This window comes from Pseudophryne corroboree, chromosome 1 (genome assembly GCF_028390025.1).
Source record: "Pseudophryne corroboree isolate aPseCor3 chromosome 1, aPseCor3.hap2, whole genome shotgun sequence".
Lineage (NCBI taxonomy): Eukaryota > Metazoa > Chordata > Amphibia > Anura > Myobatrachidae > Pseudophryne > Pseudophryne corroboree.
In genome coordinates, this window is record NC_086444.1 from 1158997662 (window position 1) to 1159141840 (window position 144179).

The window sequence follows — 144179 nt, forward strand, 5'->3', positions numbered from 1 at the left end:
GCAAAGTTCCCACCATTGGCTACAATGGAGCTCATAGGCGCTACATTGTATCTGTGCCGTGTGCTACCTCACAGACACTACAGGAGCACACAGCCAATCAGGAGAGTGCCACGACGTGGCGCTCCCTGATTGGCTGAAGGGACCCTCTTTGACAGGAGTCAGGGGGGGTCCTGGCAGTCGGGGAAAGGGGTCCCATGTGTAAACATGGGACCCCTTTCAGTGCGTGGTCGGGTTTCCGTTTTATTATTTTGCCAAGTACGTGGATTATACAAAGGTCTGATTCTACACTGGATTATGTGAGTATAATTTTTTTCACAGGTACCCCGAGGATTCTACATGGAGAAGAGGACCGAGCCTCGTGGGAACATAGGTAAGTATGTATGTATGGAGGTGTGCATGTATGTAATAAACTTATACTTTCACGGTGTGTGTGTCCTGTTTTTTGGGGGGTATTTTTTTAGTAGTAGTACTACAGGTACCAGCGGGCCCGGTTTTCCACAGCATGCTGGTACTTGTGGTTCTCCAAGTACCAGCTTGCGGGGGAGGCTTGCTGGGACTTGTAGTACTGCTACTAAAAACAAATTTCACATTTTTAAAAAAGGCTATCAGCCCCCCATCCGCCGCCCTTGGATGGACAGCCTCGGGCTTCACCCCTGGCCCTTGGGTGGCTGGAGGGGGGGGGGGCCTTGATTTAAGGGGTTCCCACTCCTCCAGGGTACCCCGTCTAGGGGTGACTAGTTGGGTATGTAATGCCAGGGCCGCAGGGACCAGTATAAAAGTGTCCCCCGGCTGTGGCATTATGTACCTGGCTAGTGGAGCCCGGTGCTGGTTTCAAAAATACGGGGGACCCCTACGCTTTTTGTCCCCCGTATTTTTGGAACCAGGACTAGGCGCAGAGCCCGGTGCTGGTTGAAGAAATATGGGGGAACCCCTGTCATTTCCCCCCCCATATTTTTTCAACCAGGACCGGCTCAAAGAGCCCGAGGCTGGTTATGCTTAGGAGGGGGGACCCCACGCAATTTTTTTCTTCAGTTTTTACACTAAACAGACCCTTTCCCATAGATAACCATGCACAGATCTCACTGATCCGTGCATGGTTATCCAAACTCGACTGGAAAAAGCAGGTCTATTTTTTTGCTGCTTTTTTTAACGATTCGGAAAAAAATAGACCCGCACTTGAGCACTCAGAAACTAACACCCAAATATGAATGAATAGTGAATGCCCATATTGTATGAAATAACAGCCGTGTTTGCATAGGCGTGCGCAGGGGGGGTGCCTGGTGCGCACAGGCACCCCCTAATGTGCGGCACCCCCACACGCCACGCCAGCTGCAGCACAGTGGAGTGGCTGTGTGACTTTCCCCCCCTGCTGCGGCGGCAGCAGGCAGGGCAAGAGGATATACAGCATGCTGAGCCATTGCCCAGCATAGGGCCGGCTCAGCTTAACTCGGGCAGCTGTGAGTTTCTGCGCTGAGGTCCCGTGCTCCTCCTCTCCCGGCCGGGCAGTTCCTGCTGATTCGGATGGAGTTTTCTAAAAGTGGGCGTGGCTACGGGGATCCGCGATTAGGCCACACCCCCAACTTTCCCTGGGCCTAGCGATCTACAGTATGTGCACTTGCAGCCCTGCCTTCTCTTGCTGGTGCAGGTGGATCTCTGTCAGCAGCCATCCCATGGAGCCCGGCCAGGAAGGAGAAGGTAAGAGGTGTGTGTGTAGGTGTGTGTGTTAGCAGACTCGGCAACATGGGGCAAAGAGTACACCCGTGCCGGTCCCCAAGGTTCTGAGGGGCCCCGAGGTTCTGACCCCACCCCCTGTTTTATAGCATACATGGGGGGTCATTCCAACCTGAATGCTAGCAGGCTACTTTTTGCACTGCTGCGATCAGGTAGTCGCTGCCTACAGGGGAGGGTGGAATCGCTGTGCAGGGCTGCAAACAGAGAGGTCACCCGCTGCGATCATCCAGGATGGAGCTGACATCAGGATCCCTCCCTGGAAAGAGCTGGGCACGCCTGCGTTTGGACGGACACTCCCTGAAAACGGTCAGTGGACGCCTCCAGACGGCCTCTTCCTGTCAATTATCTTTCGTTCGCCGCTGTGAACGCTTTCTTTGTTATTCTCGTCGCTGCCCGGCGACGGCCGTCGCCAGTCAGCGACGCGCCTGCGCTTTGCCGCCCACGCGCATGTGCAGTTCTGACCCGTTCGCACGGCTGTGAAAAAGTGCAGCGTGCGAACGGGTCGGAATGACCCCCATGATCCATGAGGAGTAGTAGGAACACTATTCCTGGCTGGAACAGGTGTGACTAGAACCGCAGCATGACAGAAGAAGCACAAAGCAGCCGCAGGCACCCTCCCTACCCATGCGGAAACTGACACAGCGTGGTAAGTATCAGTGTATTTTTACTATATTTCCATTCTTATGAAACCTCTCTCTCTCCCTATATTTCCCTCCCCCTCTCTCGTCACCCTCTCGCCCTATCTTTTCCTCCTTTCCCTCTCTCTCCCTCCACCCCCCCCCCCTCTATATGTCTTTCTCCTCTCTCTCTCCCTCTTTCCCCCTTACTCTCTCTCTATGGGGCCCATTTGTCATGGACTACATATTGAATGTGATCTGGGCGGGATCTTACCACCCAGGATCCTATTGCAATATGCGATGCACTGAGGCATTTCTGGCGGGAGGTTCTCGGGGAACCCAGCCGGATCTACTTTCCCCTGATCTGTAGCCCATAGGATACAATAGGCTATTGCAGTCAAATATTGTAGTAGCTGCGGGGAACAATATCGGGATACATTGTGCAGCATTGCATCCCCCATAGAAACCTATTGTTGATGCGGCTGCGGGTGGAAATGGAGGGATCGCAGCAGGTATCTCCGATACCTGCTGCAATCCCTTCTTTATACATACCAGGGAAACCTCATATTTGCGGCTAATTTCTGAAAGCGCGTGTTTTTCTGGGACATAGCCACAAATATTTTTTGATAAATGGGCCCCTCTGTCTCTCTCCTTCTCCGCATCTTACCCCCTCTCTTTCTCCCTCCTTTTCTCTGCCTATCTCCCCCCCCCCCATCTCCCCCTTTCTCTCTCAGTGGTCGAGGTGCCACCTGACCTGCAGTCATTTACTTCTACCACTATCTACTCCAGCGGGGTAAGGCTTCATGGTCGTGCTGGATGATGGGTGCTATGCTGGGTCAGAGGCGGAACTACAGATGTTGCCATGCTCATTTATCATTGCAGCATGGATGGCGTGACTAGTGTGCCTTAGTCTATGATGCACACGTGTATATTCAATTATTCATGCACATGCCATAGACTTCTATGGAGCAAATGCTGGCTGCAACTATTCGCAACACAGCGTTCAGTGCAGCTTGCCGCGATGCGTATGCCCGTGGTTATGCACTGCGGCAAAGATGAGGCTGGCTACATCTGTAGTGGCGGTGCTAGGGGCACCAGCCAAAATCTGCCTAGGGCATCAAATTGATTAGGGCTGGCTCTGGGCATAATGTGAATTTGGCTTATACCGTGTGGCATAATATGAATTTCGACTCATATCGTGTGGCATAATGTGAATTTTGGCTCATACCATGTGTCATAATATTAATTTTGTCTCATACTCTGTGGCATAATGTGAATTTGGATCATACTCTATGGCATAATGTGAATTTGGATCATACTCTGTGGCACAATGTGTATTTGGATCATACTCTGTGGCATAATGTGAATTTGGATCATACTCTGTGGCATAATATGAATTCCGTCTCATACTATGTGGCATAATGTGAATTTGGATCATACTCTGTGGCGTAATGTGAATTTGGATCATACTGTGTGGTATAATGTGAATTTGGATCATACTGTGTGGTATAATGTGTATTTGGATCGTACTGTGTGGCGTAATGGGAGTAAGGGTCACTACTGTCAGTAGCTTGTGAGCATGGGGACACGTATGACAAATGCTGGTGTACTGCGGAGGAAGAGTGTGATGGCATAGAAAGAGGCAGATGTGACTGTGATGGCACGTGTATATTTTAAACTGTCCTTGTGTTCTATTAAAACTCAAATGTTCAGCTCCCTACATCTCCCATACTTTTCAGAATGTCCCACTCAAAATTAGGGTGTAAGTGCTTGGGGGTGCAAGGTGTGGGGAGGGAATGCATATGCACCTAGGTCCACCACTCTCTAGTTCCGTCACTGGATCTGGGATAGGTTGGGGAAGTGTAAGCAGCGATAGGGTGCAGCTAGGACTCAGGGTTATGCCGTAGCAGACAGTCAGTACCGGCCGCTGTATTATATCTACGTTATTATTAGAACTAACTAGGGAAAAATTAGATTAAGCCATGTGATTTTACTGAGAGAATGTAAAATAGTGCTAAACATGTCTCTGGGCAGCGATAGACATGCACATAAGGCGGTGTTAGACACACCCCTCCTGCGGTGCACCCCCTTATAAAATAAGCTGCGCACGCCTATGCGTGTTTGACCGATGGTCTATTCATTCGTATTTCGGAACTTTGCAAATCAAACCATTACGAATAGTCCAAACACTGCCGAGATTGGTGCTTAGTGAATTCCCGGATTGGGACTTAGAAAAAAAAACACAAAACGGACAAATTCGAATTCTTAGTAAATATTGGCCCTGGTGTCTATGAAATGTCTACCATACTGTCTACAGGTGAAACTCAGAAGATTAGAATATCGTGCAAAAGTTTATTTATTTCAGTAATTCAACGTAAAAAGTGAAACTAATATATTATATAGACTCATTACATGCAAAGTGAGATATTTCAAGCCTTTATTTGTTATAATTTTGATGATTGTGGCCAGGGGCGGATTGGGAACAAAAAGCGGCCCTGGAAAAATTTGTACTAGTGGCCCCACATGGGCAGCACCAGAGGTGTAACGTCTAGCCATGGGCCATGGCAGCAGCACCCTCCCCCCAAGACTTTCCAGATAGTGGGCATGTCCAGTATCAAGGGGGGAGTTAAAAAGAAATAAAATTAAATATTATGAGCACATAAGATGATACACCTTCAGAATTTAGGAAACTATATAATTCTTTAGAAAGATATATTTTCTTGCTTATTACACCAACCGTATCCCAATCACTATTCACTCAATCTTATATGTCAGCCAAGCAGGCAGACAGAGCATACACTAGATCATCTGCAATCACAGGCTAAGTGGCAAAGTCATTTTCATATATGCAAATTATTTTGCATCTTATTCATTATGTCTATAAAAAGGACCACGTCCTCAAACAAAACAGGCCCCACGGGTGCGTCGGCCCGCCGGGAATCTTCTCTGTAAACCCTATGGCCAATCCGCCTCTGATTGTGGCTTACAGTTTAAGAGAACCCCAAATCCAAAATCCCAGAAAATTAGAATATCAATGACCGTGGGATTACTGTGCTGGATTGGCCAGCAAACTCACCTGACCTGAACCCCAAAGAGAATCTATGGGGCATTGCCAAGAGAAAGATGAGAGACCTGACACCGTACAATGCAGAAGAGCTGAAGGCCGCTATTGAAGCATCCTGGTTTTCCATAACACCTCAGCAGTGCCACAGGCTGATAGAATCCATGCCACGCCGCATTGAGGCAGTAATTCATGCAAAAGGGCCCAAACCAAGTACTGAGCACATATGCATGATTATACTTTTCAGAGGGCCGACATTTCTGTATTTAAAATGCTTTTTTATTGACTTTGGATTTGGGTTTTTCTTAAGCTGTAAGCCACAATCATCAAAATGATAACAAATAAAGGCTCGAAATATCCCACTTTGCATGTAATGAGTCTATATAATATATTAGTTTCACCTTTTAAGTTGAATTACTGAAATAAATGAATTTGGATATATACATATTTTGTGCAGGAAGGAATTATTTATCTTATATGTATATATATGTGCGTGTGTGTGTGTGTGTGTGTGTGGGGGGGGGGGGGGTATAACTGCTTACCATTTGCCTTTTAAAACCACTGATCTTTTCCTTTGGACAGCTTGTTCTTTCGGTCTTCAGAATATAGAACCACAGTATATCACTATACCCCAACACACAAAATATTACTACACAACGCCCCAGATACAATGCTACAGTTCATACCTCAACTCACCTCACCCCCCAAAAAATATATTAGTATACAACCCTCTATGGTACATTTCTACACCTCCAACCTACCTCCCCTCACAGATAATATAAGTATACACCCCATTATATATATTGCACCTCTCAACCCATCTCATACCCCAGATAATATTGGTATACACCACAGGTACTGTAAATTGCTATACCTCCCAACCCACCTCCTCCCCAGATAATATAAGAATGCACCCCCAGATAAATTGCTATACCGACCTACCCATATCACGCCCTAAATAATATAAATATACACCCCCAGATAAATTGCTATATCCCCAACCCCCCCCCCCCCCCCACTGACTATATAAGTTTACCCTCCCCCAATAACTTAACACCCCTCAACCCAACTCATCCCTTAGGTAATATAAGAACGTACAGTGGCCCTCATTCCGAGTTGTTCGCTCGCTAGCTGCTTTTAGCAGCATTGCACACGCCATGCCGTCGCCCTCTGGGAGTGTATCTTAGCTTAGCAGAATTGCGAACGAAAGATTAGCAGAATTGCTACTAAAAAATTCTTTGCAGTTTCTGAGTAGCTCCGGACCTACTCACGAATTGCAATCAGCTCAGTCAGTTTAGTTCCTTGTTTGACGTCACAAACACGCCCTGCGTTCGGCCAGCCACTCCCCCGTTTCTCCAGACACTCCCGTGTTTTTCCCTGACACGCCTGCGTTTTTTTGCAAATGCCGGGAAAACGCTGAGTTGCCGCCCAGAAACGACCCTTTCCTGTCAATCATTTACCGAACAGCAGTGCGACTGAAAAGCGCCGCAGAAGCCACAGCACAACAGCTAAGTTTTTAGTAAAATAACTAAGTGCATGCGCTCTGCGTACCATGCGCATGCGCAGTTTGCAACTAATCGCAGCATAGCGAAAATCGGCAATGAGCGAACAGCTCGGAATGACCCACAGTATACTGTTCTCCCTCAACCTCAGCCACATAACATGAATAAATACACAGGTAGGTACTGTACTTAAACCTGTTTCCAGCGTTGCAGGAGACTGTGTTCCCTCACACACTGACTGCAGCATGCAGGGAAGAAGAGCAGTCCAGGCAGAGCAGGATGGTGCAGGGTCTCAGAAGAGTATGGGGTCTCTGTAAAGGGGCAGGGAGACACAGTCTACCTGTATGTGACAAGGATAGGCTGTGCAGAGGTAGAGACTGTAAGTGGGGCAGTGTGGCACCTGACCATTGGAAGCAGGGGGGAGAAAAAGATATGAGGAGATCTGGAGGGCAGATCACATCCACCTGCTACTGAGCCTCTGTTTTGGCTTTTGTTTTTTTGCACTGGGGAATGACAAGATCCAGTGTTAGAGAAGACCATAAGAGGTGAGAGGAGGGGAGGGAAGAGGAGTTGTAGCCTCTGTTCCAGATGCATCATCGCTTGGAAAGTGATAAAATGGAGAGTGAAAAAGTACCAGCCAATCAGCTCCTGTCATTTTTCAAACACAACCTGTGACATAGCAATTAGGACCTGATTGGCTGGCACTTTTCCACTCTATGTTTTACCATTTTCAAAGCAATGATGTATCTGGCCCTATCAGATCTGGTATAGTTTGTGCTCCCGAAGTCTAGAGTTGGAGCCATGGCATGATCTTGCTTCTGGGATGGGGGGTGTATAGCTTGAAAACTTGGTGGTGAGTGTGAGAGAAAACAAACAGGGTGAAGGGGAGGAGGACTGGAGAGGGCAGGAGTGAGTATGGACAGAGATGAGGATGCGGATGGAAGGGGGAGTTGTGATTTAGGGGTTTATATGGAGGATTAAGCCACTGAAGTAGATTTCAAAGGGGAAAAGGCAGAAGCCATATGTTCGGAGAAGAAAATGTTGCTCGGCCCAGCATTGAGACTGAGAGTAGACGGAAATGTAAGAGGGAGGCCAGAGAGGAGGAGGTTAGAGTATCCTAGGTGGGAGATGTTGAATACGTGGATGAGGGTTTTGGTGGAAGGAGTGAAGAAGGGTTAGATTTTGGAGATATTCCGGAAGCTATAAATGCAAAAATGAAAGCTGGCCTAAATGTGGGGTGTGAAGGTAAAAGCAGAGACGAGGATGATCTTATAATGCAACCAAATTATGCCATGTACACTGTACAAGAAAAAAAGAATGGTTGACAATTAATTGTTACTTGACGCTTGATGCCAGTGGTCCATGACAAATTTGCACCTCAAAAAGCCCAACCATTCCTGAGGTTTTGGAGCTATGTTGCTTTAATTTGCCCTTAAGTCTTGTGATAACAGGGCTCCGGTTTAGCAGATCAAGCTCTATAGAAAAAGGTCTGATGGAGGTAAACATCACGGTATCTGGTTCTAGCAATTTCGTCCTAGTTCTGATCCATGGCATCACACATATATGCTAATACAACATAGCATCTGTGAAATTTTGTTCAGTAGAACCAGTGGAGTAATATTATTTAGTTTAATGCTATGGGTCAAAGACAATATTCTGTAGCCTTCTGGTCAGGCCGATCCACTTCTAATTCAAACTTTATTTTGAGTTAACTTCTCTGCAGGAGTTAGTTTTTAGGAATCAAAAGTTAGATGATACATCCATGATACAGGCTTCGTGGAGGGACAGATTTTGTTTAGTGTTGCTATAATGCTTACAACTTTGCAGTAGGTACAGGACGCTGCAGTTTACTGCCAAAACCTTTTCACTTGGAACAGTGCGTAGCAAACTGGGAGAGGTTGCATGACAAGTACATGAAGGGTCGTGACCACATTATGCTGGGAGTGTACACACCTGCCTAACACTTTTGAAGCATTAGGCTGTCCCTTAGCACCCTACCCTACCATCCCTATTAACAATCACTTACTGCCAACTGCACAAGAAACAGGTGGGTATTGCACCCGTTCATGGTTGCTCTGCAATGGACTCCTCCCAATTTCTTGACCATGAAAAGAAACGAACAGTCCTCAAATCAGGATTGTCTAGTATATATTTATTTATTTTATTTATTTCCAGTTATTTATATAGCGCACACATATTCCGCAGCGCTTTACAGAGAATATTTGGCCATTCACATCAGTCCCTGCCCCAGTGAAGCTTACAATCTATATTCCCTACCACATGTACACACAGAAACATTCACGCTAGGGTTAATTTTGTTGGGAGCCAATTAACCTACCAGTATATTTTTGGATTGTGGGAGAAAACCAGAGTACCCGGCGGAAAACCCACACAAGTACGGGGAGAATATACAAACTCCACACAGTTAGGGCCATGGTGGGAATCAAAGCCATGACCTCAGTTCTGTGAGGCTGTAATGCTAATCATTACACCATCCGTACTGCCCATCCGTATCGGGACAGTTTGTAGGTACACCATTAAGGGCTGCAGTTTGGGCTCTAAGGCCCCCATTTATCAAGCCTTGGAGAGTGATAAATAGCAAGGTGATAAGGTACCAGCCAATCAGCTCCTAACTGTCATCTTTCAAACACAGCCTGGAACATGACAGTTAGGAGCTGGTTGGTTGGTCCTTTATCACCGTTCTGTTTATCACTCTCCAAGGCTTGATAAATCTGGGCCTAAGGTACGAAAAAAACTGCTACTGGGGTTCACAGAAGCTTAAATATTTTTTATTTTTTGGGGATGAAGATAAATATGAATTATCTCATAGAATGTTTTATAAGCCAGTGTTTAATTGATAGGCCGCTGTTAGCCACAAAACTTATTAGCTTTATTGAAATTTTAGGGTCGTCTAAATCCACAGAGATCATTATGGAAGAGTCAATCAAATTTACTAATCCCCTTTTAAATAATGGGCAGTGGGGGTCACAGATAAAAAAATTCTATCCAAAATCCACACCTAATAAAAATATCTAACTGCATTCCTTGCTAGTCAGTAGTGCTACACAAAATAAGGGAATGTTTACTTTTCACTGCTTGTAATGCATTAAGTTGGCGGAATGCCTCATTTATATTTAATACACTCCACATCTTCATTGATGATATAACTGGAAGGTAAGCAATTCAATTTCGTAGCAACGCAAATCATTACCGTGTTTTTTCCTCTTCTTTTTTTTTTTTTAGATTTGCATTCACATCTGTGACTTAAATGATTTAAACAAGATATTGTTCTTTTTATTGTTTTTTTTTTTTTTTTTATCCTGACGTTGAACAGCGCGTCTGGATACACATTCTGCAAAGGGAGAAAAACATTAAGCTTGGTGTCACAGGACGGTGATAGAGAAGTGTTTCTAATAATACTCTAAGTCAACCCGATACCAGTTCTTTGATTTCTGTGTGAGGTTTGTATGCAACTAATATAATGCTGCAATGCTAAAACACTATTCAATGAAACCCACAGCGGTTACCATTTACAGTATATCATAGAAGGATGACAGCTGGAATAGTGGGAGTTCATTATAGGGACCATGAATTGTTGGAGGTAATTTAGATTACAATTCAAAGTTTAATTTAAAAATCTATCAACAAATGTGAAAGTGCTCGGGGAACATTTTAAAATGCACTTTAATCTCGCCAGCGCAAATAGCTTTTCAGAGCCCTAAACATCATCACCTGGCAAAAAAAAAACCCAGTAAAACTTTACAGCATCTTTAATTAAATTACAAACACAAACGATAATTAACTTTTTTATTTTTATTTTATTCATGTCATTGTTTCCTCCTGAAGTCAATATCTCCTGCCTGCAGGAACAGGGTGTTTATGGTTTTACAGCCATAGCGGAGTAATTTCTGAGGAAGAGGACATTTGCCATATAAAATGTATTTTATATAGGTACATTTTACCCTCAAAAAAAAGAAAAGAGAAGGGGGTAAATATGCGAGTGCCCCATCCATTTCCTTCCAAATAATTGAAACATTGATTTTAAGGCAGGCAAAGCAATAAATTCAAAGAGCTGTAAATGTGTTTCAGACAATATGTGAAAGCCATATTTCTGTTTTGTAGAATGTGACCTGTCATAGCGCAGTCCATCTTTACCGGGACATAAATAAGAGACAATGTCAATGCTAGCCGGCTGGAGAGAGGTATCCCACTTACAATAACTAGCAGGGCATTATGCGTGTGTGGAAGGACACAATGCTTATTGCAGGAGAGCTGAAATGTTAATTGACTTCTGTCGAACAGTGGAATGTCCGAGCAATGGGAAGCTCAAGTGATTGGGTGTCATTGAGTTTGAATATTTTGATCCATCAGGTGCTATAGAGTCTATGTACTAAGACTTAGCGAGAGATAAAGTGGACGGAGATAAAGTACCATCCAATCAGCTCTTGTCATTCTTTAAACACAGCCTGTAACATGGCAGCTAAAAGTTGATTGGCTGGTACTTTATCAGGTTTAGTATGAAATACCTACAATCAAAATCCCGACAACAATTGACCTACAGTCAAAATCCCGACAAGGTCAAAATACCGACATGTAAAATACAGACGAGGTCAAAATACGACATTTAAAATGTCGACGGGTCAAAAAGTCAACACACGGTTACCATTGGGTTTTGGGGGTGTATGTCGACATAGGTCGACATGGACACTGTATAAGTGTCGCATTCAGGCACGGTGCCTCGCTGCGCTTGACACACTATTATATTTTTTTCTCCCCCCAGGTCCACTGGGACGGTAAAGTATGAACAAGTCGGTTTCTATGAAAAAAATCATGAAAAACGCATGTCGACTTTTTGACCTGTCGACATTTCAAATGTTGGTATTTTGAGCTTGTCTGTATTTTAAATGTCGGGATTTTGACCTTGTCTGGATTTTGACCGTCGGTCAATGGTTGTCGGTATTTTGACCATCGGGATTTTGATTGTAGGTAAATTGACTGCATCCCAATTTATCTCTGTCCACTTTATCTCTCTCCAAGGCTTAGTACATAGACCCCATAGGCACTTAAAGTGTACCCAACACCTTCTTACAGTTTAGGCAGTCGCGTTGTGGATGAACCAAAAATTAGCTTTAACCATTCACCAGTAACTAGTGACATCACTGAGCCACTTTGTGATATCAATGATATGAAGTGAATTTATAGTGAATTTATAGGATGAATATTGGTTCAGCCTGTAGGTAAAGGGTATACATAACTTTAAAAGTAGAAGTTCTTGGCATGAAATCACCAGTGAGAACTATACTGTATGCATATGCATTTAATTCTTCCGGTATTTTATGGGATCCAGACTATAGGTCGACATACATTAGGTCAGCCCCATCTGGTCGACAGACAAACGGTCGATATGGACAAAATGTTGACATATGAAAGGTCGACACTGAAAAGGTCAACAGGTTCAAAATGTCGGCAAGTTCATATGGTTGACATGACAATGGTCTACATCAGTGGTTCCTAAACTGTGTGCCGTGGCACCCTGGGGTGCCTCGGGACAATTGCAGGGGTGCCTTGGATTGGTGGTTCGGAACCAATTCAGATTATTTATGGTCAATGTAATAGGCTAAACCAGTGCTGATGGCTGCCAATCATAATATATTTGGACAAACAGGAGCAAATATTGTCCCTCACCACATAACTGAACCTAAGGATAACATATAAACACAATTTACTTAATTTCATATTTTATTTCTGAATTTCTCGATAAGAAATTTTTGGCCTAGGGGTGCCGTGAATTTTTTTGGGATACTCTTGGTCGCCGTAACTCAAACAAGTTTGAGAACCACTGCAGAGGCGTCACTAGGGTTGGTGTCACCCGGTGTGGTAACTCATGGTGTCACCCCCCATGGACCTCCGCGTGCGTGCGTGTGTGTGTGTGTGTATGTATATATATATATATATATATATGTGTAAACACACACACATACGGTGATCGAAGAAGGAAGTGGGGATATGGAAAATTGAAAGGGGTAGTGTCCAATCAGAAGGGGGGTATCCTTAAGAGGCACTGGGTGAGAGGGAGGACACATGGTGGAGGAAGGGACTGAGGAGGACGGGGGCATTGGGTGAGAGGGGGATGCAGGGTGGGAGCAGGACATAATGGATAGAGGGACAGAGGAAGGGGGAGATGCTGGGTGGGAGAGGACGCAGAGTGGGAGAGGGACATACTGGGGACTGGGACGCTGGGTGGCAGAGGACGCAGAGTGGGAGGGGGACATGCTGGGTGGGAGAGGACGCAGAGTGGGAGGGAGACATGCTGGGGACTGGGAGGCTGGGTGGGAGAGGACGCAGAGTGGGAGGGGGACATGCTGGGGACTGAGACGCTGGGTGGGAGAGGACGCAGAGTGGGAGGGGGACATGCTGGGGATTGGGACGCTGGGTGGGAGAGGACGCAGAGTGGGAGGGGGACATGCTGGGGACTGGGACGCTGGGTGGGAGAGGACGCAGAGTGGGAGGGGGACATGCTGGGGACTGGGACACTGGGTGGAAGAGGACGCAGAGTGGGAGGGGGACATGCTGGGGACTGGGACGCTGGGTGGGAGAGGACGCAGAGTGGGAGGGGGACATGCTGGGGACTGGGACGCTGGGTGGGAAAGGACGCAGAGTGGGAGGGGGACATGCTGGGGACTGGGACGCTGGGTGGGAGAGGACGCAGAGTGGGAGGGGACATGCTGGGGACTGGGACACTGGGTGGGAGAGGACGCAGAGTGGGAGGGGGACATGCTGGGGACTGGGACGCTGGGTGGGAGAGGACGCAGAGTGGGAGGGGGACATGCTGGGGACTGGGACGCTGGGTGGGAAAGGACGCAGAGTGGGAGGGGGACATGCTGGGGACTGGGACGCTGGGTGGGAGAGGACGCAGAGTGGGAGGGGACATGCTGGGGACTGGGATCTGGGTGGGAGAGGACGTAGAGTGGGAGGGGGACATGCTGGGGGACTGGGACGCTGGGTGGGAGAGGATGCAGAGTGGGAGAGGTTTGGACGCTGGGTGGGAGAGGATGCAGAGTGGGAGAGATTGGGACGCCGGGTGGGAGAGGATGCAGAGTGGGATGGGGACAGACTGGGGACACAGGGTTGGAGAGAAACATACTGGACAGACTGTCATTTCATTTTAAAGCCTACCAGCTCCAGCGGCGGCAGGTACAGGAACCAAGCGCCCGGCGGTGCTCCTTCACCGGCAGTGACGAGATCCAGGCGCATCTCCCGTGCGCGCCCGGCGGTGCTCCAGCGGTGGCAGGCAGGGATGAGAGCCGGCCCGGGTACCCGCTAGCTGCAAAGACAGGAGCCGGGCGCACCCCACGTGGGCACCATACACTGGACTCCCATTCTTCCTCCCAGAATAATACATCTACGGTCTACCCCCCCGAATGGCCTGCCCTGCGGTGCCGGCGTGATGACATATATATATATATATATATATATATATATATATATATATAATATATATATATATATATATATATATATATACAGTCACTGGAAAGGGCACTCTGGGATATCCATTGTAATAGCCGGGGTGCCTTCCCAAATGAATAATAGACAAATGCAGGTGTGTCCCCTTAGAGAAAGGAACAGGCGGCACTCCTCCGGACTTTTTCAAATAAGCTGTTGCTTTTAATAGAACAACGTTTAAGGCCCAATGGCCTTTTCATCAGGTGCAATAAAAGCGATAAAAGATGAACATACCTTATATATAAGAGGACTGTGAGTCCAACAGTGTCTCTCCCGCCTCTCCGCGGGTGGCGCCGGTACTGTGACGTAACCGGCGCACTGAACGTGACTCTGGGCAGCTGGACGAGATGCATGCTGGGACCGTAACTAAGGACACCAGCGGGCGGTTGCTGGGAAAGGCGTGTCGCTGCCGGGAGCATGCCGGGTGGGTAGTTAAGGAAGCCAGCGGCTGGTTGCTAAGAGCGGCATGACGTCACGGTGAGTGACATACTGCACCCGGCATCTATTGATTGCGGCAGTACAGACCCGGCGACGCCGCGGCGGTAAAAGTAGTCAGGCCAGGCGGGTGTACAGCTCTTTTTGGTGTCACCCTATTGAAGGGTGACACCTGGGTGCGGGCCGCACCCCCCGCACCCCCCTCATGACGCCACTGAACCACTGGTCTACACACATGTTTTTCTGAGTGTTTTCATGTTTTTGGACTTGTTCCTTCCTTGACTATTCATGTCACAATTCATAACCTTTAGTAACTTTGGTGGTCCCAGATGACAAAACTATCCACACTAACCCCAAAAATGCAGAAAGTGTCGACCATTTTTGTGTCGACCATTGTCATGTCGACCTTTTAACCCTGTTGAACTTTTGTACCTGTCAACGTTTTGACCCTATGGACCTTTTGTGCCTGTCAACCTTTTCCGTTGTCAACCTTTCACATTGACCTTTTGTTCATGTCGACCTAATGTATGTACATCTTCTATACCACTCCTGCATTGTATCTAAGGGGCCAAGCATTTCTTTTTTTAGATTATGTGATATACTTTATGTTATGTGAGTGTCATTTATTAAATATAGTGTAATATATTTTTATTACAGTGTTGCACTATGGTATGTGTTTTATTCATTAAGTATGAGTATATTACCTAATCATCCATTTTGAAGCTTTAATCTTCTGGGAAAAGGAGGTGTTCTGTCCAGGGTGGTATCAGTCACGGGTCAAAGTGGGGGGGAACGAGGTGGAACTGAGTTCCACCACCTGTAATGGTAGGGGGAACTAGTTCCACCACCTCCATTGCCCTGCACAGTAATTCCAACAGAAAAACCTGCCCCATCACCTACATCAACAGAAGATTCAGGCGGTGCTAGTGTTGCTGATGAGATGCAGCCACCTCCCCCTTCCTCAGGTCCTGGTGGCTCCACCGTCCTCCTCCATTTATAGCCCATCCCTCCTGGTACTCACACACACTGTGTCTGTTGGACAGCATTCATTCCCTCCTCTGGTCCCAGTGGCTTTCTTTTCCGACACGGTGTATGTGATGTCATGCTGTCACCGCTACTGAAGTGAAGATGAGCCATGAAGAGGAGCAGGCTCTGTGCATCCTGAAGACAAGATGAGAGGGAGCTGGAGGGATAAGAGAGGTGGGGAAGCTGCTGAAGGGATACAGGGCATGGAGATACTGAAGGGACACAGACAGTGAGCTACTTGATTGACAGAAGCAGAGAGGTGTATAAGCAGCAATACTGTGGCACTACTATTGAGGGCATTATGTGTAAGGGGCACTACTACTGTTGGAATTGAGTATAAGGGGCACTACTGTGGGCATTATATATAACGGGCACTACTGTGTGGCATAACGTGCATATAGGGTACCATTGTGCAGTGCAATGTGCATAAAGGGCACTACTGAGTGACGTAACCTGAGTAAGGGGCATTACTACTGTATGTGGTGTAATATAATCAGAGGCACTACTTGTGGTGTAATGGGAATCAGATTGAGCTACTGTGTGGTGTAATTTGAGCTGGGGGTACTTTCATGTGATCAGGCTGCTTCTTTGCGAGATCAATGTCCCTTTTTAAAGTATGGGAAGTAGGGCACGAATTTATAGTTTGCAGGGAGGTGCCAAAAACACTAGCACTAGCCCTGGCTCCACTTAATGTGAGGAGGGGGGGAGGTAGGTGGCGAGGATAATGAGTTCCACCACCTCTCCAGGACCACTTTAAGCCCTGCTATCAGTATATTGGGGGTCATTCCGAGTTGTTCGCTCGCAAGCGGATTTTAGCAGATTTAATCATGCTAAGCCGCCGCCTACTGGGAGTGAATCTTAGCATCTTAAAATTGCGAACGATGTATTCGCAATATTGCGATTACACACCTCGTAGCAGTTTCTGAGTAGCTCCAGACTTACTCGGCATCTGCGATCATTTCAGTGCTTGTCGTTCCTGGTTTGACGTCACAAACACACCCAGCGTTCGCCCAGACACTCCCCCGTTTCTCCGGCCACTCCTGCGTTTTTTCCGGAAACAGTAGCGTTTTTCCCCACACGCCCATAAAACGGCCTGTTTCCGCCCAGTAACACCCATTTCCTGTCAATCACATTACGATCGCCAGAACGAAGAAAAAGCCGTGAGTAAAAATCGTAACTGCATAGCAAATTTACTTGGCGCAGTCGCAGTGCGGACATTGCGCATGCGCATTAAGCGGAAAATCGCTGCGATGCGAAGATTTTTACTGAGCGAACAACTCGGAATGACCCCCATTGTTTAGATATACTAAATGATTGCTTTTTCTTGTTTTATTATTTACTTTAGATGCATAGTCATCTTGTACAAAAGATATTACCGAAGCAGAAATACAGCACTAAGAATCACCTATTATTTTAACTTCTCTTAGGGGTCTATTTATTAAGCTGGGAAAAGCCTTTTCTCATTTTTTATCACCGGAGAATAGAGTTTACTCAACTTTTCTCAGCATTTTCTCCGGTGTTCTGCTACTTGCCTCCCTCGCCATAGGACATTTTGCTTTTCATCGCTGGGTAACACACTTTAAAAAGAATCAAATTACAAATTGAAAGCAAAACTCATTCCTCTGAAAATTTCTCCGATAATGTTCTCCACAAAGTAAATACTGCAGTCATCTTAGTGTTTACGCACTGCTTTCTGCTAACGCCATTTGCATGATTTTATTGCAGTCTGGTTTTTGCTTATGGTTCTTTACTACAGTCACAAAAATATTGCTGCAATGTAAACAGTCAATGCAAAAAAATGTCATCCATGACATCATCATGTGTAGCGTTGTTTAGTAATATCATGCAATCAACATAAGTCCATGGGGGAGGTGTATAAAACCCCGGAGAGAGATAAAGTAGGGGACGCGGTGCACTAATTGGGGTTCCCGGTCACTCTATGAAGAAAACGACACCAAAATAACATTAAAAACTCATGTCGACCTTTTGACCTGTCCACCTAGAACATGTCGACCTAAAGACCCTGTCGACCTAGACACCCTGTTGACCTAGTTACTGTCGACCAATAGTGGTCGACCTAGACATTGTCGGCCTAGTTACTGTCGACTTTCAATACCACACCCAGTGGGAATAGTCCTTCTGGGTTGGCATGCCGACTGTCGGAATTTAGAGGGGCCAGGATATATAGTAGCCGTCGGCATTGTTATTCACATAACTACATCCCCCGTGAACATCACTTTGAAGTTCATCCAACATGTATTATCACTTCTGGAAAACCCTTGTTCATTATTATATGATTTGATGATTTCTTTCTCCAAAATAAAGCCTTAATTGTGTCTCATTTATATCTTAAATCAGTTACCTGATTATTAAGGGAACATCAGGACAGTGTTTATTATGTGTTTCCATGTATGTTCTGGTGGAGATCTACCTACTGTAGTTAATGTATTTACTCAAGCATAACTGGAGTTTGCCAAAGGCATCTAAATGAGTATCAGAAGACTCCAAATGATTAACTACTGCTAAGTATGCCAAAAATGTATTTGTGAGGGGAGGACTTGAGAGTGCGGCTGCCCACAAGTCAGGATGTAACGTCTCAATCACCGGCTCTACCATTTCGATCTTATTGAAATACTTTCTCCTTCAAAAACAAATATTATTTTTGCATGTGAGTGAATTTGCATTAGAAGTTTGCTCACCTGCAACAAATCCATGTGTTTTGGCATAGAACTGGCTACATTTGTTCAAAAATCTTTTGTGCGGTCACTGCGTAAGGAACGCGCTATTTCAACCTGTGCTGTCATGCTACAGTATACCAACTGAGGGGCCCTTTCAGAGTTACACGCAAGTCGGATACAATTATTTTGGCACTACGTGCTTGGAACTAAGGTGCATATGTATTAAGCCTTGGAGACTGATAAAGTGGACAGACATAGAGCACTAACCAATCAGCTCCTGTCATTTTTCAACACAGCCTGTAACATGGCAGTAAAGAGCTGATTGGCTGGTACTTTATTTTTTTCCAAGGCTTAGTACATATGCCCCTAAGTTCTTAGTTAATATGATTCCTCAAATTGCTGTCTGAGCAATCTGAGGAGATTCCTACCAGCCCTAAACTCAGAGAGGAAGTGTCTGTCTTCACTTCCTGTCTCAACAGCATAGGGGCGCACATTGGAGCACCATCAGAAGCCTAACAAGAAAATAAAGTTTTTAGGAGGACATTTTGTGGCACCGCAAGATATATTAAGGAGAAAATAGAGATAGGAAGGGTGCAATGAAAGAGCTATGAGTGAACAATGAGAGATATGAAGGATAAATTAGACAGTTATGAAAGTGGCATTAAGAGCGTTATGAGAGGTCAATTAGGGAGCTGTCGTGGGGGCAATAAAAGATATAAAAGAAAAGCACAATGGTAGGGATATGGAAATACAGTGAAAGAGTTATGAGTGGAATGCAGTGAGAGAGCTTGTATGGGGAAATGAGAGATGGAGTGGCAATAGGGAGGCCAATCCTGGGATTGGGATCGGTGGGATCCGGGATTTTGGCCTAAAATTGTCCGGGATTTTGGGATTACTCTGCGCATGTGCCGTTTTTATGCCAGGCAGCACTAAGCATCTGTTGTAGATGGCTCAGACGCTGCCCGGCTTCCCCTGCCCCCTGGCTGTGCGCAGGGTGACATGATGTTAGAGGTCACACTGCGCAACTCAATGCCAGCTGCACCACCCGCCCATGCTTCACAGAAGAAGATCTAGTCTCAAACGCCTGCCCACCAACCGGCAGCCTGCCACCACCAGATGCAGAGCCCGCATACACATCCACCCGCAGCCCAGAACAAGCCCGTCCTCACCATGAGGAAGGTGAGACACTGTGAGGGAGGACATTTTTTTTTTCCAATCCAGGGTATCCCAGGTTTGAGCGTTTTTCAATCCCAAATCCCGAGATTAAAATTGAGGCCCAGGATTGGCCTCCCTAAGTGGCAATGAGAGAGCTATGATGGGGAAATGAAATGAAATGAAAGATATGGCGGGGCAATGAGATGGATATGGTGAGAGCATTTTATGGGGAGGGGCAATGAGAGAGATGTGATGGGGCAATGAAAGAGATTTTATGGGAAGGGGCAATATAGTAGGGGCTATTAAAGAGATTTGGAAGAAGGGGGCAATGAGAAAGATGTGTGAGTACACTACTGCGGCACACAGAGGGTGAGGGGTAAGTGTCAGTCCCTCTCCACATTTACTTTCTCACCTGAATTGTGCCAAGAGGTACTGTATGTGACCTGGCAGACGGTGTTGGAGAAGCAAGGATTCTGTCACAGCCAAGGTAGCTCTACATAAGTAAATTTGGTTGATCTTTATATTGAGGGGTGGTTTGGATTGTATTTTGACCATTAGGGACAGGAGGGTAGAACTAGGACTACTCAGTCCATTTTGCAACCCACAGTACACATCCATTTAGGACTGAATTCTGCATTACCCATGGTATTTTCATGAAATTCAACATTTGAACACAGCGAACTTCACTCCGATCCAGCCAAATCCTGCACTATACAACTAGTAATACCTACTTTCAGTCAAAACTCTGGCTCTTTTGTGAACAAATGGCAATGACAAGAGGCAAACCATTATGTTACCTAGAGCCCCATGTGGTCTTAATCCAGTTCCAATGAATGCTGTTGGTATTCCAAAAAATCTTATGCCCTTATTTATCAATGAGTGATAAATTTCACTGTGAGTGATAAATTGCACCAGCCAATCAGCTCCGAACTGTCATTTTTTAAAGCCAGCCTGTGACATGGAAGTTAGGAGCTGATTGACTGGTGCAATTTATCACTCACAGTGAAATTTATCACTCATTGACAAACAAGGGCATTAGCGTCACAGACCTAATTCTAAGAGATTCCGGCCCAAATGTATTCAACTTTAACAAGAGATAAGGGGGGTCATTCAGACCTGATCATACGCTTAAATTTTTCGCTGCGCTGCGATCAGGTCAGAACTACGCATGCATATGCACCGCAATGCGCAGGCGCGTCGTACGGCTACGAAGCGGATCGTTGCTGGGTGACGGATTGTACGAAGAATCCATTCGTAAATCCGATCGCAAGGAGATTGACAGGAAGAGGACGTTTCTGGGTGTCAACTGACCGTTTTCTGGGAGTGGTAGGAAAAATGCAGGTGTGTCCAAGCGTTTACAGGGCAGGTGTCTGACGTCAATTCCGGCCCCGGACAGGCTGAAGTGATGGCAGCGGCTCAGTAAGGTCAGAGCTACTCAGAAACTGCACAAAACTTTTTTATACTGGTCGGCTACACATGCGTTCGTACACTTGCAAAGCGAAAATACACTCCCCTATGGGCGGCGACTATCTGCTCGCAGCAGTGCAAAAAAAAACCTAGCGAGTGATCAGGTTTGAATGACCCCCAAAGTGTAGACGGATAAAGAGTGATAAATGACCAGCCAATCAGCTCCTAAATGTCATTTTTCAAACACAGCCTGTGACATAGCAATTAGGAAGCTGATTGGCTGGTCATTTATCACTCCTTATCCGTCTCCACTTTATCTCTTGTTAAAACTTGATACATTTGGACCTAAATTCTCTAACCGCTTGTCACATCAGCACTCACTTGAGTCTCTGTGATGTGGGTGTGACACAGGGTTAATAAAACAAACTTAAAGTATATACAAACATTGGGGGTCATTCCGAGTTGTTCGCTCGGTAAATTTCTTCGCATCGCAGCGATTTTCCGCTTAGTGCGCATGCGCAATGTTCGCACTGCGACTGCGCCAAGTAAATTTGCTATGAAGTTAGGAATTTTACTCACGGCTTTTTCATCGTTCAGGCGATCGTAATGTGATTGACAGGAAGTGGGTGTTTCTGGGCGGAAACTGGCCGTTTTATGGGTGTGTGTGAAAAAACGCTACCGTTTCTGGGAAAAACGCGGGAGTGGCTGGAGAAACGGAGGAGTGTCTGGGCGAACGCTGGGTGTGTTTGTGACGTCAAACCAGGAACGACAAGCACTGAACTGATCGCAGATGCCGAGTAAGTCTGGAGCTACTCAGAAACTGCTAAGAGAGGTGTAATCGCAATATTGCGAATACGTCGTTCGCAATTTTAAGATGCTAAGATTCACTCCCAGTAGGCGGCGGCTTAGCGTGAGTAAATCTGCTAAAAACAGCTTGCGAGCGAACAACTCGGAATGAGGGCCATAATTAATAAAATGACACACAAAGATATTCTCATGCAAATAATTCCATTTAGGAATCTAAGGAAGAATTAACAGAAATGTTTCTGGTACATAATCATATCAGTTTGGAACATAGAATTTTCTTCCTATGTTGGGCTGTAGTCAATGGCCAGGTTCTGTGTAGGATCAAAATTTGGTTCAAATAATAGAGTATATCATCATGAACAAATATATAGGAGACTTGTATACATTATAATGGTTTACAAATGTTATATTACCCTATTTAATTCCTCTATTGTAAAGGGATTATGGGGATCCGGTCTGAAGATCGACAGTGTCTAGGTCGACAATGTTTAGGTCGACCACTATAGGCCGACAGTCACTAGGTCGACATGGATGGAAGATCGACAGGGTTTCTAGGTCGACATGTGCTAGGTCGATAGGTCTAAAGGTCGACATGAGTTTTTCACATTTTTTTTCTTTTTTCATACTTAACGATCCACGTGGACTACGATTGGAACGGTAAAGTGTGCCGAGCGAAGTGGTAGCGGAGCGAAGGCACCATGCCCGAAGCATGGCGAGCGAAGCGAGCCATGCGAGGGGACGCGGTGCACTAATTTGGGATCCCGGTCACTCTACGAAGAAAACGACACCAAAAAAAAAAAAAAAACCTCATGTCGACCTTTATACCTGTCGACCTAGCACATGTCGACCTAGAAACCCTGTCGACCTTCCATCCATGTCGACCTAGTGACTGTCGTCCTATAGTGGTCGACCTAAACATTGTCGACCTAGACACTGTCGATTTGATGAACCACACCCGATTCATGACCTGGCTTGAGGGGGCTGTGACTTTCAAAGATCTTTAAGGAATTTGGGGAGTAGATCACTTGAAAATTGAAGATTGACACATTAGTAAGAAGAGTTAGTGCGTGAGGGGGACATGTACTAAGCAGTGATAAAAGTGAGCCAGTGGAGAAATTTCCCATGGCAACCAGAAATGTTACGTCAATGCTGATTGGTTGCCATGGGCAACTTCTCCACTGGTTCACTTCTCCACTTTTATCACTGCTTAGTACATGCTCCCCTTAGTGTGCTTATGACCCTAATTATAAACTTGTTTCCTGATCTAACATACATCTGGCTGGGGATGTGGTTAAGATGGCGGGTGTTGGAATCCCGACTGCTGTCAAAATGCCGACGCCAGAATTCCGACAGGGTCAGGAGATTGATGCCAGAAACCCAACAGACAGCATCCAGACCGTAAGTATAGCTGGCAGGTTAGGATTGGGGAGGAGGGGTTAGGTTTACACACCACCTGGGGCTGTTAGGGTTAGGCTGCGGGGCAGGGGGAGGTTAGACACCACAGGGGGGAGGTTAGGTTTAGGCACTAAGGGAGAGGGTTAGGGTAAGTGGGGCATGAAGGGCCCACCAGGGGAATGCTGTGATAGGGGCCCATACTTAGGGGTGTGGCCAGCCTCCAGAGGGGGTGTGGCCAGCCTCAACAGAGGCTTGAAATATACCATAGTTTTTTGCAGTATAATGAAACATATCTTTCATATATAATACAAGTGCACAGTCTGGAACCTGATCCCTAGAGGAGGAAGTGGGCCCTGAGGCAGTGGGACCCACCGGGGGTTTCCCCTGTGGGACAGTCCGGCCCTGGTTAGGGTTAGGCTGTGGGAAGGGAGGGTTAGGGGAGAGGTGGGAACATACTTATCTTGCACCTGTAAGGATTTCAAACATCGGGATGATGGCATCGGTACTGTGACCGCAAGCATCCCGTCCACCAGTCAATCATACTGAACCTTCTGGCTGCCGCTTTGTCTCTAAACAGTTCATGGGAGAAAAACAGCAACTAAGTTATCAAATAAATGCACATACTTACTTGTGTCATTCCCACGTAATATTGATATGATATACTGTATATCCTTGACATATAGTTTGCCTTTTTGTATAATAAAATTAATAATTCACAAGATCTACGTCTCTCATCCACACTCATTACTTGCTCTCATGCACGATTACAGGACTTTATTTGGGCTGCACCCACTCTGTGGAATGCCCTACCACGTACAATAAGACTCTCCTCTAGTGTCCAAACCTTCAAGCGTTCCCTGAAAACTCACCTCTTCAGGCTAGCTTATCACATTCAAGAACCGCTCACTCAACCTTCATAAGCGTTCCTGTCCAATTATATCCACACTGTACAGTCCGCACATATCAGCCACATATTTTCTTTCTTCACTTTCCCTTTCTCCTGACCCTTGTTAATCAATGCTGTGATGTGATATCATGCAGCCCACCAAGAATCTTTGGAATCTGGTGGAAAACTATGCAATAGGTAGCGTCTATCCTTGTGTATCAATGCCTATTTCCCCATAGACTGTAAGCTTGCGAGCAGGGCCCTCAAACCTCCTACCTATGGCTGTTTGTTATCAGAGCCGGCCTTAGGCATAGGCAAACTAGGCAAATGCCTAGGGCATTTGGTATGCTTAGGGGCACCAGCAGCTTCTGCTGATTAAAATGATATGCGGCATGCCTATATTCTGTGTGTGACTGCGGCTGTATCTGCATACGAATTGCTACGTTGCAGTGTATTCCTGGAAATCACTGTAATGTAGCATTTCGTATGCAGATACAGCCGCAGTCGCATACAGAATATAGGCACGCTGCATATCATTTTAATCAACAGAAGCTGCTTGTGCATCCTAGCCACATAGTAATGCAAATAAGATGCATTTTCATAAACAAAAGGCGCCCTACGTTAGCAGAGCTGCCAGCTGACTCATGCCAGGCATCTCCTGCAGAACTAGTGGTGGTGCTAGGTGGGCACCAGCCAAAATCTTGCCTAGGGCATCATATTGGTTAAGGCCGGCTCTGTTTGTTATTACCCAGTTTTGTCTTATCATTGTGTCCAGTTGTACAGTGCAACGGAATTTGCTGCGCTATATAAGAAACTGTTAATAAATAAATAAATACATAAATAATGATAATGGTAACATAACAAGGTAGCATTACTCTTGACACATCAACTGTATATACAGTACAAGCACACCCAGCTGGAGTCTGCTATCTTCAAGCTGAAAAGGGAATACGGATGTGTCCTCACCCCAAACAGCCCTCTTGACATAAATAAAACAACTGGGGGATAAAAAAACCTAATTGCTTGCTTACACTGATCAGTTTGTTGTACGACATTTGTACATCTATGTGCAACTGAGTCTAAATCTGTATAAAAACTGCTCCGGTGCGAGGGGTCAAGTTCCTTTGTGCTTCCACTTTGTATGTGTGTAAAACCAATTCCTCTGCAGTTAAAGTCACAGCCCAAAGCCTCTAGTATACTGTGAGCTGCTTGTTTTGTCTCATACTACACATGTTTTGCATGTGGATGGATTACACCTACCCCATGCAGCTAGCATGGGGTAGGTGTAAGAGCCAATGATAATGATGTTGGCCGCTCATGGAGGAGTGGTGCAATGACTCGGAATGTGTGTCAGGGCTGCTGAGAGCAAAATTGGGCCAGGGTATTGGGGTGTGGTGCCATATCCGGGAGGTGTGGCCATGACCCCTTTGAAGAAGAAAAAATTAAGAAATTCTATGTCCTGATCAGCAGCTGACCTGGGTCCTGGTGATCATTACCCCCACACCCCATGGTCAGATTATGGGCCACATGGACCTGAGGCTGAAAATGATGAAGGGCCTATACTGAGAAGGGGAGAAGATGTGAGCAGTGCTGTGTGGGTGTGGCCAGAGTAATGTGGGTGTGGTCAGAGTCATGTGGTTGTATACACCCCTACACTATCAGCCCTGAATAGGGAAAAATAGAATTGCCGAATTTTGTGAAAAACTTGAAATACTGTTTTAATACTTATGATTTACAGCAGTGGTTCTCAAACTCGGTCCTCAGGACTTCACACGGTTCACGTTTTCCATGTCTCCCAGCAGCTGCACTGTGTATCACCAACTGTCACATTTCAAAAATCTACAGGTGACCTGCAAAACATGAACCGGGTGGGGTCCTGAGGACCGAGTTTGAGAACCTGTGATTTACAGTATAGCTGACTGTGTGGCCAGCAGCTCATCACCTGTTTTTACGTGGATGCCGGGAGCTGTCTGTCCACACCATTGTTAATCTGGCAGCCAGCCAGGATGCAAGGCCACAGGCACTACTCTGATGGTACTCTTTGGAGAATGCATTATGTCTGGACTTCTCTTCCATAGGATGCACCCAGCACCTGCTCCTGAGTCACCGGAGATGTTCTGTGACATCACGTATGGCGGAATCCCGTCAGACAGTAAAATGAAGACGGTCGGAATACCGACCACCCCCAGTTATTCCCACTCGTGTGGTGGGTCCATGCCACCACCCATGGGAGAATAGAACCCGTGGCGAGCAAAGTTCACCACCATGCCCGAAGTGTGGCGAGTGCAGCGTCTGTATTACGGCTGGTGGGATGTCGCTGTCGGGATCCTGACAGTCGGCATCCCGTCAGCCAGGATATCATACTGAACCTGTATAAGTTAAAAGGATTCTCATTTAGCCAATCAGAATCAGCTGCCATTCCATCGTTACAAATCGGAACATGTTGCAGAGTCTGAGTGCCTCTGTAGCTGTGCAGGCTTAGCTGCGCTCCCAGGACGCAGAGGACTCTCCAGTAGCAAGTAAGATCGCAACTGCTAATTTATGCATGCCCAGAAAACGCCATATGAACGGCCATGACACACCTGCGTTTGGCCGACCACTCCCCATTCTCACCCCCAAACACTGACTTCCTGTTACTCACTCTACGCCTAATTTACTTTTTTTTTTTTTTATTGAGACATCATGAAAATCACAACACAAGGTGAGATGTACATAGATCAGTAAGTAATGATACACAGATATTAAAGTCAAAAGGTGTACATCAATTTTTTCTACTTTTTCTAATAATAAAGATATTGGTTTTCCAAAAATTCAACAGTTATTATGCTGATGTTATTGTACACAGTATAGGCAACCAAGATGGAGACCGCCACTGCCACCCGCACCTAGGCCAAGGATATTGGTTGTTCCTGTGCAGCCAATCTAGTCAGGTACCATGTGGTGTTCTTAAGGCTGTTGTGAATGTGTAGACGTGTAGTAAGGGGCAAAGTGGAGATATAGGATTCCCAAAGGGTAAAGAATAGTTCCACTTGTTTACCTTTATCTACAATGGCCTCCACCCAGTCCATCCTAAATATATGATGTAGCTTATTTAAAAATAGTGGTATCTGTGGTGGTGTACTATTCATCCATCCCTGTAATATTGTCTTTTTCCCCGCCGCACTTAAGGCTATCAGTAGTTTTTTACATTCCGATGGCATGTGGAGGGCAGGGTCAATGATACCCAGAACTGCCCATTCGGGGGTAAAGGGCACATAGGTTATTAGGTTTGCCTCCGCATATCTCCTAACTAGATGCCAAAAATATTACGACTAATTTACTTGTTGCGACCGTTTAAGCAATTCAATAACTGCTCGTGAGCACTGTGACTCAGATGCATGCGCAGTAAGAAAACATCAACCTTTTGGCGTACAATAGCCGTTTTGCATTAAGGCTCATTATTCCACAGCGTTGTCTTGCATTCTCCGTGTTGCCCATTGGCAGAGAGGATGCATACAGTTTGTACATGTTTTAGGATTCATTAGTATAAGATTTATTGTTTCCTGTTATTTTTCCTTTTTATGGTAAATTCAGGCAACAATCAACATTTTCACCATCTGTTCCAAGATTAACATTGGATATCATTGAAGGACTTTGTTGATGCACCTACTGTATATAGAACTAGTGACTTGATTATTTTATTTTTATTTTTTTTATGTGCATTATGAGTATTACAGCATGTATTGGTGATACTGGCCCTCATTCCGAGTTGTTCGCTCGCAAGGCGAATGTAGCAGAGTTACACACGCTAAGCCGCCGCCTACTGGGAGTGAATCTTAGCTTCTTAAAATTGCGACCGACGTACGCGCAATATTGCGATTACAAACGAGTTAGCAGTTTCAGAGTAGCTCCAGACTTACTCTGCCTGTGCGATCATTTCAGTGCTTGTCGTTCCTGGTTGACGTCACAAACACACCCAGCGTTCGCCCAGGCACTCCCACCGTTTCTCCGGCCACTCCTGCGTTTTTTCCGGAAACGGTAGCGTTTTCAGCCACACGCCCCTGAAACGCCGTGTTTCCGCCCAGTAACACCCATTTCCTGTCAATCACATTACGATCGCCGGAGCGAAGAAAAAGCCGTGAGTAAAAATACTTTCTTCATAGTAAAGTTACTTGGCGCAGTCGCAGTGCGAACATTGCGCATGCGTACTAAGCGGATTTTCACTGCGATGCGATGAAAAATACCGAGCGAACAACTCGGAATGAGGGCCACTGGCTGCAACCACTTCTGGCTGCAACCACTTGGGGGCGCAAGTTTCCATCATACTATATTTCTTGTCTACCTGTCATCATTCCTTTCTATATATATATTTTTTTTTTGCAATTAATTGTTGGGAGAATGAAGGGACGATAGCTAATTTGCCTACAAAAAAAAGAAGGAATTTTTACTTTTAAAGGAGAAAAAAAAACACATTTCCATAAATATTACCATAAATATGGGGGCATATGTATTAAGGTCCGAGTTCATCAGAAGTGCAGGATGCCGACCGAACTCTGATTTATTTTTAAAGGTGCAATCATTTACAACTGAAGACAATGCATTGTAAGTGATTGCCCCTTTAAAAAATAAAAAATGTCAGAGTTCGTCTGTCATCCCACCCATCTGGCAAACATATGCCCCATGGGTGTGGACAGTGGTCAAGTCGTGGGTTCAGGGTGCCCCCATGATAGACACACCAATGGTTGTAGTAGTGCCTGGGACCGGATAACACATTTACAAAAAAAAATGCAAAAATATATATTTTTTTAATAAAACTTTTACTGCAAATCAAGTAAGACAACACTTTATTAATGTACCTTCATTTGTTTACGTTTTTTATGTTACTTTAAATGTTACTCTAATTAAGTTCTATATAACAGCCATATAGATAACGAGTATATTTTGCCTAGAACTTCTGAAAATGATTAATGTGGGTGCTCTTCCTCAGGACATCTGTAATTTGATAGCCCTTCCTAACACCCAAAGTCCAGCAAAATTTTTCTTTTGAACATGACATAAATAGAATTTTCAGTAAATGTATTAATGTACCGGCTAACAGGTCTTTATATTACTTAACGAGTTTTAATTATTTCAGTTGTTCTCCATAACAATCCATATTTAATTGCTGCAAATGCGTCTTATATTGTCAGCAGATCCTGCCACAAATGAGTTGCACAAAAGGTATAGAAAGCGGGGTGAGAAAAAAAAGGAACCTTTTCCGATGATCATTATTTAAGACGTTTCCTGAATCACACGGCGTGAGGGAAATGTGGGTCTGAGAAGACAAGCCAAGTCATTTCTTTGATAATAAAAAAAATGAGCAGGCACGACGTATTGCCATCACAGGAGAAAAAGATCTGCCCATGTATATTAAACATGAGGGCTCTGGCTGCTTAATTATTGGTTAATCTACCAATTTAGCATGCTTCATTTAATTCTAATTAGGTGAATTAATAGGCAGAGAATAAAGATTTAAATAGACTGGCACAAAACAAAATGAGTGTTAACTTCATTTATCCTCTATAAGTCTGCTGCCTGGTGGATACAGTAACTGCCGTGTATTTATTACGTTTTACTTTTTCTATGCATCGTCAACGAAGTCACCATATAGGTGGCAGCTATTTATAACGAGCTTTATCTACTACGAGCTTTTTTTATTTATTTATTTGTTTTTTTAAAATATATATTGTTAAGACGTAGGAAAAAGAACAGCTATAAGAAAATCTAGTTACATCATCAGAATGTATTTAGTTGTGTAAGTCGACTTTGTGTCAGTTACTGTAGGTCACATTTTTAATCATCTTTAAACTAAAGGTGTCATTTTGAATCCAACCCGAGGGGGGAGCTATTTCAGGGAGAGTTGTGATCTGAATTCACCACACAAGAGCATGCAGTCAAAATCCTGTTACTGGTTTAGCTGGCCTTTGTCGGAGAAATAACACCTTATTGTTTTAATTTATGTTACATGTGTCTGGTGGTGTGCTACATGCTTGCCAAGGCTATTGTGTAGAATAAGAGTACAGTATGTGGGCAAGATAGTAGCTGGAGTACCATCACTAAGGCCCCCCTATCACTACTAATCACGGTGGCACAGACCTAGTGCCTCACCTGTCATGTGGGGGACAGGCAGGGGCGGATTGGCCGTAGGGTTCACCAGGAAGACTCCTGGTAGGCTGACATGGCTACCTCTTGTACTGCCTGTGTCAGGCCACTTATATAAAATTTTACAGGGCCATTTCTAGTTCCCAATCTACCCCTGGTCTCAGACACAACTGCAAAAAAAGATACAAGGAGGGCCGCAACTATGTACAATCAGGCCCTATGAGAAGCAATCCTACCCTCTCAACAGACCCCACCTCCTAATCAGACCGCATCCCCATTAGGGCTGCTTCCATAAATTTCCCAGGCTGGTTTTCCATCCCAATCCGCCACCGGGCAAAGGTGTAGTGCCTGATAATGTGTCCCTGTTCCTAGCACCTGCACTATATGTGCCCCTGACTTTGGCAGCCACAGAGGAGTACCCTCTGCACTGGCCCATCCTCGCAGGTCTTAGTGTCGCTCCTCAGCCTGTCAAGCTCCTGATATTCTCTTGAATCTTGGTAAAGGCTTCACTACATGGGTACTTGACTCTCGCTTGACTTCACCTGAACAGCAAGAGGGCCAGTATAAGTTCTTTTACAAGAGCCCCCTTTCAATCAGATCTTGAAGTCATCTGGTTTGACCCAGCATCTTCTATCTTCCAACAGGTGCTCTTCTATGCTCTATTAATCTAGCCACTCACATTAGCTAATGAAAGCCAGAGTGAGTGGGTGGATAGATGACTCACCACGTTTGGCTTGCTGCTTCTGCTCCTGATTGGCTTCCGGTCCACAAACCAAGTCCGGTGGCAAATTTGAAAACTCACAGCGGCTCTTCTGCTGTTTGCTTGGTGCCTGTGTACCCAGCAGTGATGCTCCAGTATTGGTCTCTATCTAGCTCAATCATGGGCACCCACTCAGAAGCTAGGTTGCCTTGGCAAGTGCCCAGGTCGCATATACCTAGGGGCCAGCCCTGTTTAACATATCTGCCCTAGTATTCAGTGAGGGCTGGTAGAGCAGAGGGAAACATTTCCATCTTGCATCACACCAGAAATAGGAAAGTTAAAGAGCTTATTAGAGGATTGAGCAATCTGCCCGATTTTAGATAGATCTGTTACACCAGGTATAGGGCTGGTGCAAATGGGCGCCGATAGGTATGACAGCTTTTTTCACAAGTGGATGAATCGATGTGGTCAGATGGTGGACAACTCTGAATGCAGACGAAGTTCCGCATTATTCAGAAACAAGAAAAGCGCTCACACCTACGTGCAACTCTGGATAGAGTCCCTTACCTCTAGCCATTATATGTTCCCCATACAGTCACGGCTACCTATCCAAAATGTTCATCATATAATTCACTGCTGCTCATTTTCTTTATTACTATTTTAAACAGATTTGGTTTGTACTAGTCACAGTTTAGTTACTGCCCGAGAGCTGTGGGATTGTTTTTTATATATTAACAGAGGCGCAAATGAAAGTCAGGTTAGGATTAGAGGTCACTTGGAAACTTGGAGCCTGGTGGTTTAGTTACTGATGAGTTTGTGGCACAGTGATGGTCAACGTGTCTGAATTACCCATAGTGCTTAGGGTATGTTTCCTGCCTATCTTCTGACATTGTCACTTTTCCACTTCACCGGCCCACTTGTCTTCAGCCTCACCGCCCAACTGCTTCATCCTGATTTGCATGGTGTGTGTGTCCTTGTTAATCATGCCTCACACTGCAACAAGGCCTACTACATTGGACATGGCTGTTCCTCTAATTAAGGTGCTAATTGAATTAAATGGCTGCTGTAATGAGCAGACGAGCAGCATAAAAATAAAGAGTCAGATAGACCAATTAACAAAAGAGCCGGGCATAATTATAACATTTAAATACATGCAACTCAGCACCAATATTGTTAATTGTTACGGGGCAATTTATGATAATTAGTTTCACAACACGCACGCAGGTTCAGCCACAGCCTCTAATTAAAAAAATGATATTCTACATAAATGCAGCTCTCGGATATTAACACTTCATTTACATAAACAATATTTATAGTGTATCCTCGGCCAGGACTTTACGGATACAATTAGAGAGCGATCCAGAATTCTTCATACATAATAGAATCTTTTCAGTAATTGGCGGAATGATTAGGTTCTGAGCTTGTTAATTATGTATTCAATAACCCATGAAAAGTCTTCTGCTGGAATAAGGGCAGAGCAGTAGCCATATGGCAGAATGTGCTACTTTATAATGTATTTTAAAGGTAAAATATGAACTTTAAAAATAATCATTATTTTAAAGTACTGTACAACATCTAAATTCAGAGTTGTAATTGTATATATGTACATAGGGGATGGTATCGGCATCTCGGCTCTTGGGATGCCGGCGGTCAGAAAGCCGATAGCGGCATCCCGACGCGCAGAATCCCAACATCTGCTAGGTTTGTTTTCTAACCCTCTTCTCCTAACCCCTAACCCCAGTGTCGGGTTTGGGGCATGAAGGGCCCACCGGGGGAATGCAGTGATAGGGGCCCATACTTACGGGTGTGGCCAGCCTACAAAGGGGGTGTGGCTAGCCTCCACAGAGGCTTGAAATACACAATTGTCTTCTGCAGTGTAATGCAACATATCTACCATGTATAATACAAGTGCACAGTTTGGAACCTGATCCCTAGAGGAAGGAGTGGGGCCTCAGACAGTGGGGCCCACCAGTGGTTTCGTTGGAACCCCTGTGGGCCAGTCCGACCCTGCCTAACCCTAACCCACCCACCCCCTCAGCGTAACCCTAACCCTCCCCGCTTAGTGCCTATCCCTAACCCTCCTCCCACAGCCTATCCCTAACCATACCCCCTTAGTGCCTAACTCTAACTTCTACCCCTTTTCCCGCGGTATACGGTCATTAGGTTGACCACACTTAGGCCGACAGTCATTAAGTCGAACACTATTGGTCAACATGCATTAGGGCGACAGAGTTTCTAGGTCGACATGGTCACTAGGTCGACGTGTACTAGGTCAACATGACAAAATGTCGACATTTTCACAATTGTTTTAATTTTTGGAACTTTTGCATACTTTACGATCCATGTGGACTACGATTGGAAACGGTAACCTGTGCCGGACACGGTGAACTAATTGGGGTTTCCCGTCACTCTACGAACAAAACGACACCAAATTTTTTTTTCAATCTCATGTTGACCTTTTGTCATGTTGACCTTGCTCATGTCGACCTAATGATTGTGTTGACCTATGTTGGGTGTCGACTTACTGTCACCCAATAGTGGTCGACCTAGACACTGTCGCCCTAAGTGTGGTTGACCCTATGACCCATACCCTTCACACAGCCTAACTCTAATACTCCCTGGCATACTTATGATTGGATGCCAACTGTCAGAATACCGGTGCAAGCATTGTGATTGATGTCAGGATCCCGGTGTCAGTCTTCTGACCAGTGTCAGTATTCCGGTGTCGGTATTCCGATTGCCAGTATCCGAATTCTGGTTTGCTAACGTGATCCCATACACAGTGATGTATCCAGGGGCGGGACACCGGAGGGGTATGTATAATATATGGGTGCGGGGCATGCGGTGTGGGCCCCCTCGGAGGCTGCACACAGGCCCCCTCATGTCCTGACTCTTCCCTGTATGTACATCGGTTGCAAAGATTTTGGAATTTTTCACGCGTAGTACGTCCCACAGATTGAGAGATATTTAAAGTATAATTGGAAACATATTGAATATACTGTGTATCCTGTGCTACATATCTTATTGTGCAGTGTGATATATGTCACCTGTTTGAGCCACTATTGAATTAGTGTGTACCAGTGTGTACCTACCTTTATTCATCTCCACTTTATCTCTTGTTAAGACTTAATACATTGGGGCCATAATGTCTACCGATGAAGAGTACTGATCACCCACAGTATACATTAAACCCACTATATGAACCCACAATACACATCTGCATGAAATTAGGCATAGCCTGAGTACATATAAACTTTAGTGAGGGTGACTATGCAGTGCCTGTTGTGTGCGCTCCTGGACAACTTTATGACATCATCAAACGACGGAAAGTCTAGTAAAAATCTTTCTCCCGATTGGCTATAAATGATTATGAGACTTCACTGAACAGCTAATTGCAACTAAGCTATAACATTCAAAGTTGGAAAACTAGGACAAAATAGGCTTCATCTGTCCAAACCACGCCTAAACCACACCCTAATCGTACAACACGGGCAAACCATTCCTTGATCAGACAAATCACACCCTGATCATACAAATCACGCCCTGATAAGACAATCCACACCCTGATCACACAAACCCCCACCCTGAGAAGACAAACCACACAATTCATCAGGAAAACCAAGCTCTTACAACCTTAATGGTTCTTCAGCCAACAGTGAATTAGCATTTTGCTAAATATACTGAAACGGGAGGGAGGACCCGTATCCGGACTATAGAGCTACACTAAAAAGGTCTACAGTCAATAGGTTTACCACTAATGGTAGACTTGCATTAGGTCGACAGGGTCAAAAGGTCAACATAACAATGGTCGACACGCATATGGTAGACACAAGTTTTTTTCTTTATTTTTCAAATTTTTCATACTTTACCATCCACATGGACTACGACTGGGAATAGTAACCTGAAGTTGCCTGAAGCATGGTGAGCGAAGCAAGCCACGTGAAGGGACGCAGTACACTAATGGAACTTGTTTTTGACAGAAATGTGACAATACACCCCCCCCCCCCAAAAAAAAAAGTGAATCTACCTTTATTGTGTCGACCATTTCCATGTTGACCTTTTGACCATGTTGAACTTTCGACCATGTCGACCTTTACTACCGTCTAACTATTCTATGTCACCCTTTTGACCCTTTCACCCTAATGCTTGTCTACCATTAGTGGTAGACCTATTGACTGTAGACCTTTTTAATGTAGATCTAATAATTCACACCCGGGAGGGGGAACAGTTTTTGCAGCTGATTTTAATTAGAATATGTGTTAATGACTGCACATTGCAGTTACATTTTACGTAGACTAAGACTACACATTTTTTCTGCAGATGTCTTTGCTGAACATTTCCATTAAAAAACATCAGTTATAGGCCATTTTATTGGTTGGTACCTCATTGCAGAAAAAAAAATCTAGGCCATTCGTTTCATCCAGGCTGTGAATCGCTAATGCCTGGTAGGAAGACCAGTGGACACTGTACATCTACTTTCAGCGCGGCTGAATGATAATTAAGCCTACGGTGCCAAGTAACATTAACAGGGTTTCACAATAGTCTGCACATTTTTAGATCATTGTTATCCCTGATCGTTTAACATTGCACATTGCATGAAGTAAAGTGATTATGAAGAATGGACTTAATCATAGACTTTTGATACATTATACCAGTGATAGGAAACCTGATAGGCTTCAGGGGCATCAGGTGTGGCCTGCTATCATTCAAAATTTTAGCCTTAATCTTAGCAAAAAATAAAACAATACATTTAATCAAATGTACCACTATATAATAACATAACAGCAGGCATTGTAGTGTTACATATACCAGTTTTGATGGTTATAGCAAGCAAAGGGGACATTTCTATATGATGCAATGTAAATCTGAAGAAAGACCTACACCCCTAGGGCCAACCTGGTGCCCATGAGTGCACTATACTATACAAGTAATACATTGAATTCAAACATTTTGAAACTATTTCTGGACCAATAAATAATCTTTAAATGCAAAGAATTTAATTAACATTAATACTGCATACTTAATATAACAATGGTCAGGGCTGCCATTGTAAAGGTCGGGCCCTGATACAATTGACCATGTGTGTTGGTGTGGCCATGCTACACTGGGAAGTTCTGGCTACATCTGTTCAGGCTACTGCTTAAGGAGCCATGGTCACACCATGTTGGGGGCCTGTCTGCACCTCTATGGCAGTCTCAGGCCCTACGTACCTTCCCACTAAGCTCTGGATTACACCTATCAACCTAGTGGGGAACCCTGCCACATGTAAAAGGCATACCTGCAGGGCTCCATACCGACTCCATGAGAGTCTTTCTATAGACCCTTGTGGTCACATTTTCCCTCCAAAAATTGCCCAGGTGAGTTATGTCACTAACAAGTAGGGTCATCAAGTCCACCATAAGGGTGGAGTGACCATGCATGGGGACATGGCCATGCTCAGTTGTGTACACTGGACCCCTCTGTACATGCTACACTGTGGGGGCCATCTTGGTGACATGGCTGCGCCTCCCCTTCTTGACACCCCTGAAGGCCATTGGGCCCCTGTTTCACTATTATATCATATATCTTCAACATATAAAGGAACCAGTTGCAATGCACCAGTTGGTTTCCCTCGTCTATGAAACCAATGTGAATGTACGCTCTAATAGTCATAAAGACAAAATAGAAGCCCACGTTTTAGCCCTGATTTGCTATATTTATACAACAAGCAGATAGAAAACCCCAGCCTAAAACCTCACAATGAATATTTCTCATTATAATACATCTGTAGCCGAGAAGCCTTCCAGCCACAATCATTTGAGAGTGACAGCCCTGAAACACAGGCAGCCTACATACATACGTCATTCTCCGGCTCAGCCGATTCCCTGGGCAGATTTACCATAACACACTCCGAGGAGAAAAAGTACAGCTCATTTACAAATGTAATTTCAATTGGAGATACTCTTCCAATCTCCTTTCATTTGATTCTCAATTGAACCAGGTCTCTCTTCCTTTGATAGTATGATTAGACATTGCAGGAGCTGTTGCAGATTAGTCAAGCACACAGAGACTAAATTGGGAAGGATGTTTTATCAGGGAACGTCAAAATATATGAGAGCAGATGTGTGTGCTCGGAGCTGTTCTCTCAAATTACTGTTATGGAATAATTTAGCCGTTTTGATTCTCACAGATTACTGCTTCCACTGATCATCCTGTCAAAACCAAAGTGAGCACTTCATTCCGTCCTTATTCATGCCAGATCTGTTTTGCTTTCATAATGAGCAGATATTACCACTGCACAAAGAGGATAAAGACATTCGCAGTGATAGATAGGAGGGAGATTAAATGGGATCTTTATGACTTCTTCAGCCATCAGTTTTGACTGTGCGATAAGACGAGTCAAGTTGGCCACTGATTTGTTCTTTATTGGAACCAATATTAACATGAGCTTAGCAGTGCACAGTCTGATAAAAATCCATTTAAGGTGGAATCGGTTTTCCGAATGTGTGTTGGGAACATTTCTGCCTCAGAAATCGCATGTAGAAGAACAGTAAGCTCAGGCCAAAGGAATGGGGGGGGGGGGGGGGGGGACTGAGATATCAGAGCCCAGTTCAGAGGAATGTCTGTTTTTGAACTTTTCAGGAAAATAGCCAATGGACAATTATCTACAGTTTTTCTTATTACCATGTTGAAATAGCAAAAGGGGGAAAAAAAAAAAAAGAGAAATTGTTTACAAGCACAAGGGCCACTGAGTCGGGAGTAATCATTTGAAACCACTATGAAACCCCTCATCTTATCTGATCCTTTGCTGAAAGTCACTGTTACTGGACATGGCAATGTGAGCAGGGCTGCTTCTAGACCAAGCAGAGGCCAGAGCGAAAACTGCCTTTCTTGAACACCTCCTCCCATTCAAAAACTCAACATATCTCAGGTTAAGCATAACGGTGCGTGGTGCAAGGCAAGGTGCGGGTCACTCATATCGGACCTCTGACCTTTCTTCTTACCTTGGTTGCGTGTTTGCATTTTGCATCTTAATTTAATAGTAGTAAACAAAGTACTTAGGATTAGTACCTTTACTGACTCCTGTACACTACATCACTTACCTCTATACCCTACACTACATCACTGACACCTCTATACCCTACACTACTGACCTCTATACCCTACACTACATCACTGACACCTCTATACCCTATACTACATTACTGACCTCTATACCCTACACTACATCACTGACACCTCTATACCCTATACTACATCACTGACACCTCTATACCCTACACTACATTATTGACCTCTGTACCCTACATTACATCACTGACATCTCTATAGCCTACACTACATTACTGACCTCTATACACTACACTACATCACTGATACCTCTATACCCTATACTACATAACTGACCACTCTATACCCTACACTACATCACTGACACCTCTATACCCTACACTACATCACTGACACCTCTATACCCTACACTGCATTACTGACCTCTCTATACCCTACACTACATCACTGACACCTCTATATCCTACACTACATCACTGACACCTCTATACCCTACACACATTACTGACCTCTATACCCTACACTACATCACTGACACCTCTATACCCTATACTACATCACTGACACCTCTATACCCTACACTACATCACTGACACCTCTATACCCTACACTACATCACTAACACCTCTCTACCCTACACACATTACTGTCCTCTATACCCTACACTACATCACTGACACCTCTATACCCTACACTACATCACTGACACCTCTATACCCTATACTACATCACTGACACCTCTATACCCTACACTACATAACTGACCACTCTATACCCTACACTACATCACTGACACCTCTATACCCTACACTACATCACTGACACCTCTATATACCCTACACTACATCACTGCCCCCTCTGTACCCTACACTACATTACTGACCTCTATACCCAACACTACCTCACTGACCCCTCTATTGCCATATATTTCAAGTATCTAAGCAACTCCACCTATCACTATTTCATCAAACAATACATTTCATCTTCCAAACACATAAGTCTGTGGGACAAGTAGCCCCCCTGACCTCCGTTGCCAACCACGATGCCACCACTGCTGCATGGATTTACATCTACTGTTCTTTCAAATAACCTACAAAGCTTACAAAGTACACTGTGTTCCAGTCCATTGCTGGAACTTAGCACATGAGTTCTGGTTCCCCTGTTCATGGCTCTGATGTATGAATTTCAAAATATAACTTTATGCTGCAGCAGCCTCCAGAAAGCATTATATACTATTGATGCTAGATTCAAGTGGCCAAAGGGACCTTTTACATCAGGGGGAATAGCCACGACACAAGGAGGAGGAGCTAAGCCAGCGGGATAGTTCTTCTACTAGCCACGCCACCAACTATTACCTTTAGTAATGAGGTGGCGAGCGAAGCGTGGCGAGCGAAGCGAGCACGCGAGGGTACTTTTCGGATACCCTGTTCGGACGTAGCTCCTCCCCCTGGTGACGTGTCTCCTCCCCTAGTGAGGTCCCTTCTCCCACTCCGATTTAGAACCAACCCATTATATACCTGTAATTGCCCCAGCCAGGGTGACTCACTCACTAGACCACACCTCCTCCCATTCCCTAGAGGGGAGATTCTATCATTCCCCTCTGGATCCGTAACCTGCACAGCACGATGCACACTGAAATTGGATTGTAGGTTGGTTAAGAATATACAGAGAGGAGGCAGTGGGCGCACTTAGTAAATATGGGGGATGCACACACTGCAGAAGGGAGACGCCTCCCAAATCATAATGCCCTAGGCAGCTACTGTACATAGTGGGGGGAAGGCAGCTAAGACCAGGGGGCGGGATGGAATAAATCATCTCGCTGAGGATAAGGAGTGCAAGAGAAATGTCTGCTGGCAAATGAAGGTTTAGCAACAGATGTACAGTATTACTGGCTAGTCGAGCTCTGGCTACTCATCCAACAATGGGGGTCATTCAGACCTGATCGCTGGGCGGCTAATTTTGCTGTCCTGCGTTCAGAAAGTCACTGCCTCTAGGGGGAGTGAATATTCGCCATGCAAGTGTGCGTTCCTATGTGTACGCCGAGCTGCTATACTTACTACTTCAGTGCGATAGAATCAGGATGATCAGGGCTAGAGCTGACGTCACACAACCTCAAGAAAAATGCTTGAGAACGCCTGCGTTTTTCTGGACACTCCTTGTAAACACTCAGTTGCCACCCACAAACGGCCTCTTCCTGCCAATCACCTTGTGAACGCCCGTGCAATCAGATTTTTTGCATCATCCCGTCGCTGACTGGCGATGTCCGTTGTTCAACACACGTGCGCATTGCGGTGCATACACTTGCGCAGTTAGGACCTGATCGCCCACTGTGTGGAAATGCACAGCAGCAATCAGGTCTGAATGACCCACAATGAGCAATGAGGTCTGGCATCCAATCAGAGTTCAATGCAAGACAGGAAATGGAGCTCTATCAGCCAATAATACGGTTAGTGACTACTAGTTTGCAGTATAGATAGAAGAGTATTGCTTCCTGATTTGGGGCTGCTTTGCATACTGGTCACCAGATTGGGGGGAGATATATCAAACCTTCCATAGAGGACAGGTGGAGAGGTTGCCCATAGCAACCAATCAGCTTGCAGCTATTGTTTTATAGAGTGCACTTGATAAATGATAGCTTGATTGCTATGGGCAACTTTTCAAATTGTTCTCTTCAGTTGGCATTGCCTAATAGAAGCCTTTGAGCCAGTGGCGTGCCGTGAGGTCAGTGGCTGGTGAGGCACTTCAGCCATAATGTCCACCGAATCCTGCCGATGACCCCTTCCGCCACCGAGCCAATGCCCGCTACTGCCTCTGAGCCGATGCCCGCTGCAACCGCAAATGGCTTACTATCTCGCCGATCATCAACTGACCCAGCTTCGGGAGAGGCAAGGAGCTACCAAAAGGGTCCCACACTTGAGGCGCCGGCAGAGCCGGCCCTAGCCAATTTGATGCCCTAGGCAAGATTCTGTCTGGTGCCCCCCCTCCTCCCAAGGGAGATAGTGGACGACTGGGAGAGGGACCAGGACAGATGGGGCAGGAGAGAGGAGTGACAGGAACACAACAGAGGTGACAGGGCAAGGATCAGAGAGGACAGGGCAGAGAGGTGATAGCGCTGAAACAGAGGGGACAGGGATATGACAGTGGGGACTGGGACGATACAGTGAGGATAGTACAGAGGTGATAGGACTGAGGGAACAGGACAGTGGTAGGGCAGAGGTCATTGGATCAGGACAGGGGGGACAGGAGAGCGGGGTGACAGGGACAGGACAGAGGGGACAGGACCACGGCAGAGGTGACAGGGCAGGAAAGAGGTGACAGGGACTGGACAGTGATGGCAGAACAAAAGGCAAGCCAGGATAGAGGTGACATGGACAGGGCTAGAACACAGGTGTCAGCACCAGGACAGATGGGGCAGGGACAGAACAGAACAGAAGGGACAGGAGAGCAGAGTGACAGAAACACAATATGGTGACAGGGCAAGGTCAGAGTGGATAGGGACAGGACATAGGGGACAGGAGAGAGGAATGATAGCGCTGGCCTATTCCCGGTGCTCTCCCCCCTCAGCTCACATCTCACCTGGACACGGGGGTGATCTGGACACTGGCTGGGTGCTGCTGCAGGCAGTTCCAACTCGGCAGCCTGTGGTCGGGATGGTCTCAGCAGGCAGCTCCGGGATGGCAGGAGGAGGGGGCGGTAGCGAGCAAAGCCGCGGCTGGGGCCGGTGGTCAGGGAGCCCACAACACTATATGGTGGTTGAAGGCAGGGACCTTCCAGCAGCGGCTACCCGCGGCACACACAATCCGCTCCCTCTCTGGCGCTACAGCAGGTGGCTCTGCTCAGATATGCAAGAGCAGAGCCGCCAGCAGCGCTGAACATCGGTTCCCCTTTGAGCAGTAGTGGTTGCTGAGCCAGTACCTAGCTGAAGCTAGGGCCGGCTCTGGGCGCCGGTTCTTCTAGCTGCAGATCACGGTACTCAGTGGCGGAAGGGAGAGTTCTGAGTCCCTTCCTTGTCCCACTGTGTGATTGGACCAGCGGATCCAGCACTGGATCCGCTGTCCAATCGCATGTGCCTCGCTGGCAGGGGCGTGCTTTCCCTGTCAGCGAGGGACTTGTAGAAGTGCCGCTTTCAGTGTTTTTTTGAATGGGCTTTTACAGCCCAGTGTTTGGCCCCGCCCCCCGCTCTGTCCCCATTCCCACTATCAGCGGGAGGCACCAGCTATCAGTGCCTCCCAAACTAGTTTAATCATCTAAAATGAATAGAATATATAAAAAAGATACATATGACACTGAATGTGTCATATGTATCTTTTTGTAATATTTTAATCATTGATGACAGGGGAGGCACTGCCTCCCCTGACTGCACGTCTCTGCTTTGAGCTTCTTTTTTTGCATAATTCTCATGTGTCTCGTGGCTTGTGCATGCGCTAACTGACATCTGCAAATGCGCAGAAGGAATCCTGAGTCATAAACATGGGAGTCCTCTAATCCTAAAGGGCAGCCCTTATCGTAAGCGTTGTCCTTTGAGATTTATGGGGGATATTTAATAAAACATAATTATCTCATAAAAGCTGGAAAACGTAATCTTTATGCTGGAAAATGTGATATTTATGAAAAATGTGATATTTATGTTTTCTACTCTCCAGTGACAGATGCAGCACAGTCCAAAATTCAAATAGGGGAGCTACACCAACTGCCAGCGAGCCCCGAACAGCAATGTCTGGCAGTGTTTGAGATGGCAGTTGGGGGTCATGAAGCAGTGAAAAGAGTGGAGAAGTGAGCCAGTGGAGAAGTTGCCCATGGTGATCAATCAGCTGCTATGTATAATTTTATAGTATGCAAATTCTAAATGTTTCTTCAATGCTGATTGGTTGCCATGGGCAACTTCTCCACTGGCTCACTTCTCCAAACTTTTCACTGCTTCATGAATAGACCCCTTGGTGTGGCTCCTCTATTTGAATTTTGGACTGTGCTACAACTGTCACTGGAGAGGAGATAGTTATCTCCATCTCCAGAAAACATAAATATCACATTTTCCAGTTTATGGGGTCTATTCATGAAGCAGTGAAAAGACTGGAGAAGTGAGCCTGTGGAGAAGTTGCCGATGGGAACCAATCAGATGCTCCGTACAATTGTATAGTATGCAAATTATAAATCTTTCTTCGATGCTGATTGGTTGCCATGGGCAACTTCTCTACTGGCTCACTTCTCCACACTTTTCACTGCTTCATGAATAGACCCCCTTTATGAGATAATTATGTTTTGTTAAATATCCCCTTAAATCACAATTGTACAGCACATGCTTACTGTGTTACTAAACGTTGCTATCCATGCAATCAGTGGCAGGATGTATCGCAGTCAACATGCGATGCTTGAAATTCAATTTGTGGAACATCAATATTTTATTCCTAGTTCTGAAATACTTTTCCACCTGTCTTTGCTACTGTTAAAACATTTCTGTCCACAGAAATGTGAGATCTGCTGAAACGTTTGTCCGGAGTTAATATATAGAATAAAAATATGGGCTTTTTACAGAATACTTGAACAAACCAAGAGGTGAAAACATTGCTCTAGTAAGTACTCCATTAAGTATAGAAAAAGGTAAAAATAATTCATGGTGCTGAAATGTCAGGTAAAATGTCAGCCTTTTGGTCTTTCTGTGCTATAATGCACACACATTACTCATCATTTACAATGTATATAGTGATGTTTGCATAGAAATATCAAAGGTGATAAGTCACATTCTCCTAGTTCTAGATCCAGGGAACACTACTGTGATGTTCAACATAATGCACTAGATGTGTCACATCATGTAAGTAGAATTATATAATGTTTTCATTAACCCACTAAGTACTGTGCAGGTGGCTGGATCAAAGCTAAGCATGGGATCATTTCAAGGTGTAAGTAAACCATCTCTGCCCACTCGGGCTATGTGGACCAAGGGTTACAGGCTGTGTCCGCTTATGTGGTCTTCTTCTTATTTTAACATAATGAGTCATAAACAAAGCATGGACATATGAAATCAGGGTAGCACCTAATATGGAACAACAAACAAAAAGGAATGGACCACCAGCGCTGTTGTTATTAATTAAATGTAGAGAATCTTTCAACGAATGTTATTCTTCAAACCACCAACAGGGATGTTTTCAATCAGAATATTTCTTGTTTGATGTACCTCACTCACCGCTGTACAGCGTAATTTCCTCCTATCAAGGTATCTTTTCCTTATACAATTGGGGTCAGCATGACATAAATTCTTACACCTTTATAAGTAACGGAAGATAGCTTTTGGATATACCTTACTCACCGACGTCAGGTGAGTTTTCCTCCTATAAAGGTATCTTTTCCTCTAGCATACACATCAACATCTATAAAGCGCATATGGTCATGAACTCACCATTAATCTACGCCCTATGTTCATCCAAAGGTTTCTTTATAACTGCAGCGTATATCACTCCCAAAAAACAGCCAGTAGGATTTTGCAATAAAAATATGGATAGGAATTCTGGATTCTTCGTAAAAAGTTGATTTAATTCATAAAACAAAGATATCCTTTCATAAAATACACTAAAAAAGTTCAGGGATTACATCACTCCACTCCATAAGGAACTCAGAACATCAACCACTCTGCCAATAAAGTCCCCAAAGATCCCTTTGAGAAGGACAAAAGGTGAATATTACGGGTATATGATCTTACTCCTTCTATGGATGGGGATGTGTCCTCCCTCTAACTGGTATCACCAACGCGTTTCGGAAATGTTTCCTTCCTCAGGGTGTGGAGTATGTAAGCCTGGTACACAGTTTTATACCAAATACACCTCACCATGTGACTTCTACCCAATCACTGTGCAGCATTCCTATCCATACACTAAAAACATCTTTATACTGTTCATCCTCGTGAAATTAATATTTCCTTACATTACAAATTCATATATTTACACCTCTCATTAGACATAATCTATATAACAGATATCTTTAATATCTAAAATAGCAAAATCCTCTTAATTGAGACATACAGAAAATGTGGATAACGATTTAAATTTCCTTTATATATTTAACCTTGGAATCCATCTCACTCTTTTAATGTGTCTTATATTCCTACAAACTGCCCAATCATATTACACTTCCCAGAACTCTCCCCGGTATACCGAGTTCATGATTGGTGTGAAAGTGCGCCAAACAGTTGTCTCGGCTACAGCTTGCGTTCCATGCGAATCCGGAAATCGGTGCGTCATTGATGCATCTCCAGTCTGTGTTTTTCTTACACTATTCACAGCAGGTCATATCCGGACGTAACACTCATTATCGTCGACCGGAAGTTGATGCCGCTAACATCCGCTCTCTTATGGAACGCAAACAGGAAGTGATCCTTATATTCTCTGTCTCAATGGAACGCAGATCGCGGATAGTTTCAGAAAAAGATTTTTAAATGCTCATAAGGCATTTAGGAATCCAACCGGGGGAGAAAGAAAGAATAATAGCATTTAGTATTACCCCTATATATAATATTAACAATGTATATCACATATGTCTCAACTGAAAATAACATTCTTCTACGTATAGCTTTAATGCACACCCATATTATATTTCTTTTTTCTTTATCGAATTATAAGAACCATTTGGTCTCGAAATCAGCATTGAGACCTCTGGGAGAAAGAGTTTTTAGATCATATATAGTTCTCATTTCCAATTGTGCCAACTTGATATCTCTATCATCTGTCCTCCAACTGGATTTCTCCCAGAGGTCTCAATGCTGATTTCGAGACCAAATGGTTCTTATAATTCGATAAAGAAAAAAGAAATATAATATGGGTGTGCATTAAAGCTATACGTAGAAGAATGTTATTTTCAGTTGAGACATATGTGATATACATTGTTAATATTATATATAGGGGTAATACTAAATGCTATTATTCTTTCTTTCTCCCCCGGTTGGATTCCTAAATGCCTTATGAGCATTTAAAAATCTTTTTCTGAAACTATCCGCGATCTGCGTTCCATTGAGACAGAGAATATAAGGATCACTTCCTGTTTGCGTTCCATAAGAGAGCGGATGTTAGCGGCATCAACTTCCGGTCGACGATAATGAGTGTTACGTCCGGATATGACCTGCTGTGAATAGTGTAAGAAAAACACAGACTGGAGATGCATCAATGACGCACCGATTTCCGGATTCGCATGGAACGCAAGCTGTAGCCGAGACAACTGTTTGGCGCACTTTCACACCAATCATGAACTCGGTATACCGGGGAGAGTTCTGGGAAGTGTAATATGATTGGGCAGTTTGTAGGAATATAAGACACATTAAAAGAGTGAGATGGATTCCAAGGTTAAATATATAAAGGAAATTTAAATCGTTATCCACATTTTCTGTATGTCTCAATTAAGAGGATTTTGCTATTTTAGATATTAAAGATATCTGTTATATAGATTATGTCTAATGAGAGGTGTAAATATATGAATTTGTAATGTAAGGAAATATTAATTTCACGAGGATGAACAGTATAAAGATGTTTTTAGTGTATGGATAGGAATGCTGCACAGTGATTGGGTAGAAGTCACATGGTGAGGTGTATTTGGTATAAAACTGTGTACCAGGCTTACATACTCCACACCCTGAGGAAGGAAACATTTCCGAAACGCGTTGGTGATACCAGTTAGAGGGAGGACACATCCCCATCCATAGAAGGAGTAAGATCATATACCCGTAATATTCACCTTTTGTCCTTCTCAAAGGGATCTTTGGGGACTTTATTGGCAGAGTGGTTGATGTTCTGAGTTCCTTATGGAGTGGAGTGATGTAATCCCTGAACTTTTTTAGTGTATTTTATGAAAGGATATCTTTGTTTTATGAATTAAATCAACTTTTTACGAAGAATCCAGAATTCCTATCCATATTTTTATTGCAAAATCCTACTGGCTGTTTTTTGGGAGTGATATACGCTGCAGTTATAAAGAAACCTTTGGATGAACATAGGGCGTAGATTAATGGTGAGTTCATGACCATATGCGCTTTATAGATGTTGATGTGTATGCTAGAGGAAAAGATACCTTTATAGGAGGAAAACTCACCTGACGTCGGTGAGTAAGGTATATCCAAAAGCTATCTTCCGTTACTTATAAAGGTGTAAGAATTTATGTCATGCTGACCCCAATTGTATAAGGAAAAGATACCTTGATAGGAGGAAATTACGCTGTACAGCGGTGAGTGAGGTACATCAAACAAGAAATATTCTGATTGAAAACATCCCTGTTGGTGGTTTGAAGAATAACATTCGTTGAAAGATTCTCTACATTTAATTAATAACAACAGCGCTGGTGGTCCATTCCTTTTTGTTTGTTGTTCTAAATTATTTCAAGTGTTGGTACCCTTGAGAAGGGACCTCAGCTGCAGTTGTTTTTGGCGCAAACAATAACATCATCTACTGAGAATTCTTAAGTAGCACCTAATATGGTCCCCCGGTACAAATTGTGTTTTTACAATTCACTCCCAACCAGAGGTCATGGCTGAAAATAGAAGTCCTTCCCTTCTTGATTAGTCTACTCTTTAATCTGGAATTGGATGCAGCCCATGGACCCTTCTCCCTTCTAGGTTAGTTATGTCTTGTTGATTGCACTCCATCTTGTATTGCTGTAATATGTTTCGTATGCTGAATTTGATCTCAAATTGTTCTACACTGATGTCCAGAGCCATGCGGTAAGCAGAGCAAGCAGGGCAGAAGGCATCAGGCTGGTGAGGCACCTTCACCCCTCTGTTGGCAGTTGCCTATTCACAGTTATCTGCACTGCCACTCCTGTCATTCATTGATTCCGCTGATCTATGCACACTGGCCACCAGCCTCGTCTCCTCCACTCATTTTTTTAGTGAATCTTAGCCTTCTTATATGTCACTTTATATCATCAACTTTTGGTGTTTGCATTAGCGTGGTATTTAAGCAAGACCCTTATGGGCTGACCTCTCCCCATGTCTCCTGAGGCTCTCTCCTTCTCGGGAGAGATGAAGAATCCAATTTCCAGGGGAAAGCTTTGACCAACCCTGAGGTAAAAGGATGTGCTTGCAGCAGATGGAAGCCTTAAGTCCTTTCTGTCTGTCCAGATAGCACTCTTTCAGTCACCCTTGCATCTTTCAAAATATTGTAACATTGAAAGGGAAACTTTTTGAAAAACAAAATAAAAATGGTCTGTTAAAACAAAAAAATGATGCTAAAATTGCCAGTGTCTAAAAATATTGCATTATGTTTAACTGTAAACAAGGGGATCAATGTATTATTTAGTCCATAGATTGAGAAAATAAAGGTGATATATATATATATTTTTTTTTAATTACTGCTTATTAAAGCAATAAAACTTCAATTATTTCTGTATTGATGTTATTTGTGCATTTTTAAAGAAAATTTAGTTAATTGAACCGGAGATACTACACATAGCAGTAAGAGTTAAAATTAACGGGTGTGATACAGGATCCCAGAGGTCAAGATGTCGGCGGTCACATGACTGACAATTAGAATACCGACAAGGGATGGGGTCATTATTTTACCACTCCACTATCCTAACCCTAACCAACCTGTGGTGGCAGCTAAGGCTAAGATAGTGGGGGTGGCGGCTAGAGCTAAGACACTGGGGGTGGCGGCTAGGGCTTAGACTTGGGGAGGGGGTGGCTATGGCTAATCCCCCCTCTAATGCCTAACCTTAACTGCATCCTTCAGGTCCTAACCATAACAGTGACCCTGAAACTTACCTTCGGGATGTCAGCATTCAGTGTTCTGGTGCCGGGATTCCAAGTGGTGTCAGGATTCCGCCATTGGTCACATGACCACCACCATCCCAACTGCCGGGATGCTAACTGCATCCCAACTTATCACTTTCCAGGTGGAACTTAAAGCCAGATTTAGGATATCAGTTCCACCAGTGAAAATAAAAAAGGCATTTATTCTTAAAATATACTATGACGGCCAGTGGTTTATCTATAATGGATGCATGGGTGTAGGATGCGCAATGGATATGGGTCACTGGGTCCAAGGAGGGCAAAAGCACAACCCCTGCACCTATGTTTAATACTTACCTCTCCAGGGTCAGTGCTGCATTAAATCACTGGGAAAATGGCAGAGGCTTTCCCTGTGATTTGCACATTCACAGTATAAACATCACCAGGAACATGGCGCCTGCACATTATCCGTAGTCAGTCTACTCATCTGCTAGAGAGGAGGGGGCGCATGGAGATTGCATATGGGCCCCCTCCTCTCTTAATACATCCCTTGTGATGGTGCTTGCAGGGCGTACCACAACAAGTCTTATCGCCAGTGGTAATCCCTTTACTATGGGGGGTGATGAAATAATAAGCACATAGTATTAATGTGAAGCTGCCATTTTGTAAGCTAAATCAGCCTATCAATTTTGTAGAAATTATTGACTAATATTTATGAAGCCTGAGATATTTATGAGGTACGGCTTTCTATTAATGGGCTACATTTCAAGAAATATCGGCACAGTCAATAAAATGGCTGCCCCTACCGTGTGCAGGTGACAGGCACACTGTAATTATAACAGCTTTTAGAAATAAAATAATAGTGTACGTGAATTTTTTGTGGAATTTTTAAATTAGGCGTTTGTGAAATTTTTTAATATTTATCTTTATATACATATATATGTGAGTGTGTGAGTATAGCAACGATAGAAAATGGCACTCCGGTCAGTCTTGTAATAAAGACTCCAGACAGTAAAGCAGAACTGCATAGTTTCAGCGTTTTTATTGCGGTTTTGCGCAATAAAAATGAAAACACGTGTACAAACAAAACACGTGTGTGTGTGTGTGTGTGTGTGTGTGCATATATATATATATATATATATATATATATACTGTATATTCGGCATCTTTACGAAATCAGCTTTGACTCGTAGACATGTATTACTGCTGAATGCACCTCATGGTGGAGTGATGCACTGAATGGGTTAAGTCCAACCCCACACTACAATGCATGCATACAGCTCAGAAGATAATAGCTTGTCATCTGTTTTGTCTATACACATAAGTGACAAATTAGTTCTTACACATGCATTAACCCTCTCTGACCTGGAGGGGTGCCCATCCCATGCTCCAATGGTGCCCAAAACTGGCCAGCGGAGGTTAATATAAAAGTTCGCTCTGCATGAAAATGTGTTTTGTTTCCAGATTTACGGACGTGACTACTTTTATACTGCACATATTTTATGATATTGTATAATATGGTACTAAACATTTCCATATTCAAGGGATTGACATCTTTACATAACGGAAAACTTTACTTACTCCACGGGTCACTGCTGCAAATACAAATGCTTTACCTGGCTCCTGTGGTTTCATAGCTACATTCGCTATGAAAGGAATCTTCTGCCTGGTGTACTGCCCATTGCTCGTCTGGGGTGACAGTTTGCCAAAAACCAGACATCTGAGTTTCTTGGGAAACAAACATTCAGCAGCACTGATACCTATAGGTTCTTCTTGTTTGGCAATGGACTAACCCACTGTAGAGCTCTCTCAGACACCGGCGGGCACTGGATATTGTATCTTTGGCCCCATAACAAACTTTGATTGAAGGCCAGGCCATTACCCAGAGGTCCCCACTTTGCTCACACTATAGTGGTGGTAGTTCAGCCACTGCACGGACAGATCATTTGCAACACTGTAATTGCACACAGGTGGAATCAAAAGCAATTATGGGACCTCCAATGACAATTCTTTGTTCCGTGTTTATTTTTGTGTATTGTAATTTGTAATATAAGTAAGTGAATACTTATGTATTAAATTTTTGTCTTCTATTTGATAATATTTTGTGATGATCAAAAATAATTGTTATAATAAATCCATTTTGATTCCATGAGAAGTGTAAAAATTCCAAATCAGGTGAAAACTTTTCATAGACCTTACATTTATATCTGTTTGGCAATGGTAGATTTGTACCGGTTCAGCTCAATATATTTTGAATTACTAGTCTTCTGTAAATTATTATTTGCCGTAGATATATCTTATCTGAGCTTAATGCTGAATATAACGTAAAGTCACCTCTAGTAAAAGCGACTTCTGAAGTTTCCACCTTAAAAAACTTGAGAGCAGACTGTGATATGTAGAGCGGAGAACTTGCAATCCTTGTGACAAATACTAATGTATAAATCAGCAGGCCAATCCTGGCCCGGGCGGCTGATCATGTTCTTTGCTGAAATGTCACCTGTTCCCATCTAACGATTTGCATAATGCAAAGCTTCTCACTCGTAAAATACAGATTAAGAGGGGAAGCAAGGAGTCATTCTCGAAGCATGGAGCCATTTCAGAAAAAGAGGAGTCTTCTTTTAACCCAATATTTGGTTTTAAAATTTTAAGGTCTTGGTCACATTTTTTTTAAATGTGTTGAAACGTACTGTATGATTTATTATTACTGGTTACCATGGTGTTTATGCTATGTTATTTTATCTTTAGTTTATAGTCAGTGCTTAATTTCATTTGATCCCTTTTCAGCATTTAAGAATATTTGCTTATTGAAATTTGCAGAAATATTGGTTAGGCTTTGTTTAAAATGTTAACAAATTTGTCAAATTAGATTTCATTCCTAAAGTCAAATGCTCCAAAATAAATAATACACCACATTTTAATATAGTACTTTATATCACTAAAATTCTAGTCAATTTGTATGATTATATTTTTTTTTATTTTAATTTTCTTTCTAATGAAAACTTTTTTTAAACACATTAGATTTCATTCCCAAAGTCAACTGGTCAAATATAAATAATATACCATAATATAGTGCATTATATCACTAAAATTATAGTTAATTTATACAATTATATTTTTCTTAATTTTCATTTTCATTAAAATTGTACTATCATCTTGCTTTTGATTTAATCTTGATTTTGTTTGTTTTATTGATTACATTTTTTAGTAAATAAAACTCATTGTTTATTTCTTCCCAAAATGGAAAATCAGCAATTATAGCTACATTAAATCAACTGGCTCAAACAAATTTATATTTTATAACTGTAAGTTAGCTGTTATTTAGGACATTATTTGTTAATTTTATCCAAACTTAAATAATAAGATTACTGAAAAGTTATGATGTGCTGCACAGTTGTTTATATTTTCTCTTTTTGGGATTTATTAAAAGTATATTAAAACCCACAAGCGACATTTTCGGATACATATTCAGTGGTAGCCAGACAGACCACTGCTCTTCTGTTTAATAAATAAAAATAAAGTACTAGCTCCTTACCCCATTACAAGCAGCTGGAACCCCATCTATGGAAAAGCTCTACAGTTGGTTTGCTGTTACCAGTGCTATTTTTCAGCAGGAACAAGCATGAACGCTGCTCTAGATCCTATCATTAACTATGACATAATCATGAACAGTGTTCCTGTACCTGTCCTGGGTCAAAATGTATTTTCCATAAGATGGAAGTTTTATTTTAAAGTCCTTTTTGGGTGCCTTATTTTCTAAATACTACAGTATATATATATATATATATATATATATGGCATGCGTGGAAGGCGGCACTCAAGCAGACTCATACAAGTGCAAGTAGCGTGGACATTTAATTGGCCGACATGTTTCGGGGTGGATCCCCCCTACTTAGGGCCAAACAGCAGTGTGACACTGCTCGGGATTTATTTATTCTTCCAGACAAATAGCAATGGCTGTTACCATCTTCGTGCCTCCTCTGATGAGGCACTGAGACTTCAGGCAAACCCACTCATAGAGGTGAACATGACCAAGTCACTGGTGTGGCCATAGAGGTGAACATGACCAAGTACGTGGTGTTGCCATAGAGGTGAACCAACCAAGTGCATGGTGTGACCCTAGAGGTGAACAGGCCAAGTGCATGGTGTGACCATAGAGGTGAACAGGCCAAGTGCGTGATATGACCATAGAGGTGAGCAAACCAGGTACGTGCTGTGGCCATAAAGGTGAATAGACCAAGTACATGAAATGGCTATAGAGGTGAACAGTCTAAGTATGTGGTGTGGCCATAGTGAACAGACCAAGTACATGGTGTGACCATAGAGGTAAACAGACCAAGTACGTGATGTGGCCATAGAGGTGAACAGACCAAGTATGATGTGTAGCCATAGAGGTGAACAGACAAAGTATGTGGTGTGGCCATAGAGATGAACAGACCAAGTACATGGTGTGGCCATAGAGGTGAACAAACCAAGTATGTGGTGTAGCCATAGAGGTGAACAAACCAAGTACGTGGTGTGGCCATAGAGGTGAACAGACCAAGTATGATGTGTAGCCATAGAGGTGAACAGACAAAGTATGTGGTGTAGCCATAGAGGTGAACAGACCAAGTACGTGGTGTGGCCATAAAGGTGAACAGACCAAGTTCGTGGTGTGACCATAGAGGTGAACAGACCAAGGCCTATATTTACTAATAATCCGAGTTTGACCGATTTGTGTTTTTTTCTAAGTCCCATCACGGGAATTCACTAAGCACAAATCTCGGCAGTGTTTGGGCTATTCGTTATGGTTTTCAAGGCTAAGTTCAGAAATACGAATGAATAGACCATCGGTCAAACGCGGCTGTTATTTCATACAACACGGGTATTCCCTATTAATTCGTATTTGGGTGTTAGTCTCTGAATGCTCAAGTGCGGGTGGTTTTTTATGCGATTCGTTAAAAAAAGCAGCAAAAAAATAGACCTGCTTTTTCCTGGCGAGTTTGGATAATCATGCACGGATCAGTGAGATCTGTGCATGGTTATCTATGGGAAAGGGTCGTTTAGTGTAAAAACTTTAAAAAAAAATTGCATGGGGTCCCCCCTCCTAAGCACAACCAGCCTCGGGCTCATTGAGCCCGTCCTGGTTGCAAAAATATGGGGGGAAAATTGACAGGGGTTCCCCCATATTTTAACAACCAGCACCGGGCTCTGCGCCTGGTCCTGGTGCCAAAAATACGGGGGACAAAACGTAGGGGTCCCCCGTATTTTTAATACCAGCACCGGGCTCCACTAGTCAGAGAGATAATGCCACAGCCGGGGGACACTTTTATATAGGTCCCTGCGGCCCTGTCATTAAATCACTAACTAGTCACCCCTGGCCAGGGTACCCTGGAGGAGTGGGGACCCCTTAAATCAAAGGGTTTCCCCCCTCCAGCCACCCAAGGGCCAGGGGTGAAGCCCGAGGCTGTCCCCCCATCCAAGGGAAGCGGATGGGGGGCTGATAGCCATGTGTAAAAAAAGAATATTGTTTTTTGTAGCAGTACTACAAGTCCCAGCAAGCCTCCCCCGCAAGCTGGTACTTGGAGAACCACAAGTACCAGCATGCGGTGAAAAAACGGGCCCGCTGGTACCTGTAGTACTACTACAAAAAAAATACCCAAATAAAAACAGAACTCACACATCTTGAAAGTAAAACTTTATTACATACATGCACACCTACATTCACACATACTTACCTATGTTCACACGAGGGTCGGTCCACTTCTCCAAGTAGAATCCATGGGGTACCTGTAAATAAAATTATACTCACAAAAATCCAGTGTAGATCTGTCCTCTTCTGAGCTTGTAATCCACGTACTTGGCAAAAAAACAAACCGAAAAACCCGAACCATGCACTGAAAGGGGTCCCATGTTTACACATGGGACCCCTTTCCCCGACTGCCGAGACCCCCCGTGACTCCTGTCACAGAGGGTCCCTTCAGCCAATCAGGGAGCGCCAAGTCGTGGCACTCTCCTGATTGCCTGTGCGCTCCTGAGCTGTCAGTCAGGCTGCGCACGGCACAGATACAATGTAGTGCATATGTGCTCCATTGTATCCAATGGTGGGAACTTTGCGGTCAGCGGTGAGGTTACTCGTGGTCAACCGCTGACCGCAAAGTTCCCACCATTGGATACAAGTCAGTGTATGCCGCCCCCAGTCAGGGTATGTATCACCCCACCCGCTTGTAGAATGTAGATGGTAGTGGTACTAGTGTACTTAAAATCAAACTGCAGGCACTGGGCACAGGTAGGCAAAGGGAACCACTGTACCAGAACACATTCCTCACCCTCTTTGGTCTTCACTCTTCTCTGGGCACATCCTGTGTCCTCTCTCTCACAACACACTGAATAGGACACAGGCCTGCACCAGAGCTGGCAGCTGTTTAATCACTGATAGCCTTCCAGGAGTATTCAGCCAGACCAGCATTCAGACATTTTCATTGAATCTCGCAGTCCCCTGGAAAACAGAAATCCCCCCCTCCATAATTTAGCCCTGTTGGCGGGCCCCCTTTACCAATCAGCTGTCTTGATTGCCTAGTGGTAAATCCGCTATTGCCTCCAAGGCTGACCCATCCCCCACCAGCCCAATAGATAAGCCCAGGTCTGAGTAATCAGTGCCGCCCCACCACCCTTCTCTCAGTGCCCCTGCTAGTGATTTACGTGGGCTCTATGGTGTCTTTGTGAAGTTGGGGCATAAATGTCCAGGTTTTATTTCAAGCAGCTATCGTGACCCCCCTTCCCCCATACCCACCGCAAAAAAAAAAAAAAAAAATTCTAGCCACAAGGCTATTTCAATCCAAGCTAACAGCCAAGAGTACCATGCAGCACATAGAGACTCAGAGCAGGAACAGAAAGGGGCATAGCTCCAGCAGGTAAGTTTCTTGAAATGTGGGCAATGTTTCCTCCTTACAATCTCATCTCATTGTAACTACACCACCAGGTTGCTGAGCAGGAATGCAGCTGCCAATGGTACAGCCACATACACTTTCCCCACAAGCTACAATTGTTATTTAGTTTTTATATATATCAATTGCTCCTCCACACATCTTAGATTGTAAGCTCACTAAGGGGGACATGTACTGAGCAGTGGTAAAAGGGGAGAATTGAGCCAGTGGAGAAGTTGCCATGGCAACCAATCAGCAGCTCTGTATACTTTTATAGTATGCAAATTATAAATGTTAAGTCAGTGCTGATTGGTTGCCTTGGGCAACTTCTCCACTGGCTCACTTCTCCACTTTTATCACGGCTTAGTACATGCCCCCCTAGTCAGGGACATGCTTACCTTATATTTCACGTCAATGAATGTTATTTACCAGTCACATGACCCCCTTCGTTTACAGCGCTGCAGAATGTTTTCTGTTGCCAGAATGTTTATAACGTATCAGGAACGCTCTCTACAAAGGCTGGAAGCGGTTAATGTGGGCTGTTATGTTTGTAGTTTACCGGTGTACTTGGTTACCATGCAGAAAATTGAAATGACACCAAGCTGAGGACTTGGTGAGTTTGAGTTTTGGCTTATTAAATCTGCAGAAGCCCTCTGCACCCCCTGGTTACACACCAGGATTGCTGGGTGCCCCAGATAACTCACAGCTGCTGATAAACTTGACTGGTAATGGCTTTTTGCTAATGAGAAAAGTACTGCTGATTATGACAAATAGCCCTGGACCAACAGGCTAAGCTGCTACACAGCCTCCCAATTGTCAGCAAGGCTGATTTTTGCATTTCATTATTTTCCCTCCGAAGCGCACTGCCCCCTTTCCATCCTGAGCCGACTCTGTGAGCAGCATGTCACTATTTTAATAACACTTCTTTATCTCCATTCTCCCCTCCAAAGCTGCCACACTAAAAAGCAGGAGGCAGAAGAAGGACCCCTCTTGTACCCACACACGCTATTGTTTGCAAGTTATCTGAGTGTAATGAGACCGCCATACAGGAGCACTGTCTAGACTTTCATTCTTTAACATTTACCTTAAATACTGTTTTTAGCTTCTTCTTTTTTTTGGTTTTAGCAGGAACGGCAACTGACATCGATTGATACATGTAGGAAAATGATGTTTGTAGAGAGTCCATTAATTTTACACGTTTACATAAAGGTATAACAATTCACATTAATTGGAGTAAGAGATTATTATTAATAGAAGCCTGAAATTAGCATTGAGAGGATGGGAAAAAGAGTAAGGGGGCAATGTATCAAATCTTGGAGAGAGATAAAGTGGAGAGAGATACAGTACCAAACAATCAGCTGCATACTGTCATTTTTCAACTGTAACATGGCAGTTAGGAGCTGATTGGTTGGTAATTTATCTCTCTCCACTTTATCTCTCTTCAAGGCATAGTAAATAGGCCCCAAAATGTAATGTGCCAAATGGTCCCAAATTTTAAATGGTTGTGTTCATTGCAGTTCACCTGATATTTGCTCTTTTAAGGGCCCCAAGTAATTTGGCAGCCTTATATTCAGAAGTTTTCTGCAATAATTATGGGGGCTTTTTATCTTGAGGGTACGGCAGCAAATATCAGAGGTATCTGCAGTAGTCCTTCATTTTCTATCATATGGCTAAGTAAGCCAATTCCAAACCTTATAGTAAATTCATAGTGTAGCCTTTACTTCTACTCTTTGCATGGACAGGCTGTCATCAGACTCGCTGCCCCGATAATAGAATCTTGATAAAGTGCACAAAAAATTATTTCTAATTATGATAAGAAATTATATTAACTGAGGGAGATGAAAAATCATTCCTTTTGTATTGTATGTCAACTTTAAATATCTTAAAAGCTAAAGATAAAAAATAAAAAGTTCAGGGTTCTGGTGTAAAACTTTTTTAAACAGTGGGGTTTTTTAGGGGTTTTTTTTAAATAGAAAAAGGCTATAAATGTGTTTGCAACGTTCCTCCCACTCAGCCAACTGCTACATTCTCATCTTCAGGGGCTGAGGTTTAGCATCTACCAGGGACATAGGGCCTGATTTATGTTTGTACGCAATGGAGCGATTATTGACAAACTGTATCATCTGATGGCTGCGTGATCATACGTGCAAAACATTGCAACTGAGCAGCTACTGCCATAAACCAACCCTGAGCTCCGATGTTCTCTGTATTTGCGTATAGTCCACTAATGTGTACGCAATTGCGATTGAGCTTGCAGTGAGTCTGGTGGGCGTCTCTTTTCATTTTAGGGCAGCAGCAGCCCTTGCTAACATTAGCAGTTCCGTACCCTAGAGAATCGCCCCGCGAGGGTATGTGTGGGTTCTAAATATCTTCATATTTTAAAGTAAAAGTGCAGCAAACACAACTATAAAAGTAAACTGTAAAGTAGTTCAAAAATGTTGTATACAGGCAGCAATATATTTTATAATCCAATTGTGTCTATTTCTTATTTCTTCAATAATGCAGCTATACAGTGCATCCAGAAAGTATTTACAGCGCTTCACTTTTTCCACATTTTGTTATGTTACAGCCTTATTCCAAAATGTAATAAATTCATTTTTGTCCTCAAAATTCTACACACAATACCCCATAATGACAACGTGAAATTTTTTTTTTTTAGATTTTTGCAAATCTATTAAAAATAAAAACCAAGAAATCACATGTACATACTGTAAGAATTCATAGCCTTTGCCATGAAGCTCAATATTGAGCTCAGGTGGATCCTGTTTCCATTGATCATCCTTGAGATGGTCCTACAGCTTAATTGGAGTCCACCTGTGGTAAATTCAGTTGATTGGACATGATTTGGAAAGGCACACACCTGTCTATATAAGGTTCCACACTTGACAGTGCATGTCTGAGCACAAACCAAGCATGAAGTCAAAGGAATTGTCTGTAGACCTCCAAGACAGGATTGTCTCAAGGCACAAATCTGGTGAAGGGTACAGAAAAATATCTGCTGCTTTGAAGGTCCCAATGAGCACAGTGGCCTCCATCATCCATAAATGGAAGAAGTGCGGAACCACCAGGACTCTTCCTAGAGCTGGCCGTCTAAACTGAGCGATCGAGGGAGACGGGCCCTTGTCAGGGAGGTGACCAAGAACCCAATGGTCATTCTGTCAGAGCTACAGCATTCCTCTGTGGAGAGAGGAGAACCTTCCAGAAGGACAACCATCTCTGCAGCAATCCACTAATCAGGCCTGTATGGTAAATTGGCCAGACAGACGCCACTCCTTAGTAAAAAGCACATGGCAGCCCACCTGGAGTTTGCCAAAATGCACTTGAAGGACTCTCAGACCATAAGAAACAAAATTCTCTGGTCTGATGAAACAAAGATGGAACGCTTTGGTGTGAATGCAAGGCGTCATGTTTGGAGGAAACCAGGCACCACTCATCACCAGGCCAATACCATCCCTACAGTGAAGCATGGTGGTGGCAGCATCATGCTGTGGGGATGTTTTTCAGTGGAAGGAACTGGGAGACTAGTCACGATGGAGGGAAAGATGAATGCAGCAATGTACAGAGACATCCTGGATGAAAAACTGCTCCAGAGCGCTCTTGACCTCCGACTAGGGCGACAGTTCCTCTTTCAGCAGGACAACAACCCTAAACACACAGCCAAGATATCAAAGGAGTGGCTTCAGGACAACTCTGTGAATGTCCTTGAGTGACCCAGCCAGAGCCCACGCTTGAATCCGATTGAACATCTCTGTAGAGATCTAAAAATGGCTGTGCACCAATGCTTTCCATCCAACCTGATGGAGCTTGAGAGGTGCTGCAAAGAGGAATGGGCAAAACTGCCAAAAGATAGGTGTGCCAAGCTTGTGGCATCATATTCAAAAAGACTTGAGGCTGTAATTGCTGCCAAAGGCGCATCAACAAAGTATTAAGCAAAGGCTGTGAATAGTTATGTACATGTGATTTATTAGTTTTTTATTTTTAATAAATTTGCCAAAATCTAAAAAAAAAAAAAATCACGTTGTCATTATGGGGTATTGGGTATAGAATTTTGAGGGAAAAAATGAATTAATTCCTTTTTGGAATAAGGCTGTAACATAACAAAATGTGGAAAAAGTGAAGTTCTGTGAATACTTTCCGGATGAACTGTACATGAGCAACATATGTCTCAAAAGTCATAATTCATCTGTAATTTGGCCACTACTGGAGCTTCAAACAAAGTTGTTGTAACAAAATAAGGGAAGAGAAGACATTTCACTTTCTAGAATGTACCAGGTAAAAGATAGCTGAAATCTGTTGTTGTGGTCAACACCTCCATATCTCATTTTTAGAAGATAATGTACCCCTTGGTCATAACCTATGGTCCATATAAATTATACTCCTGGACTCCCCAGCACCACAAAACTGCTAAAATCTGTTGACTACCCTTCCTTTTGATCAGATAGAATATGGACAGTCACGTCAGAGAGGGGGTAACTGGGGTATGGAAACTTGAAATTTCAATTAATATTTCTTTTAAAGTTTGAATTTCCAGAGTTGGTATCTTAATATTTTAGCATGTTAGAAAAAACAGAGGCATCATAGATAAACAGTAATTAAGACTGAATGAACGGAATGCGGTTACGGTCACAATACCGACGGTGATATCCAGAATGCTGAATAGCCCGCCAGTCGGCATGCACCCACAGTGTGGGAACAGAACCTGTGGCAACTGCAAGGGGCTTTGTTGCTCTCGCCCCACCGACCCTCTAACAGCCGGGATCCCGGCATCACTATGGTGACCGGTGGTCTCCCAACTGCCGGTCACCAGAACCCAACCCGAATGTACATATCAAAAGTGAGAGGAATAGGGATGACAAGTTCCCAAGTTTAGAACTGTGGAGATGTATCAAAGATTGGAGAGAGATGAAGCAGAGAGAGATAAAGTACCAATCAGCTCCTAACTACCATTTTTCAACCACAGGCTGTAAAATGACAGGATTTTTTTTTGGTTGGTACTTTATCTCTCTCTACTTTATCTCTCCAAGCTTTAATAAATCTCCACCAGGGTGTCAATTTATTCACTTTTTAAAATTTATATCTGATGTATATGATAGGAAATTAGATTTAACAGGGTTTTAATATAGCCATAATATTAATATTTTTCCATTCAATATTCCTCTGCAAAAAGACTAATTCAGCAGATGTCTAATTTATACTAGTTTGAGATATATTGCGTTATAGTTGCAATTCTATTCACACATTAAGAATTATATAAACTTTTTTTGAATTCATATTTTAGTAAAGTGTCATCCACTCATTTCCTTTAGTATTTGGTTTTCAGGGGTTAGTTTTTAAATAAGATACAATTTATAGTACTTCATACTGCATATGGCACTTGAGCTGTTTTCTAAGACCAATTTAGATATGATGTGAATTCACTCATCCTGAGTTACTCCTATCAGCTCTTTGCAAAACACATTTCATGCCATCTAGTGGACACCAGAGGGATGCATAGGATCAATGCATCCCCCAAGGTTTAAATGCGAGTGGGGACCGTCAGAATTGTTCCTATAACACATGCTATTGTGATTATTAATTTATAATTTGTGAGTGTTTTTGTGCTTGTTACACTTTGCATATGATCATTTATTTGATTACGCTAAATTATTTTGTATGGGTCATTTGAAAAGCTCTCCACGCTGTACGCCTTTCTTTTATGCAAATGTACCAATTTATTTAGGGAGCACATAGATCTTTTTCTCTGCAAAAGGAGCAAATGTTACGTGATAAATGCAGGCAAGACGCCACAATTTCCCTTCACAATGCACGATTTTGGTTTGCTCAATTTACATATTTAAATATGGAAGGACACCACTCTCCCCGTAAAATGTCTTGATTTTTGTGCACGTTTGGTGGTCATTTTTATGTTTTCTATTGTGTGTTGGTCATTGGGATGCTCTTTGTATTGTATGGTTTTCACTGGGCTGCTCTCTGTATTGTATAGCAAAATACAAATAGATTTTCATCTCATACAAATATAATTTCACTTACGTCCTAGAGGATGCTGGGGACTCCGTAAGGACCATGGGGTATAGACGGGCTCCGCAGGAGACATGGGCACTATAAAGAACTTTAGTATGGGTGTGCACTGGCTCCTCCCTCTATGCCCCTCCTCCAGACCTCAGTTAGATTTTGTGCCCAGCGGAGATAGGGTGCATTACAGGGAGCTCTCCTGAGTTTCTCTGAAAATAATTTTGTTAGGTTTTTTATTTTCAGGGAGCACTGCTGGCAACAGGCTCCCTGCATCGTGGGACTGAGGAGAGAGAAGCAGACATACTGCAGTGATAGCCTCTGCTTCTTAGGCTACTGGACACCATTAGCTCCATAGGGAGTCGGAACGCGGGTCCCCCCGCCGTTCGTCCCAGAGCCGCGCCGCCGTCCTCCTCGCAGAGCCGGAAGATAGAAGCCGGGTGAGTATGAGAAGAAAAGAAGACTTCAAGGCGGCAGAAGACAGCAGATCTTCACTGAGGTAAGCGTGCAGCGGTAACGCTGCGCGCCATTGCTCCCACATGTTACACACACTGAGGGCACTGATGGGTGCAGGGCGCAGGGGGGGCGCCCTGGGCAGCAATAAACCTCTGACCTGGCTTTAATAAGGGACATAAAGCTGCGGAGGCAGTAAATGTAGAGATCCCCCGCCATTTTTTTAATATTGAAGCGGGACCGAAGCCCGCCGCTGGAGGGGGCGGAGCTTGATCCCTCAGCACTAACCAGCGCCATTTTCTCCTCAGAACTCTGCAGAGAAGCTGGCTCCCCGGTCTCTCCCCTGCTGAACTCGGGGACAGAGGGCTGGAAAGAGGGGGGGGGGGGGGGGGGCACATTTATTGGCGCAGTGAGTGTATAACATTGAATATATATATAAAAGCGCTGTCTGGGATTTATTCCAGTGTCAGTTGGCGCTGGGTGTGTGCTGGCATACTCTCTCTCTGTCTCTCCAAAGGGCCTTGTTGGGAAATTGTCCCCTTATAGATATATCCCTGTGTGTGTGGGGTGTCGGTACATGCGTGTCGGCATGTCTGAAGCGGAAGGCTCGTCTAAGGAGGAGGTGGAGCAGATGTGTGGTGTGTCTCCGTCGGCAACGCCGACACATGATTGGATGGACATGTGGCATATGTTAAATGCAAGTGTGGCCTCTTTACATAAAAGACTGGACAAAGCAGAGTCCAGGGAGAAAACAGGGAGTCAATCCACGAATTGCACTGGGTCACAGGACCCTGCAGGGTCTCAAAAACATCCCCTACAATTGGTTGACACAGGTACCGACACGGATTCTGATTCCAGTGTCAACTACGATGATGCAAAATTGCACCCAAGGGTGGCAAAAAGTATTCAGTGTATGATTATTGCAATAAAAGAGGTTTTACATATCACTGATGACCCCTCTGTCCCTGACATGAGGGTGCGCATGTATAAGGAAAAGAAGCCTGTGGTAACCTTTCCCCCATCCCATGAGCTTAACGAGTTGTTTGAAAAAGCTTGTGAAACTCCAGATAAAAAACTGCAGATTCCCAAAAGGGTTCTTATGGCGTATCCTTTCCCTGCACAGGACAGGGTACGTTGGGAATTCTCTCTCAGGGTGGATAAGGCTTTAACACGCCTGTCCAAAAAGGTGGCGCTACCATCTCCGGACACGGCAGCCCTCAAGGATCCTGCTGATCGCACACAGGAAACTACTTTAAAGTCTATTTATGCGCATACAGGTGCTTTGCTCAGACCGGCAATAGCATCGGCATGGGTGTGTAGTGCAGTTGCAGCGTGGACAGATACCTTGTCAGCTGACCTTGATACCCTAGACAGGGATACCATTTTATTGACCTTAGCCCACATTAAAGACGCAGTCTTATATATGAGGGACGCTCAAAGAGACGTTGGGCTGCTGGGTTCCAGGGACAATGCCATGGCTATTTCTGCGAGACGAGCTCTATGGACCCGCCAATGGACGGGTGATGCAGACTCAAAGAAGCATATGGAGGTTTTACCTTACAAGGGTGAAGTGTTGTTTGGGGAAGGGCTCGCGGACCTGGTTTCCACAGCTACCGCGGGTAAGTCTACCTTTTTACCTTTTGTTCCCCAACAGCAAAAGAAAACTCCACAGTTTCAGATGCAGTCCTTTCGGTCGCATAAGTCCAGAAGAGGTCGGGGCTCCTCCTTCCTTGCCAGAGGTAAGGGTAGAGGAAAGAGAACACCTGCTTCGGCTAGTTCCCAGGAGCAGAAGTCCTCCCCGGCTTCTACAAAATCCACCGCATGACGCTGGGGCTCCCCTACGGGAGTCCGCGCCAGTGGGGGCACGCCTTCGACTTTTCAGCCAGATCTGGGTTCTTTCAGACGTGGATCCTTGGGCGATAGAAATTGTTTCCCAAGGCTACAAGCTGGAATTCGAAGAAGTGCCCACTTGGCGATTTTTCAAGTCGGCTTTGCCAGCTTCACCCCCAGAGAGGGAAGTGGTGTTAGCTGCACTTCAAAAGCTGTGTCAACAGCAAGTGGTTGTCAAGGTTCCCCTGGTCCAACAGGGAAAAGAGCACTATTCAACCCTGTTCGTGGTCCCGAAGCCAGATGGTTCGGTCAGACCAATTTTAAATCTCAAATCCCTAAACCTGTACTTGAAAAAGTTCAAATTCAAGATGGAATCGCTCAGAGCTGTGATATCCAGCCTGGAAGGAAGGGATTTTATGGTGTCACTAGACATAAAGGATGCATACCTTCATGTCCCCATATATCACCCTCATCAGGAGTACCTGAGATTTGCTGTACAGGACTGTCATTACCAGTTTCAGACGTTGCCGTTTGGGCTTTCCACGGCCCCGAGGATTTTCACCAAGGTCATGGCGGAAATGATGGTGCTCCTGCGCAAGCAGGGAGTCACAATTATCCCATACTTGGACGATCTCCTGATAAAGGCGAGTTCGAGAGATCAATTGCTGAAGAGCGTGGCGCTCTCCCTGAGGGTGCTGCAACAGCACGGTTGGATTCTCAATCTGCCAAAGTCACAATTGGTTCCGATGAATCGGCTATCATTCCTAGGCATGATTCTGGACACGGAACAAAAGAGGGTTTTTCTTCCGTTGGAAAAAGCCCAGGACCTCCAAAACATGGTCAGAGACCTGCTAAAACCAAGAAGAGTGTCGGTTCATCAATGCACTCGAGTTCTGGGGAAAATGGTGGCGACCTACGAGGCCATCCCCTTCGGCAGGTTTCATGCGAGGACTTTTCAGTGGGATCTTCTGGACAAGTGGTCCGGATCCCATCTACAAATACAACAGAAAATAACGCTGTCCCCCAGGGCCAGGGTGTCTCTCCTGTGGTGGCTGCAGAGTGCTCACCTTCTAGAGGATCGCAGGTTCGGCATTCAGGACTGGGTTCTGGTGACCACGGACGCGAGCCTCCGAGGGTGGGGAGCAGTCACACAAGGAAGAAATTTTCAGGGACTATGGTCAGGCCAGGAGGCTTGTCTATACATAAACATACTGGAATTGAGGGCCATATACAACGGCCTACGACAAGCGGAGAATCTTCTTCGCGACCTGCCGGTTCTGATTCAATCAGACAACGTCACAGCCGTGGCTCATGTAAACCGCCAAGGCGGGACAAGAAGCAGAGTGGCGATGGCGGAAGCCACCAGGATTCTTCGCTGGGTGGAAAATCATGTAAGCGCTCTGTCAGCTGTCTTCATTCCGGGAGTAGACAACTGGGAAGCGGACTTCCTCAGCAGACACGATCTCCATCCAGGAGAGGGGGGACTTCATCAAAAAGTTTTTGCAGAGATAACAAACCTTTGGGGAATTCCTCAAATAGACATGATGGCGTCACGCCTCAACAAGAAGCTTCGGAGGTATTGTGCCAGGTCTCGGGACCCTCAGGCAGTAGCGATAGACGCCCTGGTGACAGCTTGGGTGTTTCGGTCGGTCTATGTGTTCCCTCCTCTTCCTCTCATCTCAAAAATATTGAGAATCGTAAGACAAACAGGAGTACGGACTATACTCATTGTTCCAGATTGGCCTCGAAGGGCCTGGTACTTAGATCTTCAGAATCTGCTCACAGAAGATCCGTGGCCTCTTCCTCTGAGGGAGGACCTGCTACAACAGGGGCCTTGCGTGTTCCACGACTTACCACGGTTGCATTTGACGCCATGGCGGTTGAACACCGAATCCTAGCTGGGAAAGGTATTCCAGAGGAAGTCATCCCTACTCTGATAAAGGCTAGGAAGGAGGTGACGGGGAAGCATTATCACCGTATCTGGAGGAAGTATGTATCTTGGTGTGAAGCCAAGAATGCTCCTATGGAAGATTTCCATCTGGGCCGATTTCTCCACTTTCTACAGACAGGAGTGGATATGGGCCTGAAGTTAGGCTCCATTAAGGTACAGATTTCGGCCCTCTCTATATTCTTTCAGAAGGAATTGGCTTCTCTCCCAGAAGTCCAGACGTTTGTGAAGGGTAGTGCTGCACATCCAGCCTCCTTTTGTGCCCCCAGTGGCACCGTGGGACCTTAATGTGGTGTTAAGTTTCCTAAAATCTCACTGGTTCGAGCCTCTTCAAAAGGTTGAACTCAAGTTTCTCACGTGGAAGGTGGTCATGTTATTGGCCTTGGCATCTGCAAGGCGGGTGTCCGAATTGGCGGCCTTATCTCACAAGAGCCCCTATTTGATTTTCCATGTGGATAGAGCGGAGTTGAGGACTCGTCCTCAATTTTTACCTAAGGTGGTTTCTTCGTTTCATATTAACCAACCTATTGTGGTGCCTGTGGCTTCAGGGGACTTGGAGGGCTCCAAGTCCCTGGATGTAGTCAGGGCCTTAAAAATTTATGTGGCCAGGACGGCTAAGATTAGGAAAACAGAGGCTCTGTTTGTCCTGTATGCAGCCAACAAGATTGGCGCTCCTGCTTCTAAGCAGACTATTGCTCGCTGGATCTAACATAGTAACATAGTATCTAAGGTTGAAAAAAGACAATTGTCCATCGGGTTCAATCTATTTGTGGTCTCCTATGCACGATTATTTTGTATACAATTTTGACTGAAGTTGCTGACTGCCGTTCCGATTAACCCCTCTTTTTTATAATAACCATAGTACGTGACTATGCCCCGTAACCCTAGATATCCTTATCCATTAGGAATTTATCTAACCCATTCTTAAAGGTGTTGACTGAGTTGGCCATTAGAACTCCCTCAAGCAGGGAATTCCAAACACGTATCGTCCTTACCGTAAAAAAGCCTTTATGCCGTATTGTGTGGAATCTCCTCTCCTCTAACCTGAGAGAGTGTCCACGAGTTCTCTGTGTTGATCTAACCAAAAACAGGTCCTGCGCAAGATCTGTATATTGTCCCCTTATATATTTGTAAATGTTGATCATGTCCCCTCTTAATCTCCTCTTTTCCAGTGTAAACATGCCTAGTCTTGCAAGCCTTTCCTCGTATTCCAGCATCTCCATACCCTTAATTAGTTTGGTCGCCCGCCTTTGAACCTTTTCTAGCTCCAGGATATCCTTTTTGTAGTAAGGTGCCCAGAATTGTTCACAGTATTCAAGGTGTGGCCTCACAAGTGATTTATATAACGGGAGTATAATACTCTCGTCCCTAGCATCAATTCCCCGTTTTATGCATGCTAATATCTTATTAGCCTTCTTTGCTGCAGTCCTACTTTGGGTACTACTGCTTAGTTTGCTATCTATGAGGACACCTAAGTCCTTTTCCAGTATAGAATCCCCTAATTTTACCCCATTTAGTAGGTAGGTGTTATTTTTGTTCTTGTTACCCCAGTGCATTACCTTACACTTGTCTGTATTGAAGCACATTCTCCATTTCACTGCCCAAGCTTCTAATTTAACTAAGTCATTCTGAAGCGACTCAGCATCCCCCTCCGCATTTATAACTTTACACAATTTGGTATCATCTGCAAAAATTGACACCATGCTCTCTAGACCTTCTGTTAGGTCGTTAATGAAAATATTGAACAATAGCGGTCCTAATACTGAGCCTTGCGGCACACCACTTAGCACTTCAGTCCAAGTTGAAAAGGATTCATTAACCACAACGTGCTGCTCCCTATTATCTAACCAGTTTTTGACCCAAGTGCATATTGTGCTTCCTAGCCCTGATTCTTGTAGCTTGTAGATAAGTCTCATGTGTGGTACAGTATCGAACACTTTGGCAAAATCTAAAAAGATTACATCCTGCACTTTACCCTGATCTAGGTTTGCGCTTACTGTTTCATAAAAGCCAAGTAAGTTGTTTGACAGGATCTGTCCTTCATAAACCCATGTTGATTCCTTTTAATGACCTTATTGACTTCAAGGAACTTCTGAACACTATCTCATAGAAACATAAACATAGAAACATATCTCTTAAAATACCTTCCAATACTTTCCCCACTATAGATGTAAGACTAACTGGTCTATAATTATCTGGTTCAGCTTTACTTCCCTTTTTGAATATAGGCACTACTTCCGCTATATGCCAGTCTTTGGGAACCATACCTGATATAACTGAATCCTTAAAGATCAAAAATAGCGGTTTTGCAAGTTCAGAATGAAGCTCCATTAGAACCCTTGGGTGAATACTAGTGATGAGCGGGTTCGGATCCTCGGAATCCGAACCCCCCCGAACTTCACCCTTTTTACACGGGTCCGAGGCAGATTCGAACCTTCCCGCCTTGCTCGGTTAACCCGAGCGCGCCCGAACGTCATCATCCCGCGGTCGGATTCTCGCGAGACTCGTATTCTATATAAGGAGCCGCGCGTCACCGCCATTTTTCACTCATGCATTGGAAATGATAGTGAGAGGACGTGGCTGGCGTCCTCTCAGTTTTATTCAGGTGGCTGCAAATATCTGTGCTCACTGCTTTATTGTGGGGACTGGGGACCAGCAGTATTATATAGGAGGAGTACAGTGCAGAGTTTTGCTGACCAGTGACCACCAGTATTATACGTTCTCTGCCTGAAAAACGCTCCATATCTGTGCTCAGTGTGCTGCATATATCTGTGCTCACACTGCTTTATTGTGGGGACTGGGGACCAGCAGTATTATATAGGAGGAGTACAGTGCAGAGTTTTGCTGACCAGTGACCACCAGTATTATACGTTCTCTGCCTGAAAAACGCTCCATATCTGTGCTCAGTGTGCTGCATATATCTGTGCTCACACTGCTTTATTGTGGGGACTGGGGATCACTAGTATTATATAGGAGGAGTACAGTGCAGAGTTTTGCTGACCAGTGACCACCAGTATTATACGTTCTCTGCCTGAAAAACGCTCCATATCTGTGCTCAGTGTGCTGCATATATCTGTGCTCACACTGCTTTATTGTGGGGACTGGGGACCACCAGTATTATATAGGAGGAGTACAGTGCAGAGTTTTGCTGACCAGTGACCACCAGTATTATACGTTCTCTGCCTGAAAAACGCTCCATATCTGTGCTGCATTGTAGTATATAGTAGGAGTACAGTGCATAATTTTGCTGACCACCAGTATATAATATATAGCAGTACGGTACAGTAGGCCACTGCTCTACCTACCTCTGTGTCGTCAAGTATACTATCCATCCATACCTGTGGTGCATTTCAGTTTTGCACAGTTTGCTGACCACCAGTATATAATATATAGAAGTACGGTACAGAAGGCCACTGCTCTACCTACCTCTGTGTCGTCAAGTATACTATCCATCCATACCTGTGGTGCATTTCAGTTGTGCGCAGTATACATAGCAGGAGGCCATTGCTATTGATACTGGCATATAATTCCACACATTAAAAAATGGAGAACAAAAATGGGGAGGGTAAAATAGGGAAAGATCAAGATCCACTTCCACCTTGTGCTGAAGCTGCTGCCACTAGTCATGGCCGAGACGATGAAATGCCATCAACGTCGTCTGCCAAGGCCGATGCCCAATGTCATAGTAGAGAGCATGTAAAATCCAAAAAAATAAAGCTCAGTAAAATGACCCAAAAATCTAAATCAAAATCGTCTGAGGAGAAGCGTAAACTTGCCAATGTGCCATTTACGACACGGAGTGGCAAGGAACTGCTGAGGCCCTGGCCTATGTTCAAGGCTAGTGGTTCAGCTTCAAATGAGGATGGAAGCACTCATCCTCTCGCTAGAAAAAAGAAAAGACTTAAGCTGGCAAAAGCACAGCAAAGAACTGTGCGTTCTTCAAAATCACAAATCCCCAAGGAGAGTCCAATTGTGTCGGTTGCGATGCCTGACCTTCCCAACACTTGACGGAAAGAGGTGGCGCCTTCCACAATTTGCACGCCCCCTGCAAGTGCTGGAAGGAGCACCCGCAGTCCAGTTCCTGATAGTCAAATTGAAGATGTCACTGTTGAAGTACACCAGGATGAGGATATGGGTGTTGCTGGCGCTGAGGAGGAAATTGACAAGGAGGATTCTGATGGTGAGGTGGTTTCTTTAAGTCAGGCACCCGGGGAGACACCTGTTGTCCATGGGACGAATATGGCCATTGACATGCCTGGTCAAATTACCAAAAATATCACCTCTTCGGTGTGGAATTATTTCAACAGAAATGCGGACAACTGGTGTCAAGCCGTGTGTTGCCTTTGTCAAGCTGTAATAAGTAGGGGTAAGGACGTTAACCACCTAGGAACATCCTCCCTTATACGTCACCTGGACCGCATCATCAGAAGTCAGTGACAAGTTCAAAAACTTTGGATGACAGCGGAAGCAGTCCACTGACCACTAAATCCCTTCCTCTTGTAACCAAGCTCCTGCAAACCACACCACCAACTCCCTCAGTGTCAATTTCCTCCTTACACAGGAAAGCCAATAGTCCTGCAGGCCATGTCACTGTCAAGTCTGACGAGTCCTCTCCTGCCTGGGATTCCTCCGATGCATCCTTGAGTGTAACGCCTACTGCTGCTGCTGTTGTTGCTGCTGGGAGTCGATCGTCATCCCAGAGGGGAAGTCAGAAGACCACTTGTACTACTTCCAGTAAGCAATTGACTGTCCAACAGTCCTTTGCGAGGAAGATGAAATATCACAGCAGTCATCCTGCTGCAAAGCGGATAACTCAGGCCTTGGCAGCCTGGGTGGTGAGAAACGTGTTTCCGGTATCCACCGTTAATTCACAGGCAACTACAGACTTGATTGAGGTACTGTTTTCCCGGTACCAATTACCATCTAGGTTCCATTTCTCTAGGCAGGCGATACCGAAAATGTACACAGATGTCAGAAAAAGAGTCACCAGTGTCCTAAAAAATGCAGTTGTACCCAATGTCCACTTAACCACGGACATGTGGAGAAGTGGAGCAGGGCAGACTCAGGACTATATGACTGACAGCCCACTGGGTAGATGTATTGCCTCCCGCTGCAAGAACAGCAGCAGCGGCACCAGTAGCAGCATCTCGCAAACGCCAACTTGTTCCTAGGCAGGCTACGCTTTGTATCACCGCTTTCCATTAGAGGCACACAGCTGACAACCTCTGACGGAAACTGAGGAACATCATTGCAGAATGGCTTACCCCAATTGGACTCTCCTGGGGATTTGTGACATCGGACAACGCCACCAATATTGTGCGTGCATTACATCTGGGCAAATTCCAGCACGTCCCATGTTTTGCACATACATTGAATTTGGTGGTGCAGAATTATTTAAAAAACGACAGGGGCGTGCAAGAGATGCTGTCGGTGGCCCGAAGAATTGCGGGCCACTTTCAGCATTCAGCCACCGCGTGCCGAAGACTGGAGCACCAGCAAACAGTCCTGAACCTGCCCTGCCATCATCTGAAGCAAGAGGTAGTAACGAGGTGGAATTCAACCCTCTATATGCTTCAGAGGATGGAGGAGCAGCAAAAGGCCATGGGACGTGCTGGAATTTGCCCAGATGTAATGCACGCACAATATTGGTGGCGTTGTCCGATGTCACAAATCCCCAGGAGAGTCCATTTGGGGTAAGCCATTCTGCGATGATGTTCCTCAGTTTCCATAAGAGGTTGTCAGCTGTGTGCCTCTTCTTGAAAGCGGTGATACAAAGCGTAGCCTGCCTAGGAATGAGTTGGCATTTGCGAGATGCTGCTACTGGTGCCGCCGCTGCTGTTCTTGCTGTGGGAGGCAATTCATCTACCCAGTGGGCTGTCACAGTCATATAGTCCTGAGTCTGCCCTGCTCCACTTGTCCACATGTCCGTGGTTAAGTGGACATTGGGTACAACTGCATTTTTTAGGATACTGGTGACTCTTTTTCTGACATCTGTGTACATTTTCGGTATCGCCTGCCTAGAGAAATGGAACCTAGATGGTATTTGGTACCGGGGACACAGTACCTCAATCAAGTCTGTAGTTGCCTGTGAATTAACGGTGGATAACGGAAATACGTTTCTCACCGCCCAGGCTGCCAAGGCCTGAGTTATCCGCTTTGCAGCAGGATGACTGCTGTGATATTTAATCTTCCTCGCAAAGGACTGTTGGACAGTCAATTGCTTACTGGAAGTAGTACAAGTGGTCTTCCGACTTCCCCTCTGGGATGACGATCGACTCCCAGCAGCAACAACAGCAGCGCCAGCAGCAGTAGGCGTTACACTCAAGGATGCATCGGAGGAATCCCAGGCAGGAGAGGACTCGTCAGACTTGACAGTGACATGGCCTGCAGGACTATTGGCTTTCCTGTGTAAGGAGGAAATTGACACTGAGGGAGTTGGTGGTGTAGTTTGCAGGACCTTGGTTACAAGAGGAAGGGATTTAGTGGTCAGTGGACTGCTTCCGCTGTCATCCAAAGTTTTTGAACTTGTCACTGACTTATGATGAATGCGCTGCAGGTGACGTATAAGGGAGGATGTTCCAAGGTGGTTAACGTCCTTACCCCTACTTATTACAGCTTGACAAAGGCAACACATGGCTTGACACCTGTTGTCCACATTTGTGTTAAAATAATTCCACACCGAAGAGGTGATATTTTTGGTAATTTGACCAGGCATGTCAATGGCCATATTCGTCCCATGGACAACAGGTGTCTCCCCGGGTGCCTGACTTAAAGAAACCACCTCACCATCAGAATCCTCCTTGTCAATTTCCTCCTCAGCGCCAGCAACACCCATATCCTCATCCTGGTGTACTTCAACAGTGACATCTTCAATTTGACTATCAGGAACTGGACTGCGGGTGCTCCTTCCAGCACTTGCAGGGGGCGTGCAAATGGTGGAAGGCGCCACCTCTTCCCGTCCAGTGTTGGGAAGGTCAGGCATCGCAGCCGACACAATTGTACTCTCCTTGGGGATTTGTGATTTAGAAGAACGCACAGTTCTTTGCTGTGCTTTTGCCATCTTAAGTCTTTTCATATTTCTAGCAAGAGGATGAGTGCTTCCATCCTCATGTGAAGCTGAACCACTAGCCATGAACATAGGCCAGGGCCTCAGCAGTTCCTTGCCACTCCGTGTCGTAAATGGCATATTGGCAAGTTTACGCTTCTCCTCAGACGCTTTTAATTTTGATTTTTGGGTCATTTTACTGAACTTTTGTTTTTTGGATTTTACATGCTCTCTACTATGACATTGGGCATCGGCCTTGGCAGACGACGTTGATGGCATTTCATCGTCTCGGCCATGACTAGTGGCAGCAGCTTCAGCATGAGGTGGAAGTGGATCTTGATCTTTCCCTATTTTACCCTCCCCATTTTTGTTCTCCATTTTTTAATGTGTGGAATTATATGCCAGTATCAATAGCAATGGCCTCCTACTATATATACTGCACACAACTGAAATGCACCACAGGTATGGATGGATAGTATACTTGACGACACAGAGGTAGGTAGAGCAGTGGCCTACTGTACCGTACTGCTATATGTTATATACTGGTGGTCAGCAAACTGTGCAAAACTGAAATGCACCACAGGTATGGATGGATAGTATACTTGACGACACAGAGGTAGGTAGAGCAGTGGCCTACTGTACCGTACTGCTATGTATTATATACTGGTGGTCAGCAAAATGTGCAAAACTGAAATGTACCACAGGTATGGATGGATAGTATACTTGACGACACAGAGGTAGGTAGAGCAGTGGCCTACTGTACCGTACTGCTATATATTATATACTGGTGGTCAGCAAACTGTGCAAAACTGAAATGCACCACAGGTATGGATGGATAGTATACTTGACGACACAGAGGTAGGTAGAGCAGTGGCCTACTGTACCGTACTGCTATGTATTATATACTGGTGGTCAGCAAACTGTGCAAAACTGAAATGCACCACAGGTATGGATGGATAGTATACTTGACGACACAGAGGTAGGTAGAGCAGTGGCCTACTGTACCGTACTGCTATATATTATATACTGGTGGTCAGCAAACTGTGCAAAACTGAAATGCACCACAGGTATGGATGGATAGTATACTTGACGACACAGAGGTAGGTAGAGCAGTGGCCTACTGTACCATACTGCTATATATTATATACTGGTTGTCAGCAAACTGTGCAAAACTGAAATGCACCACAGGTATGGATGGATAGTATACTTGACGACACAGAGGTAGGTAGAGCAGTGGCCTACTGTACCGTACTGCTATATATTATATACTGGTGGTCAGCAAACTGTGCAAAACTGAAATGCACCACAGGTATGGATGGATAGTATACTTGACGACACAGAGGTAGGTAGAGCAGTGGCCTACTGTACCGTACTGCTATATATTATATACTGGTGGTCAGCAAACTGTGCAAAACTGAAATGCACCACAGGTATGGATGGATAGTATACTTGACGACACAGAGGTAGGTAGAGCAGTGGTCTTCTGTACCGTACTCCTATATATTATATACTGGTGGTCAGCAAAATTATGCACTGTACTCCTACTATATACTACAATGCAGCACAGATATGGAGCGTTTTTCAGGCAGAGAACGTATAATACTGGTGGTCACTGGTCAGCAAAACTCTGCACTGTACTCCTCCAATATAATACTGCTGGTCCCCAGTCCCCACAATAAAGCAGTGTGAGCACAGATATATGCAGCACACTGAGCACAGATATGGAGCGTTTTTCAGGCAGACAACGTATACTGGTGGTCACTGGTCAGCAAAACTCTGCACTGTACTCCTCCTATATAATACTGCTGGTCCCCAGTCCCCACAATAAAGCAGTGTGAGCACAGATATATGCAGCACACTGAGCACAGATATGAAGCGATTTTCAGGCAGACAACGTATAATACTGGTGGTCACTGGTCAGCAAAACTCTGCACTGTACTCCTCCTATTATGCTGCTGGTCCCCAGAATAAAGATATTTGCCCTGCAGCCCCCTGAAACAAAGTGAGAGGACGCCAGCCACGTCCTCTCACTATCATTTCCAATGCACGAGTGAAAAATGGCGGCAACGCGCGGCTCCTTATATAGAATCCGAATCTCGCGAGAATCCGACAGCGGGATGATGATGTTCGGGCTCGCTCGGGTTAACCGAGCAAGGCGGGAGGATCCGAGTCAGCCTCGGACCCGTGTAAAAAGGGTGAAGTTCGGGGGGGTTCGGATTCCGAGGAACCGAACCCGCTCATCACTATTTAAAACCTACGTTGTATCTCTCTTTCCGGAAGACACAAGTCTGCAGAGGTTCAAAGACCTGCTGGTGAGAAAATTGTCAAGTCAAGCGGAACGTGACCCGTCAACAGCTCCTCCTTCACATTCTCCCGCAACTGGGGGTGCGAGGAAAAGGCTAAGAATTCCGAGCCCACCCGCTGGCGGTGATGCAGGGCAGTCTGGAGCGAGTGCTGACATCTGGTCCGGACTGAAGGACCTGCCAACGATTACTGACATGTTGTCTACTGTCACTGCATATGATTCTGTCACCATTGAAAGAATGGTGGAGGATTATATGAGTGACCGCATCCAAGTAGGCACGTCAGACAGTCCGTACGTATACTGGCAGGAAAAAGAGGCAATTTGGAGGCCCTTGCACAAACTGGCTTTATTTTACCTAAGTTGCCCCCCTTCCAGTGTGTACTCCGAAAGAGTGTTTAGTGCAGCCGCTCACCTTGTCAGCAATCGGCGTACGAGGTTACTTCCAGAAACTGTGGAGAAGATGATGTTCATCAAAATGAATTATAATCAATTCCTCCATGGAGACATTCACCAGCAGTAATTGCCTCCAGAAAGTACACAGGGACCTGAGATGTTGGATTTCAGTGGGGACGAATTAATAATCTGTGAGGAGGGGGATGTACACAGTGAAAGGGGTGAGGAATCGGACGATGAGGAGGAGGTGGACATCTTGCCTCTGTAGAGCCAGTTTGTGCAAGGAGAGATTGATTGCTTCTTTTTTGGTGGGGTCCAAACCAACCAGTCATTTCAGTCACAGTCGTGTGGCAGACCCTGTCACTGAAATGATGGGTTCGTTAAAGTGTGCATGTCCTGTTTATACAACATAAGGGTGGGTGGGAGGGCCCAAGGACAATTCCATCTTGCACCTCTTTTTTCTTTCATTTTTCTTTGCATCATGTGCTGTTTGAGGACTATTTTTTTGAAGTGCCATCTTGCCTGACACTGCAGTGCCACTCCTAGATGGGCCAGGTGTTTGTGTCGGCCACTTGGGTCGCTTAGCTTAGTCACACAGCTACCTCATTGCGCCTCTTTTTTTACTTTGCATCATGTGCTGTTTGGGGACTATTTTTTAAATCTGCCATCCTGTCTGACACTGCAGTGCCACTCCTAGATGGGCCAGGTGTTTGTGTCGGCCACTTGAGTCGCTTAGCTTAGTCACACAGCTACCTCATTGCGCCTCTTTTTTTACTTTGCATCATGTGCTGTTTGGGGACTATTTTTTAAATCTGCCATCCTGTCTGACACTGCAGTGCCACTCCTAGATGGGCCAGGTGTTTGTGTCGGCCACTTGGGTCGCTTAGCTTAGTCACAGAGCTACCTCATTGCGCCTCTTTTTTTCTTTGCATCATGTGCTGTTTGGGGACTATTTTTTTGAAGTGCCATCCTGCCTGACACTGCAGTGCCACTCCTAGATGGGCCAGGTGTTTGTGTCGGCCACTTGTGTCGCTTAGCTTAGCCATCCAGCGACCTTGGTGCACCTCTTTTTTTCTTTGCATCATGTGCTGTTTGGGGACTATTTTTTTGAAGTGCTATCCTGCCTGACACTGCAGTGCCACTCCTAGATGGGCCAGGTGTTTGTGTCGGCCACTTGGGTTGCTTCGCTTAGTCATCCAGCGACCTCGGTACAAACTTTAGGACTGAAAATAATATTGTGAGGTGTGAGGTGTTCAGAATAGACTGAAAATGAGTGTAAATTATGGTTATTGAGGTTAATAATACTATGGGATCAAAATGACCCCCAAATTCTATGATTTAAGCTGTTTTTGAGGGTTTTTTGTAAAAAAAATACCCAAATCCAAAACACACCCGAATCCGACAATTTTTTTTGGCAAAACGCGTCCGAATCCAAAACACGGCCGCGGAACCGAATCCAAAACCAAAACACAAAACCCGAAAAATTTCCGGTGCACATCGCTAGTGAATACCATCGGGACCTGGTGACTTATTAATCTTTAAATGTTTTCATCGGTCACAGACTACTTCCTCGCTTAAATAAGTGCCTATCAGTGGGATATTCTCATTATTGAGATTATATGTTAGTCCCTGAATTGGGTCCTCTCTAGTAAATACTGTTGAAAAAAACTCATAAAGTGTGTCCGCTATGTCATTATCATTTTTGCTTAAGACTCCCAACTTGACTTTTAAAGGGCCTATACTCTCCTTCTTTAATCTCTTGCTATTAATGTATTTAAAGAATTTTTGGGGATTCGCTTTGCTTTCCTTTGCTACTAGTTTTTCAGTTTCTACTTTAGCCGCTCTTATTTCCTTTTTGCAATTTTTGTTACATTCCTTATAGTGCTGAAATGACTCTGCTTCCCCGTCAGATTTGTATTTTTTAAATGCTCGCCTTTTCTTGCCCATAAGTTCCTTAATCTTTTTGTTAAGCCACATCGGTTTATGATTTTTATTCCTTTTTTTGCTGCTCGTAGGAATAAATTTGAGTGTATTTTCAGCTAGCAGGAATTTTAGTACCTCCCATTTCTCCGTAGTATTTTTTCCTAAAAACAAACCTTCCCATTCAATATCCCTGAAAAATACCCTCATCTTTTCAAAATTTGCTTTGCTAAAGTTTAGAGTCCTAGTTGAGCCAGTATAGGGCTGTTTATGGAAACTGATATTGAATGTGACCATATTGTAGTCGCTGTTTCCTATGGGTTCCCCTACTATAATACCTGATACCAAATCCCCATTGTTTGTTAATACCAGGTCTAAGATTGCATTGTACCTAGTTGGTTCCTCAATTAGTTGAACTAAGTAGTTATCATTAAGTGTGTTTAAAAACATATTGCCCCTAGCAGTATCACATGAATCGTTTTTCCAGTTTATATCTGGATAGTTAAAATCTCCCATCACTACTATGTCTCCTACTCCTGCTGCTCTTTCAATTTGCTTTAGTAACAATTCCTCATCAGATGCGTTGATACCAGGCGGCCTATAGCATACACATAGTAACATAGTAACATAGTAACATAGTATCTGAGGTTGAAAAAAGACAATTGTCCATCGAGTTCAACCTATTTGTGGTGTCCTATGCATGATGATTTGACTAAAATTTCTGACTGATGCTGCTGTCAGCCATTGCATTTTATCCCTATTTATAGTAACTATAATGCATGACTATGCACCATACCCCTGGATACCCTTATCCAATAGGAATTTATCTAACCCATTCTTAAAGGTGTTGACAGATTCCGCCATTACAACTCCCTCGGGCAGGGAATTCCAAACACGTATTGTCCTTACCGTGAAAAAGCCTTTACGCCGTATTGTGTGGAATCTCCTCTCCTCTAACCTGAGCGAGTGTGCACGAGTCCTCTGTGTTGATCTAACCAAAAACAGGTCCCGCGCAAGCTCTGTGTATTGTCCCCTTATATATTTGTAGATGTTGATCATATCCCCTCTTAGTCTCCGTTTTTCCAATGTAAACATGCCTAGTCTTTCAAGCCTTTCCTTGTATTCCATCGTCTCCATGCCCTTAATTAGTTTGGTCGCCCTCCTCTGTACCTTTTCAAGCTCCAGGATATCCTTTTTGTAGTACGGTGCCCAGAATTGTACACAGTATTCAAGGTGTGGCCTCACTAGTGATTTATATAACGGGAGTATAATACTCTCGTCCCTAGCATCAATACCCCGTTTTATGCATGCTAATATCTTATTAGCCTTCTTTGCTGCAGTCCTACTTTGGGTACTACTGCTTAGCTTGCTATCTATGAGGACACCTAAGTCCTTTTCCAGTACAGAATCCCCTAATTTTACCCCATTTAGTAGGTACGTGTAATTTTTGTTCTTGTTACCACAGTGCATTACCTTACACTTGTCTGTGTTGAAGCGCATTCTCCATTTGGCTGCCCATGCTTCTAATTTAACTAAGTCGTTCTGAAGAGACTCGGCATCCTCCTCTGTATTTATAGCCTTACACAATTTGGTATCATCTGCAAAAATTGACACCATGCTCTCTAGACCTTCTGTTAGGTCGTTAATGAAAATATTGAACAATAGCGGTCCTAATACTGAGCCTTGCGGCACACCACTTAGCACTTCAGTCCAAGTTGAAAAAGATCCATTAACCACAACGCGCTGCTTCCTATTATCTAACCAGTTTTTGACCCAAGTGCATATTGTGCTTCCTAGCCCTGATTCTTGTAGCTTGTAGATAAGTCTCATGTGTGGTACAGTATCGAACGCTTTGGCAAAGTCTAAAAAGATTACATCCACGTCTTTACCCTGATCTAGGTTTGCGCTTACTGTTTCATAAAAGCCAAGTAAGTTGGTTTGACAGGATCTGTCCTTCATAAACCCATGTTGATTCCTTTTAATGACCTTATTGGTTTCAAGGAACTTCTGAATACTATCTCTTAGAATACCTTCCAATACTTTCCCCACTATAGATGTAAGACTTCTGGTCTATAATTACCTGGTTCAGCTTTACTTCCCTTTTTGAATATAGGCACTAATTCCGCTATACGCCAGTCTTTGGGAACCATACCTGATATAACTGATCCTCAAAGATCAAAGATAGCGGTTTTGCCAGTTCAGAGTGAAGCTCCATTAGAACCCTTGGATGAATACCATCGGGCCCTGGTGATTTATTAATCTTTAAATGTTTTAATCGGTCACAGACTACTTCCTCGCTTAAATAAGTACCTATCAGTGTGATATTCTCATTATTGAGATTGTGTGTCAGTCCCTGAATTGGGTCCTCTCTAGTGAATACTGTTGAAAAAAACTCATTTAGTGTGTCCGCTATGTCATTATCATTTTTGCTTAAGACTCCCAACTTGTCTTTTAAAGGGCCTATACTCTCCTTCTTTAATCTCTTGCTATTAATGTATTTAAAGAATTTTTTTGGGATTCGCTTTGCTTTCCTTTGCTACTAGTTTTTCAGTTTCAACTTTAGCCGCTCTTATTTCCTTTTTGCAATTTTTGTTACATTCCTTATAGTGCTGAAATGACTCTGCTTCCCCGTCAGATTTGTATTTTTTAAATGCTCGCCTTTTCTTGCCCATAAGTTCCTTAATCTTTTTGTTAAGCCACATCGGTTTATGATTTTTATTCCCTTTTTTGCTACTCATAGGAATATATTTGAGTGTATTTTTAGCTAGCAGGAATTTTAGTACCTCCCATTTCTCCGTAGTATTTTTTCCTAAAAACAAACCTTCCCATTCAATATCCCTGAAAAATACCCTCATCTTTTCAAAATTTGCTTTGCTAAAGTTTAAAGTCCTAGTTGAGCCAGTATAGGGCTGTTTGTAGAAACTGATATTGAATGTGACCATATTGTGGTCGCTGTTTCCTATGGGTTCCCCTACTATAATACCTGATACCAAATCCCCATTGTTTGTTAATACCAGGTCTAAGATTGCATTGTACCTAGTTGGTTCCTCAATTAGTTGGACTAAGTAGTTATCATTTAGTGTGTTTAAAAACATATTGCCCCTAGCAGTATCACATGAATCGTTTTTCCAGTTTATCTCTGGATAGTTAAAATCTCCCATCACTACTATGTCTCCTACTCCTGCTGCTCTTTCAATTTGCTTTAGTAACAATTCATCATCAGATGCATTGATACCAGGCGGCCTATAGCATACACCCAATACTAACTTTTTTATTCCTTTTTCCCCGCATGCAATTTCTACCCATAATGTCTCAACAGTGTCTACAGTCCCCTCATGAATATCTTCCCATATATTAGGTTTTAAAAACAGCTTTACGTACAGACACACCCCTCCACCCTTTTTATTTAGTCTGTCTCTCCGAAACAGTGTATAGCCCTCTGGATTGACTGTCCAATCATGAGATTCATCCCACCAAGTTTCAGTAATGCCTATAATATCATACTGTTTGCTTGCTGCAAGTATTTCTAGTTCACCCTTCTTACCAGTAATGCTTCTAGCGTTTACATACATACAACTAAGATAAGTATTTTCCCTTGCGTTAGGGACATCTTTCACCTTATGTAGCAATGATGACCTGTAATCGTCATTGGTTAGTGCTTTGGTAAAATCTCTTTTAGTACCCATGTTAGTAACCTTACCGCCTGCTCTTACCCTCCCCCCAACTTCTCCCCCATTTTGTTTACTACCGCCATCCCCACTATTCTCACTGCATGACCCGTAGTTTCTAGCTAAACCCTCCCCCCAGGCTCCTAGTTTAAAATCTCCTCCAACCTTCTAACCATCCTTCCCCCTAGCACCGCTGCCCTCTCCTCAGTCAGGTGCAATCCGTCATGACAAAAGAGATGGCGCCTGACTGAGAAGTCCGCCCAGTGTTCCAGGAACACAAACCCCTCTTTCCTGTACCAATCCCTAAGCCACACATTTACCTCCCTAATCTCCCTCTGCCTCCCTGGACTAGCGCGTGGCATGGGTAATAATTCAGAGAATATTACCTTAGATGTCCTTGCCTTCAGTTTCTTTCCTAAGTCCCTATAGTCTTTCTTAAGGACATCCCACCTTCTGCTAACTTTGTCATTGGTGCCAATGTGCACCAAGACTGCCGGGTCTTTCCCAGCCCCTCCCAACAATCTGTCTACCCGGTCCACGATGTGCCGTACCCGAGCACCCGGGAGACAACAGACTGTACAGCGATCACGGTCCCGGTAGCAGATTGCCCTATCTGCCTTCCTGATGATAGAATACCCTACCACCACCATCTGACTAGCTACCTCACTATCTTTTATCCCAACCGCGCCAGAGGGACCGCTCCTCTGGATGCTAGAGGGAGCAGTCTCCTTCGGCACCGTCATTTCTTCACTATCATCCTCCGATTCCTCGTCCAGTCGGGCAAATTTGTTTGGGTTTGATAGTTCGGAGATGTCGAGCCTCCCCCTCTTTTTCTTCCTTCTAACTGTGACCCAGCTGGCTACCTGATCATCATCCTCTTCTACCAGTGACCACTCCCGCAACTCCTCCACCGTTCTGTCTAAACTTCGCTCGAGATTGTGAATCTCCCTCAGTCGCGTAACGGTTTGCTCTAGAGCAGTTACCTGGGCTTCCAGGGCAACCGTTCGCACACACCTCATGCAGATGTAATTACACTGGGCCGGTAGCTCCAGGTGTGCATACATCTTGCACGACATGCACTGAGTGAGGTCCCCAATCACAGCCCCTCCCATATTGTTTGTAAGGTCTAACTCCCTGTTACTCTCAAAGAAAAAGCAGCAAAAATAAAAAGTATAAGACAAACAATCTCACTTATACAATAATTAAGCTGGCTTATACTTATCTATCTTTGTGCGGTTCTTGGTCCTTCACTTTTATGCAGCCGTAGTACTCTCTCCTGCGGCACCTATACTCCACTTAGCAGTTGCAGCTGTTCCAGCTCACTGCACCTCCTTTTCACTCGGCTTCCAGCTCCTGCTAAAAAAAAAAAATGCCCCTCACACACGCACAATCACAGCCCCTCTGCTACTCCAAGTAAGAGACCCTCTCACTCACTCACTCACTCACTCACTCACTCACAAGGTCAGCCCCTTGCAGCCTCACCAGAAGTTTAATGGTACTGCAAATATGTGTGCTCCTGATTGTGTATTATAAAACTCACCTTTTTCTGTATTCTAACTCGCCTTTTGCTGTTACCAACTCACACTTACAAATCCAAGCAGAACTTTAAAATACAGGCCCTTACAAAGAGCAAGCTCCAAAGAGTCTAATCACTGATTATATAGGCTCAGCCAGCTGCTTTAGTCAGCCCCTCCTCCTCCTGATTACTCACACCTGATTCAACCCCCTCCCTCTGGCTTTTCACCTCACACTTTTTTTTCCCCTCCAAAAAAAACCCAGTACAGATACAAACACAAAAAAAAACCAGTATAGATACAATCAGATTCAGATTAACTTTCTCTCACAATATTACTATCCCTATATGGATAGACAGAGAATAATCAGAACTCACCTTTTGCTGTTACCAACTCACACTTACAAATCCAAGCAGCACTTTAAAATACAAGCCCTTACAAAGAGCAAGCTCCAAAGAGTCTAATCACTGATTATATAGGCTCAGCCAGCTGCTTTAGTCAGCCCCTCCTCCTCCTGATTACTCACACCTGATTCAACCCCCTCCCTCTGGCTTTTCACCTCACACTTTTTTTCTCTCCAAAAAAAACCCCAGTACAGATACAAACACAAAAAAAAACCAGTATAGATACAAACAATCAGATTCAGATTAACTTTCTCTCACAATATTACTATCCCTATATGGATAGACATAGAATAATCAGAACTCACCTTTTGCTGTTACCAACTCACACTTACAAATCCAAGCAGCACTTTAAAATACAAGCCCTTACAAAGAGCTGTAACACGATTCGGCAGGCTCATTCTACGGCTGGATTGCCGTTACCAAAATCGGTAAAGGCCCATTCCACTAGGAAGGTGGGCTCTTCTTGGGCGGCTGCCCGAGGCGTCTCGGCATTACAGCTTTGCCGGGCAGCTACTTGGTCGGGTTCAAACACTTTTGCAAAGTTCTACAAATTTGATATCCTGGCTGATGAGGACCTTGAGTTTGCTCAGTCGGTGCTGCAGAGTCATCCGCACTCTCCCGCCCGGTTGGGAGCTTTGGTATAAACCCCATGGTCCTTACGGAGTCCCCAGTATCCTCTAGGACGTAAGTGAAAATAAGATTTTAAACCTACCGGTAAATCTTTTTCACCTAGTCCGTAGAGGATGCTGGGCGCCCGTCCCAGTGCGGACTTATTCTGCAAGACTTGTATATAGTTGGTGCTTACATAAGGGTTATGTTACAGTTGAGATCGGTCTTTGACTGAAACTGTTTTGTTCATACTGTTAACTGGTTGCATATTTTCCAGGTTATATGGTATGATTGGTGTGGGCTGGTATGAATCTTGCCCTTAGATTTACAAAATCCTTTCCTCGTATTGTCCATCTCTTCTGGGCACAGTTTCTCTAACTGAGGTCTGGAGGAGGGGCATAGAGGGAGGAGCCAGTGCACACCCATACTAAAGTTCTTTATAGTGCCCATGTCTCCTGCGGAGCCCGTCTATACCCCATGGTCCTTATGGAGTCCCCAGCATCCTCTACGGACTAGGTGAAAATGATTTACCGGTAGGTTTAAAATCTTATTTTTGGTATGGGTCTGGGCACTATACCAAAGTGCACAAATCTCGTTGCTTTTAGGCAGTACTGTACTTCACCACAAGCACCTTTAACCAGCAGTGGTAAAATAAAGTGGACCCCTCAGTAAATACAAAGAGGTTTTGGAAAATATATTGTATATATTCAGAATTTTGATGCATTTGTATTGTTTTACATTTTGTATATAATTGATTGTTTTTGTATACTAGTTACTACACAATATAAAGTATTTCTAATATATAATATGGTGGATTTGGACTTTTGTTAAAACACGTGCTGCAAGCAAGACAGACAGTATGAGTCTTAGCATAGAGAGGGAACATGGTATCAGACGTGTATATTTTTGTGAACAAACATGTACATGCCTACAAAATGTAATAGGGCACAGGTCATTCTCACATAAGGTATAGAGGCACCTCCAAAACAGTGGTTACACTGTAGGTACATACAATGGGATGATACAATCTTTTCATGGTTACTCAACCTTTTAAATTTTTACTTATGACAGAAGTTGCTACAGTAGATTACTACGGTAAATTTGGTAATTTGGTAAGTTATCATGGTAATTTTACAGCTTGTGTCAAACATCTTAGTCCATCTGGTTATGGGGTGGGTAAGACACCCTGTATGTGCAAGGAAAGAAGAAAAACAGGACTAGCGACCTGATATTATGTTGATCTGACATCTGTCAACGCCTAGGGCACAAAGTCAGAGTGGTATTGATGTGTGACTAAGAAATCCTAGTCTTGTTTTCTCTATCGTCCTAGTGGATGCTGGGGTTCCTGAAAGGACCATGGGGAATAGCGGCTCCGCAGGAGACAGGGCACAAAAAGTAAAGCTTTAGGATCAGGTGGTGTGCACTGGCTCCTCCCCCTATGACCCTCCTCCAAGCCAGTTAGATTTTTGTGCCCGGCCGAGAAGGGTGCAATCTAGGTGGCTCTCCTAAAGAGCTGCTTAGGAAAGTTTAGCTTAGGTTTTTTATTTTACAGTGAGTCCTGCTGGCAACAGGATCACTGCAACGAGGGACTTAGGGGAGAAGAAGTGAACTCACCTGCGTGCAGGATGGATTGGCTTCTTGGCTACTGGACATCAGCTCCAGAGGGACGATCACAGGTACAGCCTGGATGGTCACCGGAGCCTTGCCGCCGGCCCCCTTGCAGATGCTGAAGTAAGAAGAGGTCCAGAATCGGCGGCAGAAGACTCCTCAGTCTTCTAAAGGTAGCGCACAGCACTGCAGCTGTGCGCCATTTTCCTCTCAGCACACTTCACACGGCAGTCACTGAGGGTGCAGGGCGCTGGGAGGGGGGCGCCCTGGGAGGCAAATGAATACCTAATTTGGCTAAAAATACCTCACATATAGCCTCCGGAGGCTATATGGAGATATTTAACCCCTGCCAGAATCCGTTAAGAGCGGGAGACGAGGCCGCCGAAAAAGGGGCGGGGCCTATCTCCTCAGCACACAGCGCCATTTTCCCTCACAGAAAGGCTGGAGGGAAGGCTCCCAGGCTCTCCCCTGCACTGCACTACAGAAACAGGGTTAAAACAGAGAGGGGGGGCACTAATTTGGCGATATGCTTATATATATATTAAGATGCTATAAGGGAAAACACTTATATAAGGTTGTCCCTATATAATTATAGCGTTTTGGTGTGTGCTGGCAAACTCTCCCTCTGTCTCTCCAAAGGGCTAGTGGGTCCTGTCCTCTATCAGAGCATTCCCTGTGTGTGTGCTGTGTGTCGGTACGTGTGTGTCGACAGGTAGGAGGACGATGTTGGTGAGGAGGCGGAGCAATTGCCTGTAATGGTGATGTCACTCTCTAGGGAGTCGACACCGGAATGGATGGCTTATTTAGGAAATTACGTGATAATGTCAACACGCTGCAAGGTCGGTTGACGACATGAGACGGCCGACAAACAATTAGTACGGTCCAGACGTCTCAAAAACACCGTCAAGGGTTTTAAAACGCCCGTTTACTTTAGTCGGTCGACACAGACACAGACAGGGACACTGAATCCAGTGTCGACGGTGAATAAACAAACGTATTCCTTATTAGGGCCACACGTTAAAGGCAATGAAGGAGGTGTTACGTATTTCTGATACTACAAGTACCACAAAAGAGGGTATTATGTGGGATGTGAAAAAACTACCATAGTTTTTCCTGAATCAGATAAATTAAATAAAGTGTGTGATGATGCGTGGGTTCCCCCCGATAGAAAATTATGGGCGGTATACCCTTTCCCGCCAGAAGTTAGGGCGCGTTGGGAAACACCCTTTAAGGTGGATAAGGCGCTCACACGCTTATCAAAACAAGTGGCGGTACCGTCTATAGATAGGGCCGTCCTCAAGGACCAGCTGACAAGGCTGGAAAATATAATAAAAAGTATATACACACATACTGGTGTTATACTGCGGCCAGCGATCGCCTCAGCCTGGATGTGCAGAGCTAGGGTGGCTTGGTCGGATTCCCTGACTAAAAATATTGATACCCTTGACAGGGACAGTATTTTATTGACTATAGAGCATTTCTATATATGCGAGATGCACAGAGGGATATTTGCACTCTGGCATCATGAATAAACGCGATGTCCATAACTGCCAGAAGATGTTATGGACACGACAGTGGTCAGGTGATGCAGATTCCAAACGGCACAGTATGGCCGTATACAGGAAGAGGACTTGTTTGGGGTCGGTCCATCGGACCTGGTGGTCACGGCAACTGCTGGAAAATCCACCGTTTTTTACCCTAAGTCACATCTCTGCAGAAAAAGACACCGTCTTTTCAGCCTCAGTCCTCTCGTCCCTATAAGATCATATCTGCCCAGGGATAGAGGAAAGGGAAGAAGACTGCAGCAGGCAGCCCATTCCCAGGAACAGAAGCGTTCCACCGCGTCTGACAAGTTCTCAGTATGGCGCTGAGACCGTACAGGACCCCTGGATCCTACAAGTAGTATCCCGGGGGTACAGATGGGAATGTCGAGACGTTTCCCCTTCGCAGGCTCCTGAAGTCTGCTTTACCAAGTCTCCCTCCGACAAGGAGGTAGTATGGGAAAAAATTCACAAGCTGTATTCCCAGCAGGTGATAATTAAATTACCCCTCCTACTACAGAAAAGGGGTATTATTCCACACTATATTGTGGTACTGAAGCCAGAAGGCTAGGTGAGACTTATTCTAAAAAAATTTTTTTTGAACACTTACAAAGGTTCAAATTAAGATGAAGTCACTCAGAGCAGTGATAACGAACCAGGAATAAGGGGACTATATAGTGTCCCGGGACATCAGGGATGCTTACCTCTATGTCCCAAATTTGCCCTTCTCACTAAGGGTACCTCAGGTTCGTGGTGCAGAACTGTCACTATCAGTTTCAGACGCTGCCGTTTGGATTGTCCACGGCACCCTGGGGTCTTTACCAAGGTAATGGCCGAATTGATGATTCTTCTTCGAAGAAAAGGCGTCTTAATTATCCCTTACTTGGACGATCTCCTGATAGGGGCATAGTCCAGGGAACAGTTGGAGGTCGGAGTAGCACTATCTCGGATACTGCTACAATCAGCACGGGTGGATTCTAAATATTCCAAAATCGCAGCTGATCCCGACGACACGTCTGCTGTGCCTAGGGATGATTCTGGACACAGTCCAGAAAAAGGTGTTTCTCCCGGAAGAGAAAGCCAGGGAGTTATCCGAGCAAGTCAGGAACCTCCTAAAAACAGTGCATCATTGCACAAGGGTCCTGGTAAAAATGGTGGCTTCCTACGAAGCAATTCCATTCGGCAGATTTCACGTAAGAACTTTTCAGTGGGATCTGCTGGACAAATGGTCCGGATCGCATCTTCAGATGCATCAGCGGATAACCCAATATCCAAGGACAAGGGTGTCTCTCCTGTGGTGGTTATAGAGTGCTCATCTTCTAGAGGGCAGCAGATTCGGCATTCAGGATTGGATGCTGGTAACCACGGAGCCCAGCCTGAGAGGCTGGGGAGCAGTCACACAAGGAAAAAATTTCCAGGGAGTGTGATCAAGTATGGAGACTTTTCTCCACATAAATATACTGGAGCTAAGGGTAAATTTATAATGCTCTAAGCTTAGCAAGACCTCTGCTTCAAGGTCAGCCGGTATTGATCCAGTGGGAAAAACATCACGGCAGTCGCCCACGTAAACAGACAGGGCGACACAAGAAGCAGGAGGGCAATGGCAGAAACTGCAAGGACTTTTCGCTGGGCGGAAAATCATGTGATAACACTGTCAGCAGTTTTTCATCCCGGGAATGGAAACTGGGAAGCAGACTTCCTCAGCACGACCTCCACCCGGGAGAGTGGAAACTTCATTGAGAAGTTTTTTCCACATGATTGTAAACCGTTGGGAAATACCAAAGGTGGACATGATGGCGTCCCGTCTGAACAAAAAACGGGACAGGTATTGCGCCAGGTCAAGAGACCCTCAGGCAATAGATGTGGACGTTCTGGTAACACCGTGGGTGTACCAGTCGGTGTATGTGTTCCCTCCTCTGCTTCTCATACCTAAGGTGCTGAGAATTATAAGACGTAGAGGAGTAAGAACTATACTCATGGCTCCGGATTGGCCAAGAAGGACTTGGTACCCGGAACTTCAAGAGATGCTTACAGAGGTCTTATGGCCTCTGCCGCTAAGAAGGGACTTGCTTCAGCAAGTACCATGTCTGTTCCAAGACTTACCGTAGCTGCGTTTGTCGGCATGGCGATGGAAAGCCGGATCCTAAGGGAAAAAAGGCATTCCGGAAGAGGTCATTCCTACCCTGGTCAAAGCCAGAAAGGAGGTGACCGCACAACATTATCACCACGTGTGGCGAAGATATGTTGCGTGGTGTGAGGCCAGGAAGGCCCACAAAGAAATTTCAACTCGGTCGTTTCCTGCATTTCCTGAAAACAGGAGTGTCTATGGGCCTCAAATTGGGGTCCATTAAGGTTCAAATTCGGCCCTGTAAATTTTCTTCCAGAAAGAATTGGCTTCAGTTCCTGAAGTCCAGAAGTTTGTCAAGGGAGTATTGCATATACAAACCCCTTTTTTGTGCCTCCAGTGGCACTGTGGGATCTCAACGTAGTTCTGGGATTCCTCAAATCACATTGGTTTAAAACCAGTCAAATATGTGGATTTGAAGCATCTCACATAAAAAGTGACCATGCTCTTGGCCCTGGCCTGGACCAGGCGAGTGTCAAATTGGTGGTTTTTTCTCAAAAAAAAAAAAAAAAAAAAAAAAGCCCATATCTGTTTGTCCATTCGGACAGGGCAGAGCTGCGGACTCGTCCCCAGTTCTCTCCCTAAGGTGGTGTCAGTGTTTCACCTGAACCAGCTTATTGTGGTGCCTTGCACCTACTAGGGACTTGGAGGACTCCAAGTTGCTAGGAGTTGTCAGGGCCCTGAAAATATGTTCCAGGACAGCTGGAGTCAGAAAATCTGACTCGCTGTTTATACTGTATGCACCCAACAAGTTGGGTGCGCCTGCTTCTAAGCAGGCGATTGCTCGTTGGATTTGTAACACAATTCAACTTGCACATTCTGAGGCAGGCCTGCCACAGTCTAAATCGGTTAAGGCCCATTCCACAAGGAAGGTGGGCTCATCTTGGGCGGCTGCCCGAGAGGTCTCGGCATTACAACTCTGCCGAGCAGCTACGTGGTCAGGGGAGAACACGTTTGTAAAATTCTACAAATTTGATATCCTGGCAAAAGAGGACCTGGAGTTCTCTCATTCGGTGCTGCAGAGTCATCCGCACTCTCCCGCCCATTTGGGAGCTTTGGTATAATCCCCATGGTCCTTTCAGGAACCCCAGCATCCACTAGGACGATAGAGAAAATAAGAATTTACTTACCGATAATTCTATTTCTCGGAGTCCGTAGTGGATGCTGGGCGCCCATCCCAAGTGCGGATTATCTGCAATACTTGTACATAGTTACAAAAATCGGGTTATTATTGTTGTGAGCCATCTTTTCAGAGGCTCCGCTGTTATCATACTGTTAACTGGGTTTAGATCACAAGTTGTACGGTGTGATTGGTGTGGCTGGTATGAGTCTTACCCGGGATTCAAAATTCCTCCCTTATTGTGTACGCTCGTCCGGGCACAGTACCTAACTGGCTTGGAGGAGGGTCATAGGGGGAGGAGCCAGTGCACACCACCTGATCCTAAAGCTTTACTTTTTGTGCCCTGTCTCCTGCGGAGCCGCTATTCCCCATGGTCCTTTCAGGAACCCCAGCATCCACTACGGACTCCGAGAAATAGAATTATCGGTAAGTAAATTCTTATTATAAGGGTCACCCATGGCTTATGAACTACTTTATGTCTGGGCCAGGGTCCGGATTAGCCAACATATTCTTTTAGGGTTCCTTATACAGACCTGCCCCCAGTTCTCTGATTGGCTCAGCCCCCTGTCACATGGAGTACAGCGGTTAAACAAAGACCTAGAGTAGTGGTAAAACAAGACATCATCAGGCCCCATAGCAAAACACAGGCAGAGGCCTAGAAATGCTGATGTACCATCATAGACTCCCTGCTCCACTCTGTAACAGCAGAGAAGTTGCCTCTTCTGAGCACACATTTTACACATTCACAGCATGAGTAACTCTGAGAAGAGAGCGAAGCAGTGGCATCCGTGCTCCTATCTACCCTTTCCTGTATGGTCTGATTTGGTTTATCATACTTTTTTATAAATTTTTGGGGAGTTTATATACTACACTAGTTTTAGGTATAGACTAGTAATAAGGATGGCAGAGAGATGGATTGTACAGTGTGCAACTCAGGATGGAAAGAGGTGCCTTGGGGTAATACTGAGGTGAGGATATTGTTTTTTTCATTTATGGCTGGTTGATGGTTTGGACTATTCATTTGGTGGATGGGTACTTTTTTTGTTAGCTGTGGCCCAATTAAATTGTGGTGATTGGACTATTACAGATGGAGCCATGCTCATCTATCTCTTTAATAGGATTAATTGAGCCAGTGCTGTCGGACTTAATCCCCTGCTGTAATGACTTAATCCCCTGCTGTATTGTTCTCTCTGTATTGTATTGCAGCTGAGAACAATAGATGAAAGGCTTATGCTAATAAGCCATGGTGCACCTAGGCGCAGCATAGAAGGCTAGATGAGCGAGGCTCCATCTGTATTTAATGATGTGGTGATTTGGGGGTTATTAAGTGAATGTGTGGTTGAGTTGGGGATAGTGAGATCTATTTATTAAGTGAGGTCTTGAGTCAATGTGAATGCTATGTAACTTGGGGCTTGAGAATGTTATTCATTTTAAGTCATGGCTGGTTGGGAGAAAAAAGCCTAAAAAAGTAATGGGTGCCATTGGTTTTTGATGCAGTTAGTTAGGATAACCTGGAGCTGATTGGGGAAATATGCCTCTTTATTAAACATCTATTCAGTTCATTTATTGTATGGTGGTTTAAAGAGTAGGAGGCAGTGGCGTCACCAGTCCAAAATTCAAATAGTGGAGCTACACCAACCGCCAGTGAGGCCCGGACGGTGATGTGTGGCAGTGTTTGGAGTGGCAGTTGGTGTGGCTGCCCTATTTGAAATGTGGACTGCGTTCTGGAGCCGCCAGCGATAGGAAGGATATTTGATTTACTATCAAGCTGGTTGGAGAGGAGGCTGGGGGGGGGGGGGGGGGGATAGCTACACTGTTTACATACTTTGCCAATCTTTTTTTTCCAAGCATGGTCCTGTTATTCCAGGATCCTGCTAAGCAGCAACTCAGGGTAAGTCACCAGCTGCAGGAGGTAATCAAAGTTTGGAAGCAAAGATAGGAAACAGCAGCACAATTGGACACTGTCATAGTCTGGTGGGACTGTCCAGTGCAGTAAGGACTTTTTCCAGTTTACACTGTGAACCTACAGTATCTAACGGCTTCGCTCCCAATTAGATCATGCCCTTTCTTTGCACATGTACATCTAATGCGAGTTCAGCACTTGCTCTGCAGCTAATGAGCTACCTTTTGGACAATTTACACAGATTCCGACAATCTTTCATTTTATATTGTGGTGTTAATAAATCATAATTATTGGGCCCAAAACCAGATAATTAATAAATTTGCCACAAAGTACCTTGTCCATTATATTGTACAGTATTATACTATTATTTCTCTTACGTCCTAGAGGATGCTGGGGACTCCGTAAGGACCATGGGGTATAGACGTGCTCCGCAGGAGATAGGGCACCTAAAAAGAACTTTGACTATGGGTGTGCACTGGCTCCTCCCTCTATGCCCCTCCTCCAGACCTCAGTTAGATCTTGTGCCCAGAGGAGAATGGGTGCACTGCAGAGAGCTCTCCAGAGTTTTCTGTGGAAAAAGAATTTTGTTAGGTTTTTTATTTTCAGGGAGTCCTGTTGGCAACAGGCTCCCTGCATCGTGGGACCGAGGAGAGAGAAGCAGAGCTGGCTTGTCAAGTTGGGCACTGCTTCTAAGGCTACTGGACACCATTAGCTCCAGAGGGAGTCGGAACACAGGTCTCACCTGGGGTTCGTCCCGGAGCCGCGCCGCCATCCTCCTCACAGATGCCGAAGATAGAAGCCGGGTGAGTATGAGAAGGCAGAAGACATCATAGGCGGCAGAAGACATCAGATCTTCATGCTCCCATTCACACACACAGAGCAGCACTGAAGGGTGCAGGGCGCAGGGGGGGGGGGGGGGGGGGGCGCCCTGGGCAGCAATAGACCTCACACAGCAGCCCTTAAGGACCCTGCAGATCGCAGGCAATAAAATACCTTAAAGTGTATTTATTCTCATACGGGTGCTGTGCTAAGACCGACAATTGCGTCGGCATGGGTGTGTAGCGCAATTGCAGCTTGGACAGATGAGCTGACAGATCAATTTGATAATATGGATAAGGATACTATATTCCTAACTCTAGCCCATATTAAAGACGCAGGGGTATATTTACTAAAATTCGTATTTTCCCGTTTGAGGTCAAAGTTCAATCACGAATGACATCGAAAGTGTAAATTTGCAACTTTTTGAATTTAGTATGACTAATTTACTAAGCTGCCGTATTCTGCATTTTCGGTTTTACCGATGTCGATGTCATTCGTTTTTTTTTGGCAGTGTTTTACGTGAGTGACTTGTAAAACACTGCCGACTTTAATACAATGAATCTCGGCCGGATCTGAGAGATCCGTGCTGGGCTTCATTGTGCACCTTTTAAAAAAATAAAATCAGTGTTAAAAAAAAAAATTGCGTGGGGTCCCCCCTCCTAAGCCAAACCAGCCTTGGGCTCTTTGAGCCGGTCCTGGTTGCAAAAATATGGGAAAAAAATTGATAGAGGTTCCCCCATATTTAAACAACCAGCACCGGGCTCTGCGCCTGGTCCTGGTTCCAAAAATACGGGGGACAAAAAGCGTAGGGGTCCCCCGTATTTCTGAAACCAGCACCGGGCTCCACTAGCCAGATACATAATGCCACAGCCGGGGGACACTTTTATATAGGTCCCGGCGGCCCTGGCATTACATAACCAACTAGTCACCCCTGGCCGGGGTACCCTGGAGGAGTGGGGACCCCTTCAATCAAGGGGTCCCCCCCCTCCAGCCACCCAAGGACCAGGGGTGAAGCCCGAGGCTGTCCCCCCATCCAAGGGCTGCGGATGGGAGGCTGATAGCCGTTTTGTAAAAAAATGAATATTGTTTTTAGTAGCAGTACTACAAGTCCCAGCAAGCCTCCCCCGCAAGCTGGTACTTGGAGAACCACAAGTACCAGCATGCGGAGGAAAACCGGGCCCGCTGGTACCTGTAGTACTACTACTAAAAAAATACCCCAATAAAAACATAAGACACACACCTTGAAAGTATAACTTTAATGCATACATCCACACCTCCATATACACATACTTACCTATGTTCACACGAGGGTCGGTCCTCTTCTCCATGTAGAATCCATGGTGTACCTGTTGAAAAAATTATACTCACAAAATCCAGTGTAGATGGCTCCTCTTTTAATCCATTTGTAATCCTGGTACTTGTACTTGTCAAAATAAAAAAACGGACTCCCGACCTCGCACTGAAAGGGGCCCCATGTTTTCACATGGGACCCCTTTCCCCGAATGCCAGAAACCCCCTCAGCGGTGAGGTTACTTTCGGTCAACCGCTGACCACAAAGTTCCCACCATTGGTTACAATGGAGCGCATAGGCGCTACATTGTAACACTGCCGTGTGCTGCCTGTCATACAGCACAGGAGCACACAGCCAATCAGGAGGATGCCACAACGTGGCGCTCCCTGATTAGCTGATGGAACCCTCTTAGACATAAGTCAGAGGGGGTTTCTGGTATTCGGGGAAAGGGGTCCCATGTGAAAACATGGGGCCCCTTTCAGTGCGAGGTCGGGTGTCAGTTTTTTTATTTTGCCAAGTACGTGGATTACAAATGGATTAAAAGAGGAGCCATCTACACTGGATTTTGTGAGTATAATTTTTTCAACAGGTACACCATGGATTCTACATGGAGAAGAGGACCGACCCTCGTGTGAACATAGGTAAGTATGTGTATATGGAGGTGTGGATGTATGCATTAAAGTTATACTTTCAAGGTGTGTGTCTTATGTTTTTATTGGGGTATTTTTTTAGTAGTAGTACTACAGGTACCAGCGGGCCCGGTTTTCCTCCGCATGCTGGTACTTGTGGTTGTTCAAGTACCAGCTTGCGGGGGAGGCTTGCTGGGACTTGTAGTACTGCTACTAAAAACAATATTCATTTTTTTACAAAAAGGCTATCAGCCTCCCATCCGCAGCCCTTGGATGGGGGGGGACAGCCTCGGGCTTCACCCCTGGCCCTTGGGTGGCTGGAGGGGGGGACCCCTTGATTGAAGGGGTCCCCACTCCTCCAGGGTACCCCGGCCAGGGGTGACTAGTTGGTTATGTAATGCCAGGGCCGCCGGGACCTATATAAAAGTGTCCCCCGGCTGTGGCATTATGTATCTGGCTAGTGGAGCCCGGTGCTGGTTTCAGAAATACGGGGGCCCCTACGCTTTTTGTCCCCCGTATTTTTGGAACCAGGACCAGGCGCAGAGCCCGGTGCTCGTTGTTTAAATATGGGGGAACCCCTATCATTTCCCCCCCCATATTTTTGCAACCAGGACCGGCTCAAAGAGCCCGAGGCTGGTTTTGCTTAGGAGGAGGGACCCCACGCATTTTTTTTTCATAAAAATAACACTTTCTCATCCCCTTCCCACTGATAAACATGCACGGATCTCATGGATCCGTGCATGCCTATCCAAACACGGGATAAAAAAGCAGGTCTGTTTTTTTTTTAGCTCTTTTTCACGAATTGTATTTCTGCACGGCAGTGTTTGGCTATTGTCGGCAGTGTTTGTGATTTGCACTTTTTAGTAAATTACCGATTTCTACCAAATTGCAGGCGTATTTGACCGATGGGGTATTGATTCGTGATTTTTTCCTAGGACTTCCAAAATATTACGAATGCCCTCATCACTGCCGAGATTTTTGCTTAGTAAATTCCCGACATGACACTTTGAAGAAAAAACGGCATCTCAGTCAAAATCGGGAGCTTAGTAAATATACCCCGCAGTCTTATTTATGAGGGATGCTCAAAGGGACATTGGATTGCTAGCTTCCAGGGCCAATGCCATGTCTGTCTCAGCGAGAAGATCCTTATGGACTCGGCAATGGACGGGTGATGCGGATTCCAAGAAACATATGGAAGTACTACCCTACAAGGGTGATGTATTGTTTGGGGATGGGCTGACGGACCTGGTTTCCACAGCCACAGCAGGTAAATCAAATTTTTTACCTTATATACCCCAACAGCAAAAGAAAGTAACACCCTATCAGATGCAGTCCTTTCTGTCGCACAAGTCCAAAAGAGGTCGGGGATCCTCTTTCCTCGCCAGAGGTAAGGGCAGAGGCAAGAGAGCACCTGCTTCGGCAGGTGCCCAGGAACCAAAGTCCTCCCCGGCTGCTCCAAAACCCACAGCATGACGCTGGGGCTCCCCTGAGGGAGTCCGCACCGGTGGGGGCACGTCTTCGACTTTTCAGTCAGGCCTGGGTCAGTTCGGACCTAAATCCCTGGGTGGTGGAAATAGTTTCCCAGGGTTACAAATTGGAATTCGAGGAGGTGCCCCCGCGCCGATTTTTCAAATCGGCCCTACCAGCTTCCACATCGGAAAGGGATGTAGTGTTAGCTGCAATTCAAACGCTGTGTATACAGCAAGTGATAATCAAGGTTCCCCTGCACCAGCAGGGAAGAGGTTACTACTCAACCCTATTTGTGGTCCCGAAACCGGACGGTTCGGTCAGACCTATTTTGAATCTGAAATCCCTAAACCTGTACATAAAAAGATTCAAATTCAAAATGGAATCTCTCAGAGCGATAATAGCCAACATGGAGGAGGGGGAGTTTATGGTGTCTCTGGACATAAAGGATGCGTACCTTTATGTCCCCATATATGCCCCCCATCAGGAATACTTGAGATTCGCTGTACAGGATTGTCATTACCAATTTCAGACGTTGCCGTTTGGACTCTCCACGGCCCCGAGGATTTTCACCAAGATAATGGCGGAAATGATGGTGGTCCTGCACCAGCATGGAGTCACAATTATCCCATACTTGGACGATCTCCTGATAAAAGCGAGATCAAGGGAGAAATTGCTGAACAGTGTGGCGCTCTCGCTGAGAGTGCTCCAGCAACACGGTTGGATTCTAAATCTACCGAAGTCACAGTTGATTCCGACAACTCGACTACCGTTCCTAGGTATGATACTGGATACGGAACAAATGAAGGTCTTCCTCCCAATAGAGAAAGCCCAAGACATACAGAACATGGTCAGAGACCTGCTAAAACCGAAAAGGGTGTCAGTTCACCAATACACTCGAGTTCTGGGGAAAATGGTGGCGGCCTACGAGGCCATTCCCTTCGGCAGGTTCCATGCAAGGACTTTTCAATGGGACCTTCTGGACAAGTGGTCCGGGTCCCATCTGCACTTACATCGGAAAATAACTCTGTCCCCAGGGACCAGAGTGTCCCTCCTGTGGTGGTTGCAAAGTGCTCACCTCCTGGAGGGTCGCAGGTTCGGAATTCAGGATTGGATCCTGGTTACCACGGACGCGAGCCTCTGAGGATGGGGAGCGGTCACACAGGGAAAACATTTTCAGGGTCTTTGGTCAGACCAGGAGTCCTGTCTACACATCAATGTGTTGGAACTCAGGGCCATTTACAACGGCATTCGACAAGCGGAGAGTTTTCTTCGAAACCTACCGGTTCTGATTCAATCAGACAATGTCACAGCAGTGGCTCATGTGAACCGCCAAGGCGGGACAAAAAGCAGAGTCGCGATGGCGGAAGCCACAAGGATCCTTCGCTGGGCGGAAAATCATGTAAGCGCTCTGTCAGCTGTCTTCATTCCGGGAGTGGACAACTGGGAAGCAGACTTCCTCAGCAGACACGATCTCCATCCAGGAGAGTGGGGACTTCATCAAGAAGTCTTTGCAGAAGTAACACGTCTTTGGGGAACTCCTCAAATAGACATGATGGCGTCACGCCTCAACAAAATCTTCATAGGTACTGCGCCAGGTCTCGGGACCCTCAGGCAATAGCAGTGGACGCTCTGGTAACACCGTGGGTGTTCAAATCGGTCTACGTGTTTCCTCCTCTTCCTCTTATCACAAAAGTGTTGAGGATCATAAGACGAAGAAGAGTACGAACCATACTCGTTGTCCCAGACTGGCCTCGAAGGGCCTGGTACTCGGATCTACAAGAGATGCTCACAGGAGATCCCTGGCCTCTTCCTCTGAGGGAAGACCTGTTGCAGCAGGGGACCAGTGTATTTCAAGACTTACCGCGGTTACGTTTGACGGCATGGCGGTTGAACGCCGAATCCTAGCGAAAAAGGGGATTCTGGAAGAGGTCATCCCTACGTTAATAAAGGCTAGGAAGGAGGTGACGATAAAACATTATCACCGTATCTGGCGAAAGTATGTGTCTTGGTGTGAGACCAAGAATGCACCTACGGAAGATTTTCATCTGGGTAGTCTTCTCCACTTCCTACAGACAGGAGTGGATATGGGCCTGAAATTAGGCTCTGTTAAGGTACAGATTTCGGCCCTCTCGATTTTCTTTCAGAAGGAATTGGCTTCTCTTCCAGAAGTCCAGACGTTTGTAAAGGGAGTGCTGCACAACCAGCCCCCTTTTGTGCCTCCAGTGGCACCATGGGACCTGAACGTGGTGTTGCAGTTCCTAAAATCACACTGGTTTGAACCGCTTAACAAGGTTGAGTTGAAATTTCTTACCTGGAAGGTGGTCATGTTGTTGGCCTTAGCATCAGCAAGGCGAGTGTCAGAATTGGCGGCTTTGTCACACAAGAGCCCCTACTTGATTTTTCATGTGGATCGAGCTGAATTGAGGACACGTCCGCAATTTTTGCCTAAAGTGGTTTCTTCGTTCCATATGAATCAACCTATTGTGGTGCCTGTGGCTACAAGTGACCTGGAGGATTCCAGATCCCTGGACGTAGTTAGGGCCTTAAAAATTTATGTAGCCAGGATGGCTAGAATTAGGAAAACAGAGGCTCTGTTTATCCTGTATGCGGCCAATAAGATTGGCGCTCCTGCTTCGAAGCAGACTATTGCTCGCTGGATCTGTAATACGATTCAGCAGGCTCACTCTACGACTGGATTGCCGGTACCAAATTCGGTTAAGGCCCATTCCACTAGGAAGGTGGGCTCTTCTTGGGCGGCTGCCCGAGGCGTCTCGGCTTTACAACTTTGCCGAGCGGCGACTTGGTCGGGGTCAAACACTTTTGCTAAATTCTACAAGTTTGATACCCTGGCTGATGAGGACCTAGCGTTTGCTCAGTCGGTGCTGCAGAGTCATATGCACTCTCCCGCCCGATTGGATGCTTTGGTATAAACCCCATGGTCCTTACGGAGTCCCCAGCATCCTCTAGGACGTAAGAGAAAATAAGATTTTAAACCTACCGGTAAATCTATTTCTCCTAGTCCGTAGAGGATGCTGGGCGCCCGTCCCAGTGCGGAAACTCTGCAAGACTTGTATATAGTTGTTGCTTACATAAGGGTTATGTTACAGTTGACATCGGTTTTGGACCGTTACTGTAGTTTTTTCATACTGTTAACTGGTTATGTATGTTCCAGGTTACATGGTATGATTGGTGTGGGCTGGTATGAATCTTGCCCTTGGATTGCTAAATCCTGCCTTGTATTGTCCATCTCCTCTGGGCACAGTTCTCTAACTGAGGTCTGGAGGAGGGGCATAGAGGGAGGAGCCAGTGCACACCCATAGTCAAAGTTCTTTTTAGGTGCCCTATCTCCTTGCGGAGCCCGTCTTTACCCCATGGTCCTTACGGAGTCCCCAGCATCCTCTACGAACTAGGAGAAATAGATTTACCGGTAGGTTTAAAATCTTATTATTGTATGTTTGCTGGAAATAAATACAGGTTGTGGTCAAATTGCAGAGGAGTGTTTCATCTCACCCAGGGCACTAGTGTTTCATCTCACCCAGGGCACTAAAATATCTAGTTATTGGTTTGGTATCTCACTACCAAATTCTGTTCCTGATCACAGATGCAGCTATCTTGCTCAGGCTAGATGCCCCCGTTAGCTCTCACAAGACTGGTATAGCCCTTATCCACCAAAGTCCCGGATCCAGGACCGGTGTAAGGTTTCTCGACACCCTAGGCAAAACTTCAGCCTGCTGCCCCCCATATCATTATTATTATTACATATTCTTTATAAGGCGTTACAAGTATTTTACAGCTCCATACATACGGCATACACCAGAACAATACAGGGTACACAGAACTTAACATTACAGTAACTAAAACACTAAAAACAGAGGTAACAAATAGCACAATTCTCAGTACACAATATTATTTTATCTATTAGCAGTATCTTACATAGGGCAGCAAAATCTGTTGCGCTTTACAATTGGAAACAACACTAATAAAACAAAACTGGGTAATAAAAGAGTAGTAGGGAAGCCCTGCTTGCAAGCTTACAATCTACAGCTGAGATACAAGGAAGCAAGGGAGCAATTGGCGCACCACTACGGGCAGGCAGCCACTTCAAGAGATGAATGATGAACTGACGACACCGCCTCCACGGATCCCACCAAAACCCCCCAAACTCCGCCATTACAGTCCATGCCCCCAGAATCCATGCTTGAGTCCAGATAGATAAATCAAAGTGAGGTACAAAGTCACCTGTGCTCAAGCATGGCCATCCCCAAACCTGGACTGCATGGCGGAGTATGCGAAATTCTGGCTCACATTAAAAAAGCCAAATCCAAACAAAAATACATTGAAAATGCCAGACACATAAGCTAATTGAAAAAGCCAGATCCACATAACACGTTTATAAAGCCAGATCACAAAAAATACATCAAAAGCCAGATCCACATAAAAATATAATAAAAACAATGACAGTCACACAAAACCACATTATATAAATACAAAATGTTAAAATACACCAAAAATGTCTGATCCACATAAAGACATATTGAAAAAAGCCAGATCCATATGGGCTCTCCAGTTACTCACCATGTCCAGTCATCCTCAGAGTGAGCTACAGGTGCAGAGTGTCACTAAGTGCGTGCTGTGGACCCAGACACAGCCTGATGAGGCTGGCAGCAGGAGGATCCACACTCCAGCGACTATGCAGCCCCAATGTAACACGACCGCAGGACCAAGTAATCAGACGAGTCGAGGAACTGTGTCGAGGAACCGTGCCCGGGTGGCTGCTGGAGGAGAGAGGGTGCCGAGATGACTAGGGAGTAGGATGACTCCGAGCTCCGGCATCGATCACCGTCACCGGGCACACCGGGGTGGGGGGGGGGGTAAGTGAGCATGTTTGGCAGCAGGTATGTGTGTGGGGGGCCACATTTGGCTATGGCTGTGCAGACTGCAAAGCAGGAGTCGGGGGGACGACGACGACGACGACTGAGGAAGCGGGCGGGGAGAAAGGACTCCACTCATCGCCTGCGGAGAGAACGGGCTAGTGCAGCACCTGCCAAGTAGAAGCAGGGGGAGGAGATCCAGAGGGCAGATCACTTCCCCCTGTCGCCGGACCACTGTATTTCTGTTTTCCAGTACAGAGAGGAGCAGGGGAGGGAAGTGGAGTGATCATGCTCCCACTACTCTTCTCTAGCTGGACCGCCTCCTGCTTATTCGAGTCAGTGTGACTCTAGTACTGCTGCTGATGCCAGGGGCCGGCTGCGGGCCGCCCCTTCAGTTTCCCCGCCCATAGGCAGCTGCCTAAAGCTGCCTAATGGAAGCGCCGGCTCTGCCCGGATCTGAACAGAGATTTGGAACAAGGTTCCAATCAAGGCCAGACCCAGACAGACCTCTGTCCAACTGCAACAAGGGACAGCGATGTACACACTGCACAACGGTGCAGTCTCTCTTCTGCTGGCGCTTGGAGATGATGTCATCTCCAAGCACCAGAAGATCCAGTTCTCCCCTTGCTATTTACGGGACCAGAGTCGGATGACCCAGGTTATCTGTGTGCACTGAGCCTTACCCGGGTCCTTCCCAGAAACAACCCTAGTAGCTACTCGTGAAGGATTTGTGCATCACTCGACCTAGGTTTTTTTTTGAAGGAGCTGTTTCCACTGACAAAAAGCCCAGGTCGATGCTTGTTCACATGCAGATATCCAGGCTTTTCATGTCAGTGGAAAAGGGGTATTAAATATTAATTTGTTAAAGATGGATGTTCTGAGCATTGCCATATGAATGCTTCTACACTGCTCTCAGAGAACTTATGAATGTAAGGCCAACATTTTATTTTCACAGATGACTAGGCCGAATACTGAAGAGTGACTAGAGTTTCAAGTTTTCAGATTCAGAAGGTTTATCTGGAACAAGAGAACTGTGAATTGTTTGGTGTATGGATAGTAAAATTGTCAATACAAATTAGTTTCCATTTCCAACCTCATTGGTTGCCCAGTGAAGTGGTCCACAAGGTGTGATCTGAGTAGACTACTAATGCCTTTTGATCGGCCTTTAGGAACATACTGTATGTTTAGTAGACTGTGTCATCTGCTGGATTAGAAGTAGAATTGTGCAAGAGTTCAATAACAGGAGAAAGATTTATCAATACTCACTCATCAATACTCCTTCTTGTACGACAGATCATAACTAAATGAACCGACATATTTCACGGATTGGGTTTCATGATGGGCGTCATGTCTCCAAAATGTTCCTGTTTCCAGTATTTTATTTGACTGTCATTTGTTTTTCATTTGTTTGTCTTTTTATAACTTTTCCTGTTTTGTGGATCATGGCTTTTAATGAAAAGACTAAAGATCGATGTTTTTATGGTCACTGGACTGGGTGAGTCTCTCTTCTCTCTTTAATAGAATTGTATGTGTTCAATAAAAGCATTTCAAGAGTAAGTAAAATATTTTTTACATTGTAAATATACATGAAAGGCTGTGCGTAGCTGAGTTGAACAATAAACATGAAATACAACAGAAGTATATATATATATATATATATATATATATACTGCTCAAAAAAATAAAGGGAACACTAAAATAACACATCCTAGATCTGAATGAATGAAATATTCTTATTAAATACTTTGTTCTTTACATAGTTGAATGTGCTGACAACAAAATCACACAAAAATTATCAATGGAAATCAAATTTATTAACCCATGGAGGTCTGGATTTGGAGTCACACTCAAAATTAAAGTGGAAAAACACACTACAGGCTGATCCAACTTTGATGTAATATCCTTAAAACAAGTCAAAATGAGGCTCAGTAGTGTGTGTGGCCTCCACATGCCTGTATGACCTCCCTACAATGCCTGGGCATGCTCCTGATGAGGTGGCGGATGGTCTCCAGAGGGATCTTGTTAGGATCTCCTGCTCTGTGCTGCCACGTCGCCATGGCAACCGGGAGGCAAGTGTTAGCGAAGTAACCTGAGCGCAGCTGATACTCCGGTCCGGGTTTTTACTGTGTAGTGGTTACAGGCTCTGTGCACGGCAGGGAATCCGGCGCTGGTTTTGTGCTCACAGTCTGTGAGGTCTGAGTGGGGCGTGGACAGCACCTGCTATATAAACCATCCTCTCAGGCTAGGCAAATGCTGCTGAATCTTTGTTTGTTAGTCAGTTCCAGAGAGTTAGCTAGTACTGTGTGACTTTGTATTTACTTGTTGCTTACTGCGAATAGGCCTTGGGATTCGTTACTTCATTCTGCTAATCCGGATCTAGCAGTAAGACTGGAGTCAGTTGTTTGACCTGCTGGGGTTCTTTTGTTATTCTGTGAACCCAGCAGGTTTGCGGCTGTACTCTCAGACCTGCTTGCTTTATCCTCCCTCACTGTGCAGGGCGTCCAGGTGTCAGTTTAGTGGCAGTAAGATGAACCTGTGCCCTGCAAGTGGGGGTTAGGATTGTGGATACTCTCCTTGTGTCTATATTTCTATCTCTGACCAAGGAGTTTATTCCCACACCCGTTGGTAACCCTTTGGGGTTTTTTCTGTTGCTCTTAGCAACATCATTTCAGGTGCTCCACATGTTAAATCACTACACATCGCTTCATTGTCCGCTCTATTCCATCTGAGCATTCCTGACACTAGGGAGACACCCAATTCCTGAGCCTTTGGGCTTCTCCGTTCACTTTGTGTTTATTAGTTATTCCATCACCTCCTGTGTATGTTATGTTATACTGTCTGTGAGTTTGTTTGCTTCGCTTCCCTCTCTGTTCATACACCGGTATACTCCTGTTAGCACTGGTGTGCGTAACAGATCTCCTCCCAGACCTGGACTAAAGCATCCGCCAACTCCTGGACAGTCTGTGGTGCAACGTGGCGTTGGTGGATGGAGCGAGACATGATGTCCCAGATGTGCTCAACTGGATTCAGGTCTGGGGAACGGGCGGGCCAGTCAATAGCATCAATGCATTCGTCTTGGCGGAACTGCTGACACACTCCAGCCACATGAGGTCTAGCATTGTCTTGCATTAGGAGGAACCCAGGGCCAACCGCACCAGCATATGGTCTCACAAGGGGTCTGAGGATCTCATCTGGGTAACTAATGGCAGTCAGGCTACCTCTGGCGAGCACATGGAGGGCTGTGTGGCCCCCCAAAGAAATGCCACCCCACACCATTACTGACCCACTGCCAAACCGGTCATGCTGGAGGATGTTGCAGGCAGCAGAACGTTCTTCTTTGTGTCTCCAGACTCTGTCACATCTGTCACATGTGCTCAGTGAGAACCTGCTTTCATCTGTGAAGAGCACAGGGCGCCAGTGGCGAATTTGCCAATCTTGGTGTTCTCTGGCAAATGCCAAACGTCCTGCACGGTGTTGGGCTGTAAGCACAACCCCCACCTGTGGACGTCGGGCCCTCATACCACCCTCATGGAGTCTGTTTCTGATCGTTTGAGTAGACACATGCACATTTGTGGCTTGCTGGAGGTAATTTTGCAGGGATCTGGCAGTGCTCCTCCTGTTCCTCCTTGCACAAAGGCGGAGGTAACGGTCCTGCTGCTGGGTTGTTGCCCTCCTATGGCCTCCTCCACGTCTCCTGATGTACTGGCCTGTCTCCTGGTAGCGCCTCCATGCTCTGGACACTACGCTGACAGACACAGCAAACCTTTTTGCCATAGCTCGCATTGATGTGCCATCCTGGATGAGCTGCACTACCTGAGCCACTTGTGTGGGTTGTGGACTCCGTCTCATGCTACCACTAGAGTGAAATCACCGCCAGCTTTCAAAAGTGACCAAAACATCATCCAGAAAGCATAGGAGCTGAGAAGTGGTCTGTGGTCACCACCTGCAGAACCACTCCTTTATTGGGAGTGTCTTGCTAATTGCCTATAATTTCCACCTGTTGTCTATTCCATTTGCACAACAGCAAGTGAAATTGATTGTCAATCAGTGTTGCTTCCTAAGTAGACAGTTTGATTTCACAGAAGTGTGATTGGCTTGGAGTTACATTGTGTTGTTTAAGTGTTCCCTTTATTTTTTTGAGCAGTGTATATATATATATATATATATATATATATATATATATATATGTATAATACAGAGTTCCTCCACATACAGTGGAAGAATGATAGCACTCTCCAGACTTGCGTAATTAGTATAAACACAAATTTAATCGAGGAATTGGTTCCATCAAACTTCAAGTCACAAAAATTGGAAAAGGCTCACCAACGTTTCGGTCCCATGATAGGACCGGAAGTGACGCATCGGGCCGCGTCCACTGAATGCAGTATGCCCTTTCCTATGCTGTCCCCCCTTCTAGTTTAGCCTCTAACCACAACACCAACGTTGCCGTGGTTACCGCATGACTTCCGGTCCTGACCGGAAGTGAGGTAGCAGCAACAGGACGTTGCCGTAGCAACCCACACGCCGCCGTCTTCGCAGCTATGATACTGCCATCGGTGTGCACTTCTGGACACGGGTAGGATTATGGTGATTTTAATAGTCCTCCCCCATGTGCCCACGATGCACATTTTGGTGTTTACACCGGGACGGGTCCGGCCGCGTTGATACTTCCGGTCTAGACCGGAAGTGACGCATCGGGTCGCGGCCGGTCTGCATCCACTGATTGCAGTATACTCAGGTATATCAGGGGGCCTGGGAGGCCCTTTACAGATTTTCTGGTTCCAATTGTGTGCTGCTGATAATGCCGCTGTCGTACTGGACTCTATGTTGACTGGCAAACTACCTTGAGAAAGGTCCTATCATGGGACCGAAACGTTGGTGAGCCCTTGCCAATTTTTGTGACTTGAAGTTTGATGGAAACAATTCCTTGATTAAATTTGTGTTTATACTAATTATGCAAGTCTGGAGAGTGCTATCATTCTTCCACTTTATGTGGAGGAACTCTGTATTGTACTATAAGTCTGACTCTTGATTGAGCCAGGCTTTGATTGGCACCCCAGCCGCTATCCGTGTTGGGTGAGAGTGTGGGCCTTCCTTTGTATATATATATATATATATATATATATATATTAGTGATGAGCGGGTTCGGTTTCTCGGAAACCGAACCCCCCCGAACTTCACCCTTTTTACACGGGTCCGAGCCATACTCGGATTCTCCCGTATGGCTCGGTTAACCCGAACACGCCCGAGCGTCATCATCCCACTGTCGGATTCTCGCGAGATTCGGATTCTATATAAGCAGCCGCGCGTCGCCGCCATTTTCACTCGTGCATTGGAAATGTTAGGGAGAGGACGTTTATGTTGATGCATTGCAAATATTTTGTGCTTGCTTATTACTTAATAGTGGGGACTGGGGAGCAGCTGTATATAGGAGGAGTACAGTGCAGAGTTTTGCTAACAGTGACCACCAGTAATACGTTGTCTGCCTGAAAAACACTCCATATCTGTGCTCAGTGTGCTGCATATATCTGTGCTCACACTGCTTAATTGTGGGGACTGGGGAGCAGCTGTATTATATAGCAGGAGTCAGTGCTTAAAGTGGTCCTAGAGAGGTGGTGGAACTCACCCCCCTCCCCACGGTGCCCATGTAATAAAGGTATTGCGCGCGCCGTAGGCGCGCGCCACAAAAAGGGGGTGTGGCCTCAAAAGAAAGGGGCGTGGTCACACAATAGTAATAATGCCCACAGTAGTAGTACCCAAGTGGAAATTTTGAAGTGGGGGTATGGAAAAGTGAAGGGTGCAATTATGTGCGCGCCGAGGGCGCGCGCACTCCTGACAAGGGGGCGTGGCCATGCAAAAGGGGGCGTGCCCTTCAGTGTAGTTTACCACACCATATACCCCTTATACACATTATGCACCACAATAGTAGGACCCCTTTCACATTATACCTCACAGTATGAGCCGAAATTCACATTTATACCACACAGTATGAGCCACATTCATATTACACCACACAGTATGAGCCAAATTCACATTACACCACACGGTATGAGCCGAAATTCACATTACACCACACAGTATGAGCCGAAATTCACATTATAGCACACGGTATGAGCCGAAATTCACATTACACCACACAGTATGAGCCGAAATTCACATTATAGCACACGGTATGAGCCGAAATTCACATTATAGCACACGGTATGAGCCGAAATTCACATTATAGAGTGACAGAGTGACAGGGAGAGTGACAGCAGGGACATGGAAAGTGACAGCAGGGACATGGAAAGTGACAGCAAGGGAATACAGTAGGGACTAGGGAGAGAGAAAGGTAGCAGGTTAGATTACCTGTTTAGCAGCGGCGGTGGTCTGCGGTGCTGTGGATGAGTAGGCTGTGGTAGGCGTGACGTGGAGGAGGCTGTGGGCCTCGGAGATAGTGCGGAGGAGGAGGCTGTGGGTGCGCAGAGGTCCGAGGGCGGGGCGGCAGAAGAGGCTGAGGGCGGCTGCAGTGGATCTGGAACCAGGCTGGCTTTATTATCCCTGCCGCCGCATCGAGCTCCTGTGACCACGGCGCTAATATTTCAAAACTGCTGCGGACCGGCAGCCAATCAGCGACAGATTTGAACTAGTAGTGCCGCGGTCACAGGAGCTCGATGCAGCGGCAGGGATAATAAAGCCGGCCTGGTCCCAGATCCGCAGCAGCTGGGAGTCTGGAACCTGGGCTTCCAGTGCGGCGGCGATGGTAGGGGTGGAGCGACGGAGGGCGGACCGGGAACGCAGCTTCTTTGTCGGCCCATACAGTAATGCCCCCAGCAGTAGCACCCCTTATACAATGCCCACAGTAGTAGTGCCCCTTATGCAATGCCCCCAACAGTAGTGCCCCTTATGAAGTGCCCCCTTTACAATGCCCTCATGAGCTGTGCACCCCATCAGTAATGCCCTTAATGGTAATGCCCTGTGTAGTATTGCCCCTAGTCGTTTAGCCCCTGTAGTTTAGCCCCAGTAGTCATGCCCATACTGGTAATGCCCCTGCAGTTATGACCCCAGCAATTTACTCCCCCCCCCCTTTAGTTTAGCCTCTGAGTGGTAATGCCCCCAGTAGTTTTGCCCTTATGTAGTTTGCCCCATGTAGTTTATCCCCCAGTGGTAATGCCCCCTGCAGTTGTGCCCCCAGTTGTTTAGCCCCTGTAGTTTAGCCCCCATGTAGTTTGCCAAAGTTAGTAATGTCCCCATTAGTTTGCCCCCTTGTAGTTATACCCCCAGTAGTTTAGCTCCTGTAATTATGCCCCCTTGTAGTTTAGCCCCCAGTAGTAATGCTGCCACTAGTTTGCCCCTTTGTAGCTTGCCCCCTTGTAGTAATGCCCCCAGTAGTTTGCCCCTTGTAGTTTGCCCCAGCAGTAAAGCCCCCCAGTAGTTTGCCCCCAGTACTAAAGCCCCCCAGTAGTTTGCCCCTCTGTAGTTTGCCCCAGTAGTAAAGCCCCCCAGTAGTTTGCCCCTATGTAGTTTGTCCCAGTAGTAAAGCCCCCCAGTAGTTTTGCCCCTCTGTAGTTTGCCCCAGTAGTAAAGCCCCCAGTAGTAAAAGCCCCCCAGTAACTAGCCCCCAGTAGAAACGCCGCTAGTGGTACACATATACCAAGCCCCGCTCCCGCCGCAGTCCTCTCTCGCCGCCCGCTCCTCGGCACTATGGACGTCTGCACGCACTGACAGAGCCGGAAGCCTGAGCTCAGTACTGAGCTCCGGCTGCCGCTGTGGAGAGGGAGACGGGCGCCCGCTGGTAACGCGATCTCAGCGGGCGCCCGGCATCTCCCTGCAGCGCCGCCCGGGACATCGGGTTAGGTGAGCCGGGGGAGGCGGAACTGCGTTCCGTCTCCTGGTGGAACTGACGGAACGCAGTTCCGCCCCGTTCCGGCTCACTTTAACCCCTGGCAGGAGTACAGTGCAGAGTTTTGCTGACAGTGACCACCGGTATACGTTGTCTGCCTGAAAAACACTCCATATCTGTGCTCAGTGTGCTGCTTTATTGTGGGGACTGGGGACCACCAGTATAATATTATATAGGAGGAGTACAGTGCAGAGTTTTGCTGACCAGTGACCACCAATATATAATATATAGCATTACGGTACAGTAGGCCACTGCTGTACCTACCTCTGTGTCGTCATTAAGTATACTATCCATCTAGATTCTATACCTGTGGTGCATTTCAGTTGTGCAGTTTGCTGACACAGTGACCACCAGTATACTCTATATAGCAGTACGGTACGGAAGGCCACTGCTGTACCTACCTCTGTGTCGTCATTAAGTATACTATCCATCTACATTCTATACCTGTGGTGCATTTTAGTTTTGCAGTTTGCTGACACAGTGACCACCAGTATACTATATATAGCAGTACGGTACGGAAGGCCACTGCTGTACCTACCTCTGTGTCGTCATTAAGTATAACTATCCATCTACATTCTATACCTGTGGTGCATTTTAGTTTTGCAGTTTGCTGACACAGTGACCACCAGTATACTATATATAGCAGTACGGTACGGAAGGCCACTGCTGTACCTACCTCTGTGTCGTCATTAAGTATACTATCCATCTACATTCTATACCTGTGGTGCATTTTAGTTTTGCAGTTTGCTGACACAGTGACCACCATTATATATAGCAGTACGGTACGGAAGGCCACTGCTGTACCTACCTCTGTGTCGTCATTAAGTATACTATCCATCTACATTCTATACCTGTGGTGCATTTTAGTTTTGCAGTTTGCTGACACAGTGACCACCAGTATACTATATATAGCAGTACGGTACGGAAGGCCACTGCTGTACCTACCTCTGTGTCGTCATTAAGTATACTATCCATCTACATTCTATACCTGTGGTGCATTTTAGTTTTGCAGTTTGCTGACACAGTGACCACCAGTATACTATTACTATATATAGCAGTACGGTACGGAAGGCCACTGCTGTACCTACCTCTGTGTCATCATTAAGTATACTATCCATCTACATTCTATACCTGTGGTGCATTTTAGTTTTGCAGTTTGCTGACACAGTGACCACCAGTATACTATATATAGCAGTATGGTACGGAAGGCCACTGCTGTACCTACCTCTGTGTCGTCATTAAGTATACTATCCATCTACATTCTATACCTGTGGTGCATTTTAGTTTTGCAGTTTGCTGACACAGTGACCACCAGTATACTATTACTATATATAGCAGTACGGTACAGAAGGCCACTGCTGTACCTACCTCTGTGTCATCATTAAGTATACTATCTATCTACATTCTATACCTGTGGTGCATTTTAGTTTTGCAGTTTGCTGACACAGTGACCACCAGTATACTATATATAGCAGTACGGTACGGAAGGCCACTGCTGTACCTACCTCTGTGTCGTCAAGTATACTATCCATCTAGATTCTATACCTGTGGTGAATTTTAGTTTTGCAGTTTGCTGACACAGTGACCACCAGTATACTATTACTATATATAGCAGTACGGTACGGAAGGCCACTGCTGTACCTACCTCTGTGTCATCATTAAGTATACTATCCATCTACATTATATACCTGTGGTGCATTTTAGTTTTGCAGTTTGCTGACACAGTGACCACCAGTATACTATATATAGCAGTACGGTACGGAAGGCCACTGCTCTACCTACCTCTGTGTCGTCAAGTATACTATCCATCTAGATTCTATACCTGTGGTGCATTTTAGTTTTGCAGTTTGCTGATAGTGACCACCAGTATATATAGCAGTATGGTACGGAAGGCCACTGCTCTACCTACCTCTGTGTCGTCAAGTATACTATCCATCCATACCTGTGGTGCATTTCAGTTGTGCGCAGTATATATAGTAGTAGGCCATTGCTATTGATACAGGCATATAATTCCACACATTAAAAAATGGAGAACAAAAATGTGGAGGTTAAAATAGGGAAAGATCAAGATACACTTCCACCTCGTGCTGAAGCTGTTGCCACTAGTCATGGCCAAGACGATGAAATGCCATCAACGTCGTTTGCCAAGGCCGATGCCCAATGTCATAGTAGAGAGCATGTAAAATCCAAAAAACAAAAGTTCAGTAAAATGACCCAAAAATCAAAATTGAAAGCATCTGATGAGAAGCGTAAACTTGCCAATATGCCATTTTTCGACACGGAGTGGCAAGGAACAGCTGAGGCCCTGGCCTATGTTCATGGCTAGTGGTTCAGATTCACATGAGGATGGAAGCACTCATCCTCTCGCTAGAAAAATGAAAAGACTTAAGCTGGCAAAAGCACAGCAAAGAACTGTGCGTTCTTCTAAATCACAAATCCCCAAGGAGAGTCCAATTGTGTCGGTTGCGATGCCTGACCTTCCCAACACTGGATGGAAAGAGCTTGTGCCTTCCACCATTTGCACGCCCCCTGCAAGTGCTGGAAGGAGCACCCGCAGTCCAGTTCCTGATAGTCAAATTGAAGATGTCACTGTTGAAGTACACCAGGATGAGGATATGGGTGTTGCTGGCGCTGGGGAGGAAATTGACAAGGAGGATTCTGATGGTGAGGTGGTTTGTTTAAGTCAGGCACCCGGGGAGACACCTGTTGTCCGTGGGACGAATATGGCCATTGACATGCCTGGTCAAAATACAAAAAAAATCAGCTCTTCGGTGTGGAATTATTTCAACACAAATGCGGACAACAGGTGTCAAGCCGTGTGTTGCCTTTGTCAAGCTGTAATAAGTAGGGGTAAGGACGTTAACCACCTCGGAACATCCTCCCTTATACGTCACCTGCAGCGCATTCATCATAAGTCAGTGACAAGTTCAAAAACTTTGGGTGACAGAGGAAGCAGTCCACTGACCACTAAATCCCTTCCTCTTGTAACCAAGCTCCTGCAAACCACACCACCAACTCCCTCAGTGTCAATTTCCTCCTTACCCAGGAAAGCCAATAGTCCTGCAGGCCATGTCACTGGCAAGTCTGATGAGTCCTCTCCTGCCTGGGATTCCTCCGATGCATCCTTGAGTGTAACGCCTACTGCTGCTGGCGCTGCTGTTGTAGCTGCTGGGAGTTGATCGTCATCCCAGAGGGGAAGTCGGAAGACCACTTGTACTACTTCCAGTAAGCAATTGACTGTCCAACAGTCCTTTGCGAGGAAGATGAAACATCACAGCAGTCATCCTGCTGCAAAGCAGATAACTCAGGCCTTGGCAGCCTGGGCGGTGAGAAACGTGGTTCCGGTATCCACTGTTAAGTCAGAGGCAACTAGAGACTTGATTGAGGTACTGTGTCCCCGGTACCAAATACCATCTAGGTTCCATTTCTCTAGGCAGGCGATACCGAAAATGTACACAGACCTCAGAAAAATAGTCACCAGTGTCCTAAAAAATGCAGTTGTACCCAATGTCCACTTAACCACGGACATGTGGACAAGTGGAGCAGGGCAGACTCAGGACTATATGACTGTGACAGCCCACTGGGTAGATGTATTGCCTCCCGCAGCAAGAACAGCAGCGGCGGCACCAGTAGCAGCATCTCGCAAACGCCAACTCGTTCCTAGGCAGGCTACGCTTTGTATCACCGCTTTCCAGAAGAGGCACACAGCTGACAACCTCTTACGGAAACTGAGGTAGATCATCGCAGAATAACTTACCCCAATTGGACTCTCCTGGGGATTTGTGACATCGGACAACGCCAGCAATATTGTGCGTGCATTACATCTGGGCAAATTCCAGCACGTCCCATGTTTTGCACATACATTGAATTTGGTGGTGCAGAATTATTTAAAAAACGACAGGGGCGTGCAAGAGATGCTGTTGGTGGCCCGAAGAATTGCGGGCCACTTTCGGCATTAAGCCACCGCGTACAGAAGACTGGAGCACCATCAAACAGTCCTGAACCTGCCCTGTCATCATCTGAAGCAAGAGGTGGTAACGAGGTGGAATTCAACCCTCTATATGCTTCAGAGGATGGAGGAGCAGCAAAAGGCCATTCAAGCCTATACATCTCCCACGATATAGGCAAAGGAGGGGGAATGCACCTGACTCAAGCGCAGTGGAGAATGATTTCAACGTTGTGCAAGGTTCTGCATCCCTTTGAACTTGCCACACGTGAAGTCAGTTCAGACACTGCCAGCCTGAGTCAGGTCATTCCCCTCATCAGGCTTTTGCGGAAGAAGCTGGAGACATTGAAGGAGGAGCTAAAACAGAGCGATTCCGCTAGGCATGTGGGACTTGTGGATGGAGCCCTTAATTCGCTTAACCAGGATTCACGGGTGGTCAATCTGTTGAAATCAGAGCACTACATTTTGGCCACCGTGCTTGATCCTAGATTTAAAACCTACGTTGGATCTCTCTTTCCGGCAGACACAAGTCTGCAGAGGTTCAAAGACCTGCTGGTGAGAAAATTGTCAAGTCAAGCGGAACGTGACCCGTCAACATCTCCTCCTTCACATTCTCCCGCAACAGGGGGTGCGAGGAAAAGGCTAAGAATTCCGAGCCCACCCGCTAGCGGTGATGCAGGGCAGTCTGGAGCGAGTGCTGACATCTGGTCCGGACTGAAGGACCTACCAACAATTACTGACATGTCGTCTACTGTCACTGCATATGATTCTCTCACCATTGAAAGAATGGTGGAGGATTATATGAGTGACCGCATCCAAGTAGGCACGTCAGACAGTCCGTACGTATACTGGCAGGAAAAAGAGGCGATTTGGAGACCCTTGCACAAACTGGCTTTATTCTACTTAAGTTGCCCTCCCTCCAGTGTGTACTCCGAAAGAGTGTTTAGTGCAGCCGCTCACCTTGTCAGCAATCGGCGTACAAGGTTACTTCCAGAAAATGTGGAGAAGATGATGTTCATCAAAATGAATTATAATCAATTCCTCCGTGGAGACATTCACCAGCAATTGCCTCCAGAAAGTACACAGGGATCTGAGATGGTGGATTCCAGTGAGGACGAATTAATAATCTGTGAGGAGGGGGATGTACACAGTGAAAGGGGTGAGGAATCGGAGGAGGATGATGAGGAGGACATCTTGCCTCTGTAGAGCCAGTTTGTGCAAGGAGAGATTGATTGCTTCTTTTTTGGTGGGGGCCCAAACCAACCAGTCATTTCAGTCACAGTCGTGTGGCAGACACTGTCGCTGAAATGATGGGTTCGTTAAAGTGTGCATGTCCTGTTTATACAACATAAGGGTGGGTGGGAGGGCCCAAGGACAATTCCATCTTGCACCTCTTTTTTCTTTAATTTTTCTTTGCATCATGTGCTGTTTGGGGACAATTTTTTTGAAGTGCCATCCTGTCTGACACTGCAGTGCCACTCCTAGATGGGCCATGTGTTTGTGTCGGCCACTTGTGTCGCTTAGCTTAGTCAGACAGCGACCTTGGTGCGCCTCTTTTTTCTTTGCAGCATGTGCTGTTTGGGGACAATTTTTTTGAAGTGCCATCCTGTCTGACACTGCAGTGCCACTCCTAGATGGGCCAGTTGTTTGTGTCGGCCACTTGTGTCGCTTATCTTAGTCACACAGCGACCTTGGTGCGCCTCTTTTTTTCTTTGCATCATGTGCTGTTTGGGGACAATTTTTTTGAAGTGCCATCCTGCCTGACACTGCAGTGCCACTCCTAGATGGGCCAGGTGTTTGTGTCGGCCACTTGTGTCGCTTAGCTTAGCCATCCAGCGACCTCGGTGCAAATTTTAGGACTAAAAATAATATTGTGAGGTGTGAGGTGTTCAGAATAGACTGGAAATGAGTGGAAATTATGGTTATTGAGGTTAATAATACTATGGGATCAAAATGACCCCCAAATTCTATGATTTAAGCTGTTTTTTAGGGTTTTTTGAAAAAAAACACCGAATCCAAAACACACCCGAATCCGACAAAAAAATTTCGGTGAGGTTTTGCCAAAATGCGTCTGAATCCAAAACACGGCCGCGGAACCGAATCCAAAACCAAAACACAAAACCCGAAAAATGTCCTGTGCACATCACTAATATATATATATATATATATATATATATATACATCAAAAATGGAAATAAGGCAGCGGCACTCCGATGGTTAAAAATCAACCGTGTAATGTATCAAAACATGAAAAAACAATGGTCACAAGATACCAACGTTTCGGGGGCCTAAAACCCCTTTGTCAAGGTGTGAACAATGTGCAGTGTAAACCCTCTGTATATATATATATATATATATATCCAATATAATAAAAGGCTAATGCTTCTCCTCATATCTATGGGAGGAAATCAAGTGTTTTGCCTGCCGACAGCCACTAACCCTCTTGTCTATGCTCACTGTCTACCCCGTCTGTGTCACTCTGGTCTGTTAGCCCCTCACCTTTTAGATTGTAAGCTTGCAAGAGCAGGGACTTCTTTCCTCATGTGCCTTTCCTTTTCTTACTTACACTATCTTATACTACTCCCTTTGATGGCACCTAACCCACGGGTTTTCTATACCTGTCTTATTTTGTCCTGTACTGTAATTGTGGTTTTCTTGTTTGCTCATTTTATTATGTACTGTGTAATGGGCGCTGCGGATCCCTTGTGGTGCCATATAAATAAAGGATAATAATAATAATAATAAATACATGGGGTGTCTGCAGCTCTTTCCTCCCTGCTCTCCCAGTGATTGCTGGCTAACGTCACAAGGAGGTGGGGATTAGATCCATCGACAGTGGGGGCGGCACTTAGGTCCACGGTCGGGGCTTAACTCCGGCGCTGCTAAACAAGCTGACTTCAATTGACTGCATCAGCTGCAGCCCATAGAAGTCAGATAGGGCTGATGTTATATCAGGGGAGTGGCTTCCCATGGGAAGCACTCATTATGCTATTGCAGGTGGACTGGCAGTCTCCGGGGAAGAAAACACATCCCGCCCTGCCTCTCTGGCTATGATTTGCAAGGAGTGTGGTCTTAAAAAACCAGCGGAGATGCACATGGCTCTGAATCATACATACGTTCTCCAAGATGCCTATCCATGGCAGTATGCAAAAAAGCGCTCGATGCGTCTGCATACTATGTTGCATGTGACTCTATATTGCGAGCTCCAATGAGCCCTGCGAACACCAACTTTATAGCATGGCATACTGATGCTGTTCTTGTTTTATATTTAAAGCCATGCTATATACACACCAAACATCAAGAGTAAGATATGAACATGTGTTAAATATGCATTAATTACACTATTTTGAAATGTTACAGAAAATTGTTGCCAAACACGCAAAAACAGTGCTATATTTTGTTTGTTTATTGCAGGCCCATCTTCATCTAAAACCCAAGAGAGTTCTCATATGCGTTTTGGGTACGGAATCCCAACAGTCAGGATGCCTGCGGACAGAATGCTGACAGCGGCATCCCAATGGTTAGAATCCTGACACATTTAAGTTAGTAGGCTAACCCTCACCCTTTCCCTCTCCTTAACCCTCCCTACCTGCAGCCTAACCCTCCCTTCCCGCAGCCTAACCCTAACCCCCCCTTCCCCGCAGCCTTACCATAACCCCCTCTGACCCCTTCCCCGCAGCCTAATCCTCCCAGGCATATTTGCTTTTGTGATGCTGACTGATGGGATTTTAGCATAAAAATTCTGCCCCCCACCTTGCTAATTTTATTATTTTATAAGCCCATATTTGATGATAGCCAATTTAATAGAACAATAAAAAAAAACATTAACTATGACTTTTTTATTTTTAATTATGTATACATATTTACTAAGTAGGGCAGCTTACAGGGGCAGTATGTGCATGTCCTACCCATTTACACTCCATTCAAGATGGCATATAGTACAGTACAATGGAAATATTTTGCAGTCACTGGTACTTATTGTGCTGACATTACCAACACAAGCATCCAAATGCTGCCCCCAAAATGAGTGCTGCCCCATGTGCCTAATGGGAAAATTGCCACTGCCTGTTGTCCAGGATGATGCTGGGTAAGGTTGTCCATCCATCAACAATGTTTGACAAACATCAATAGTCAGGGACTGATATTTTTTTCCCCAATGATTGTGGACGGTTGATGCCTTCCCACCATCAATGGTTTTAAAGCGATGGTGCTAAACTGTGGCAGTGAGAACCAATGTTGTTCAGACTCTCTGCTATGACTTGCTCCTGGGGCCGTAACATAGGCAGTCCAGGGAAAGGGCTCTAGTAAGCGGTCTGTGTTTTTGTGTTTTTTCATATCTAGATCACCCTTCGTTTTCAAGTATATTTAAAAATTGTTTAGCGCAACTTCCATTCTTTGCATCATTATCCTGAGGAAATGTCTACCTCCCTCTCATTAGTACTGTCACGTCTGAGGATTCTTGTGGATCCGGATTTGGGGAAGATGATTCTGGTGCACTTGGATCTCTGAATAACAAACGAGCGGGACGGATGAAGGTCTTGCGCATTTATTACTTGAAATAGTTTAACAGAGTTTGCCAAAGACAGTTGAATAGAGATACTACTGTAGGTTAGTGGGTGGCTGAGGATACCGGAACCATGACCCAGTACTTTTAAGAGGAATTCCGAAGGCTGGTTACTGCGGCGTCCAGAACAGGTAGCTGGGTAGGTCACGGGAACAGAGTCGGGAGTCTGCATAAGGCTATATCAGGAGGCTTGGGTAATTTGCTGTAACAAGAACCTGACACTGGAGACGTTGCGGGAGCACAGAGAACTAGCTTCACAGATACTGTGAAAGACGTTGCACTGGCAATTTCCCTCCTCCAGGCCTTCCTGTCTTATAGCAGCTGCTCAGAGCTAATTGGCCACAGGGAAGTGATAAATTGGTGAAGTGTGGGCAAGACAGGCTTTTTGCCCACATCCAAGATGGCCACCGGGAACACAGCCCAGCCTGTTCACAGAAGCCCTGGCTCCACAGCAGCACTGCTAACCCCCACCGGAGGAACATGCTGCCAGTCTGCTGAGCTGCCAACCAGTGCCCCTGCCTGTCCTCCCAGCACACCCTGCTCGGCGCCAGCAGCCGCACCTCCACCAGCTGGACCTCTCTAAAGGGACCGGACAGGTAAGAGCTGGCTCCCCTGCACAGTCTCCTGCCGGACCGTGACATTACCCCCCCTCTTTAGAGTGGCCCCTGGACACAATTTAGGCTTCTCTGGATGTTCAGAATGAAATTTGCGAACTAATGCTGGGGCATAAACATCTGTTGCATACTCTGGACCATATCCTTTCCAGTTCAATAGGTACTGTAACCGACCATAACGAATTTGGGAGTCAAGTACCTTTTTAACCTCAAACTCTGTTCCACTCTGGGTGAGTACTTTGGGTGGTCGCAGTCTCCGAAATCGGTTCAAAACAATAGGTTTTAGCAAGGAAACATCGAAAGAAGAAGGAATTTTGAGGTAAGGGGGTAGTGTCTATCACCACCAAGATTGTAGTGTAGCCTCTAGAAGATGGTAAATCTGTTATGATAAATGGGACCACGGTTGAAAGGGTACAGAAAGAGGCAGTAACTTCCCAGCTGAAGGATGCCGAGAGACCTTGTGTTGGGCGCACTTAACGCAGGAGGAAATGAAGGCTGTCACATCTGCTTTCAGCGTGGGCCACCAATAGGATCTTTGCAGAAATTCCATTATCTTGTGAACACTTGGATGACCTGAAAATCAAGAAGAGTGAGCCAAAGATATGAGTTTCTTCCGTAGTTGGGGAGTGACAAAAGTTTTCCCTGCAGGAGGTTGTAGACGGGTGGAGGCAAAAACTTTTGCATCTAGGACGGGGTGTGTTTGAGGAGGTTCTTCAGATTCAATGGAGGTATTGGACCGTGACAGACCATCTGCTTTTAGATTCTGTGAACCAGGCCGATATGTCAGGATGAATGAAAAGCGGGAGAAGAACATGGTCCAACGAGCAAGACGTGGACTCAGACGTAGATTTTTCAGGAAGGTTAAGTTCCGATGCTCTGTATAAATGGTAATAGGGAAGTTAGCTCCTTCAAGGAGGTATAGCCATTCTTCTAGGGCTAACTTGACTGCCAACAACTCCTGCTCCCCGATAGTGTAGTTCTTCTCGGCGGGGAGAAACTTCTTCGAGAAGTAATCACAAGGATGGAACTTATGATCTTCGTACCTTTGAGAGAGTACCGCTCCTAACGCTTCCGAGGAGGCGTCCACTTCGAGGAAAAAAGGTTTATTTATATCTGGTTGCCTTAATACTGGTGGTGATATGAATGCTTTTTAAGCAGATGGAAAGCGGACTCTGCTTCTGGGGACCAATGAAATGGGTCTGCTCCTTTTCGAGTAAGAGTGGTGATGCGGGCTACCAAGGCAGAGAAATCTCTAATAAATTTCCGATAGTAGTTAGAGAACCCTAGAAAACGCTGCACCGCTTTAAGAGAGGAAGGTCTTGACCAATTCAATATGGATTGTACTTTCTCCGGATCCATCTGTAATCCGGGGCCTGAAATTATATACCCTAGAAAGGAAACTGAAACCTGCTCGAAGATGCATTTCTCTAGCTTGCAATACAGATGATTCTCCCGGAGTCTATGTAAAACCTCTAGGACGTGTCGTTGATGTGTGCCAAGGTCTGGGGAAAAGATTAAGATGTCGTCCAGATAGACCACGACAGATTGATATGGAAGGTCTCGGAAAATTTCATTGACGATATTTTGGAATACAGCAGGGGCGTTACTCAGACCAAATGGCATGACGAGATATTCAAAATGACCATCCCTGGTATTGAACGCAGTTTTCCATTCGTCGCCTGCTCGTATCCTGATCAGATTGTAGGCTCCTCTTAGGTCTAGTTTGGAGAAGATGGTCGCTCCCTTGACTCGATCAAATAATTCAGAAATGAGGGGTAGAGGGTAATGATTTTTTACCGTGATGTTATTCAGGCCCCGGTAATCTATACAAGGTCTTAACCCCCCATCTTTTTTCTGGACAAAGAAGAACCCAGCTCTGGCTGGTGAGGTAGATGACCGAATGAACCCCTTGGCCAAGTTTTCTCAGATATACTCGCACATAGCCTTAGTTTCTGGAATTGATAAAGGGTAGGTCCGACCTCTGGGTGGATCTTTCCCTGGTTCGAGGTTTATAGTACAGACCCATTTCCTATGGGGTTGCAAGATATCTGCTCCCTGTTTACTGAAGACGTCGGAGAAGGAAGCGTACTGAGACGGAATCTGCGGGGGTGATGTGGCAAGGGTTTTATTGAGTGGTTTGATACACGGTAAACAAGAGGTCAAACAAGTCTTCCCCCAGGATAAGATTTGCATGGAGTGCCAATCGATATGCGGGTTATGCCTACTAAACCAAGGGTAACCCAGCACAATTTCATGTGATGCCTTGGGTATAACTAAAAGTTCCAATTGCTCTTTATGAAGAGCACCGATACCAGCTGAAATAGGAAGAGTCCATTGAGAAATTACTCCACCATGAATACAGCTTCCATCAACTGCAGATAACGAAATGGAACGGGACAAATCTCGCACAGGGATCTGAAGCTGCTGAACCAGATGGGCTGTGATGAAATTCTCTGCTGCTCCTGTATCTAAAAGAGAGAGAATGGACTCAGTACCTTGCGAGAGTTCAATAGTGACTGATAGAGTAGGTTCAGAGGATTTTGGAGACTGAGACAAGACTCCTAACCTGGTGTCTCCTAGCCCAATTAGGAGCGGGAGTTTCCCGGACGCTGTGGGCATGATGCCACCATGTGTCCCGGTGCCCCACAGTAAAGACACAAATTTTCTCACCGCCGTTTCTGGCGCTCCTCAGGAGTAAGTCGGGCCCGGTTCAGCTGCATGGGTTCGTCAGGAGAATCTGCTGCTAGCGGAGGGGGTGCCAGAGGTACAGGGCGGAAACGATAGCGATCGCCCTTGCTTTTTTTGGCCTGCCTCTCCCAGAATCGTAGATCGACTTTGTTACATAATGAAATTAGGTCATCCAGTTTTGATGGTAAGTCTCGAGTTGCTAGATCATCCTTCAAACGGTCAGAAAGGCCACTCCAAAACGCTGCAACCAAAGCTTCCTCATTCCATTGTAGTTCAGACGCGTAGGTTTGAAACTGAATGATATACTGGCCGACTGGCCTATTCCCTTGGCGTAGACGCATAATCTCAATGGATGCTGATGTTAAGCGTCCCGGTTCATCAAAGATCTTCCTAAAAGTGGCTAGGAATTTTGGATAGTCACTCAGCAGAGCATCATCTCTTTCCCAGAGCGGTGAGACCCATTCCAGGGCTGCCCCTGGAAGTAAGGAGACTATGTACGCCACCTTCGCCTTTTGCGTTGGGAAATTGGCTGACTGTAACGTAAAGTGCACATTGCACTGATTAAGGAATCCACGACAGAGTTTAGAGTTTCCGTCGAACTTGGTGGGGGTTGGCAAACGGAGAGAGGACGGTGATGACCCCAATGACGCCAGGACGGGCTGAGAACCTTGTGACTCTGGTCGACGGGCAGGAGTAGTATTCGATAGAGAGGCTTGGATGGAATCCTGCAGAGTGGATATCTCCTGGAGGCACTGCGCCAAATGTCGCTGTGAACTTTCCAATCCCTCCAGACGCCTCGCTATGCAGTGTAGGAGATCCGAGCCAGAATCCTGTCCAGTTCCTGGATCCATGTGGCCAGTGCAAACTGTCACGTCTGAGGATTCTTGTGGATCCGGATTTGGGGAAGATGATTCTGGTGCACTTGGATCTCTGAATAACAAACGAACGGGACGGATGAAGGTCTTGCGCATTTATTACTTGAAATAGTTTAACAGAGTTCGCCAAAGACAGTTGAATAGAGATAGTACTGTAGGTTAGCGAGTGGCTGAGGATACCGGAACCATGACCCAGTACTTTAAGGAGGAATTCCGAAGGCTGGTTACTGCGGCGTCCAGAACAGGTAGCTGGGTAGGAAACGGGAATAGAGTCGGCAGTCTGCGTAAGGCTATATCAGGAGGCTTGGGTAATTTGCTGTAACAAGAACCTGACACTGGAGACGCTGCGGGAGCACAGAGAACTAGCTTCACAGATACTGTGAAAGACATTGCACTGGCAATTTCCCTCCTCCAGGCCTTCCTGTCTTATAGCAGCTGCTCAGAGTTAATTGGCCACGGGGAAGTGATAAATTGGTGAAGTGTGGGCAAGACAGGCTTTTTGCCCACATCCAAGATGGCCACCGGGAACACAGCCCAGCCTGTTCACAGAAGCCCTGGCTCCACAGCAGCACTGCTTACCCCTGCCGGAGGAACATGCTGCCAGTCTGCTGAGCTGCCAACCAGTGCCCCTGCCTGTCCTCCCAGCACAACCTGCCCGGCGCCAGCAGCCCGCACCTCCGCCAGCTGGACCTCTCCAAAGGGACTGGACAGGTAAGAGCCGGCTCCCCTGCACAGTCTCCCGCCGGACCGTGACAAGTAATGTACCAATGACCTCATCTTCTCTCTCCCCACTATCCATCCTAAAAAATACAAACAAATAGACAATCATGACAGAAAACACAGAACATTTAACATGTGACGTGCCTCTGGCAGTTCGGCCAGTGCATATACAGTAAGCACAATTACGGTAGCTTACTACTGTCAAAGTCAGAAAAAATGTCCCAATGCACGTTGCCATATTTGCACCGCACACTGGTCCGCGCTGCGCGTGCATGCGCTCTCCCGTGGATGCGCATACCCGCAATAACGTGCACTCGCAGGCGCGGTATGCGTATTTACGGTAGAGTTTATGTAGTCGTAGCGTGCGACTCATTCGTTACAAATGTTCACAATTAATGTAGTTTATAGATCATGGTCCCTTTGATAGATTCTGAAAGTTTGGTTAAAATACAATGTCCCAGAGCTGAGGAATCCCTCTTTATATCGTACAAAGGGTCTAACAGGAATCATACAGCAGTGTTTGGTACCCATCGGAAGAGTATTTAATTAGCAATATTCCGGTGTTGGTTTGGAGCGTATTAAACGCTCGTGCGAATAGTTATGGACATAAGAAGTTTATGTCCATTTCTATTCTTTACACATACTCAGGTATGCGGCGGGAAACCCAGTTTCCCACCCACCTGAGCTGTTGGAAATCGTCACAGCCCACCTGTATGAATCACCCTATGACCTTTTGTTATGATGCAGGGCCGAATTCCTTCGGCCAATGGACAATGGGATTGTAGGACCAGGAGATTGCATTGTGTGTGGGGCATAAATAGGCAGGCCGACCACATCCAGCTCTCACTCTCTCATCAACGGTTATCTGCTGATAGCCGGGAGCTGGATATCGAGGCGCAGGCGATCATACCCTTTGTGCGTAAGTTTCTCTCCGTTATCATTGTCTTTCTGTGAGCCAATTTCTCTCATCTCATCTCTCTCTCTCTCTCTCTCTCTCTCTGTTCTGTTCTCTCATATCTCCCCTAGACTAGGCTAGTATTGTATTGTATTAGATAGTATTGTATTGTATTGCATTTAGGTCAGTGTAGTATTGTCTTTTTGTATTTATTGTTTAGTTCTGTGGTTAGGAAGTCTCTGTTATATTGTAGTGTATCATTTGTACTGTTATCCCCTTTTACAAGTATATTAGAGATAATACAGTTAATAGGCTTTGGAACCTAAACCAGCATCTGTGTATTTCCTATAGTGTTAAGTGTTCACTTGAGCGTCGGTGACGCTCAAGCAGCTTTGTAGTTAGTCAGGTTACACAAGGTTGCACTTACACCCTGTACTCACATTAAGGTATTCAGTGTATTTCATTGGTATAAGGTTTTATCATAAAGGTATAGTGTTGTGAGCGTCTGCATCGCTGGTGACCTCCTCGTGGTCTCGAGCGTAAGCTACGCCATAGCGAATCATTACCCTAGACATAACCAATAACGTGTCCTGTGATCGCTGGGCCGTGAGCGAACGTGACGCTTGAGCGTCTCGCCTACGGCTGAGCGATCGTTACGCAACTAGCGTACCATTACGGTACTTCTTAAGTAAACAGCGTACAGTGTTCTTAGCTTCATAAAGGGTTGTTATACGACAAAGGAATTTAGCATTGTCAATTGGGGACTCGTCCTATACTTCTCACATCTGCACTAGGTAGATCAGCAGACATTATCCCTCCAGCAAAAGGGTGGGAGGTTGTCTCGCAGTTGCTGACGGGATAAGCGTCTGCTTCGCTTAGATAAAGAGTGCTGAAGGAACCCGGTAACCGGAAGTAAGAACAAAACGCTTGTGTCTTTTTAAAACTGTTTATTTTTCTCTTGTCTTGCGTACGCACGCATATATCTGTATTTCTGTTTCATTTTCGTATATCACTATTCCTGTTTGCCAAATTTTATAGTTGATAGAAAGTGCTAAAAAGGAGATTTGCTGTTATTTCATAGTAGAGGTGATAGTTAAAGTATAGAACAACACACGGTTTGTCTGAAGATACAAGGCAGTCAGTGTGGATTGCGGTAGATGATCAGGGATCATTTACATTGATAAAAATATATTGTGTTACGGTGGATCCTTTGCATTGCGTACACGTGTCGCTAACAAAGACTAGCGTACGCAATCCAAAAGGCAGACGCACGCAGCGTTCATTACGCAACGTAGCGTCCGGTTACGCCCACGTAGCTCAAGTTGTGATAAAGTGAAGTAACGCAAAGGCGATAATTAACGCACAGCGGTAGATAACGCGACGCGGTAAATAACGCAAATCTATTTTTGGAAAATCTGAAATTTAGTTTAACAGATCCTGCTCCTAATTGGTAACACTTTTGGCCTAAAGACAATTTCTGCGCAGAAATAGATATAGAAACAAAAGTGTACTTGTGTTGAGTGAGTGTGTTTTGTATACAAAAGTTTATATAACTTTAAGGTGGAACCAAAAGGAAAGCCGGGTACTCGTCAAGGGACATACGTGTAAGTGACATATACGGTGGCTAGGGAGGCATCCCTGGTTAAATAATATTTGAGCATTAGAGTATAGCGGACCATAAGGTAACAAGACCAGGAGGTCATAAGGTAACAAGACCAGGAGGTCATAAGGTAACAGACCAGGAGGTCATAAGGTAACAGGTAAAATAGACAAAGAGGTCCGCTATAAAAGTCCAGTGGCACAACGCCTGGGGTGTTGGTGCAGAACCCATATAGGCCATACAAGCTCTGGCTGAAGGAATCGCAGCCGGAAACATAGATTCCATTGATCTTTCAGTACATGACAAGTAGTGCTCGTATACTGAACGATTGGACCGCACGTTATTGTGTGCAGTAGTTAGTAATCTGACCTAATACCATTAGAGTAAAGTGGTCACAAACGCTATCTGTACATTCTGACGTGATTTGTGTAATTTTTTATTTTTGGAAGGGAAGTTCGCTGGTCACTCAGGAACTATCTAACAACCCCAACTTTACTGGAAAGAGTAAGTGTCCTGCGGGTAACCCTCATATGTTCCAGTAAATAAAGGTTCACAGGGGCCCTAGGTTGGGTACAGCAGCTCTGGTTACAGTGATTGCAGTACTGGCCAACGTGGGCGAGAAGTAAGTGGGGTACTTGATAAACCACCACCGCCGGCCTGCCCAAGGACATCTTGGTTTGTTTGTAAGGGTTCGCTGAAAGCCTTGATATTCAAGGAGGAATAAGCAACGCCTGCAGATTATGGGGGCCATTTGTTCAGGTAGGGGGCGATCAACCCTGGTTCAGGTTGATTCTGTGAACCGACCAGTTGGGTCGGCACGATATGTAATGTGTGAAAAATATGGAATTCACACCGAATCTTTATGTGATGAATGGGAGAGAATGACTGTACAAGACAGGGACAAATTCCCAAGAATAGGTAGCTTCAGTCCAGAAGTGTTACAAAATTTAAGGAGGAGGATATGTCTCGTAAAATCAGCAAAGAGACGAATTCAACATCATGATTATTTACAGTTATGGCACCAGGAAGGTGAGATACAGAGAGGTTTGGCTCTGGCGGCAGGATCTGGGGCAGTCAGGAAGTTGATTGCCACAGCTCCTCCTCCACCATACATTGCAGGAGAGAAGTTGACTGCGGAGAGAAACGCACTGGGTTGTAAAACACAAACTCTTAGTAACACTGTAAATGTTAATGATGTTAACCAAATAACTCATGCAAGTATTAACCCGTGCAAGATGTACCCTGTTTTGAACCTTCCTCAGGAGTGTGATCAAGAAGACGATTCAGCAACAATTTCAGCTCTCTCTCTTGCAGCCACCATAGCAGAGACCACAGTAGGCACAGCGACACCCACGAGATTAGTGAAAGCCCCTAGCGGAGGGATAGGTGAGGTCGTGTCAACGGGTAAGTACGGCACCATGCACTACACTGAAACAATTGTACCACAACAAGCTGTAGAATCTACACAGGAAGAGGCTGTTAGAATTGCTCCTGTAAGGGTAATAGCAGTTCCCAATGGAAAAACAGATGTGTCTGGAGCCACTCCCATAAGGAACATTGCCATGTACACTCCATTTTCCAGAATGGAATTAAGAACAATAGTGTCCGAATTTCCTGACCCCAGAAAGGATTTAGTTGCTAGCCAAAAATACATCAGGGATCTAGGTAACACTGTAGAACCCAACAACAAGGATTGGCAGATACTGCTAAGAGCTTGTTTACCTTCCAATGTTGATGCAACTCAGTTTTTAGCTGATTGTGCATTGGATAAAGATGTACCGCTTACAGACGTGTACAACAAGGATAATGTAAAAAGGATAAATTTACAGCTAAAGGAGTATTTCCCAGCCGTTGTTAAATGGAATAAAATATTTTCCATTAAGCAAAAGGAGTCCGAAACGGCAACAGAATATTTTCACCGGGCACTATTAGAAATGGCAAAGTACACTGGTATAGAAGACATTAAGACCAACCCAAACCATCGAGAAGTAGCAGTATCTGTACTGATGGATGGTTTAAAGGAAACATTAAAGACTAGGGTTCAGACCACGCAACCATGCTGGCGAGGTCTGTCAGTGTCCGGCTTGAGAGAGGCTGCTATTGATCACGACAGAAACATCACTAGGCACAGGGAATCGCAAAGTGATAAGTTGATGTCCGTAAGTATACAGGCGCTGACCACAAGGCAGCCTGCGTATGTACCACCGAATCCTGTGGGTAAGGCAAGTGTAATAACATGTTTTTCTTGTAACAGACCGGGACACTTTGCACGAGAATGTAGAACAAAGAATGTACAAAGATCTTTTCAACCCCCTAGACAACAACACAACACACGACATTGGGAGCAGGGTCCACAGAGGCGGAGTTTTGAGCCACATACAGGGGAAACAAAAAGATATCCCCCGAACAGAGATTGGCATGCCTCTGGTAGTTCCCAGCTAACTCCCTCACAAGTAGTTGCTGCCAGCGGGATTCAGGGAGGTCAGCATACCCAATAGGGGTGTGGCCATACCTGTAATCTGCAGCCAGTTAAGTTGATTGCTAGTCTTGGAAACGAACCAGAAATTGCAATCAATGTAGCTGGTAAAACTTTAAACTTTCTTGTAGACACAGGGGCGGCCAAGTCAGTGATAAATTCGACAGTGGGCATGAGAACCACTGGTAGGACAGTTCCAGCCATGGGAGTAACAGGAGTAGTCCAGCACTACCCTGTTAGCAAACCAGCCGAGATTACAATAGGGCCTTTGCATACCAAGCATTCCTTTTTGCTGGCTGCATCGGCACCAACCAATCTCCTGGGAAGAGACTTACTATGTAAAATGGGTTGCGTCATTTATTGTACTCCTGAAGGTGTATTCTTGGACATTCCTGAGAATCACGCTCAGGAAGTACGAGACATGTTAGACTCCCCATCAAAATTAATGTCACATTCCATTATGACAAATAGGAATCCATCCCAAGTAGAAGAGATGATATCTCAGATACCAGAGTCACTTTGGACAAAAGATGGACAGGACACTGGATTAATGGCAAACGTAGCTCCAGTAGTTGTACAAGTAAAAGATGGTAGGATAGCTCCAAAAATCCCACAGTATCCTCTGAAGCCAGAGGTGGAGTTAGGAGTTTTTCCCGTAATAGAGCGCTTGCTACAACAGGGCATTCTAGTAAGAACGTCCAGCACCGCAAATAGTCCCATCTTCCCTGTTAAAAAGAGTGGGGGGAGGGGTTACAGGCTAGTGCAGGATCTAAGGGGGATTAACAAAATAGTTGAGAGTCAGTTCCCCGTAGTGCCTAATCCAGCTGTCATCCTAATGCAAATTCCTCCCACTGCCAAATTTTTCACTGTTATTGACCTCTGCTCCGCTTTCTTTTCGGTACCTCTGCACCCTGACAGCCAATATTTGTTTGCATTCACATACAGAGGAGTCCAATACACGTGGACTCGGTTACCCCAAGGTTTCATAGACAGTCCAAGTATATTTTCTCAGGCTTTGCATGATTGTTTACAGTCTTTCCAACCAGACAGTGGATCAGTATTGATACAGTATGTGGACGATTTATTACTGTGTTCAGATTCACTGGAAGCATCCCTGAAGGATACGAAACAGCTCCTGTTTCATCTTTCAGACACCGGTCACAAGGTTTCCAAAGACAAGTTGCAATTATGCCAAGCTAAGGTAAAATATTTGGGACACTGTCTAACACAAGGACTGAGACACCTGACCGCTGATAGAATCCAAGCCATTAGAGACATGACACTGCCACAAACCCAGCAACAGATCAGGACGTTTTTAGGAATGTGTGGGTATTGCCGTAATTGGATCCCAGGGTTTTCCATATTGGCGCTACCTTTGCAGGAAATGGTCTCTTCAAACAAACCTGATCGGATTTTGCATACAGACGAATCTGAAACAGCATTTGAGAGACTCAAACAGTGCCTAACGCAGGCACCAGCACTAGGTATGCCAGACTATGGGAAACCTTTTGAACTATACGGAACAGAAAGTGCTGGGTGCGCAGCAGGTGTACTAACACAAAAACACGGTGACGCCAGCAGGCCAATTGCATACTACAGCGCCCAGCTAGACACGGTAGCGCGATCCCTCCCCACATGCTTGCGTAGCGTTGCGGCGATAGCATTGCTAGTGACGAAAAGCGAAGATGTCGTGCTAGGCCACAACCTCACAATCCATACACCGCATGCGGTATCTGCCTTATTGAATTCTGCCCAAACCAGACACGTCTCATCAGCAAGGTTTACAAGATGGGAATTGGCATTAATGGCCCCCGTAAACATCACCATAAGGAGATGCAGCGCATTAAATCCTGCAACATTTCTCCCAGGTGTGCCTGGTCAGACACAAAGGGTGGAAGGTGAGAGTGATGGGGAAGGAGGATTTAATGCAAAGGAAGATACACATGATTGTATGGAATATTTGACCCAAAATTTTACCGCAAGGCCTGACATCAGTGACAATCCACTGAAAGATGCAGAACTCACGTTCTACACGGACGGTAGTTGTCACAGACAGTCAGACTCGGGAGACTTGTGTACTGGATACGCAGTCGTAGATGACCAAGACACCATAGAAGCGGAACCGCTAGGCCCACCTCACTCAGCCCAGGTTGCTGAACTGGTCGCCCTAACCAGAGCATGTGAATTGGCTAAGGGTAAGTCAGCCAATATCTACACCGATTCCAGATACGCGTTCGGGGTAGTCCATGATTTCGGAGCGCTATGGCGTCTCAGAAATTTCATGACGGCAGCTGGTACACCGATAGCGCATGCAGCTCACATAAAAAGGCTTCTAACAGCGATACAGGAACCCGACAGAGTGGCTGTTATCAAATGTAAAGCACATACATATAGCCAAGACCCAGTATCCCTTGGTAACAGCCGAGCAGACGAAGCCGCAAAGCTTGCAGCTGCTACCCCCACACGGACAGACACCACACAGTTGATGGTATTTAATACCATCAACACACAGAAGTTGTGTGAGATGCAGAATTTGTGTTCCACACAGGAAAGAGCAGTCTGGAAGGCAAAGGGATATGGCCAGGAGTCCTCAGGGCTCTGGACGGATGGACATGGTAAACCAGTGGCCCCCAGGGCATACCTTCCATGTCTGGCTGAAGCAGCTCACGGGCTGACTCATCTAGGCAAGGAGGGGATGTGCAAATTGGTAAGAGCATACTGGTGCGCCCCAGGATTCTCCTCTCATGCGGGTAAAAGAGCAATGTCATGCCTTACCTGTCTGAGAAAGAATATTGGAAAAGCAATACCTACAGAACCATCCCATATCCCACCTGCCGGCGGCCCTTTCCAGGTAATACAAATTGACTTCATTCAATTACCCCCATGTCGAAATTTGAAATATGTACTTGTCTGTATAGATGTTTTCTCGAATTGGGTCGAGGCTTTTCCAGCAGCTACAAATACCGCTATGTTTACAGCTAAGAAAATTGTGCAGGAATTTGTATGTAGATATGGTATCCCTAGAATCATTGAAAGTGATAGGGGTACCCATTTTACAGGTGATGTCTTTCAAGGAATGTGTAAATTGATGGGTATTGATAGCAAGCTGCACACTCCGTACCGTCCACAGGCGAGTGCGAAGGTCGAAAGAGTGAACAGCACTATTAAAAATAAATTGAGTAAAGTAATGGCAGAGACAGGATTAACGTGGCCAGAAGCTTTACCCATTGTTTTGTATAGCATCAGAACCACTCCCAGGTCCCCTCTTAATCTGTCTCCTTTTGAAATTCTGTTTGGTCGACAACCGCATGTCATGATTAACCCTCAGGATGATTTGAAATGTAACAATGAAGTAACTGTAAAGTACTTGATTAACATGAGTAAGGAGTTGAGGAATCAAAATGATAATCTGAAGTTGATGATTCCTGATTTACCAGATAGTAATTGTCATGACATTGAACCTGGGGATTATGTAATGATACGAAATTTTCTACGCTCAGGTTGTCTTATTGATAGATGGGAAGGACCATACCAGGTCTTATTGACTAGCACCACAGCATTGAAGGTTGCTGAGAGAGAGACTTGGGTCCATTCATCCCACTGCAAGAAGGTTGCTGATCCCGAGAAGTCCCGTGATAAGGAACAGACGGTAGAGGTTGTATCACTGGAGTGTCTGTTCCAGGAGGACTGAGGCGGCACCTGAGCCTTGAAGATCGAAAGCAGCTGTCGACTCCCCTCTCCCTTTTATTGTTTTTCTCCACTTCCCAGCCCCTCTCCCTTAAAATTTCTTTTTCCCCCTTCTCATTCTTCTCTATTTCCTCCTCAAAGATGGACTTGCCCCAAGAGACTGTGATCCGGATTTTGATGTTAACCATGATGTTGACCAGAGCAGTCTGTTCCGGCGAGAGTACCATAGAGGTCGAAAGAGGTTCTGGAATGGGTTCCGATTATGATGATGGAGGCGTAGTTTTCCAAGATCAACCAAACCAACAAGCAAAGGCGAGTATCAGAAAACGATCCGATAGAAGAAATTGTGATGGATTGTTAGCTGAAGAAAATTGTATCTGTAGGCTCTGTGATAATCTGGTTGAAGATGGATGCATAAAGAAATGCCAATCTAGTTTTAATATCCATATAGACCGGCATCCATTGAGTGACTATCACTCCTTAGTGGGTAACGTGTTAAACCAAACAGATTGTTGGGTATGCTCTCAAGTACCTCAGGGTCACAGTAAATCAGGGCTAGTACCATTTCCTTTAACGTTAGGGGAGGTACTTGAGCTAAGTGGTGGGAGACCGGTGGACCGGAGGTTTAACATCTCCAGCCCTCCTAGTTTGAAGCTCCACCAATACCATGTGGATAGGTCCCTCTTATGTTTTAACATCTCCAATCCCAGAAAACCGGGAAATTGGGAAGTGTCATGGAGCAACCTTACCATGACCTTTTCACACAGAGCAGATAGAATGCCTACAGATACAGAGCTCGTACGCCATATAGCCAGTAGAGGAAAATCTTTCCGGTATCGATATACCTTAGGAAATAGGATTACTAGAGTTGGAGAGGTATCACCAGGATACTGTGCACATATCGTACAAACCGATACGTGCACTAGGCAGATGGAAGAATTAGGGTCAGGAGATTTCACCTGGAAGGTTTGTAACATGGTCATGTCCTTCTCCGTCCCATATGTTCTCCCCGATGATGCATATTTCATATGCGGGAGAAAGGCGTACAAGTGGCTTGCCCCAAACTCTGAAGGATTGTGTTATATTGGAAAAGTATTGCCTGAAGTGATGACTGTTACACATGACAAAATGAAGGACATACACCGTGGTGCCCAAGCTCCTTATACTCACACTCATTACGAGCACCGAGTTAAAAGACAACTGTCAGAAAGGTTAGAGCATCCGGCCTCTGATCTTATCCATGAATCCACCGGGATTCAGGTTCTGGTAGCGTTAGATTTCACTCGTACCGCTCGAGGAGTGATGAATTATAGATACATTTCCGCATTCGCCAATTTGTTAGATAATATCACTGAAATGTATGATGACACGTTTAGATATACTGGAAGAGAACTTCAAGCTTACAAAACAGAACTAGTTCAGCATAGGATGGTTCTTAATTATCTTACAGCAGTAACAGGCGGATATTGTGTTACATTAGCAACACAGTACGGCATAAAGTGTTGCACGTATATCACAAATAGCACCGAGGATCCGGTAGAGGTCATAGACCAAAAGATGGACGATATTCTCCAATTGAAGTGGGAATTTCGTCGAAAACACAATCTCACCCTTGCTGCTGTAGGTAATGAGCTGACTGGTTGGGTGTCATGGTTGAACCCGCGAAATTGGTTCTCCGGTTTGGGAGACTGGGCTCAAGGAGTCATAATGGATGTTGGAAAGTTTCTACTATGTATCTTGGGTGTCGTTATATCGATTGGATTGATATTTAGATGCGGGCAGGCTTTAATGAGGTGCAAACAAAGTACAAAAGTGATGAGCTTGAGGAATGAGGAAACCGTAATTAACCTGGATTTGATTTATGACCCAATGATAGAAACCAGAATGTGATGAAAATGTGATTATACGGTCCGTTTCTTTCACCTGTTTTTCTGCTTTTCTCCAAGATACAAAGACCCCCTTGGACGAGGAAGCTGACGAGACGAGATGTATACAGACAACGGATTGACCGAAGAAGAAGATTTGACAACTTTAAATATGGACACTTGATGAACTTTGCCATGGATCCCCAGTTTCCCTAGTATTTTTAAACTCACGCTAGCCCAACATTTTTGTAAATCTGATGGCACTGACAAAGCTTGTTGCTCATGCCTAAGGAGCAAAACAGCGCAAAGAAGACGACTCTCAACAGATACCGAACACAACTTCAACAACAGATGTACATTTCCCTGACATAGAATATCATTGCATTTTTCGTAAGTGTTCTTTATCTTCATCTCTACAACCCTCAGGTAACGACACACATAGACGATAGGGAATACAGGCACAGATATCAGCAACCACATACCTCCCCCATTCATGTATCATCAACTAAAATGTGCATCCCCATTTTGTTACAACCACAGCCGAAATGAGCTCGGTAGAGTTTGACAGCCCATCCACAGACCTGTACCACAGGATAAGAAGGAATTCAAATGTATACTTCGCAATACCTCGAAGCTTGATTTACAACACGTACGGCACGATGATACATGACCCCCCAAACATGGATTCATACACACATGCTTCTGCTATCTCACTAGGTCATACCCTCTTCACACCTTCTCCTCTCTCCTCCCCTACCCAACCATGGAAATCAATTAACCCCTGACTTACATTTTTCTCCTTAAATGTTTTGTGGCAGTTATTATTGACTGCCAAAGGGTGGACTGTCAAAGTCAGAAAAAATGTCCCAATGCACGTTGCCATATTTGCACCGCACACTGGTCCGCGCTGCGCGTGCATGCGCTCTCCCGTGGATGCGCATACCCGCAATAACGTGCACTCGCAGGCGCGGTATGCGTATTTACGGTAGAGTTTATGTAGTCGTAGCGTGCGACTCATTCGTTACAAATGTTCACAATTAATGTAGTTTATAGATCATGGTCCCTTTGATAGATTCTGAAAGTTTGGTTAAAATACAATGTCCCAGAGCTGAGGAATCCCTCTTTATATCGTACAAAGGGTCTAACAGGAATCATACAGCAGTGTTTGGTACCCATCGGAAGAGTATTTAATTAGCAATATTCCGGTGTTGGTTTGGAGCGTATTAATCGCTCGTGCGAATAGTTATGGACATAAGAAGTTTATGTCCATTTCTATTCTTTACACATACTCAGGTATGCGGCGGGAAACCCAGTTTCCCACCCACCTGAGCTGTTGGAAATCGTCACAGCCCACCTGTATGAATCACCCTATGACCTTTTGTTATGATGCAGGGCCGAATTCCTTCGGCCAATGGACAATGGGATTGTAGGACCAGGAGATTGCATTGTGTGTGGGGCATAAATAGGCAGGCCGACCACATCCAGCTCTCACTCTCTCATCAACGGTTATCTGCTGATAGCCGGGAGCTGGATATCGAGGCGCAGGCGATCATACCCTTTGTGCGTAAGTTTCTCTCCGTTATCATTGTCTTTCTGTGAGCCAATTTCTCTCATCTCATCTCTCTCTCTCTCTCTCTCTCTCTGTTCTGTTCTCTCATATCTCCCCTAGACTAGGCTAGTATTGTATTGTATTAGATAGTATTGTATTGTATTGCATTTAGGTCAGTGTAGTATTGTCTTTTTGTATTTATTGTTTAGTTCTGTGGTTAGGAAGTCTCTGTTATATTGTAGTGTATCATTTGTACTGTTATCCCCTTTTACAAGTATATTAGAGATAATACAGTTAATAGGCTTTGGAACCTAAACCAGCATCTGTGTATTTCCTATAGTGTTAAGTGTTCACTTGAGCGTCGGTGACGCTCAAGCAGCTTTGTAGTTAGTCAGGTTACACAAGGTTGCACTTACACCCTGTACTCACATTAAGGTATTCAGTGTATTTCATTGGTATAAGGTTTTATCATAAAGGTATAGTGTTGTGAGCGTCTGCATCGCTGGTGACCTCCTCGTGGTCTCGAGCGTAAGCTACGCCATAGCGAATCATTACCCTAGACATAACCAATAACGTGTCCTGTGATCGCTGGGCCGTGAGCGAACGTGACGCTTGAGCGTCTCGCCTACGGCTGAGCGATCGTTACGCAACTAGCGTACCATTACGGTACTTCTTAAGTAAACAGCGTACAGTGTTCTTAGCTTCATAAAGGGTTGTTATACGACAAAGGAATTTAGCATTGTCACTACTCACATCTCCATAGGCTGCAGTCAGTGACACACAAATCACATGAAGCTGCCGAAAGCCGTTCCGGCTGCTGATAATGGCTAACTGAATCAAATCTTACATTATAGGTCATTTAATCAAATCTTTACATGGTTGCTAGGTTAGCCCTATATTGAGTGCAGGGCTATACATTCTAGGTGATTTGTTTAACTATATTATCCTCTAAAACCCTTGGATACTGTATGTGGTATCCAAGCAACAGACACCTACATATTCAGCAAACTGCACTGTGGGTAAAATGCCATGTCCACTGTATGTCACATACGGTTACTATGCAACAGCAATACCTGCACATACCCAGGCTCGGACTGGCCGACAGGGGGAAAGGGGAAACCACCGGTGGGCCCCGCTGCCTGGGGGCCCACCTCCTGCTCTAAGGATCAGGTTCCAGACTGTGCACTTGAATTATACATTATACATATGTTACCTTATACTGGACTATGGTGTATTTTCTACAGTGCATTGCTGTTATTAATCTTTTATTAATCTGGCACATTATCATGCATGCAGCAGCTGAATTTACTGTATATATTTATGAAGGGGCCCAAAAGTTGCACTCTGTAATGGTTAGTCAAACCAATGAGATGGCAGGACACCCCCCCCCCCTCTGCAGACTGGCCACACCCCTAACATGGGCCCCTACCACTGCATTCCCCCTGTTGGGCCCTACATGCCCCGGTCCGACACTGCACATACCGCACTGTATTATTTGTGTAACCCCTCCTCTAGTACTAACTGGTAAGCGGGGGTTACTAATTTCCTTCTTAAGGCGTGCCTCCACCCAAGCTCAAATTAAACCAGGGCTTGCTTGGGAAAGCCGGAAACATATAATAGTTATACGTTTATATTAGCTTAGTACAATTACCATTTATAATACCTTTCTCTTTTCTTTTGTCTTTCAGTAAGGTTCTACTAGAAGTCCTCTTCTGGATCACGTTCTTCAATCCGGGTAAGTATAAATAAACAATACGACTTACACTGTACAATACGATTAACTAATGGTTTTATAAATCAACCTTTGATAAATTACATTAACAATATATTGGTTGGCCTATACAAATGCCTATGCATGCATTACAAAAAATTTATATTCCTTTACCTTGGTACCAAAAAAATATGAGCTCATAGTTTACCTGGCGCCTTTTATGTCACTCTATTATGGATCATATACCTCTGATATTAGATCCTGTTCATATCAGTGCAATGGTCTCTCCTCCTAAAACATCCTTTATGTTCTATACTCCGAAAAAGGAAGTAAAATCCCGAAAAATATATATATAGATATATTTATGTATTGTAGAGTAGCCCGGCACTCACTGGATACAGTATATGATGGTCCTGGGTGCCCTCCGTGATAATGTTGATAAGAAAAAAGGAATCAGCGGCACTCCAGGGTTTAGTCAATCAAAGTGAATGTATTCAAAGCATCACAAGATACATAAGTAAACCGACGTTTCGGGGCCCAACGCCCCTTCTTCAAGGTGTATGTGATGTGTGTGAGAAAGCTTACCTTATAAGCCGTGGAACCCCGCCAACCACACGTGAAGACGGACGCCGCCGGCCACTCTGTCTCCCTCGCGTTCCCTGGACTTCCGGGGTCCGCTCTGGATGACGTCACGCGTCCTTGCGTCGGGTTGCTATGGCAGCAGCCGGCGCATCGGATCGCGCTGGCCGGGGCTGTCAGAAAGAATAAGTGAACAATAAGTTTAAAATTGGCGCACCCGTGCACAATCTATCTGTGTTGTAATAATTGCACAAAACATAGGCATAGAAGTAGTGGCATTACATGGGGATATGATGTATGTAAAACATATGAAACATATAGAACAATGGTTTATTACTACTGGGAAGCCGTACTAGCCTAGCTGAGAGAGGTGCTGATGGCCATAGGATCAGTGTTGTGTTTACCCAAGAATTTGAAAGATGGAATCCACTATGGTATCACCGTGAGTATAAGGTGTCTACATGATCTATGGACAGACATTAGTATTCTCTGTTTAATAATGTATGGGGTTCTATAAATAATACTCAAAAGTCCAACATAATATATCCATCTGTGTTCGGTACCACATTACTGCAGGGAATTCCATGCGATGTTCTCATTTAAGCCCATAGGGTTTATGGTATTAAGTTTAAAAATCCATCTTGCTTCTAGCGTGAGGAGTTTACCCCCTCTGTCTCCCCCTCGGATGGTATCTGGTACTTGATCTATGAGGATATGCTTGAGCGAGCTCAATGGATGTCTCTTCTCAGCGAAGTGCCTAGCAACAGGTTGGTCGATTATTCTTCCCCGACAATGCTTGACTGATGGCAGACCTGTGGAGGGCCATACGTTCTCTTGCTGTCCTAATAGTCTTCCCTACATAGCCTATGCCACATGGGCATGTTATGAGGTAGACTATGTATTTGGAAGTGCAAGTCAAAACTTGTTTAATTTGTCCACTCTTCTCGGACTGGGGAAACTTGAAGGAAGATCCTGTCAGCATATGTGTGCATGTGGTGCACCCTAGGCATCTGTAACATCCGGGTTTTTTCTTAAGGAAATTAGAGGGGGAGGTGTCACTGAATCCTGTTATGTCTGAGTGGACTATACTGTCTTTGATATTTCTTCCCCTCAGGAAACACGCCATGGGTCTTTTAGACCTGAAGCAATTGAGATGTTCATCGGTTCGCACTATGGGCCAGAGGGCTCTCACTGCTCTCTGGACCACTGGGCTAGTGGTAGTATATGTGGTTTTCCATGGGATTATCTGTTGAGTTGGTTCAGTACGTCCGGCAGATGGAGTATGTCGAATGTTCATAGATAGAATCTCTTCCTTCTGTTGGTTTAGTAGGGACCTGTCATATCCTCTTTGGGCGAATCTGTTGACTAAAGAATCAAGTTGAATTGTCAACATGATATTGTCGCTGTTAATCCTAGCTAATCTCAACATTTGAGATTTAGGTAGGCCCTTGATTAATGATCTCGGGTGATGACTGTTGGCCCTCAAGAGGTTATTCTTGTCAGTTGGTTTAGTGTAAACTGACGTAGACACAATACGATTGGAACAAGTCACATGAACGTCCAGGTAATCTGCCTCTGTGGTACTGGTTTTAAAAGTAAATTTAATTGGTGAGTTGGTAGAATTGATGCGTCTCATCAATTGTGTAAACATGTCTTCACCTCCTGTCCATAGCATGAAAACGTCGTCTATAAATCTGGTGTATAGTAGAATGTGCTCCGATACATTATCATCCAGGAAGAAGAACTTCTTCTCTTCCTGGAACATGAAAATGTTAGCATATGACGGAGCGACAGAACTCCCCATAGCACACCCCGACCGTTGTTCATAAAATTTCCCATTGAATAGGAAGTAGTTTCTCCGCAATGTCAATTCCAGTAGCTGTAAGAATAACCCATGTCTGATGCATTGGACATCTTCCTGAATCAGGAACCTCTTCATTGCCTCCAGTCCCTCTGCATGAGGGATGCTTGTGTATAGATTACACACATCCATTACACATAATAGTGTGTCTGGAGGGATGTCTTGAATGCTTCTTAGAGCGTTAAGGAATTCAGTTGTGTCCTTGATGAAGGTAGGTTGCTTTTGGACAAGGGGTTGTAGGATAAAGTCTAGAAATTGTGAAATTGGTTGATATAAAGAATTTCTTGCGGAGATGATGGGGCGCCCTGGGGGGTTCTCCAGATCTTTATGGATTTTTGGTGTGGTGAATAAAACTGGTACAACCGGAAATTGCTGTGAGAGAGTTTTGTGTAATTTATTGGAAATTTCTAGGTCCTCTTTGGCTCTGTCCAAGATGTCATCTAATTCCCGTTTGTATTGGACGGTGGGATCCATAGGTAATGTGGAGTAAGTGTTTGAGTCTGCTAGTTGTCCGTCAATTTCTCTGATATATTCAGATAGGTTCTGAATTACGATCCCCCCACCTTTGTCCGCTGGTCTAAATACCACATCAGTATAACTACTGAGGTCTTTGAGGGCTGCTTTTTCTGCCCGAGACATATTAAAGTGGATTTTGTCTGATGCATTAGAATATTTGTCGACTGAGGTATCCAACAGTCGTATGAAGGTCTTGATGGAGGCGTTCGTTGATGGGGGGTCGAAAGTAGAACTCGATCTATTATTAAAGAAATCAGAGAATGTATCCGGTATAGGATCAGGTGGTTTGCTTTGGTAAAATTCTTGTAGGCGTAATTTCCTTGCAAAACGGTGAGATTCCAAATTCCATCTGAAGTTGTTATGTAGGTTTGTTGGCACGAAGGAAAGTCCTTTATTCAGGACCGCCATCTCAGTGTCATTGAAGATCCTGGAGGACAAATTGTAAACTAAAGTTTCTTCTTGGCAACTAGATTTCTGGTGCCTTTTGTTTTGGCCACCCCTGCGGGTGGGAGATCTTTTGGGAGGCTTGATTTCGCCGCTCCTTGTGCTTTTTCTAAAGGGATGTCGGTGGTCTGTGAGGGATCTTCTGAGTCCCCCGCCGCGAATTCACTATCACTGGTAGTGGAGGTTTTTCTTAGCAATTGGCCTTCCCTTCGCCTCCTCCAACTGGGGTTAAACTTGGGTTGTCTTTGGCCTGGGGCAGATCTTTCACCTCCCATAATCCATTTATAAACTTTGTTTTCCTCATAGTCGGTTTTGACTAGATCCAGTTTATTGTGTTTAAAGCGGATCAATTCACGTTTGTAATTATCACACTGGCTTTTCAATCTAGGGATCCAGTCCTGAGTTTGATCCTGTTGGAGAATGGGTAAATGTACCCGTTCAAACTCAGCTATCTTGTCTTTGGTGTGTTTCAGCTCCCGACCCACCTCTTCTATGACTAAGAGTATGAGGTCCATACTGCACTTATTTAGGATACCAATCCATTTTGCACAAAAATCTGGGTTGTGTCGACCCAATGTGGGGATGTTTTTGACTCTGAAACCCCTGGGGATCATATGATCTCTATGATAGTCTGACAGTGATATGCCGTGCAGTAAGAAGTCAGTTTCTTTTTTCTTTAACTTTAAAAGTTGTTGATAGATGTCCTTCGCCTCCAATATTGATTCTGTGGGAGGTAAGCACTCCTTGAATCGTAGGCGATCCGCGTCCTCCTCCGTAAAGCTGTAGGTGTCCCCTTTATTGGTAATTACTCCCCTGGAGCCACTCTGGTCAATGCTCTGTTGTAAAGTGCTCGGTGCTTCCATATTGGTAAAGTGCACTGTGCCAAGCTAAAGTGCTGAGTGAGGTAGTGTCCAGTGGTAAAACGAAAATCCACCTGAAGGATTTCAGTAAAGTGCAAGCGGTGCCTTGGCTCGGGAGAAGCAGTGAAGCCTCAGATTTATATATTGTAGAGTAGCCCGGCACTCACTGGATACAGTATATGATGGTCCTGGGTGCCCTCCGTGATAATGTTGATAAGAAAAAAGGAATCAGCGGCACTCCAGGGTTTAGTCAATCAAAGTGAATGTATTCAAAGCATCACAAGATACATAAGTAAACCGACGTTTCGGGGCCCAACGCCCCTTCTTCAAGGTGTATGTGATGTGTGTGAGAAAGCTTACCTTATAAGCCGTGGAACCCCGCCAACCACACGTGAAGACGGACGCCGCCGGCCACTCTGTCTCCCTCGCGTTCCCTGGACTTCCGGGGTCTGCTCTGGATGACGTCACGCGTCCTTGCGTCGGGTTGCTATGGCAGCAGCCGGCGCATCGGATCGCGCTGGCCGGGGCTGTCAGAAACTCTCTCACAGCAATTTCCGGTTGTACCAGTTTTATTCACCACACCAAAAATCCATAAAGATCTGGAGAACCCCCCAGGGCGCCCCATCATCTCCGCAAGAAATTCTTTATATCAACCAATTTCTCAATTTCTAGACTTTATCCTACAACCCCTTGTCCAAAAGCAACCTACCTTCATCAAGGACACAACTGAATTCCTTAACGCTCTAAGAAGCATTCAAGACATCCCTCCAGACACACTATTATGTGTAATGGATGTGTGTAATCTATACACAAGCATCCCTCATGCAGAGGGACTGGAGGCAATGAAGAGGTTCCTGATTCAGGAAGATGTCCAATGCATCAGACATGGGTTATTCTTACAGCTACTGGAATTGACATTGCGGAGAAACTACTTCCTATTCAATGGGAAATTTTATGAACAACGGTCGGGGTGTGCTATGGGGAGTTCTGTCGCTCCGTCATATGCTAACATTTTCATGTTCCAGGAAGAGAAGAAGTTCTTCTTCCTGGATGATAATGTATCGGAGCACATTCTACTATACACCAGATTTATAGACGACGTTTTCATGCTATGGACAGGAGGTGAAGACATGTTTACACAATTGATGAGACGCATCAATTCTACCAACTCACCAATTAAATTTACTTTTAAAACCAGTACCACAGAGGCAGATTACCTGGACGTTCATGTGACTTGTTCCAATCGTATTGTGTCTACGTCAGTTTACACTAAACCAACTGACAAGAATAACCTCTTGAGGGCCAACAACAGTCATCACCCGAGATCATTAATCAAGGGCCTACCTAAATCTCAAATGTTGAGATTAGCTAGGATTAACAGCGACAATATCATGTTGACAATTCAACTTGATTCTTTAGTCAACAGATTCGCCCAAAGAGGATATGACAGGTCCCTACTAAACCAACAGAAGGAAGAGATTCTATCTATGAACATTCGACATACTCCATCTGCCGGACGTACTGAACCAACTCAACAGATAATCCCATGGAAAACCACATATACTACCACTAGCCCAGTGGTCCAGAGAGCAGTGAGAGCCCTCTGGCCCATAGTGCGAACCGATGAACATCTCAATTGCTTCAGGTCTAAAAGACCCATGGCGTGTTTCCTGAGGGGAAGAAATATCAAAGACAGTATAGTCCACTCAGACATAACAGGATTCAGTGACACCTCCCCCTCTAATTTCCTTAAGAAAAAACCCGGATGTTACAGATGCCTAGGGTGCACCACATGCACACATATGCTGACAGGATCTTCCTTCAAGTTTCCCCAGTCCGAGAAGAGTGGACAAATTAAACAAGTTTTGACTTGCACTTCCAAATACATAGTCTACCTCATAACATGCCCATGTGGCATAGGCTATGTAGGGAAGACTATTAGGACAGCAAGAGAACGTATGGCCCTCCACAGGTCTGCCATCAGTCAAGCATTGTCGGGGAAGAAGATCGACCAACCTGTTGCTAGGCACTTCGCTGAGAAGAGACATCCATTGAGCTCGCTCAAGCATATCCTCATAGATCAAGTACCAGATACCATCCGAGGGGGAGACAGAGGGGGTAAACTCCTCACGCTAGAAGCAAGATGGATTTTTAAACTTAATACCATAAACCCTATGGGCTTAAATGAGAACATCGCATGGAATTCCCTGCAGTAATGTGGTACCGAACACAGATGGATATATTATGTTGGACTTTTGAGTATTATTTATAGAACCCCATACATTATTAAACAGAGAATACTAATGTCTGTCCATAGATCATGTAGACACCTTATACTCACGGTGATACCATAGTGGATTCCATCTTTCAAATTCTTGGGTAAACACAACACTGATCCTATGGCCATCAGCACCTCTCTCAGCTAGGCTAGTACGGCTTCCCAGTAGTAATAAACCATTGTTCTATATGTTTCATATGTTTTACATACATCATATCCCCATGTAATGCCACTACTTCTATGCCTATGTTTTGTGCAATTATTACAACACAGATAGATTGTGCACGGGTGCGCCAATTTTAAACTTATTGTTCACTTATTCTTTCTGACAGCCCCGGCCAGCGCGATCCGATGCGCCGGCTGCTGCCATAGCAACCCGACGCAAGGACGCGTGACGTCATCCAGAGCGGACCCCGGAAGTCCAGGGAACGCGAGGGAGACAGAGTGGCTGGCGGCGTCCGTCTTCACGTGTGGTTGGCGGGGTTCCACGGCTTATAAGGTAAGCTTTCTCACACACATCACATACACCTTGAAGAAGGGGCGTTGGGCCCCGAAACGTCGGTTTACTTATGTATCTTGTGATGCTTTGAATAGATATATTTATGTATATCCTAAATAGCTTGGGTACGTAGTTAGGATCGTCTTGTCTTGTACTGGAACTTGATGGTAGTAATCCTCTGGTGTAGTTTTAGGTAGCCGAAATTAGGGATAGTAGAATATAGATCCAGTATTAGCTCCAGCGAATATATATTATCTCTATCCCGACAATGCCCCTAATTAGTCCAAGTATCTCAGTTATATTTACTCTAGATAAGAATATATATAATCAGTTCACCATCCTTACGGCAGAGTTAATGGCTAATATAGGAAGTTCTCTCCCATTAATTAATAAACAACTGTAAGGATTTCTGGTATATCTACCTTATGGGGTAGAACTGGTCATGGAGCTGTATCCATATATTTCCTACAGGATTATACTTGGGTAGGAGGTATCTGACTAGGATTATATTATAGAAGCAAATCCTTCAATTATAGTTCACTAGGAGTGGTGTCAGTATAATCCTTATAATCTTCCTGATCGCCTGGTATTAGGATCTATGCTTTGATGCTCCTGTTCTTCATGCCGACCTCTCCTCAGTACAATATATCTGTTATAACCTCCTCTCATCCAGTCCATTTGCAGTACCACTCCCCCAACTCACTACCACCTTTACTGTCCTTTTACTGCTGGCTTCAATTAGTGGTAATACACATTAGTTATTTTAGACAGAGGTGTATTCCTATCACAGGTCCCCCTACCGCATCCTCCCCACTGACATATCGCTACTTTCCACTCCTACTTAGTCACCTCCTTGCTTCAGAGGGGGAGGGAATGAAATGACTCAGAGGGAACCGCCCAGGGGGGATGGAGGAC